This window comes from Amborella trichopoda, chromosome 2 (assembly GCF_054954075.1).
Source record: "Amborella trichopoda isolate Santa Cruz 75 chromosome 2, AtrichopodaSantaCruz75HAP2 v2.0, whole genome shotgun sequence".
NCBI lineage: Eukaryota > Viridiplantae > Streptophyta > Magnoliopsida > Amborellales > Amborellaceae > Amborella > Amborella trichopoda.
In genome coordinates this window covers 52,235,868-52,339,305 of record NC_142337.1, presented here as the reverse complement: position 1 = coordinate 52,339,305, position 103,438 = coordinate 52,235,868, and the positions used below count along the sequence as shown (strand labels likewise).

The following is a 103,438-nucleotide window of genomic DNA, read 5'->3' as shown; positions in this document are numbered from 1 at the left end:
GTAAACTCCTCAAATGAAGTTGATAGAGAAAGGGATCCATCAAATTATGTTCTGAGTGACAATTGAGCCACAAGGCCTTCTCTATCAGACACCTTGAAGTTTGAAAGAGGGTCTCACAAGTTTAATGAGAAGAGACGGGAGGAGAATTTAATGAAGAATTCTAAAATAGAAGAAAACAAAAGACGCAATAAATGAAAAGTATAGAAAACTCATGAACATCTTTAATAAAACCAAGAAGAGAACATAAATGATACCTTAGGCCGGGTCCCTAGGCCGGGCTCCAGAGTCGATGCCGGTTCGTTGAAGATTATTTCACAGTCCATCCCGGTCCTTCGGTTTTTTAATGGGCAAGTGAATATAGGTGAAAGAAGGTCCGAAAAGTCAGATTATTTGGATGGCCTTCAGTTTAAAGTATGGCTTTGATAGCGTAAGAGTTCGAGTTAAAAGTTCAGTTTTGGGCTGTGTAAGGTTCGGGTATGGTCGATCTAGCAGAGCTTATGCGTGTTATCCCAAAAGGTTTGTCCCTTGGAATCAGGATGAAGTGCCTTATATATATATATAGGCAAAACAGTTCTAGGATCACCACATATCTTTTTTGAGTGCAATCTGAGCCTTTCAAATTCTGTCGCCACTTGCACTACCTTTGGCACCACTAGAGTGGCGCCGAACCGGCATTAATTAGCATTAATTATGGTCAACAAAATTAAATGCTCCAAAATCACGTGACTCTGTCGCCAGTATAGCTTTGTGGGCAATATCAGAGGCCCAACACCATTGGCAGTGGCGTTGGGGCCACCCAGAGTGGCTTTCTAACAAAATTTGCCACATGCCACCTAAGCATCCTTCTGTACAACTGATTGAATAATCAAAAACCGTCGCCACTCTGACTGTCTTTGGTGCCATTCCAAGTGTCGCCTTTGTTAACCGACCATTTGGATATCATCATACGATTGACGACTAATGTGACATCTCATTTGACGAATTCGAGGGTGCCATGCCCTTCCGTACTGGCATTTGGCATGTTAATCCTTTCAAACATGTGTCAGTTCTGTAATGACACGCGACACATGTCTGTACGTCCAGGTTATCTTTAACTTTTGACTGCAGGAGCCTGGCGCTGGTCTCATTGGCGTCAGTGCCACTGGCAATAGCACCAGGTCTTTTTATACCATATCATGTGTTGGCCGTCTAACTGGCTTGTTAGTTAGTTTTGTCGGCACTACGAGTATCGTTTGGTAATCCTAGGTTGTGATTTGCCATGCTTTTCCTTTTAGGGCGATTCTTTAGCACTTTGAGCTCTCTGAACGATTTGGATTATCGGGGCCTACTTTATGGCGGGGTCAGGATGGGTGTGAGTGATTCAAATTTCGAAGTAGCTTGCCTTGGGTATTTTTGGCTTCCCTCGATCAAGATTGGGGTGACTACAACTGCATTTTTAAGTCAAACTTACGTGTGGATACAACTCATAAGATTAAAAAGGGACACTATTTTTAGAGAGGGATGTTGGGAAAGGGACTTTTTAAGGAGACTTTAGAGCCTCCCAAAATTGGTGCAACCTTAAACGACGCGCACCTCCAAAATTTATCATAAAATGTAATTTTGGTGAAAAAATTCTTAATATTATCTCAAAATATATTTTTATATTTAATTATAAAATTTTAAACTCCAAAAATAGTTAAAATCAAGTAAATCTATAAACATATAAAAATCTTGAAAACGTACGGTTTAGATAATGCATTGCAAGATGCAGTATTTTTGGGACTCAAAATCTTTTCTTTTTTTTTTCATAGTCATACATCTCGATGTCGAGATGATTAATTAAAGGTTTTTTCAACATTGAAACAACCTCTTTCGATGGATTTTTTAGGTGCATCTGTAATTCTACATTTTTAGGTTGCAACCCTATATAAACTTTTTCCTTTAAATTTTCAGACCTATTGAATTTAATATTTCATTATTATGGAAGTCATTCCACTTCATGTTGCCATTAATGACAATATTAGATTGCAGGAACGAAGTTTTCGTAATTCCATCGCTAATTTTTTGTCTTTGTTCATGGTTTATTCGGATTATGTTCATCCTTGAAGATCGGTGATCATCTTTTACCGATGTTTAGAGCCCACCTCAAAAATTTTACTAAAAGAGGTTGTTTTGATGCCCAAATATCCTCAAATTGATCATCATGACATCAAGATTCATGGACATGAAAAAAAATAAAAGGATTTCAAGTTTTGGAAATAGTGCATCTTGTAACACATGTTTGGACCGTCAATTTTCAAGTTTTTATAGATTTACTCTATCTACACTATTTCTAAAGCTTTAAAATTTATAACTAAAGATAAAAATATATTTTAAAGCTATCACAAAGATTTTCAGTATTAAAACTACTTTTCTTGACACTATTTGAAGGTATGCTTTACTTTGATTGTTTAGAGTCTCGGGTCTATACAAACCACACCCTTTTAAAAACTAGAAATAATAATTCTAGTAAGAAAATATTTGTACTATTAGTTTCTATTGGGTTTAGATGGTGCACCTACTGGCATCCATCTTAAGATGCTTTACACTTTCTAGATAGCATATGTAGAAGGGTGCAGTTGGCATACGGATGCCTCCGTAGGTGTAGAGGTACGATGCCCTTCAAATTTTATCATGGCATATAATTTTGATGTAAAATGTTATTAGGATTATCTGAAAATCTATTTTTATATCTGATTATGAAATTTTAAACTTCAAATATGGTTAAAATCAAGTAGATCTATAACATATGAAAATCTTGAAAATGGACAGTGTCGATAATATATTATAAAATGCACTATTTATGAGCCTTCAAATCTTTCAATTTTTCATAGTCCCATATGTTGATGTCGAGATGATTAATCAAAAGGTTTTTCAACATTAAAACTACCTTTTTTGATCGATTTTTTAGGGGCATCCGTAGTTCTTCATTATCAAGTAGCATCCTTGAATAAACTTTTTCATATGTAGAAATGCCGTCCAACCTGCATAAAACAATTTCCATGACTGAAACCATGACAACTTGAGAGAGCTGCACGTATAATTTCCCTGGTGGACTGCAGAAAGATTCCCCATGGAGTCATTTTATGTTGTGCGTAGGCTCAATTGGGTCCCACACTTTTCCAACCATACTTCGGTGACCTTTAGACGTCACCGAGTGTGTAAGCATGACATAGTCTAGCAAAGATCAACTCCTGAGGAAGAATAATCGGAAAAAAAAAGTGTTTTCAAACGATCGGGTTTTTTATGTGTCCCCCGACTCATATTATTCTCTGGTTGCTTCTAATACCCATTTTTCATATAAATTTCAGATTTCAATTTTCAGAGATCCATGATCTAGAATATAATGATCATTGTTGGATATGGTGATTATTCAAAATCACCCATATAAAAAAATCTCATATTATGTGAGATTGAGATTGAGATTAATATTAATAAGTTTCCTAAAGGAAATAAATTTTCAAAAGGATTAGGACTTTGGATATATCTCTTGGTTCTTGATATATATGCAACATATAGGAAGTTTCATATTTGGTATGGGCTCCTAACGTTATATATATGATATGAAAGTGCAGAGAATTTGTGTGCCCTATTTGGATCACCATATGGGAAATGTGGTTTCCTTTAAAGAGAGAGAGGTAAGGGCCTCCTGTGTATGAGAGGCAAAAGCTCCCCTTAGAGAGGAGAGCTTCCTACGGAGAAAGCCTACCCTTAGAGGGAAAAGAGCTTTCTACGGAGAGAAACACCACGATTAAAAGGTTAGTTTCTTGTAGAGAAGCGGTTCCCATGAAGATTTTGGGTGGTTTTTCCTTTTAGCGAGAGATGCTGGTTTCTTATAGAGAAACTGTTTCTATGAAGATTTTGGGTGATTTTACCTTTTAGCGAGGGAAAGTTTCGGCTGTTCTCTAGGTTCTCCTCCTGGACAGTGGTTTAGTTGTGAAATAGAGATGGTATCTTCTTGAACAGTGGTTTAGCTGTGGAATAGAGATGAGAGATCGATAGGTGGTGTCGATTAGGAGACTGAGTCTTAAAAGGTTTATTCGACCAAGTTTAATCGAGTGTTAGATAGGTAACTCTCTCACTCAAAGTTTGTAATGTAACTTTCATTGGTATAGTGAATTTCAGTTTCTCATGCCCGTGGATGTAGCCCACTTGAGGTTAACTACGTAAATCTGTGTTCTTATGGGGTGTGTGTGTGTGTTTCAGGCTTTATTTCTGTATCTAAGAGGGTTCTTATTGGATATTGTTGGATTGTTGGAGGGTTCTCCAACAATGTGGAGATTGTTGGATATGGTGATTATCCAAAATCACCCACATAAGGAAATCCCATATTATGTGGGATTGAGGTTGATATTGATAAGTTTTCTAAAGATTAGGACTCTGGATATATCTCTTGGTTCTTGAGATATATGTAACTCATAAAAAGTTTATTATTTATTGTGCACTCTTAACCTTATATATATGATATGAAAGTATAGAGAATTTGTGTGTCCTATTTGGGTCACTATATGGGAAAGGTGGTTTTCTCTAGAGATAAAGAGGCAAGGGCCTCCTGTGCATAAGAGGCAAAACCTCTCCTTAGAGAGAAGAGAGCTTCATATGGAGAGAAACATCATGGATGTGCCTCCTGTAGATTGAAAGGCTTATGTCTTATAGAGAAGCGGTTCCCGAGAAGATTTTGAGTAGTTTCCCCTTTTAGTGAGAGAGAGTCTCGACTGTTAACTAAAAATTGTCAACTATTCTCAAGGTTCTCCTCCTAGACAGAGATTTAGTTGTAGAATGGAGATGGTCTCTTCCTAAACAGTGGTTTAGCTATAGAATAGAGATGAGATATTGATGGGTGGGGGCCTACTAGAAAATTAGGTCTAAAAAGGTTTACTCGACTGAGTTTTGTCGAGTGTTAGAGAGGTCACTCTCTATCTCAAAATCTATAACGTAATTTTCATTGGTATAGTAGATTTCATTTTGTCATGCTTATGGATGTGGCTCTCTTGGAGTGAACCATGTAAATCTTTGTGTTCCTGTGGGGTGTGTGTGTTTCATGTTTTATTTATCATATTTTGGCTTGGGTACTCTCCTATTTTGTTTCTAGCTAGATAAATACACGATCTTGGTAGGATCCAACTTTTGGGATTTTTGTTTCAGTATCTAAGAGGGTTCTTAAATCCTAACAAGTAGTATCAGAGCTTATGGTTCAGTACAAGGCTAGTGTTTGTGCATTTGGTTAAAGAAAAGCACATGAAAACATATACAAACGTTTCATTTGAGGTGAAGAAATATAATGGCAAGCACTATTTTCCAGCAAGAATTGTTAAAGAATATATTTGTAAAAAGATGGAGAACTCATAAAGATATCCATTGGATGTTGGTATAGTGAGCAAGTCATTTTTTATATCAATGTGGAGATTGTTGGATATGGTGATTATCAAAAATCACCCACATAAAAAAATCCCATATTATGTACGATTGATGTTGATATTAATAAGTTTCATAAAGGAAATATAATTTTAAAATGATTAGGACTCTGGATATATCTTTTGGTTCTTGAGATATATGTAACACATGGGAAGTTTCCTATTTGGTTTGGGCTCACAACCTTATATATATATCATATGAAAGTGCAAAAAATTTATGTGCCCTATTTGGGTCACCATATGGGAAATGTGGCTTTCTCTAGAGAGAGAGAGGAAAGGTCTCTTGTGCATGAGAAGCAAAGCCTCCCCTTAGAGAGAATAAAGCCTCATATGGAGAGAAACACCACGGATGTGCCTCTTGTAGATTGAGATGTTGGTTTCTTGTAGAGAAACGGTTCCCATGAAGATTTTGGGTGATATTCTCTTTTAGTGAGAGAAAGTCTCAGATGTTCTCAAGGTTCTCCTCCTAAACAGTTGTTTAGCTGTTGAATGGAGATGGTGTCTTCTTGGACTGTAGTTTAGCTGTGGAATAGAGATAAGAGATCGCCGGTGGTTCTGATTGGGAGACTGGGTCTACAAGGATTTACTCGATTGTGTTTTGTCAAATGTTAGAGAGTTAACTTTCCGTCTAAAAATTTGTAATATAAATTTCATTGGTACAGTGGATTTCAGTTTTCCATACCCGTGGATGTAGCCTTTTTGGGGTGAACCACGTAAATCTTTGTGTTCTTGTTGTATGTGTGTTTAATGTTTTATTTCTCGTATTATAGCTCGTGCTCTTCCTATTTTGTTTCTAGCTAGATAAGTATACGATCTTGATAGGATCCAACTTTTAGGATTCTTGTTTCCACATCTAAGATGGTTATTAAATCCTAACAGATCATGAATAAACAAAGTAAAATAAAAATTTAAAAGAGCTTTTTTAGAATTTTTTCCCTATTCCATACATGTTTTTCATTGTCTTGAATTTTTTCATAATCATGTAATGGAGGAAAATTTGAGGCATAATTTGAACTTTGAGGGTCAAAAGCCAAGCATTCTGGAATGTGATTTTTTCTTTCAGCATCATCATTCTGATCATCCCATCCTGTAGGGATAATTTCTGGAATTTCTGACACAGTGGCTTTAGGTTTCTGACTACCATAAGTTACATAATAATCTCATTTTCATTAACTCTCACCAAGTAATCCAACAGTTGGATCACCTTCAATGTATCTCTGATGAAGCTTTTGTTGAGATGAAATTTTCTTTTTATTTTTCTTTTTTGTTATTTCATCAAAATCATCTTGAAGACAAGTGGAAGAATTGCAAGTATCAATCCAATTATGACCATCAGAAGTTTTTTGTTCGTAAATTGGTTTCCCTGTTTTGTCAAAGGCCACGACTGGAACTTTTTCAAGCAGACCTTGAAATTGGGTAGGGAATATTTTTCTGGTTTGATTTTCAATAGCTCTAGGTGTCTGAAAACTTATTTGAACTGTTCCATCAGGCATTCTTGTCATCCAGGAATCTGATTGCAACACTGGCTAACTTTGATTTTGAAAATTTTCATAGTTTGTAACCCATGTGGATGGAATCAATTCAAGCAACCTTTCTCGAGATATTTATCTAAGAATGTAATGACAGACAGGTTGGGAATTATTGTCAGTATTTTCACATTCAGGGGGTAAAGAGATAATTATATCAACAGCATGATTCTGTAATCTATACACCATTTGATAACAATATAGATGCGCATAAGCAATATGAATACATGAATACATAACATAAGAAACATAAGAACATGCTAATAGATTAAAGGAACAAAAGATAAAGATAACAAACATGCACACCGAAGGTTTGTAATATAGGGTATAAACTGAACATATAAATAAGCACAAGAAGGAAGATTAAAAGATCACAAGCAAAAGCAAGAAAGAAGCACACCAGAAAGAAACTAGGCTGAGAGGCTCTAGTAGCGCTCTGCCTTTTACAACTGACTTACGGGGCTATATATAGACCCCGGACTTGAAATGCGGATTTCAAACAAAATTAAAATAAGACAGCTGGCCTGGACAGGTGGCCTTATGTACAGTAAAAAGTTGATGTACAGTGGACAGGTGGTTGTCATGAACAGTGCTACCAACAAAATAGTGTTGAACAGTGCTGCAGACAGAATAGTGTTGAACAGTGCTGCCGGACAGGTGGCTGTTATGAACAGTGCTGCCGGACAGGTGGCTGTTATGAATAGTGCTGCCAACAGAATAGTGTTGAACAGTGCTTCAGTCTGTGTCATAATTGAGGGGATATCTATCAGAATCATAACTCGGTGAAGAGTGATTGGACGGGCTGTGTGAGGGTCCAATGTATGTATCATCACTTGAACTATCTATTTGTATTTCTGTAGGAGGAGGATGATCTGCAAGCCAAAGGTGCAGTTGGTGTAATAGGGCAGCTCCTTTGGGACTTTCATCATTCCAAACTGTGTTTCTTGTATAGACATCCAAAAGAATCCATTCTGGCTGGATTCTGTTAATATAGCACATGAGAATTTTCAATTCTTTCCATAAATCTGTCTGAAATAGCAAAAAATTTAAGAGATTGGAATCATACCATCCGATTGTTTGGATGAGCGGATGTTGAGTGAAATAGGTATGTTCTGGATAAATCTGAGGATTAAGGTCTTGATGGAAAGCTATAATGATAAAAGATCGGTGAGGATAACCAAAGGATTCAATCCATTGATTATAATGGTATTGTTTTAAAAGGAATTTATAGAAGTTGAATGCTCTGGGATTGGGGTGAATGTAATTGTTCCATTGTACGAAATGACAATGTCTGAGATAGGAAAGTAATTTCCTTACATGGAAATTAAAGCATATATGGTGGTTTCGGGTAAGATACCAGATAAAACAAATAGCTTCTTTTGGCATATTATAATAATGTCTGGTATGGAATAAGGATAAAAATGGATATGATGGATGACATCGAATTCTTTGAAAACATTCTCCATGATTTCTTATTACTATTTCATGCATTTTTTGTTGCATATTCTCATTTCTGGAGTCCAATGTTTTTCTGAGAATGATGTCATAGATTTCATCAGGAACATCATGGGAATCATCATCAATTTTGATAATGGCTCCAAAAAAAAAAACAACTGGAACAAGAGGTTCTTCAGAAAATTTTCTTCTTGAAAATATGTCTGCCAAAATATTGTTTTTCCCAGAAATATGCTTATACTCAAAATTCCATTGAGAAAACCAGTTTGACCATCTGAGTAGTTGAGGATTCGAAAGAATTTTGTTCTTGTATTTCAGCATATTTGGAAATGCTAACAAATCCATTTCAACAAGGAAAGTATGTCCTATTAGATGAAATTGGAATTTTTCAATTCCTCTTTTAACTGCAAGGATTTCTTTTAGTGTCGAATGGTAATGAAGTTCAGAATCTTTAAACTTTCCACTTTTATAGCGACAGATCATTCTGTCTTTTTCTTTTTCGTCAAGTAAGATACACGCTCAAAATTCATCAGAAGCATTTGTTTGTAAATTTCTTTTTCCGGTAGAGGGGATTTTTAAAGAAGGTAGATTTTGAGATAATCTCTTGAACTCTAGAACACACTCAGTCTGTTTTCTTGTCCAAGGCGGTGCTTTTTTCTTCAGCAAAAGGTAAAGAGGATTAGTGAATACAGAGAGCTTGGGAATGAAAGGGGACATATAATTTACAATTACTAAAAATTGCTGGATTTATTTTACAGAGGATAAAGTATCTGGGAACTCTAACAAGTGTTTAGCTATATGAGGCTGGAGTTTGTACAATCCATTGTGAAAATGCATACCAAAGAAATCTACTTCTATAGTAGCAAAGACACATTTTTTATCAGAAAGCATAATGTCATATTTATAACAAAGGATGTGGAATTTATCTAATAAGAAAACATGACTATCTAGATCAAGAGAAAATAGGAGTATGTCATCTATATATATCAATGCCTGTGTTGAGATTGGTTCAAAAATGGTGGTTAAAACTTTTTGAAAATATGTGGGTGCATTTTTTAAACCAAAAGGCATAACCGTCCATTGAAAATGGTAATTTGGTAAACAAAAAGCTGTTTTAGGACGATCCTCAGGGTGAATTCCAATTTGCCAAAATCCTGATTTCAAATCAAATTTGGAAAATATGTGAGCATGAGATATTTGAGAAAATAGTCCAATTTGATTAGGCAAAGGGAATTTATCATCTGCAATGAAGGTATTCAACGGTTGGTAATTGATAACTAACCTGAGCTTTCCTCGGATTTGTTCAGCTTTATTATTTACGTAAAAGGCTTCACAAGCCCAAGGAGAACTGGTAGGCTCCATTAACTGCTCCTTTTATCAAATCTTGTATCTCTAGCTTAGTTTGTTCCAACAAATCAGGATTTAAACCTCTGTGATAGGCTTTTGTGGGATTTATATCTTCATTTTTCTTAAAAGGCAATTTAACATAAAAATTCTGATTTCTCCATAATGAATTTGTACTTTTTTTGAAAAACACAGAATGGGATTTGGCACAACAATCTGATATAATTTTTTGTTTAACTGTATCTAAGGTGTACGGAGGATCTATACAGGCTATCAAGGGCAAGGTTAGATTCCTATAATGTAATCCTTTGGAAGTCCATTGCAGTTTTGCTTGATGTAAAACATCAAATCCAAGTAAAAGGTCTTTGTTTGGCAAATAGGATCCTAGGAGTTTATGTTGGATAACTACCTTAGGAAACAGTTTAATCAAAATGGGTTTGCTAATTTGAGTTACGGAAAATTTCTCTTTATTAGCAGTTCGAAAAGTTTGGTTGCATGTTTCCCAAAATTGCTTTAGTAATAAATCAGGTTTCAAAATACTAGCTGATGCTCCTGTATCAAAGAAGACGGGTATGGTCAAAGGCTTGGAATAGTGTGTTCTTGGAGTATTTGAACAAGGGCTATTGGGGTAGGCTGAAAGGGTAAACTGTTTATGTCTGAAATTTCATCCTATGGAGACAATATCTCTGGAACAGTGGTGTTGTTTATCTCATTGAGCTCAAAATCATTAGAATAAGAAATGGATATCAATGTATCTGGGCTCATTTCCTCATCAAGAGAAAACACAGATTCTAAATCATCATCAATTTCTTCTTCTAAAACCTATGACAAAAGATGTATTATCTTTTTTTCCTTTTTCTAGTTTGGGAAATCTTTTGCAAAATGTCATTTCTTTCCATAAACATAGCATCTATTCTTTCTTGTGTCTTCAGAATCTTGATCGTCGAAGATATTTGAATCGTTTGAATCTCTTCTTTTTTCTCTTTTGGTCAAACTTCTTTTTTCCTTTCGAGGCAGGTGGACATGAACACTATTTTTCAGTATCACATTTAATCTTGAGATATGGTTTATCACAAGATTTTCTCAGTAAATGCTTATTTTTTTCCATTTGTTTCTCAAATTCTACTTGGTTACAGAGTCTTTCAAGAGCATGGAGAACAAATTGGTATAATTCACCAAAACTGGTGTTTTGAACGGTAAGTCCTTGATTTTCCATTGTTTTTGTTGCTTCTTTTCCAAGGGTAGGAGGAATGGATTCAAGATAAAATTGTTTCAAATTTTATATCATCAATCCCTCCTATTTTATGGTATCTTTTGTTCATCTCTGAAAAATATTTTTCAAGATCTTGTCTCTTGAATGAACATTTAAGCTGAAAAGTTTCTTCTCGGGCAGCAATTTGTTCATGTTTAATGGGGCCAGAGAATTCAGAGACCAAATAATTAAGAAATTCAACAATGGACTTACTATTTCTTAACTGTGTTTGCCGATATTCTCCAAGACTTATGTACCAATCAAAAAGGCATCCTCTTAGCCTTACAATGACTTTAGAAATGGTACTGGCTAAGGTATTTGTAGGATTAAGCATTTCTGAATGCATCCATCCTTGAATTTCTCTGAATCTGTCATTCCATCGTGAAGATGGAATGTCATCAAAAGTAAATCCTTTAGATGAATCTCCATAGGTTGGGGTAGATTGAGGTTCTTGGTATTCAGGAGGTATAAATTCTTCTTCCATTACAGGGTCAGGTTCTTGAGGTGGTTCAGGGGGGTTCATCATTAACAAAGAATCTGAATTCAGGGAAGAAGAAGAGGATTTATCATCAAAGGTTTCAGAGGTATTAGTCATAACTTCTGAGGATTGTGTTTCAGTTTGAAGATTTACTTCAGGCTGTTTGGTCAAGTTTTTGAGAAATGAACTCAGGTTGTTCAAGGGCTCAGAGGAAGTTAATATCTGAGTTGGGACTGAAGAAGCAGCAACATCTAACTCAATATCAGATGACTGAAACATTTGGGTTTCGTTTTTAGGTATTTGTGGATTAGGATGAGGGTGAACTGTTGCAGGTGATGAAGTAACAAAAGGTTTAGGTATTGGGGTTTGTGATGAACTAGGTACTGAAATATTTGGTTTTTTCCACAATTGGGGAAAGAACATTTCTTCAGGAAAACGTCTTTCATCTTCGAAAGAACTTAAAGCTCGAAAACCAAAATTTCTTGGAGGAATTAATTTTGTAGGTGGGTAAAAAGTTCTAGTAGGTGGGAAAGGATCAGGACTTCTTAAAGTAAGATAGCTTTGAGTGTAAGGATTTTCAAGTAAGGATTTGAAATTGGGAATGATATTGTGGCTGAGGGTATTGAGATTTCATCCAAAGATCTTTTTCAAGGCTCTGTAATTGTTTTTCTAAAATTGATTTTTCTTTTCCTTTCTAATTCAGTAAATAGGATTGCTCGTGAATAACCTTTACTGTATATAAGATCAGCGTCAACTCTTCATACAACAATTGAATCTTTTCTTTTAATTGAACAATTATGCCAGTTAAACCTTGTAACTGTGAAGACATATCATTCTGTTTTTCTTCAATTAGAAGTAATGCTAAATTCTGTGATTTAGCATTTTCATCTTGCCAGTTTAAGCTTGCTTCAGCCGGAGAAATAGACTTTTGTGCTCCGGTGAAATCTCTTGTACTGAGATTTTTTATCTTCCATACATGTTTTTCATTGTCTTGAATTTTTTCATAATCATGTAATGGAGGAAAATTTGAGGCATAATTTGAACTTTGAGGGTCAAAAGCCAAGCATTCTGGATTGTGATTTTTTCTTTCAGAATCATCAATCTGATTATCCCATCCTGTAGGGATAATTTCTGGAATTTCTGACACATTGGCTTTAGGTTTCTGACTACCATAAGTCACATAATAATCCCATTTTCCTGAACTCTCACCCAGTAATCCAACAGTTGGATCACCTTCAATGTATCTCTGATGAAGCTTTTGTTGAGAGGAAATTTTCTTTTTATTTTTCTTTTTTGTTATTTCATCAAAATCATCTTGAAGACAAGTGGAACAACTGCAAGTGTCAATCCAATTATGACCATCGGAAGTTTTCTGTTCGTAAATTGGTTTCCGTGTTTTGTCAAAGGCCACGACTGGAACTTTTTCAAGCAGACCTTGAAATTGGGTAGGGAATATTTCTCTGGTTTGATTTTCAATAGCTCTAGGTGTCTGCAAACATATTTGAACTGTTCCATCAGGCATTCTTGTCGTGCTGGAATCTGATTGCATCACTGGCTGACTTTGATTTTGAAAATTTTCATAGTTTGTCACTCATGTGGATGGAATCAATTCAAGCCACCTTTGTCGAGATATTTGTCTAGGAATGTAATGACAGACAAGCTGGGAATTATTGTCAACTTTAATGAACAGGGCAGCATTTTCACATTCATGGGGCAAAGGGGTAACTATATCAAAAGCATGATTCAGTAATCTATAAGCCATTTTTTAATGGAGTGTAGCTACAGTGGCTGTTTCAATTTTTTTGGTTCCAGTAATTTGTAATTGGACTTCGAAAGCGGAACTCAAATGAGGATCTTTGATTGGGATATTAAAGTTTGGGAAAAAGGTAACAAAAATGGTGCCAGAGTTTAAGGTTGTTTGGACAGTTCCGATACATGCATGCTGGTATTCTAAAAATATGGAATCTAACAATGTAATTCGGGATACTGCTTCCATACCTTTTCTACCGTGGAAGGTTAAGGCTAATTTAATGGCTCCAAAATGAATATGAGTATACACATCTTTAAGCCATTGGGGGAAAAGGTTTCTGGGTAAAGTAATGGTGATGCACTGTTCATCTTGAGTAGCAGGAACTTGATGTTGATCAAAAGAAGAAGCTTAAACATATTCTTTGATGGCTTCAGGATTCTTTTTTCAACAAAGTTTTTTGATTCGTTTGGTCCAATTTAAGCTAGATTTATCATAAACATGATAAGGATTAATTAATTGAGAACTAGTTTCAGAAAAAAATTTCGGAGTATAGGTTATTTCAAAAAGGTGTTCTTGTTTAGAAAACATGGGACCTAAATCTGGACTGAAAGAAGAAGCACTATCTAAAGAGATATCTGAGACACTTTCATCTGTCATTTTGAAATAATCTACATAGATGACTGTGAAATTTTTTGAAATAAAGGTTAAGGCCAACTTTCCTTATAACAAGGTATGAACTCCTTACACGGCCTTCTTGCCTCCAACAGAGCTCCTGTTATGATAACTTTTTAGAAAGTATTGACAGTGGAATAACATTAACACTTAAAATTAACCTTTAATTCATACTATGTTTTCTGATGTGAGAGATCCTAGATCAACTAGGCAGACGCAGAGCATACTAATCTCAGTATGAACTATAGATTAACTCAGTCATCAGAGTAAATTTAAGCATTAATCTCAGTAACATGGCTCTGGTTTGGAATAAGGATAAAAATGGATGTGATGGATGGCACCGAATTCCTTGGAAACATTCTCCACGATTTCTGATTACTATTTCAGTATTTTTTGTTGCATATTCTCATTTCAGGATTCTATTGTTTTTCTGATAATGATGTCATATATTTCATCAGGAACATCTTGTGAATCATCATCACTTTTGATAATGGCTCCCAAAAAAGGAACAACTGGAAGAAGAGCTTCTTCAGAAAAATTTTTTCTTGAAAACATGTATGCCAAAATATTGGTTTTACCAGAAATATGCTTATACTCAAAATTCCATTGAGAAAACCAGTTTGACCATCTAAGTAGTTGAGTATTCGAAAGAATTTTGTTCTTGAATTTTAGCATATTTGGAAATGCAGACAAATCCATTTCAACAAAGAAAGTATGTCCTATTAGACGAAATTGGAAGTTTTCAATTCCTCTTTTAACTGCAAGGATTTCTTTGAATGTCGAATGGTAATGAAGTTCGAAATCTTTAAACTTTCCACTTTAATAGCGACAGATCATTCTGTCTTTTTCTTTTTCGTCAAGTAAGATACACGCTCAAAATTCATCAGAAGCATTTGTTTGTAAATTTCTTTTTCCAGTAGAGGGGATTTTTAAAGAAGGTAGATTTTGAGATAATCTCTTGAGCTCTAGAACACACTCAGTCTGTTTTCTTGTCCAAGGCGGTGCTTTTTTCTTCAGCAAAAGGTAAAGAGGACTAGTGAATACAGAGAGCTTGGGAATGAAAGGAGACATATAATTTACAATTACTAAAAATTGCTGGATTTATTTTACAGAGGATAAAGTATCTGGGAACTCTAACAAGTGTTTAGCGATATGAGGCTGGAGTTTGTACAATCCATTGTGAAAATGCATACCAAAGAAATCTACTTCTGTAATAGCAAAGACACATTTTTTATCAGAAAGCATAATGTCATATTTATAACAAAGGGTATGGAATTTATCTAATAAGAAAACATGACTATCTAGATCATGAGAAAATAAGAGTATGTCATCTATATATATCAATGCCTATGTTGAGAGTGGTTCAAAAATGGTGGTTAAAACTTTTTGAAAATATGTGGGTGCATTTTTTAAACCAAAAGACATAACCGTCCATTGAAAATGGTAATTTGGCAAACAAAAAGTTGTTTTAGGACGATCCTCTGGGTGAATTCCAATTTGCCAAAATCCTGATTTCAAATCAAATTTGGAAAATATGTGAACATGAGATATTTGAGAAAATAGTGCAATTTGATTAGGCAAAGGGAATTTATCATCTGCAAGGAAAGTATTCAACGGTTGGTAATTGATAACTAACCTGAGCTTTCGTTGGATTTGTTCTTTTATCTTATTTACATAAAAGGCTTCACAAGCTCAAGGAAAACTGGTAGGCTCAATTAACTGCTTCTTTATCAAATCTTGAATCTATAGCTTAGCTTGTTTCAACAAATCAGGATTTAAACCTCTGTGAGAGGCTTTTGTGGGATTTATATCTTCATTTTTCTTAAAAGGCAGTTTAACATAAAAACTCTAATTTCTCCATAATGGATTTGTACTTTTTTTGAGAAACTCAGAATAGAAATTGGCACAACAATCTAATATAATTTTTTGTTTAACTGTATCTAAGGTGTAGGGAGGATTTATACAGGCTATCAAGGGCAAGGTTAGGTTCCTATAATGTAATCCTTTGGAAGTCTATTACAGTTTTACTTGATGTAAAACATCAAATCCAAGTAAAAGGTCTTTGTTTGGCAAATAGGATCCTAGGAGTTTATGTTGGATAACTACCTTAGGAAACAATTTAATCAAAATGGTATTGCTAATTTGGGTTATGGAAAATTTCTCTCCATTAGCAGCTCAAAAAGTTTGGTTGCATGTTTCCCAAAATTGCTTTGGTAGTAAGTCAAATTTCAAATTACTAGTTGATGCTCCTGTATCAAAGAAGGCGGGTATGGTCAGAGGCTTGGAATAGCGTTCTTGGAGTATCTGAATAAGGGCTATTGGGATAGGCTGAACGGGTAAACTGTTTATGTTTGAAATTTCATCATGTGGAGACAATATCTCTGGAACACTGGTGTTGCTTATCTCATTGAGCTCAAAATCATCAGAATAAGAAATGGATATCAATGTATCTAGGCTCTATTCCTCTTCAAGAGAAAACACAGATTCTAAATCATCATCAATTTCTTCTTCTAAAACCTGTGACAAAAGATGATAGAGATCTATAGTTGTGGATGTTCATCTTAAAGATAAACGTTTGTGAATCATCAGGCTAGTGAGTCCGCTAAATCACAAAACATTTTTTCCTTTTAAAGTTTAGAAGAAAACAGTGATGACAAAATTGGTTTTGCAATGGTACACATTCCTATTTGGTTCTCCCTTAAAGCTCCTTTTATATTTTTTCATTTTTTAATTTTTGTTCTTGGGATCATTGATTCCGATCGATCAAACGTGATCTGATTATCCGATCCAGTAATCTAACCAGATCTATGGATAACGAATCTGCCCCTCCGAGTCAGGTTTAACCTACCAGGGAAACCTATGTGACGATCCAAATTTTTCTGAAGATGAAAAAATAAAAATAAAAAAATTTAATAATAATAATAATAGTAATAGTAATAGTAATAGTAATAGTAATAGTAGTAATAATAATAATAATAATAATAATAATAATAATAATAATAATAATAATAATATAAAATATAACAAAATACATATATAAAGAAAATGATATTGATTGATAGTTTATTGTGTCAAGAATACACTGTAGGGACCATTCTGTTTATCTTTCCTGATATGTTTGGAAATAGATCTTGTTATTTTTGAAAGAGGTAGTTCTCAAAACCACTTAAAATTGTGGTGGTCCATGTTGTTAGTTTATATTTGGAAAGAGATCTTTATATTTTGAAATATAAACTATGTGTGAGTTTTTACAAGAAAATGGGGAAATTTTGTTAGGATACAGTAAGTATTAATTATTTAACATTGGATGCTAGTTCTATCAGGCCTAGGTTTTATGAAAACAAAGTAAAAGCCTCACCTCGAATCCTTGTCTAAAAGGCACTTTGTGCATCGGAAATAGATGACTCTAAAATCAATTTCTAATACTGACTATAAAATTTGAAGCTCAAAAAATAGAACAGATCTTGCAGATCTATTAACACTTATTTTTAGGGCGAAATGGGTAATTTAAATAAGGGTGAGGTTTGTATAGAGCCTAGGCTCTAAACAATCAAATTAGAGCCTTCCTTAAATAGTGTCAAGAAATGTAGTTTCAATACTAGAAATATTTTTGATAGCCTTAAAATATATTTTTATTTTTATTTATAAATTATTTATAAAATTTAAAGGTACAAAAATAGTGTAGATCGAGAGATATATGAAAATTTGAAAAATCTTGAAAATTGACTGTCCAAAAATGCATTACAAAGTACACTATTTCCAAAACTTGAAATCCATTTTATTTTCAAGTCCATGCATCTTGATGTCAAGATGATCAATTTGAGAACATTTGAGCATCAAAAAAACCTCTTCTAGTGAAAATTTTGAGGTAGGATCTCATTTGATTGTTTAGTGCCTCGGCTCTATATAAACTTTTCCCTTTAAATAATGTGTTACAATATACACTATTTCTAGGGCTACAAATTTTAAGTCCTTTCACAACCGTCGAGATAATTTATTTGAAGATTTTTTTATGCCCGAATGTTGAGTATTGAGGTGATGCCCTACTTATTTTGATAGTACTGTAGCCCTATCAAAATATTTTCCTTTAACATTTTACACATTTTTTATTTAATTTAATGCTTATAGCTAAAATAGAGAGGCTTTTTAGAGAGAGAAAGTGTCGTTATCTAACGGGCAGAAAATAACCACCTACCTCCCAAGATTATAGGGTCATGTTTCTCAAAGATTTCAGGAACTCAGCCGAACGTTGGAGAACGGCCTCCTTCCATGCCTCTTTAAGAAAGGTTTCATGACCTTGGAGAAGTAGACCACATAATCAATTATGAGTTCTCATTGTTCTGAAAAAGGGTCTGATCTCTACGATCCCAAGTCTCACAACGCTGCTAGTAATCCTGGGAGAGGGTTCCATCTCTTTTCTAATAATCCAACAAGAACGACAGAAAACCATCGAGTTGGAGAATGTTCAAGCAGGAGCTTCTCTATGTTTCCATGAATGAAGTCTAACCCTAATACGATGATATTATTGGCACAAGGGTTTTAGTGCAATGAATCATATGATTCATGTGTTTTTTCAAATAGTTTAGGAGTTAGTTTTTTTAGAAGGTGTTGAAGATTCGAGTCACCCAAAAAATAAAATATTTTTTATTTTTGGTGGTCCAATTAGAATTTCAAAAGGGGTAGTGCCAATCTGCACACGTATACTTCTTCATCATACATTTAATGGGTTGAAACCTTTTACAAAGTAATTAAATGGTCCAAATGATCTCAATTAACATTTGATGGGATATTTATTTATCTTCATTTCACTAAATTACCTTCAATATAAAATTTCCCATACTACCCTTGGTCAAGATTTTGAAAGATGATAATCTATAGATGACCCCTAAGATTACCCCAAAAGAAAGGCAAATATGTTACAAATAATGAAAATATTGTTTTAGATTATTAATTAGAAAAAATTGGCGGTATTTTTATCATTTTGCACACGAATGCTTTGCATGTATGAAATAACACAAATACCCATAAGTAATCCTCATTAAGGACCTTGACTAATGTTTTCTTTCTTTATAATCTCGAACAAACTGAGGTATTTTTGTTATTTGGCTGTCTTTTTGTATAGTGGGTCAAATTATTAATAGGGGAAATCCGAGGTTAGAATCCTCAAACTGATCATTCTCTTTTTTCTTAAAAAGAAATTACGATATGAGGTCCCCATCTTCGGGCCACTCAATTGTTTTTTAAAAAGTGGCGGTCCGAGGTCCCATCTTCAAACCGCTCCTTCTCTGTTTCTCTCTCTCGTTTGAAACAGCGAAATCTTCAAAATCTGCTCTTTCAATACCCACTCTCTCTCTCTCTCGTGATTATTTGTACTTATTAATAATGCTGAGTTTAGCTCGAGGAACATGAACTTGCAATGTTCAAAGTTCAGCTGCATCCAGCTATATAGCAATGTTCAAAGTTCAGCTGCATCCCGCTAGATAGCAAAACATAAATAGACAATTTGCATGGAATATATATTTGGAGAGAAGGAGTGGTTCGAGGTTAACATTATCGTACAGCTATTTTTTTTTTTCAAATCATCCTCAGACCGTTATTTTGTTGCAAAAAATAAAGAGCGGAAGATGGGACCTCGGATCATTTTTTTTAAAAAAAAAAAGGGAGCGATAGGTTCAAGAATCTAACCTCGGACCGCTATTTTTTAAAAAAAATAACGAGCAGTCCGAGGATGGGGACCTCGGACCATTTTTTTTTCTAAAAGTAGAGAATGATCGATCCGAGGATTCTAATCTTGGACCGCCCCTACTGAATAAGAAAAAAAAAATTTAAAATACAGTCCGAGGATTGCATCATCGGATCTAGGGTAATTTCATCCAAACAAAAAGACACATTGACCGACATTGGATGTAATATTCACATACAAGGGGAGCATATTGTATTTTCCTACTTATATAAGGGGTGTATGTAATTAACTCAAAAAATAACAATGGGAGATTATGGTAGGATGGTCCGGACCTAAAAAAGTGGAGCCAAACTGTGGCCTGAGGGGCGGGCTAAGGCCAACGCCATCCGGCCCAGCCCTCTTTTCTTTTTTATTTTTTTATTTTGTCCTTTATTTATTTTTGGGGCTTAGGCCGGGCCTGAGCCAACCCTACGGGGAGAAGTGATGAGCTAGGGCCATGGATAGCCCGGCCTGTTGCCACTACCGGAGAGCATGAATTTTTTTGGGCAAGTAGGGTGAGCATGATTTCATACAACAAATAGCAGATGGATTATGGATAGTGGACCTCCATCTCACGCATCATTTGCTTCATCTCTTTAACTAAAACTTCAATATATTTCTCCATCTCCTTCTCTAAAAATCGCAACACCCACTACAACAAGATTTCTGGTACCTCTCTCTCTCTCTCTCTCTCTAACGAACTTATAATTCCTCGGTCTCTCTCTATTTGAGTACTGTTACTTCTCTCCCTCAAATGCTCTAATATTTCTGTCCGACGTGAATTATGGGAAGGGTGCCGTTTGTATAGAGCTTAGGCTCTAAACAATCAAATTAAAGCCAACCTTCAAATAGTGGCAAGAATTAGTTTTAATATTGGAAATCTTTGTGATAGTCTTAAGATATATTTTTATATTTATTTATAAAGTTTAAAGCTTAAAAAATAGTGTAGATTAACAGATCTATAAAAACTTGAAAATTTTAAAAATTGACGGTTCAAAATTATGTTAGAAAATACGCTATTTCCAAAATTTGAAATTCATTTTTTTCTCATGTTCATGTATTTTGATGTCGAGATGGACAATTTGAAGATATTTGAGCATCAAAACAAAATATTCTAATAAAATTTTTGGTGTAGACTAAAATTTGATTGTTTAGAGCCTCGGCTCTTTATGGGGGAGTAGTGGATTTTTCCTTATGGGGGAGCAGTGGATTTTTCTTCTCGTAACCGGAAAAGGTTATTTATGGGCCCCCAAAGAGGCGCCGGCATAACGTAGGAAGTAGCTTCTATGTTCACACCATGAAGGCTCCGTTTGCCCGCGCTTGAACGTTTCATGGCGGAAGAGGACATTCATATGTCCCCAAGGAAGTCCACATAATGTAGGAAGTATGTTTTATTTTTATATTCACACCGTGGAAAGCTCCGTTTGCGACAATCGGAGAAAAACAATATCATGTATGAAAAGGTTTGCCGCAAAGTATGTTACTATCGCGGAGACCAGCTAGACCTTAGTTAGGGCACAAATGATGCTACCACCACGACTCAACCTCATTCTCTCAAAATCGTTTTCAAGTATGAAAAGGAGTCGAGAGAAAAGTATGTTACCAATGCAGAAACTAACCCTGATAGGGCCACGAGTGGGGCGTAAATATTTTCTTTTTGTCTTTTTGGGTAAGTATGCATAAATGTTGGTAGGGTAAGGTAAAACATACACAGGATGTGTACACCTATGAGAGACGAGCATAAATGCTTGTTGTGTCTAGGGTTGGCAACAGGCTAGGCCAACCCTAACCCTCTCAGGCTGGGTCCTATCAAGGCTAGCCCAGGCTAGACCAAATAAAATCAAATAATAAAAAGATAAAACACAAAAAAAGAGGGGCTAGTCGTGCCGAACTAGGCTGGCCATTGCCCATTCCCAAGCCCGCCTCACCCCTACACTCAAACCACAGTGGCCCAACCCTATTTTGGGTATGCCATCGTGGCTCATTTTGTGGTCCGGCTCTAGATTTTTAGGGTCGGCCTAACCAGGTTGGGTGCCCCTGACCATTGCTTCCCTTAACTAGATCTAGATTCCAAACGGTTGGGTGCCACGACAGTGTCTTATTTGACATTCCCCTAACTAGGTCCAGAGTCTAAACGGTTAGGTGCCAGGACAGTGTCTTATATGACATACGCATGACGTGTGTGTTATTTTTTTTTTTTTTGAATAATTCTGTAAGAAAGATACGCCCCTATTTTTCAAAGCTTTTTCAAGGTATTAGTGAAACGGTGTTAATGGTGGGAATAAAAATCTGATGAATAAGGCGCAGAGTGCTACCCCACAACCCAATCCCCTTCTCCAACGTCCATGTAACTTTTCATCTCGATTTCCTTTTTGGGGAAAGTTATAGGACCAAAAAAAAAAAGGTTATTTCTCGGACGAATGACATCATGCGAGAGACCCACCGATGTATGGATGGATGACTTGAAATGTGTTGAAAAGTCACAAGGAATTTCCATTAAGATTGGATCGGAAAGAAACAACCTTGAGAAAATGAATCGATGATTTGAAAGAAAAGGGCAACGTGGCATTGCCATTCACCATTTACCAAGCACCATGTTATGGGATTTGCAGGCGCTGCAAAAATTTTGAATATTGCTTACTTAATTCACATTGTGACAAACGTTAGAAAAATAATGAGATGATTTTTGGAACACTAGATATTGTCACATGGAGACTCCTTGAAATGGGTAGTCCATTGAAGTGCACCAATTGATTTGGAGAATTTTGTTTTTTGCACTAGGGTGGGAGTTTTGAGGCTGGGCGGATACAAATCCCCTATTTTAATGTTTGGGAGCATTAGTCAATTTGTGGACCGCTTATGGAAAGCTTTTCCGGGTCTTGCTGCCTTTGGAGGAGTAGTGAGAGATTGGAATGGATCTATAGTCTTTTTTTATACAGGTTCATTGGGAGACAAAATTGCAAATGGTGTAGAATTGTTGGCTCTTTTCTATAATTTAAAATTCTGTGGTAAGAAATTTAAGATCTTATTGGGAACTTCGGTCCATCTTGTTACAAATTTGGGATATGTCTAGACCTTTTTTTTTTCTTTCGTACATGTCTACCGTGAGGCCAATGTTTCAGCAGACTTCCTTACCAAATAAGGAATTTCTTTAATTGAGATTGTCATCTCAGATTATGTAATTTCTTTTAATCGTTGATTAATAAAGTTCTAAATTTCTAGAAAAATAAAAATAAAAATAAATTTCTATTAAAAAAATAATAATTTAAAGGATTAAAACTCCTGAAAATATTATTTTGTCATTAAAAGAGTCAAATGATATCAATTAATATTTAAAGGGTTATCTTTTCTTTGATATTTTACTTTGGTATTTTTTAACAAGAAATTTTAATAATACCCAAATTACTCTTGTTTAGGATTTGGAAGGAGGAATAATATGGGTTATTTCAATAATTTGAACCCCAAAAGACCCTAAAAAAATGACAAAGATATCCTTGTTTGTTTGGGATTACAAATAAGGGATACACTCTTTAGGATTCGTAGTGAAGAACAACTAAGGACATTTTATCATTTTGCACCTAAATACCTTGCATATATAACATAAAGGAAAAAGTTTATATAAGGGTGAGGCACCAAACAATTAAATTAGGATGCAACTCAAAAAATTCACTAGAAAACGTTGTTTTGATTCCCAAATATCATCAAATTGATCATCTTGTCTTCAAGATACATGGACATGAGAAAAAAATGGATTTCATGTTATGGAAATAATGCATCTTGTAATACATTTTTTTACCATCAATTTTCAAGATTTTCAAGTTTTCATGGATTTGCTCTATCTACACTATTCTTGAAGATTTAAATTTTATAATTTGAGATGAAAATACATTTTAAGACTATCGCAAACATTTCTAGTTTTGAGACCACATCTCTCGATACTATTTGAATGTGCACTTTACTTTGATTGTTTAAATCCTCGGCTCTATACAAACCACACCCTAACACAAAATCTCTAGTTATTCATAATTAATAAATGTTTTCCTTGTTTGTAATCCTAAAGAAATTACAATTTATAAATTTATTAAATTTCATTTTGAGGAGGTATATAAGTCAAAATTCTTATTATTATTATTTCAAAAAAATTAACCCCACAAATTTGAATTAAGATCCTAAAATAATATTTTCCCCTACGAAAAGATAGATTATAAAATATTTTCTATATCCTATAAAATAGAAATTTGTTAATTAATTATTCAGTTCTCGTAAACTTATGGCCAGTAATACGTATCATATTGAAAGCTTAGATGGCAAGTATGGTGTATTAGAAAACCATAGATATTGACTCTCACGATGAACATTATGGATTAGATGACGACGAACCATTGCCTAGGTAAGTTAATCACCACCGTCCATATTCAGATTGGACGATAGATGCCCCCTCAGACAACTTACTTCATAGGAAACTTGAACGCTACGGAGCTTCCCAGTGTAAAAGTTCCATTATTTGTTGGAGGCACACCATATTACGGTCTCTAGGGTTGGCGATGGGCTGGGCCACGGCAGGGTCAACCTTGGCCCTGGCCCAATCAAGGCTGGCTTAATAAAATTAAAAAAAACAAAACCTAAAATATAAAGAAATAAAGGTTGGGCTGGGCCGACCTTGTTTTGGCCCTGGCACTGGCTGGCCTATCTATGGCTCTCAGGCCACATTTTGTAGCCCAGGCTTTTGGTTTTTTAGGACCTGACCGAGCCGGGCCCTAGGCCAATTTCCATCCCTAGTGTCTCACGAGCGAGACATACAGGAAATTTGGGTGAGGGGTGCAAAGGACTACGAGGGCACACCACATATCATACTACCTATTTTACTCGCAGAGTTCAATCTAGGAGTATTTTTTTTGGGGATATAACTTCCTCAAACCTTTTGCTGTCATAATAAAAATAACTTCCAAATTACATTCCTTGTGGACTAGAAGAAACATAATACCTCTAGACTGAATAGAAATTGTACATTTTTTTGAAGGGTGAGATCTAAGTGAGAAATAAAAATTCAAATTTTTTATTTTGAATATAATCGTATAGTGATTTTTAGATGAGTTCCAAAATCTAGGATCAAAAACATATTCCCAAATTTGTTCTTAGGGAATAAATGTACACTCTTGCTCCGGTAGGAGCTTTGAATAGGTGCTGCAGAAGATGATGTGCTACAACATACAGTACTTGCATGTCATGCGAGACCAAGAAAAAAAGTTAAAAGATTCAATGCCCCCATATTAACCCCTCCGGGGAAACCTGCTAAAGATGAAAACGTTGGGCACCATGAACTTCCATAGGGGGAAAATGAACCTTTTTATCTGGTTTTGGGTTGGGTACATGGGTTTGTTGTCATAGGCTAGCTACCTAAGAAGGGTGGCCCACTTCGAAAGGCAGCCATATGGGTGGGGGGGGGGTTGCACTTTGACTAGGGTGTGAGAGACAATGACATGTCATGTGGTGGTGTCATCTACAGTTGAATTCTCGACGCAGTAAATGAAAAAAAGCATGTCTGACAAAAGAATGGTACAAGGATTTATGATTTCGAGATCATCATCATACTTGGTCAGGAAATTACTCTGGCTTTATTTCCCTTTCTAATAATGTCTAGGTTGGGAGAATCTAGCAAAATTATCATCCCAATATCTCTTATGTTTAGGATTTTTTGAATCATCGATTAGGATTGCTCATGTCACAATAAGTCTTTTTTTCTACAAAACTTTTGTGGCTGAAATTTGAGTGTCCCACCTCCTAATTGGGTCACACCTAGCAAAAAAATAAAATATACTTTTTTATAAAATAAATAATCAAAATTTATCAAAAAGTTTCAGGGGTATTTTGATAACTTTTTGGAATGGAAAATATTTTTTATTATTTTTATCATTTTTAATCATAATTACAGCATGATTCATAAAATAAAGATTAAAAATAAAATATTTTAAGCTGTCAGATCAAGATCCGATACTCACAACCTTGCTTATGACATGGTGTCTCAATTACTCTTAACCGCCTACTAAGATCTGACGATTGCAACCCGAAAGGCCACATATACTATATATTACATAGGTGAGTTGAGTCACATGGAAAACATTTCCATATTTTTTTGTACTTTTAATGTTGATTTATTTATTTTAATCTACTAGAGCATTTTTTAACTGGGCCATTATTTTATGCTAGAATTTGGGCTTCAAAAGGTTGCTAGTAGTGTCCATTTGTAAAACGCTGGTTGCTTGTAAATTAACTGATTATGACCGACTTCGACTTGGAGGAAAAACATGCTGCAATACTATGGATTGGTTCATATGAAATTAATCTCTGGAAAAACATTTCACATGAAAATATAGGCTACATGTATTTTGTTAATACGTTTTAGAGAAAATTAGGTAAATATCCGTTTTAATTTATGTTATTATCAAAATACTAAATATTTTCGGTTATTACTCGCGTGTCTGTTTTTTTCACTTCAAAATGATTTTTTTTTACACAAGACGAAAGTACTTGTTTTTAATTTTTGAAAATTTGAAATGGGCATGATTTCGGTTTTTAAATTTTTTCTTAATTTTGCAGCTTTTTTAGGATTTTTCGGACAATATTTGACTAGTATTAGTTATTGTAATAAATAAAAAAACGATTTTTGAACAGCAAAAAAAATAATTTGGAGCTCTATTTTAGGAATTTAGGGTTTTTTGGAGCTCGATTTTAGGAATTTAAGGTTTTTGGGGCTCAATTTTAGGAATTTAGGGTTTTTTGGAGCTCGATTTTAAGAATTTAGGGTTTTTTGGAGCTTGATTTTAGGAATTTAGGGTTTTTTTATTTTTAATGTTATATAATATATATATTTATAAAAATATGTTTTTTGTGATGAATATGAGAATATATATACACAATATTTTCGTGAGATTATTGATTGCATAAAATAAATAAACAAATTTTAGAACAAAAACAAAAATTTGGAGGTCAATTTTGGGGATTTTAAGGATTTTCGGGATTTTCGGGTTTATTGAATGAAAAATAAAATTGATATTTTTTTTGTGAGGATTGTTTTTAATGTTATATAATATATACATTTATAAAAATATGTTTTATGTGATGAATATGAGAATATATATAAACAATATTTGTGTGAAATTATTGATTGCATAAAATAAATGAACGAAATTTAGAACAAAAACAAAAAATTAGAGGTCGATTTTGGGGATTATAGGGATTTTAGGGTTTATTGAATGAAAAATAAAATTTGGATTTTAGGATTTTTAAGGATTTTTGGGATTTTTCGCCCCGTAAATCCTGATAGTGAAACACAATAATATCATGATCCCCCTCGCCGCTCTCATACTTCTAGCATTGTTAGTTGGACTTTGTAACTTCATTAATTGAATTAATCTCAAATTCTAAATTGTCTTGCATATCTTCATAGTATTCAAATATTAATTTATATAAAAAGTTGTTTCAAGTTTTTTTTGTAAGATAAATATATGTAATGTAATAGTATACACTTAATCTAAGCTTTTCTATTTTTTTTCAAATTATTTTTAATTTTTTTCGACGTTTTTTATCTTTTTTAAAAAAAAAAAAAAACTACTTGACCGATTAAAACGGTTAACGGCCCCGGTTAGTCCAATTCCTGTTCAAACCGCTCCCAGCTTCAAAATCGGTTAACTGTTTCGGTTCGATTTTGTGAACATTAGTCTATAGATATACTTGATTTTAGCCATTTTTGAAAATTAAAAGTTTACCATTCGATATGAAAATCGATGGGTATTTTAGCTTCATATTGTCACATGAGCAATCCCACATAACGGAGATGATCCTAGACATTGGATACTAGATTATCCTAACTATTAGAGGGAGACAAGGCCTAATGAAATTATTTTCCGACGAGGACGATGGTAACTTGAGGTCATAAATCCTTGTACCATTCTTGTGTCAGATATTACGATTTTTCTTCTTGTGGCGCCGCTAACGCAATAGTCTTAGTAACTCTGTGGCACGTTTTGGTTTGCCACACCATTGTCACGGTATAAATGGCTGCCTTGTTAAGAGCGCCAGCAGTCTTAGGGTGGGTCCCCTCAGACAACAACACGTGTCCCCAACCCAAAAATATATGAAGGATTCATTTTCACCCGATGGAACTTAACACCTTTCATCTCTCTTAAGTTGCATTATTTTTTTGGGAAAAAATTCAAAAAAACCCTCAAGACTACAATTTTTATCCAACTTCTAACTCGTTTTTTTTCCAAATACAGTTTTTATGCAAACAACCTCCAATCAAATAAAAAATAAAATAATACCTAAATTACCCTCCCTTATTTTTTTTTTACCCAGGTCTCTCTCCTCTATCCCACCAAAATAGGGGCTCCGACTGCGGTCCGATAGGAGGGCTCCGACACTGTGTAAATTGTTGCACGGCAGTAGGGCTTCAACACTGTGTAAAGTGAGCTCCCGATACTGTGTAAAGTGCGTTCTGGTAGTAGGGCTCCAGCATTGTGTAAAGTACGGTCCAGCAGTTGCATAAAGCGCTTCGGCAGTTGCAAAAGGTGGTCCTGCAGTAGATGTTACTGAATTTCAGGGTTTTGACACTATGTAAAAGGCGGTCCGGTAGTTATTTTAGGGCAGTCTAGCACTTGTGCGCTCCGGCAATGTGATAATACGACTCGGGCAATGTGCTACTGGGGTCAAAAAGTCAACGTCAAATTTGGCCAAAAACGTTTTTTGTGTACGGCAAGGGAATTTTAGTCTAAAAAAGATGAACTTTTTTCATTAGGTTATTTGCATAGAAAGTTTGTTTTGGGGAAAAAAGTGAAAGAAAAAATTAAGTTGGGGATAAGTTGCATAGAAAGTATGGTTTTAGGAGTTTTTTTTTTTTTTTGTAATTTTCCCCTTTTCTTTCACCATCGTATCCCAAAAAATGGATTCATCAACTAATCACAACATGATTATTTTCATAAATGAGTAGTTACTCCTAACTTATGGTTTTTAGATGAGGTAGTAAAAGGCAAGCTTTCTATGCTTCTTCTATTGCATAAAATTTTTATATATTTTTCAATCTAACCATCAATTGTGAATGGAAGGCTGAGATGACCCAAATCACAATTTTATGCATCTATAATATTTTATTTTTAATTTTTTTTACAAATATTTTATCTCTGGATTTTGGGTATCCACTCATCTCTTAAATGAACACCTGTAAAAATATAAAAAAAATCCCAATAAAATAAAGAAAAATATCTCCGTATCTTTTATTTTTAGGCTTCATATCATAATAGATCCAAAGGTTTTAAAAGATATCTTGAGGTATAAAAATTGTTATTTCTTCTAACAATTTTTATGTGTATGGCAAGGGTATTTTGGTCTTAAAAAGATGAACTTTTTCCATTTGGTTATTTGCATAGAATGTTTGTTTTGGGGAAAAAGTGAAAGAAAAAACTAAGTTGAGGGTAAGTTGCATAGAAGTATGTTTTTGGAGTTCTTTTTGTAATTTTTCCTTTTTTTTTTTTCTCCATGGTATCCCAAAAATGGAGTCATCGACTAATCTCATCACGATTATTTTCATAATGAGTAGTTACTCCTAAATTATGGTTTTTAGAGGAGGGAGTAAAAGGCAAGCTTTCTATGCTTCTTCTATTGCATAAAAGTTTTATATATTTTTCTGTCTAACCATCAATTGTGAATGGAAGGCTGAGATGACCCAAATCACAATTTCATGCATCTATGATATTTTATTTTTAATTTTTCTACAAACATTTTATCACTGGATTTTGGGTATCCACTCATCTCTTAAATGCACACCTGTAAATATAAAAAAAATCCCAATAAAATAAAGGAAAATATCTCCATACCCTTTATTTTTAGGCTTCATAGCATTGAAAAACCCTTTGATTGATCATCTCGACATCGAGATGTATGACCATGAAAAAGAAAAAGATTTTAACTATCAGAAATAGTGCATTTTACAACATATTATCCACAATGTCCATTTTCAAGATTGTTATATGTTTATAGATCTACTTGATTTTAACTATTTTTTAAATTTAAAATTTTATAATTAGATATAAAAATAGATTTTGAGATAATCCTAAGAACATTTTACATCAAAATTATATACCATGACAAAATTTGAAAGTGCACCTTACCTCTACAGCTACCGATGCATCTGTATACAAACTGCACCCTTTAGAAATAGTTTGTCTTTCTCACATTTGTTTAGGTTAAAAAATAAGTTTATCAAGAAATAAAAATATCTTTTAAAACATTGGGTTTATCAAGAAATAAAATATAAAAATAGGAGATATAGAGATATTTTTCCCTTGAATAAAGTTATTAAAATGCCCCTCAAATTTTCAAAGGTATTTTGGTCATTATATTTTATCAAATTTTTTTAAATATTTTTTAGGTGCACCGCATTGAGATGATAGCATATACCAAATTTCATATTCATATAATTTGTAAAAAAATAAAAATAAAATACTTTGAAGCGTCAAATTTTAGATCAAATGGTCAGTGGCTTTTGTGATCTAAAGTGGACGGTTGGATGGAAGGGGAAGTATATACCTTTATGCTTCCCCTACAACATGAAACTTATATGCTGCCCTTTATCCAACTATCATTCTGAATGGAGGGTTAAGATTGCCCCAATCACAATATCATGTCTCTACACTTTTTTATTTTTTATTTTTTATATAAAAACATTTTGATACCAAACTTTTGGCATCCAATCCTCTATTAAACTCACACTTGTAAAAAAATATAAAACAAATATTTCTAAAAAAAAAATAAAATGATCAAAATACCCCTAAAAAATTCAAGGGGTATTTTGGTCATTTATTTTATTGAAAAATATTTTTAATAATTGTTTATAGGTGCGTCCCAATGAGAAGATGACACGTACAAAATTTCATATTCATACAATTTGTAATAAAAAAATTAAAAATAAAATACTCTATGGTATCGCATCTAGGATCAAATAGTGAGGAGCTCAGCTGGATGGTAAAGGAAACATAGATCTTCTATGCTATAGATAAAGTATAGAGACCTTTCCCACATAGTATTGGCATAGGATAAATAGAGTATATAGTAGTGTAGTATATAGAAACCTAAGGGCCTGGGCGTGTCGGGCTAGCATCAAGGCCAAAACTGGGTCGGCACATCCTGACCCTTATTTTAATTTTTTTTGTTTTGTTTTTTTTTAAACAAAATTATTTAGCCCCAGCTTAGCCTTGATTGGGCCAACACTAGCCACTGAGGAACAGAACCAGGATAGGGCCATGTTGACCCAGCCCAAGCCCGGCCGATCGCCAACCCTATAGACAATAATATTGCGTACCTCCAAGAAATAATGGAACTTTTACACCTGGGAAGCTCCGTAGTGTACAAATTTCCTATGGGGTAAAGTAAGTTGTACGAGGGCGTACGTGTCGTCCATTCTGAACAATGGACGGTGACGATTAACTTACAATGGAAATTGATTCGTGGTCATCTAGTACGTGTTCATCATGGGAGTCAATGTCGATGGTTTTCTAATTTGCCGTACTTGCGCTCTAAGCTTTCATTATGATAGCGTAATTGGCCATAAGTTTACGAGAACTGAATAATTAATAACAAATTTCTTTTTTATTGGATATAAAAAATCTAAAAAAATTTACAAAAAGAGAAAAAAAATGGTTTCATGCGGACATGATTAGCGCGCAAAAAGTGGAAACCATCCATTTTAAAGATGGATGCTAATAGGTGTTTTATATAAAGCAATAAGAACTAACGGTCCAAACTAGCGTTTTAAAAAACGCCGAGTCGCCCTGTTCGACTCGGAATTCGTAAAAAGGGATCGGATCGGTTGAAAAATGGAAAATCGTCCGGTTCTAGAGAGAACCGGACGATTCCGTACAGTGACTTCATTGTACGGAATCGGCGAGTCCGAACAGTGAATCGACTAGTCCATACGGTTTTTTTTTTTTTTTTTTTTTTTTTTTTTTTTTTTTTTTTTTTTTTTTTTTTTTTTTTGTAATCCATGATAGATTTTTTTGTAATACTTGATCGATTTTTTTGTAATCCATGATCGAATTGTTTTTGTTTTTTTGTAATCCATGATCGAATTGTTTTTGTTTTTTTGTAATCCATGATCGAATTTTTTGGTTTTTTGTAACCCATAATAGAATTTTTTGTAATCCATGATCGAAATGTTTGTTTTCTTTTCTTGTAATCCATGATCGCTTTTTTTGTTTTTTTTGTTTTTTTTATAACCCATGATAGAATTTTTTGTAATCCATGATCGAATGTTTTGTAATACATGATCGAAATGTTTGTTTTTTTTTTGTAATCCATGATCGAAATGTTTGTTTTTTTTTTTGTAATCCATGATTGAATTTTTTGTTTTTTGCTTTTTTTGTAACCCATGATAGAGTTTTTTGTAATCCATGATAGAGTTTTTTGTAATCCATGATTGAATTTTTTGTAATCCATGATCGAACTGTTTTTTTCTTTTTTTGTAATCCACGATTGAATTTTTTGTTTTTTTTTGTAATCCATGATCGAATTTTATGTAATCCATGATTGAATTTTTTGAAAATTTGTGATTTTTTTTTTTTAATCCATGATCGAATTTTTTTTTGTAATCCATGATAGAATTTTTTGAAAATTTGTGATTTTTTTTTTAATCCATGATCGATTTTTTTGAAAATTTGTTATTTATTTTTTTTAATCCATATTATTCAAAGAGAAAATGAGAGAGATGATGATTCTGAGGCCACCCTATCCCAGCCATATTATTCACATATCGAGTCCCAACAGCAACAGTGTAGGGATGAGCACGAAATACTGTAAATTAAATGCTGAATGGCGGTTCATGCAGGGAAAGAACATATCAATATTCGCATATTCATTCAAAAACATGAAAATTATTAATGGAGTACCCTCATTTTTTATTGAATTCCTAAAAAACAATATTTATAATGAATTTTAATAATTTTTTCGAATTTTTTTTAAGCTTTATTCTGACCGATTCACCGGATTCCCGATCCGGATCGCCGATTCACCGATCCGGATCGGTTTTTTGGAAGCCCGATCAGGGTCACCGATCCATTTTTTAAACCATTGGTCCAAACGTTTTTTTACTAGAATTATTATTTTTGAATTTTAAAATTTATTTATTTTTTCATATCCATGAACTCTACGTTAGCATTAAAAATTTTTAAAAATTAAATAAAAAACTCCACCTCAATAATAGAGTTATTAATAGGTCCGCATTTCATTTCGCATAGAAACTGGGTCCAAAAGAAAGAAAGAAAGAAAACATTTAGGCGCCACTCGTGTCCTTATCAGGTCAGGTTCCGTTTCCACGAAGGTTTGCTCCCAACCCTTTTGACTTCCAACTGACGAAAACGGAGCCTCCATGGTGTGAAAACAGAACCTACTTCCTACAGTATTCGGGCGCCTCCTTGGGGACCTATAAATAACCTCTTCTCCCATGCATCTGCTTACGCAGAGAGAGAGAGAGAGAGAGAGGTATTAAAACATTTTAGAGAGAAGTAACAGTACTTAAATAGAGAGAGAGGTATTAGAAATCTTATTTTAGTGGGTGTTACGATTTTTAGAAAAGGAGATGGAGAAATATATTGAAGTTTTAGTTAAAGAGATGAAGCAAATGATGCGTGAGATGAAGGTCCACATCCACAATCCATCTGCTTATGATATTGCATGGGTGGCCATGATTCCAAGTGATAAATGTGGAGGGGAGCCCATGTTTCCAAAGTGTTTAGAATGGATTATTGAGAATCAAAAAGATGGGGGATTTTGGGGAGGGGAAGATGACTGCAACTCTCCCTCTCCCACCGCTGAGTGCCTACCTGCTACATTTGCATGCATTGTTGCCCTCAAGACTTGGGACGTAGGTCACGAGTGCATGGGGAGAGGTACGCAAACAACTTTTTCCCCTTACTAATAAGATTTTTTTTTTTTTTTGTCGGTAGCTCAGTGGGGAAGATGTTCTCCATCCATAACAAGAATTGAACTCATGCGGTGGCGTCCTACTACCCTAATCACGTAACCTTTTGTTTCTGTATGGATATTTTTATCAATTGCGTTGTGATTTGTTTTACCTTCCATCCTAGCACATGCCTTTTGTTGCATGGAATCATTCTCCCCTGTAATGGTAATGGGCCGGGCCATCCGTGACCCTAACCCAACCCTTCTCCCCATATACCCGGCGGCCTAAGACAAAAATAAATGAATACAAAATAAAAGAAAAAAATAAGAAAGGAAATAGGTCCAGGCTAGCTGGCATTGGCCTTAACCCGCCCCTCGGATCACAGTTTGTGGCCTCGACCCTACTTTTCTAGGGCCAAGCCGTATCAGGCTCGATTGGGCTGCCCGGCCCGCCCTACTCCCCCATTAATGTTTTGGCTCGTGCACAGTTGAACTGCTCCCGTTTTCTAACTACTCTATTTCTAAACACACAATAATGTGATCCATGTTGAGTGACATTCGAGTGTTACTCCATTTGGTTTGCATGAAAGAGGTTAGATGGGTGTCTTGGACGCGGTATACAAAATGAAATCCACGACCTTCCCTCACCAACGAACATTATATATCATTATATATAGAGTAGTATCCGATACACTATTTGGATCTAAATCCAGATCCAACATAATATTTGGATCCTGATCTGTCTTGAACCCGGATCCAACGTAGATCCAATGTATAATATCCTGATCTAGATATGGATCTGGTAGGATCCAGCCCCGATCCGACCCGTTCTTACCCTAGTCAATGCTGCGAGTGTAGTATCAAGAAAGAAAGGAAATGGAAACACGTCGGGGTCGTATAGGTAGTATCCCCACACCTTAGTCACTACCTAGTGATTTCTATTTCCTAACACTACCACATTAACATTTTAAAAAAAACTTACTCCTCGATTATTTGAAAAAATGGGTAAGGGTCTATCTTCCCCCACTGAATTATCCAAAAAAAAAATATGAAAAAGAAAACACGAATCATATGATTGTTTGCACTAAAACCCTTGTACCAATAATATTGTCGTACTAGGGTTGGACTTCATTCATGGAAACATAGAGAAGCTCTTGCTTGAACATTCTCCACAATTTGCAACTCAATGGTTTACTATCATTCTTCTTGGTACGATTGAACTGGCTCAGAGCAAAGGACTGGAAATCTTTCCCAAAGGTTTCCCAGCGCTTGTAAAATCTCTTTTTAGAGAAAGAGAGAGAATTTTTGAAAGGTAAATATTCTCTTTCTAGATTGCTTATTTGATTTTCTTGATTGAAGTTCGACTGGTATGCTTTCGATTTGTTTCAACATATTTTGATCCTTTTGTAGGGAAAATTTGACACAAAATTACGAAGTTGCTCTGTTATATCATTTGGAAGCAATGCCAGCAACGTACCAGATCGATTTTGGAGAGGTCTTACAATTCAAGGGCCCTGATGGGTCCCTATTTGGATCTCCTTCTTCAACAGCATGCGCATTCATAGCTACAAAGGATTCCGATTTCCTCAACTATCTCAAATCCATGTTTCAGAAAGTTGAAAATGGAGGTAGAAGAAAAACACAAAAACACTATGGGAGCTACAGCTGTATCTTTTTCTCTTTTTCCTGTTCTTTGTTTTTTATGTTGAATGTAGCTTTGTAAAGATAACGAACGATGCTGATACAGCTCCTGCAACATATCCTGTGGACGAGGGGTTCATTAAGCTATGGATGGTCGACTTATTGGAGAATTTAGGGTTGGAAGAGTACTTTTCAGAAGAGATACAAAAAGTGTTAAACGATACATATATGTAAGTAGTTCACAACACAACATAGAACAAGGTCTTGATACTCGGACTGCTTGGCTTCAATGAAGATTGCACAAGCCAGGTGGTCCGAGATCTGGAACTTCGGACGGTTTGGATTGTAAAATTCACAGTCCAGGTAGCAGTTTGAGGTTTGGAACTTTAGACAGCTTGGCTTGTGTGAACCTTGTGCAAGCCAAGCGTTCCAAGGTTTCGGACCTCACATCAAAGTATTCCAAGGATTCAGCCCTCAGACCACGTAGCTTCTATAATGTTTGTGCAAGCCAAGCGGTCCGAGGATTTTGGTCCCTGCACTTCCGATAAGTTTTTAGTTTTAAATAAAAATTGTTCAATATTTAGAACATTGGACTATAAGACTGAACGGCAAAACTGAAAAATATAAAAAAGACGAAAAAAAGTAGTGGGTTGATGTTTAGAACGTTGAACCAGTCAACCTCCTTGAAAATTTCATTAAATTTAGGACCTCTGCGTAATTATCACATCTAAATTTTCCAAAAAATTAATATAGAATAGAATAAGAAATTCGTCAAGGCGCTCATAGATTTTCGTAGGCTTTTCTTACTAATTCATCATTTTTTTTTTTTTTTTCTTCTATATGGTACGAAATTTTGATATTTTGTTGAAAAGAGCAGGGTTTGGATGGAAGATGATGAAGAAAACAATGCGAATCTCCTGGTGGTAGAAGAAATGTACAAGGATTCACTTGCATTTAGACTTCTACGGACCCATGGATACCGTGTGTCCCCAAGTGAGCCATTTTTTTGGGTTGCCCTCACTATTTTTTTTAATTATTTAAGTATGGATTTTAAATAAGTTAGAAAAATACGGGTTGCACTTTTTATATTAAAAAATTACAATCAAAATCGATCAACGTTACTTTTTTTTTTTTTACAAAATTACCCCTCAGTCAATGCTTTTTTTAAAAACAAAAAAAAAAAACTTAAAGTTGCGGTCCGATGATATCATTCTTGGACAGCTTTTTTTTTTTTCAAAACTTAATTTTCGGTCTGAGGTTGAAATTCTGGGGCCAAAACTTAAATTTTGAAAAACAAAAACGGTTTGGGGATGGTATTCCTAGACAACTTTTTTTTTTTCAAAATTTAAGTTTTGTTATGAGAATTTCAACCTCGAACTGCAACTTAAGTTTTGAAAAAAAACAAAAAAAGTTATGAGAATTTCATACTTGGACCACAACTTAAGTTTTTTTTAAAAAATGTCCGACAATGACATCCTCAGACAGAGGGATAATTCCATAAAAAAAAGAAACACGTTGACCGACCTTGGATGTAATGATGGCATATAAAAAGACCACACCATATTAGGATACCATTTTTACGTAATTAAATACTTTTTTCTTGGCTCATTCGTCATGGTCCCAATTGAGTACGACAAAAGTAAAGCTTCCACTTTTGAGTTCTGGATTTATTAGATTTGTCCCATCTGAAGATAGCAAGGCCCATCATCACATTATAACTCAATTTAGTGTATGAAGTGTAGAAACGAAAAGCAATCTACGAAAGCAAAAAAGAAGAAACAAACACAAAAGAAAGAGACAACCATCCACAACACAAAGATATACATGGTTCGGCAACGTGCCTACGTCCATGGGAGATTAGAGCTTCTTTACTGGCAATACTCTCTCTTCCTCACGCCTCTCTATTTTTATCTAATTACAAAGAGATCTACATTTTCCCCTTAACCCTTAACGACCTTCCGGAGTCGTCTTTTTTACTCCACCTTGGCAGATCTATTTCCTCATAATACAAGACATCAATCCTCAACACGAAGTCTCTCTCTCCTCTTTTATTTTCTTAACTTTTTAATCTCTCTCTCCCCCCTCTTTTATTTTCTAGACCGAAGCCTGCATATGTAGAAAGGCGGGCTTTTTAATAAATTTATTTAGGAGATGGATTTTAAGACTTAATTTTTAAAAACAAGTAGCCTCTAACATTGAATATAAACAAATAAATAAATTTTAAAAACAAAAAATAATAATTCTAGTAAAAAGAGACATACGATCGCTAATTTCCATTATTTTTAGATGGAACACCAACTTGCATCCATCTTTAAGATAGATGCTTTATACTTTATGGACCGTATATGTAGAAATGCGTTCCAGCCCGCATGAAACAATGTTCCTTATTTTCTTAACTTTTTCATTTTGCGTTGAACTTTCATTACCCAGTGGTTTTATATATTATTTCCTCATATTAGTTATCTACATGAAAATGTATTGTTTGTTCTTTATTAATTTTTGATTGGTACTATGTGAACTGTAAATAATTTGCAAATATATAGACTATTTTATTATTTAACATCCAAGTTAACTAACTCAAATACTTCAGTGAGAGTTAGTAGCGCGTGGGATGGATTCTAAAGTCTCGAATGAATACGTAAACCAATTAGAAGATATCTTCTTCCGATGTATTTTCGACATCTGCCATAACAGCATTCATATCTCTCAATTTTTTAGTAGACAAATGGTGGTATAATCCATAAAACCAGCGTTTTAAAAAACGCCGAGTCGAACCGGACTCGCCCGGTTCGACTCGGAATTCGCGAAAAGGGACCGGATCGGTTGAAAAATCGGAAATCGTCCGGTTCTAGAGAGAACCGGACGATTCCGTACAGTGACTTGCCGATTCACTGTACGGAATGGGCGAGTCGGAACAATGAATCAGCGAGTCCGTACGCCTTTTTTTTTTTTTTTTTGTAATCCATGATAGATTTTTTTGTAATACTTGATCAATTTTTTTGTAATCCATGATCGAATTGTTTTTGTTTTTTTGTAATCCATGATCGAATTTTTTGGTTTTTTGTAACCCATAATAGAATTTTTTGTAATCCATGATCGAAATGTTTGTTTTCTTTTCTTGTAATACATGATCGCTTTTTTTGTTTTTTTTTTTTTTTTTGTAACCCATGATAGAATTTTTGTAATCCCTGATCGAATGTTTTGTAATACATGATCGAAATGTTTGTTTTTTTTTTTGTAATCCATGATCGAAATGTTTGTTTTTTTTTTGTAATCCATGATTGAATTTTTTGTTTTTTGCTTTTTTTGTAACCCATGATAGAGTTTTTTGTAATCCATGATTGAATTTTGTGTAATCCATGATCGAACTGTTTTTTTCTTTTTTTGTAATCCACGATAGAATTTTTTGTTTTTTTTTTTTTGTTTTTTTTTTGTAATCCATGATCGAATTTTATGTAATCCATGATCGAATTTTATGTAATCCATGATTGCATTTTTTGAAAATTTGTGATTTTTTTTTTTTAATCCATGATCGAATTTTTTTTTGTAATCCATGATAGAATTTTTTGAAAATTTGTGATTTTTTTTTTAATCCATGATCGATTTTTTTGAAAATTTGTTATTTTTTTTTTAATCCATATTATTCAAAGAGAAAATGAGAGAGATGATGATTCTGAGGCCACCCTATCCCAGCCATATTATTCACATATCGAGCCCAACAACAACAGTGTAGGGATGAGCACGAAATACTGTAAATTAAATGCTGAATGGCGGTTCATGCAGGGAAAGAACATATCAATATTCGCATATTCATTCAAAAACATGAAAATTCTTAATGGAGTACCCTCATTTTTTATTGAATTCCTAAAAAACAATATTTGTAATGAATTTTAATAATTTTTTCGAATTTTTTTTAAGCTTTATTCTGACCGATTCACCCGATTCCCGATCCGGATCGCCGATTCGCCAATCCGGATCGGTTTTTTGGAAGCCCGATCCGGGTCACCGATCCGTTTTTTAAACCATTGCATAAAACTCATGGGTTAATTGATGGAGATTGTAACAATTTGCAGGTAAGTTTTGTTGGCACTTATCCAGCCCTCAAATCAGATCACATGTGGAAGAGAATTACGAAGAATATTTGAGCCCAATGCTCAGTATTTATAAGGCATCCCATTTTATGTTCTTGGGAGAAAACGAACTTGAAAATGCAATGTCCTTCTCCAAATCACTGTTAGAGAAGGCTTTGTCCAACAATAACACCTATGATCGTTTCCTTTTTCTCAAGGATCTTCGAGATGAGGTTTGTAGGATCCCCATATGTTTGAAAGTATTTATTTAAATTTCAAATAAAATAAAATAAATAAATAATGGAATTGCATTAATGTATAATTATAGAATTCAGTTCATACAAGATAGTATTTGATTTTTATTGGGGGAGAGACGCGTTTGAATGTTCAACTAAAGAAAGCTCCTGGATTTTCTTTTTCAAAGATATCATATAATCATGGGTAATGATCAAAAGTATTCCCTTTTCTCAAATTTTTTAAAAATACCCAAATTTTTTTAAATCTACATCCATACCCATACGCTTCATGGACTCGTAGGGCCGTGAAGAATCATCATGCATCTAATAGGCCGTGATGTTCCAAGCATGTTCCATGCTAGTGACAGACCAATCCCTTGACATATACAGTTGTAAAAGCACCATCACAGTCCTAACATGATTATGATAGTCCTTGCACCCTTATTGACAGACCATCATGATATGAATAGGACAGCGATGGAACTTTCATTCTTTAACCCCCTAAAAGACCATTTAACACCATAATCCCTTAAAGGACCTGGTCCCCTTAAGACCATGATGGTCCGTCAATAAGGTTCTTGGACCATCACATTCCTATTAGCATAGTGATGATCCTTTTACAACTTTGGGGATCAAAAGACCGGCCTATCACTAGAGTTCAAGGTCCTTGAATCATCACAAACCTATTAGGTCTATGATGTCTCTATCAGGTATGTGAAGGACATTTTGAGTAAAAAAACAAAAAAACTAAACCATGACAAAGTGCGCAAGGATATAAATTTAATGAATTTGGTTTTTTTTTTTTGGGGGAAAATGGGGATATGTTTTGTGATTACCCTAAAATGATTCTTATAATCATTACAATAGCATGGTTTGCAACACCCACTCTCATCAGGTCTTCTATCTTACCTATTGATGGGATGACGATAATTGTTACCATAAAACCCTAAATCCAAAACCCTAAACTTTAAGCCCTAAACATTGATCATTTTAATATTGTACTAATTGATTTTCTCTACTTTAATCACTATAATATGTGGGACTGCTTGGCATTTTAATCAATATGTATTGGTTTACTAATGCCTATGGTTGTGTTTTGTAGATTGAGTTTGAACTCAGTGCTCCATGGCTTGCGCGACTCGACCATTTGGTACATTTTTGGCACATTCAACAATTTGAAAATAATGAAATGCCGTGGATGGGGAAGGCTTGCTCTTTCGGGTAGGAAACTCTATCTTTTTTTTTCCGGTTATTAGGCAATAATTGTAGACTATATTGATTTGTCTATGCCATCCATTTCCAAAGGAAAAGGATAATTTATATTCATTTCCTCTATATTTTAAAACTTACCACAGAACAATGCCTTCATGAAGTTCCCCTTAGGGTTAACTCAAGAACCAAGTAAACTCAGGTTCTGTGTATATGCATTCTAATCACTCTTAACATTTTTCCTATCTAGCTCCCTAAGGACACTAACATATCTCTCTCTCTCCAAATCAAATCCTTTAATATTTTACAGAAATACCAACCTCTTATTTTTGTAGCCCTCTCTACTCTTAGGGGTCTCTTTTGACTCGCCAAAAACCGATTCAAATCTCGTCGCCTGCACACATTATCTATGGAAGCCATAAGTTAAAATATCAAACCTATTCTAATATTTTATACCTCGCATCATTTATGGGTAATACTTGTAACACTTTTATTAGTGATTCTCTTCCTTGCAAAAAAAATATAAATTTAATTGCTCTAATTACTGCAATTTGTAGATTGGCTGCTCGAACCCATAACATGTTGGCAGAACTCGCCAAAAGAAACTACACCTTACGCCAGTCGAACTTTAAGGATGAACTGGGAAAGCTTGAAAGGTATTGTATAATAAAACTCTATTTTTGAGTCCAATTCTAAGATTTTTCATGTTTTGGTACCTTTAAATTTCTCAAGGTCTTTGAATTTAGGATCCATGGCATGACCAATTTCAATCTGAACCTGGAAAGTTTTGACAAAATTTAATAAAATTAGAAGTCTTTTCTTAAGTGGGTACTTTACATCCTTTTGGGTTGATGCTAAATTACTTGCTGAAATAGGTGGGCAAAAAAGAGTGGAATCCGTGACCTAGGGTTTGGGCGAGAAAAGACTGTTTATTGCTACTTTGCAAGTGCCACTACATGCTATCATCCACACTTGTCCTTAGCACGACTGGCAAGTGCCCAGACTGCGATCCTTGTTACAGTTATTGATGACTTTTTCGATTTTCATGGATCCATGGATGAGCTTCAGAGTTTTACAGCTGCAATCAAAAGGTGTAAGTTGGACCCCTTATTAGCTACTAATTCTCGGATGTTTCCCAGCGGCCAATACGATTTCTGAATTCATCTCAAAAGAAATGAAATAATTAAAAAAGTTCAAAAATAGAAAAGCATAATTTAGGGGTCATAACCCATAACCAACCCATCATTTAGGGGTTAAACAATCTCAATTACCCTTGGGAGATTTATTTTCTTAATTTGGGTTTCCCTCCAGGTACCTCCTCATATAAAAAAAAAATCCAAATCACCCCCATTCAAGGTTAGGAACCATGAATAAGAGAGAGCGTTTTAGTATTTCGACCCACCCAAGAAGCCCCAATCAAATGACATAACCCTGCTTGTTTAGGGTGGATCAAATTATTTAATTACATTCTTGTTCGCATCACAGCCCTGAATACGAGCAATTTGGGAACTTTTTAATGTATGTTTTGATGAAGTAAGTGAGTGAAATGAAAATAAAATATAAACTCTACAATATTAATCGGGATCTTCAAACCCCTTAATGAGTTGATTTTACAAGGTGTTTTGACTCAGGAAATTATGGCCAAATGTTAAAATCCTCATCCAAAAATAAACAACCATTATGTGCAATTTGAATCCTTGCACTACCACACCATACTTTAACTACATTATTTGCATGGGAATGGAAGAGACATGGTCTAATACTATGGTTGGCACTTTATTGAGTCTCAGATGGGATGGAAGAAATCTAATTCGGGATGGGAAGGTTCTCTTTTCTGCAGTACATGACCATGTTAATACAATTGCAAAGGAAGCCTTTCACCAACAAGGGCGAGACATTACTATCGATCTTCGACAAATGGTAAGCTTCTTTTAATCCATCATGGTGATGAAATAAAATTTATTCTATTTCTTATGGATTTCAATAGTAGAGAATCTCATGAATGTAATGGCAGTGGAATGGAGCAGTGAATGCATGGCTTAAAGAGGCTGAGTGGAGCAGAAACAATTACCTCCCATCCATAGAGGAATACATAGAAGTTGGGATGACGTCAATTGCAGCTGATCTAGTCAGTGATCATGCTATATATTTGTCTCCTCTAGAGCTCTCAAATGAAATACCGCACCATGCTCGTTATGAAAAGGTCTCGGAACTCACCATGCTTTGTGCACGCCTCTTAAACGACTTGCAAAGCTATGAGGTAACCCAAATTTCAAATTTTTGAAATCTATAATCTAGATTCAATTTAGTTACTAAAGGATTACATCTTATTTTGTGTATGTCAAGGTCTGATGTGTCCATTCAATACACAGTAATAATCAGTTATAGCTGTCTTTTCAGAAAGAAAGTAAGGAGGGGAAATCCAACCTCGTTGTATTGATCATGAAGGCAAACCCAAATGCAACGACCCAAGATGCAATAGCATGCATTGAGAAGATATTGGATCAAAAGAAAAAAGAATTGGTGGAGAAAATTCTGATAGATTACAATGATAGCTTGCCTCGTCAATGTAAAATGATTCATTTAGGAACTCTCAAAGCATTCCAAATGTTCTTCAATGGCACCAATGCCTTTGATTCTCCTACACAACTTCTCCATGAAATCAATAAAGCCTTTTATGAAGATCTTACAATGAAAGCAAGTAAACTTACCCCCCTTAAGGATGAGCAAAGCCGCCTCGATGTTCATGTGAATGCATCTATGCCCAAAGAAAATAGATTGGCTTCTAAAAGTCAGGCTTGTCTACGCAAGTGCAACAAGCCTAGCCGAGGATCATGGGCCACACCCCTTCGTGGCTTTGGTTTCAGACCAAGGGTTAATCTTTCAGTTCTTAAATCTCCATGGTTCAATAACCATATAACTCGAATGAGGGTGTAAGAGGAAATATGACACAAATCTTGGGTCTCATCTTTGAAGAATATGCAGAGAATTTCATAATTCACATGGTGGACGGGTGATTACGCAGCACTTTTCAGTTTACCTTTTTGTTTTTCTTTTTTCTTTTTGTTGGGAAGAAATATTAATTGAGAAGAGATGGTATTATTAACATATGCAATGATTCCCAAAGAAGTATGTGTGGCGTTGCTAATTTATTACCTTTTTAGATAATGAAGATCTGAGATAGTTGTGAAAGTTGTATTCTTATGGGTTCCTTGTGCACTAAAGTAGCATTGGTTCTTTTCCATAATGGGAATGTTATGGCATTCAATGCCCCATCTTTGTTGATTTTAGTATTCTTACGTTCTTCTCTCATTCATCCTTACATCTCAAAAAGAGATAGTGTTAATAAATCATCCAACAATCTCAAAAAAAGATTTATTAAATAAAAATAATAATTCAAGTAAAAAAATATTTGGACCATTAGTTTTTTTGAAATGGATTTTAAGACTGAATTTTTAAAGACATGTAATCTCTAACATGGAGATCATGAATATTTAAAAATAAAAATAATAAATCTAGTAAAGAAATATTTGGACCATTAATTTTTATTGTTTTTATATGTAGAAATGCAGTCCAGTCCAGTCGCATGAAACAATTTTCCTTTTCTTTATTTTTCAGCCAGCTAATTCAGGCGGTTCCAAATTTTGGCTCGTCCTGTGAAAATTTTGAAAAAGCCTGTTTTCAGTTGGCGGGAGCGCCGATTGTAAATTTTGAGCAAGCTTCTACATTGCAATTGGCGGGAGCGCCGATTGTGTTTTTTATTCATAATTTCAAGTTTAAAAAATGATGACTTTCCATCTTTATCTTATAAAAAACACAAAACCCCCTCATTTCAATCCACAATGTCCACAGCTGACCAATCACATTCCACCAAAACCAATCGGACGGTCCGGAAAACCCCCAGCCTCCTCACTCGGATCGTCCCCAATCCAACGGTCCCCAATATCCTCATCGCCTATAAAAACAAACAAAGGGATAAGCAATTAAAGGAGAAGCGGTTTCGAAGCAGACGTTTTACAGTCGGAGGGAGAAGCAAATAAAGGGATCTCTCTAGAGAGAGAGTGGGAGGCGGTTTTCCTTTAGAGAGAGAAAGGGAGAATGTCAGGAAGAGGGAAGGGTGGCAAGGGTTTGGGAAAGGGAGGAGCTAAGAGGCACAGGAAGGTGCTTCGAGATAACATTCAGGGGATCACAAAGCCAGCCATTAGGCGTTTAGCGAGAAGGGGAGGGGTTAAGCGTATCAGCGGCCTCATCTATGAGGAGACGAGGGGTGTTCTGAAAATTTTCTTGGAGAATGTCATCAGAGACGCTGTGACATACACTGAGCACGCCAGGAGGAAGACTGTGACAGCCATGGATGTGGTTTATGCTCTCAAGAGGCAGGGGAGGACCCTCTATGGGTTTGGCGGTTAGGGTTAGGGTTTCCGCTTGGGTTTGAAAATGAGAGGGCCAGTGCCTCTCTCTCTGTCATGCTATCTTTCTCTCTCAATTTCTCTCTCTCTCTCTTTCCCTATATTTCTTTCTCTCTCTACATGTATCTCTCTCTCTCTCTCTATCAATCTCTGTAGAGTGAAGGTGAATGGTGTTTTCTTGTAGAGATTTACTCAGGAACATGAATTAGGACATGGCTTCTCTTTTCCATTATATTTTGAATGCAGTCTGTGCCGCTGTTCTTGTAGAAATTGGCTTCTGAAATTAAAATTGGAAATTCCTTTTAATCTCTTTTTCTTTCTCTCAGTCTTTATGTTATTTACTAAGTTCCTCTCTCTTGACTCTATATGAATGGCATCGCCTTGTTTTGACTTCTGAGTAAATGTTTATAATGTACATGGGGTATTTTAGTGCAACACATTCTTGCTTACTGAGTTCCTCTCTCTTGAATGTACATGAATGGTATTGATTTGTTCTGAGTAGCTTATGATGCACAAGGTGTATTTTAGTGCAATACAGTCATGTTTAATGCTGGATAGCAGTGACTTATAGCTTTGAGCATTGATATATTCTGATCCTTGGTTTTAGAAGCTTTATGGTGCTAAATGTTGCCTAGATATTATTTGAAAGTATTTTTATTATCTTTTGATGTTCATAGATTCTTATACTTGGTTTAAGAGCATTTGTGGTGCGTTGTCTAGAAATTATTTGGAAACATTTGTATTTGGGAATCTGATCAATCCTCAAATATCCGATATGTTGCAATTTTATTTTGTTGACATGAAAATTCTCTAAATCTTCTATCCTCTGTATTCATCCAAGTTCCCAGTGATTCAATGAAGATTCTGTTAGGATTTAGTATTTCAAGCTCATTTACCTATTATGGCCCTCTGTTAAGCATTTGCTAAAGGGAAAAGTTAATGTAAGGTTGCAACCTTAAAATGCAGAATTGCATATGCACCTCAAAAATCTATTGGAAATGTTATTTTAATGTTGAAAAAACCCTCTAATTGATCATCTTGACATCAAGATGCATGAATATGAAAAAAAAATGGTTTGAGTCTTGAAAATAGTGCATCTTGCAACACATTATCTAGACTGTCCATTTTCAATATTTTCATATATTTATTGATCTACTTGATTTTAACTATTTTTGGAATTTAAAATTTTCTAATTAGGTATGAAAATAGATTTTAAGATAATACTAAGTATTTTTTACTGCAAAGTTACATGTTATAAAATTTTAAGGTGTGCCTTACTTGGATTGTTTAAGGTTGCAACTGTATAGAAACCACACCCTTTGTTAAATAAGTGGAAATGGCACCATATTGCAAATAAAATCCTTGTGAGACAATTTTTGTCCTTTTTATAGGTAGCATTATATCTAAAATACTGTATATTTGAAATACCATGTTTTGTTGTGCTTTATCATGCAAAACTGTGGTGCTTATAGTATATTAGGATATTTCCTTGTGATTTATTTTGCAAAATCCTGGTTCATTAGACATTTCCTTGATGGTGATCTGCATTAGATGTTTTGTTGGTTATCAAATGCCCTCTACTGAAGATAGGTCAAAAATTAAACAGAGGGTAGTTCTATTGTTTGGCAGTAATTTTGCTTATGTGAGAAACAGGTCATGATTCATGAATCCATTTGGTTTTTTACTAGGAGCATATGTTTTTAAGATTCATTCTATGGTGCATTTCTTAAAGGAATTGTGCCTCTAATTCTCTTGTAGCACTCAATACTTTTTTCTTTAGACCAGAATGAGGTTGTGACAGCATTCCTCCATTGACTGTACAAATAGACAAGCAATGTGAGTCCCTTCTTTTCAATAAAAAGGAATCCCTATTTGCATGGTTTGAAGAATTCAGTGGAGTTGGATGATCCCTCATGTCCTGATTATTTTCTCAAGTTGGAGAGAAAAATGTAGAAAAACTTTTGCATTATTTTCATCTTTGAAATTTATGCAGTCTTTCAAGGGCAGGCAGATAAGGGTCTGATCATGCAAACAATTTTAGTAAGTGTTTCTTAAAACAGCTTGGCTCTGTGTCTGAAGTTGCTAGGGCTTCTTTGCTCCCGGACAAGAAGTTATTATAGGAACCATGGCTGGGAACAAATCCCATGCTAATAGGTGTTTGTCTAAAGTGCACCTTTTGAGGTGTTTGTCTAAAGTGCACCTTTTGAGTAGTTGCTCAAGTTGTATCAATATATGTTATTCTGAATTAGGAATCAATAGTAACATTATCTTGGGCAATGTTTTAAAGTGATGATTTCAGTTAGGACCTGATGGGGTCTCAAGTCTGTCTATCGGAATCTTAAAAGCTCAACATTAAATTATGGGAATAGATGAGATTTGACAGGTTCCTTCTTATGGTTTTGGTTCTAGACTTGGCAGCTTGTTGAGTCTGAGTAACTCGGGCGAGTTTGAGTCGGACTCATTGAGTTTTGGAACACAGATAGGTGCTACTATTGTATACTTTCTCCCTATTCCTCTCTACATCTAGCTCACGACCATATGTGCATGAACCTTATACACCTATATAGTATCCATCCTCTTTTGAAATCGTAAGACTTTAGAGCCAAATTTTGGAAGACTTAGAGTACAAACTATTGAAGATGGCTACTGTAGTAAAAAAAGGTCCTATTGGGAATTAGGATTCTCTATTTTTTTTTTTTGGGTAAGTAGGATTCTCTTTTTTTCCTCCTAGTAGATAAACTTTTTAACACGTACATGTACAATTCATTCTTCTCCCATTTCCACATGGTACAAACTCTTGTTACATGATTGGTGCAATGCACTTTACCTCTTGACTTATATTTTTTATACTATACTATATTAATAAAAAAAAGAAAAAAAGAGATAAAATTTTTGCGGGTATTCAAAAGTGGATCTAAGGACCTTTGGCCCATATCGCTTGTATCTTTCTAAAGGTAGTTATCGTGGAAGGATGGAACTAAAGAGAGAGCTGCCAAAAAAATTAAAAGAATGGGGAAAATGCTAGAACATGGTAAAATAGGGAAAATTAAAAGAAATGATAAAGAACATAAAAGTATATAAAATATGTAGAAAAAGTTTTTAAAATACAGAAAATTAGAAAACTGGTTAAATATCAATTTTTTTCATAATAGAAAATAGAAAAATTAAAAATTCATAAAAAATATAAAGTTTATAAAAACCTAATTATAAATTAACTGTTAACTGATAAATACAAAAATTGAATCAATATATATATTAACAAATTTATAATTGATTACAAATAAAATATACCTTGAGTCGGGGTTTAGACTCGGCAGCCTTGCCCAGTTCAAGTAACGCGTTTCACTGATTCATGTAGAATGAAGATGAATGGTGTTTGTTTAGAGAATTACTTTTGAGAGCAATAGGAAATGGTCTCTCTCTCTCTCTCTCTTTCTTTATGTAATGAAATTATGAAACTGTGAATCTGTCACATTGTGCTGTTAGTCTGGAAATCCTCCTTTGAAGAAATAAGCGGATGGGTTGTCGCTACCCCCTCTTCTCTCTCTCCCTCTCTCTCTATATTTTAGAATGGATGTGAATGGCATTGCTGTGATTTGGGTTTTGGGTTTGAATGACATGGAATTTCGGTCATCTAAAATTTTGCTTTCGATGCACAAATGCTATAGAGAACATATGAGATTTTAGAGCCCCTTTAATGGTTGTGTATGGTTAATTTTGGTTTTGGTGCCCTGATATAAAAGAGAACATTTGAGATTTGAGAGTTACTTGACGGCTTCAGGCATGCTTTGCATAACAGTGTATTTATGACCAACGTGTGTGCATGTTATCATTTATATATTTACTTCATTCATGGTTATGCTTGTAATTATAGTGGCAAGTATACACTTGTGTTTTAGTGCATTATAACGTGCATCAATGTCATTTTTCTGGTGCATTAGCATTGAGTGATAACTTTTAGGTTATAACATTTACACATTTCTAGGCTTGGTTTATAATGTCTTCATGCAACTTGTTAGGATCTAGGATTGAGAAATATGTGATACACTTTTTATTTGGGTTGTCCATTTTGAGCTACTTTTTAGTCACAATCATCAAACATTCCCATATCCATTTTCTGTTATGATCATATGAAAATCTGCTTAAATAATGTCATCTGCCATTTACTTACCGAAGTTCCCATCCATCCAATGACCTTATGTTGCGCTTTAATGATGAAAGATCATTTATCTAATGTGGGTCTTGTTCTATGGAATTGTAAAGTATTCTTAATTATGGATTTCACATTATGTTGTTTCTGAATTTCCTCCTAAAATGTGCGTTCGCAGTAGGATTATGTGTAAAACAATATTGTTAAATCTAACAAGGAAGCAGAACTTTGAACATAATATTTTGGTCCTTGCACAAAGATCCATGTCATGAATCTATTTAGTTTTCAATACGGTGGAGCTCCCTACATCTTGTCTGTTTCTGAGATTGATTCTAGGGGTCTTTTTGGATTAATTCGTCCTCATTTCAGTTATCTTTAGAGATTGTAACAAAGGCCATTCCTCTACTGATAGCACAAATAAAAAGGTGACGTGGGTCTCCTCGGTTTGAAGGAGAAAGCTGAGATGAATACCTTTCTCAGCTCATATACTTTCTTTAGATTTGGAGGGAAGCTATGGAAACTTTTGATTGTTCCATTTGAGAAAGGAGAGATAATAACTTGCACTGCACAACTCAACAAGCCCTTTCGACGTGCGAGGCGTGGGGTGACCTAAAACCTTTCCCAAGCAATTCCTCACATCTCCAAAACAGTCACTGAAATATCTGTTTAGGAAACTTTTAAGACTTCCATTTTTTTTTACTGCAGGATGGTTAAGGAAAATGATCATTTAGCTTAGTCTTAAATTGTTTGCTTTTTTTTGTCTTTTCTTTTTTTTGCTGATGGGTTGGGAAACCAGGGACGACTGTTCTACCTGAAGCTAAGTAGGTATATGTCCTACATGAATTTTTTGCAGGGCCCACAACCAATTTGAATAGCACATGTTTGTTTCAAAAGTTACCTTTGCTTTGTGTGTTGCTAGGCCTTGTTGCTCATGGACAAGAGTACCAAATTGGTGCATGGAGAATTGGTACCCCGTCGGCCAGGAGCAATAACATGTCCATCCCATGGATATGCATGCCACTTACATTGTACTTGAAGTGGGCCTCATGGTAATTGCTGGAATTCTAATCAACATAGCATATGATGACAAATTTGGAATCAACAATGACACTACCTCAAATGCCAGTATTGGAAAATTTCTCCCCCCCTCTCCCATTACTTCAAAAACACTTGCAAATCCACAAGGTTATAGTCCAAAACTTTCCATCTATCACTTTTGGAATCTTAAAAATTACATCGACCAATATTGGTAGATACTAGTTTATGCCATTGATGATGGCAACTATAGCAAAAGGAACCTATTGGGAAATGTAATTCCCCGATTTCCACATAGTATAAACTCTTGATGTGTATATCTAGCATAATGTACCCTAACTCTTGTATATATCTAGTATAATGCACTCTTTCGAACAAAAAGAGCAAATTTTTCTGGGGAACCGAAGTATGTTGAGGAGCTTTGGCCCCTAACTCTTGTATCTTTCTGAAGGTAGTGATTCTCCAAAGAGGAAAGATTTAAAGAAAGCAAGAGAGCTTTTTGGCTTGAAGATAGGCACTGCATGACCAGCCCCCTTGAATGTTGCAAAAGTCAAGCCATCGTATTCTTGTACCCATCCGCTCACCTGATCCATAACAAATCTAATGAAGTGAATTACATGTTGCTGAGTTTTAGTTACATACTATGTTCCTTTTGCTGGCTACTTAAATTATGCTATGTTCTATCTTTTTGTGTTTCAATTAAACACAGCTATGTTCCTGTCTTACATGTTTCAATCATACTATGCTGTGCTCTATGTTTTATTCTACCATATTCTATGGTTTAAGTATCAACCAAATTCTTCCATTTTTTATTTTTTGAGAAATATCCTTCCATGTTTTCTGTTTTATGTTTCAATTAAATTCTAGAATTTCTATATTTTTTAAAAATTGAGGGTAATGTTCCAGCAGCTGGCATTATACCTACCATTGGACAGTAGGGCAGGGGATTCACAAAACCTTAGAGGTAATGTGCAAGGATATTGACCAGTGGCTCCACATGCCATATCTATATTTTGAGGGTAACATTCCAGCGGCTGGCATCATGCCTACCATTGGATAGGAGGGCAGGGGATCCACAAAACCTCGAGGTAACATGGAAGAATATTGATCAGTGTCTCCACATGTTGATCGCCAGGGATTCACTTAATCCACCCTGATCCAACGGTGTGTAAGGGCTATCACACCATGCTATGTTGGCGAGTCTCGTCCCCTGATTAGTGTCCATATCTTCTAATTGTTTGTACAAATTATAATGGGAAAGAGAGTAATATTACTCGTGTCATTCTCTTGGTATGAAACTATAATCAAAGGGAAGAAAGGACTCTTTTTTTCACGAAAAAAATTTTCTGAGAGTTCATGATGTATAACTGCAGCCCAAAATGCACATCTTGATTTTAATGGAGGATATCTGTGGAAAGAATGTAAAACACTAGTCACTACTAATTTCGGAAAGGTATTTGTTAATTGTTATTAACTTGCACATGGTCAAATATGTATTTCAGGGCCATGTAAAAGATTCAAAATAATCTCATTTGATAAATGAACGACTAATTTTTTGTTTACTTATCTAGAGATGGATCTAAGCTTGATATTATATCTATGGTGATTTGGTGTTAGAGTTGGACATTTTGATGAGAAAAGTAGCCCTGCAGTTTTGTGTTTCATACACACCATGACACTTGACCTTCAAAAAGACAACTAATTGCAATATTTCCTCCTGTGAAGTTGAGTGTGCAGCATCACTTTAGGATTGTCATGCAATATAGCTGAGGAATTCATGTACCGAGTTTCATGTGGCATCTGTAAAAACATTTTGTTTGCTTTGTCTTGGATATTTCTGGTAAGGGTGTTTCGGTACTTTGCTTGACTTTTTTCTGTGAAAGAATGTTCTTTGAGTTTTTTGTTGTGCACGCTTATTCATATTCATTAATTTGTGTTTTAGTTTATTAGGTGTTAATGTCATTTCCTTGAAGGTTCTTTTAGGTTAGTATATCTTCTAATCTTGAATTTGTATTGGAAAGACAGTAGGTCATGTAATTTACTATATTTGTTTAGTTTACGAGGCCTGAAAATTTTCTTGTCATTTCCTAGAATGTTCTTTTGGGTTTAATGTATTGGGGTTATATACAATGAGACCATTTATCTACATGGAGGTCACAATTACTTGCAATCATCTGATGCGAAATTTAATAGCTTGGGTGTACCACAAAGTTCAAGAAATTTTCGGTTGAACTTTGAGTTTGGTCAATGGAATAAATGCAGCCCCCCACTTTACATCCAAAGGTCAAGATTAATTGTGACCACCTTGTACCAAAGGTATTTAATAGCTTGGGTGTATCACAAAGTTCAAGAAATTTTCGGTTGAACTTGGAGTTTGGTCAATGGAATAAATGCATCCACCCAACTTTACATCCAATGGTCAAGATTAATTGTGACCACTTTGTACCAAAGGTAAATGGTCTTGTTATATACTTTTCCTAATGGATTTTATTGAAGTTTGATTTTAGCTATGTGATAGTAGTAAATGTAGCTTAGGATCACTTTTTAGAACTGCAAGAGAAGAATACTTTGTTGCTTTAGGATAGTTTGTATGAAAAGATAGTACAAATCCATTTGCAGATGAGAAAATCATAGGGCCAAGAAAGCAGGAACTGAGGGAGCCAGGACTTCAAGGAAATAAGGAATTACAGAATGGATGAGCAATGATTTCTCTCAAAACAGGTATCGAGGTAGGGAAGTAAAATAAAATTTATGGTTGGGAATTTACTCTCAAGAATAGCTTGGAATAAATTACAAAAAGAAAAATGAGGAAAATTAAATTAAAAAATTTGTTAAAGACTAAAACAAAGAAAATGTAATTTTTGTCATATTCAAAAGAATTCAAGTTTCTATTCCTTGAGTTGATCATTTACTGTATCAATGGATGGATGGATGGATGCGAATTCAAGTTTCTATGCCTTGAATTGATCATTCACTGTATCAATGGATGGATGGATGGATGGATGAAGAAAAACAGAGTGAACCCATTGCAACCGCAATGGTGGTTCCGTTCTCCATCGACCTCCATTCATTGATTGTGCAATGACGATCAAATGAGAAGGAGAGTTTTCCATAGTCCATAGATAGTAGTAGACTTACCCTGTTTAGAGGGTACCTGCTTGTCATGATACCAGGGTCTCCAAGGGCTTAAGGTAGGAATCCCCAGAGCATTCAAACTGTATCTAGTTGATAGTACTGGTACCCTTCCATCCGTGTCTCCACTACACAAGAAGGAACTCATAATAACCCTATTTCCTTGAAAAAATCCAAAACATTCATCCTATTTTATTAGTAAAGAAAAATATACTGCACCTGTAAACCCAAATTCTGAGGCCAGCTGCAATCAACTTCTTTTATATGGGAAGAACTGAAGGCTTGGAATCTGCCCCCCCCCTTGAATATTTCTTCGCTGCACCGCACCGATTGCTTAAGTCTCATTCACAAAGTCACTCTAAAGCAAGAACAAATTCTTTTTTGAGGTAAAACCAATTAAGGATTTTACCAGAAGTTGCTGAAAAGAGCCTTTTTTAAAAAAAAATTTCCCCCCTTCATAGTCCACATTGTAATTTTTTTTTCTGTGTTTTTTTTTTTTCGTCTTATGGGTTGTTTCGTTTTTTGGTCGTTTAGTTATAATAAAAGCATCAGTTGTGGCGATTTCATCAGTGTTGGACCACCACGCACATAGAGATAATTATCCAAATGGTAATTTCTGATGCGCCAACAGCATGTAACTTAGTATCTTTCTGAAGGAAAAAGTTTCTGTAGGGCTGTGACCTTATTCTATTCAAGTAAGGTGCACCGTAAAATTCCGATAGAAGAGAACGTTTTGAAGTTTCAAAACCTTTGAAGCCATCTAGACGATATATTTTAGGGAAAATAATTTTATATCTCATATTCTTAGGTTTTATTTTTTGATTAACCTAAACAAATATGATAAAGGCATGTTATTTTTTAACTCAATTATTTGTCTCTCTTCACTTATATACTCCAAACTTCTTTGTCTCTCCTCCTAATAATCTCTCACCTCCATGAAGTACTTTTCCTCTAAAAGTTTGGGAAGATGGTTTTTAGAAAAGGTATATTTTTTTAGATTAATTTGACCTAAAAAAACAAGTTTAAATTAGCTTATAGTACTAGAAGAAATAAAATCTATAATTTTTATGTTTCAATATATCTTTTAAAACTTTGGGTGTATTGTGAAATGAAACCTAAATATAAAAAGTATGGAGAAATTTTTTTTATATTTTAATTGGTTATTCATCCGCACGATATATGGATAAAAAAAATTTAAAAATCAAGTCTTAAAAATAGTATATTTTGTAATAAGTTATCTAAATATATATTTTCAAACGCTTATAGATACTTTCGATTTGTACTTTTGTTTTAATTTTAAATTACATAATTAAGGTTAAGCATGAATTTTCAAACCCTCTAAAGTTTGAGTTACATCTTCCGACACAATTTAGATTTGCGCGCCCTCTAAAGTTTGAGTTCCATCGTCCGACAAAATTTTGATGTGCGCCTTACTTGTATAGTTTGTAAGACTGGCACGTTGTACAAACTTCACCCCTCTCGAAATGGATCATTTTCTCTCTAGAAGAGATTTTATGCTACCGATAGAGCATAATGTCGGTTTACTCAATTGGGGAAAACTCAATCCAGGAGTATTTTTAGGACTATGAAATTTGGGGAGGTAACCTTTTACACCCACATACTATAGTCCATAATTTTTTTTTTTCTAAATTGCATATTTTATGGGCTGGAAAAAAATAATACCACATTAGATTGATAGAAACTGTCCAATTTTTGAAGGGTGAGATCTGTTAAGAAATTCAAAATTCAATTTTTTTTTTCTTTGGAATATTAGGCAATTTCCAAAATTTTAGTTCAAAAAAACCATTCCAGGTCCGTCTTCATCCTGAGGTAGTAAATATACGATATGCTCACACAGAGTACAGTATACACTCTAAAAGAAGATTATTTAAGCTATACACAACTTTTCTAGGGTAACATTTCCCAAAAAAGAAATTCCAAACCACAAAGAAAAGTATTTTATTACTTATTTTCTTTTGGATGCGGTTTGTATAAGGTTGTAGACCTTAAACAATGAAATTAAGACGCACCTCCAAATTTGATTATAACATGTAATTTTGGTGTAACAAATTTTTAGGATAGCCTGAAAATTTATTTTCATCTCTAATTATAAAATTCTAAACTCTAAAAATGATTCAAATCAAGTAGATTTACAAATATATTAAAATCTTGAAACTGGACAATCCAAATAACTTGTTGCAAAGAGCACTACTTTTGAAACTTGATTTTTTTTATTTTTAATTTTTCATATTCATGAATCTCGACGTCGAAATAATCAATTCAAAAGTTTTTCAATATTAGAACAATCTTTTCTGATGAATTTTTATAATGCACCTCAATTCTATAAAGTTTTTCCTTTCTTTTTTTAACTAAGGTTGCAAAAGCGTTACTTGCAGATGGTCCAGTTCCTGAGGTGGTTGCCATCGGTGACGTGAAGGGCTCTTTGAACATCTGCACGGTTGTAGGAAGCCGTCGCATAGTCGTCAAGGCATGGGTCGTACCCTCCCAATACCCTAGGAAGCATCTGTTTTATCGGTTGGAAAAACATAATATTACTCAAACATTGAACTTACTGCATTGGCAATAATTAAGGGAAAATTTACCATACCAGGGGTATTTAAAAAAAAAAAAAGTCTCTAGAAACGTGTAGGAGCCTTTATTCCCCATTGATCTACCCCCAAATCAAAGCAGTTTTAAGATATTTGTTGTCCAAAAATACCGATATCTTATAGAGTGACTTATTTTTGTAAGATATTGGTGTTGCAAAAAGAGAAATTGAGATGCTTAGAGTGAGTATTGGTGTTTTAAAACACTACAATCTTGTGGAAATTTAACAATGGTAAGATAAATATTCAAATATACCAATATCTTACAAGGTAACTTAGAGAATACTGGCATTCAAGATTACCGATATCTCACGAAGTGCTTAGAGTAGGATATTGGCTAATTGAAAAACTTAAAATTTACGTGACCAAACAACATCTACGTCTTAAGTACCATGACCCTCTGATCATCAGATGGAGGGTGAGGGAGACCCACCAGAGCATGATATGTTCACCTCTCTCTCCAACATCTATCCACCTAATTGGATGGTCAGATTTTTATGAAATAGAGTTTCTATGGCTATATAGATCAAAGTTTACTTTCCAAAAGATATCCTCTCGAGAGATGCTGTCTTTGCAATTCCTAAGTAGTACTAAAATACCTAGATCTTTTAGGGTGATTAAAATGTAGAATACTATTAAAAGATGAGTGATTTCATGCAATGATTGTATAGTAATATAATGAAACAATCTTAAAAAATTATGTTAAAACCATTTGTTTGATCCAAATTTTAAAATACACTCTTTTCATTCTAATGAACAATCACCAAAAAAGAAAAATTTGAAAACACAACTTAAAAAGTATTTTTTAGTCCAATTAACATAAGTCGTCCATTTTGATGAGATACTTAGATTTGAACCTTAGAAGCATCTTTGTTCTTTACAAGTCTTTTAGATAACTTTATTATCATTAGATTAACAATGTTAAAAAAGAAAAAATTGATTTTGAATTCATAAAGGCTTAGATCTTAAAATTCACCAAATGGACGGTCTAGATTCATTGTTGGAGGGGACTCATTTTGACCATATATAACGTGCAATTTTTTTTTGAGATTGATTATTGAGATGAAGAGAGTGTGTATGCAAAATTTTGAGTCATACAAATACCACAAATATAGTTTTCTAAAAGTGTGGTTTCATTATATTATAATGGCATGGTGACATGATATCATTTTCTCATGCCGGGAGAACATGGTACAAAAGTTTCAACCATCTCATGTAAAATCCGACGGGAGGAGGGCCATGGTTTCTGTACCTTCTTTTGCCATAGGTTTATTGGACTTCGATATAAAAAAATAGAGAAAAAAAGAAAGAAAAAAGAAAACGACAAATGTCATGGAAAAAAAGAAAAAAAAAAAAGAGAGAAATATCATAGGAAAGGGAGAGGGAAATATTCGTTCAATTTTATGTGAACGTTACGCAGAAGGGCAGTACTTATGTTTTTTTTCCAAAGTAGTTTCTTGTTCGATATTAGGAGTAGCGGTCAGTGGGATGTTATTTGTTTTTCCTGCAAACCATAAGCCTCTCAGGTTGGTGGGGAGGGCATATCTTTATGTTTCAAATATCGAACAACTCTAAATATGGTTTAAGTTAGGCATAACAAGTCGTGGTAAGTGCATAAGTTATCGATCTGAGGTTTAGAATTGCGATTGTTTCCCAGTCCATTTTTTTAAGCTTGGACCGCTTGTTTTATGTTAAATTTAAGGATAACAAGCAGTCCAAATTTGAAATATCATACAGCCAGAGCTGTTCGATATTTGAAACATCAGATTGTTTATTCTTCTAAAAGAATAAAAAAATAAAACATTAATTTCCAAGTTTGATATTATAAGTTTCAAACAATATTGGGGAAAAGAAAATAGAAAAATAAATGGCCGGGAGGTGTTTTTCATAAAAAAACACCGGTCCAATGTCGTAGATCTCGTACCGGCATCCTTGCATATAATATTCCTACAGAATATGCTACATACGGTACGGACGTAATTTTTCCCAAGGGAAAGAGAGGACTAGGAGTGTGGCCTCAAAGATGAGATTTCTCTTTCAAGCGGCCTAAAAAAAAAGTTTATATAAAGCATCAACGTTGTAAAACATCTCAAAAAAAAATCATCAAAAATATTGTTGAAAAACCTTCCAATGATAATCCCAAACGCTATGACAATATATAAAAAAAATAAAATCGAGTGCTAAAAATAGTGCATTTTATAACACGTTATTTAGATCTTTATTTTTTAAAATTCTTAATTGTTTACAGATTTGCTCACCATTTTTGGAGATTAATTTCAGATAGATTTTCAAGCCATAATAACGGGCTTTTCTTGCACAAAAAAAGTTTAGAGGTCCACCTTACTTTGATTATTAAAAATGGACTCCTTAAACAAGCAGCACCCTTTGATGGTGGAAGTGGAAATTAAAGTAGAGAAGTTACCTTGGTTGAAGAGGAGTTGGAAAACTTGTTTCTTTCCTGAGAGTGAGAAGCGTTTGGAATACAACGTGGAGTGTAGAGGCTGTAAATGTCAATTTCCCCATATTGCTTCAACACTTCGTCCACGCCATCTTTGCAACGCTCGTTGCTCCATGTGTCGTTGCTATGGAAATTACAGTTGTCTTTTATTATTTGATGGGTCTCATCTGAAACCACTGCGTGGCTCCATGCGTAGTCCACTAACCCTTCCCAATCGTGCCCATCACACGTCTCTGGATTACCCACCCGACCAGGTACAAATGTGAACAAAAGTTTAGTCTCTCTTTCTCTCTCTAACCTCCATGCATTTCCTGACTCTCTCTCTCTAGCCTCCCCCCTCTCTCTCTCTCTGTTTTAATCCCTCTCTCTCTCTCTCTAACCTCTCTCTCTCTCTGTATGCGTGGGACATGTTAAGGCGTACCACGAAGCCCTTTAGGTCGATGTACATGGAAGGGTCCTTGTTCTTGTCATGTATGAGCTCTGCTAACTCTGGAACATATTTACCTGCATTGTTTATTGTTAATGAACTGAAGAGAGAGAGAGAGAGAGAGAGAGAGAGAGAGAGAGAGAGAGAGAGAGAGAGAGAGAGAGAGATAGAGAGAGAGAGAGAGAGAGAGAGAGAGAGAACCTGCATAGCTCTCCCCTGCAATATAGAAACTACGGTTCCTGTATAAGGGGAACTTGTTGAACCACTTGTGGAGAAATGTGTAAGACTCAAGAGCTGTTACACCAAAAAAATTCCAAGGAATAAGATCAGTGAGAGAGAGAGAGAGAGAGAGAGCATACCTGTAAAATCATCACCAAGAAGCTTGTAGTCTGAGGTGGTATTTGAATAAGAAAATCCCACACCGACTGGTGACTCCAGAAATACAATATTGGCTACTGCAATCGAGTGTAGTGAAAGAATTTTACTGGGGCGAGGGAGTTAGATAATGGGGACCAGGAAAGTGGAGAAAACTAGTGTTTGATTACCCAAGCGAGCCAGCTTGGACTCACCTAGGATCTTAAAAAAAATTAAAAAAAAAATGAAAGAAATTATTTAGTAATATGTTTTCTGTCATGTTTTTTCTATTGTGTTGGTAAAGATGAAAAAGTATTTTGGGTATGAGTATTTATTTTTTTATATATATTTTTTATTAGGAAAAAGTTTATATAGAGCCGAGGCTCTAAACAATCAAATTAGAGCCCATCTCAAAAATGTCACTAGAAGAAGTCGTTTTGATGCCCAAATATCCTCAAATGAATATCTCAACATCAAGATGGATGGACATGAGAAATTTTTTTTTTTCAAGTTTTGGAACTAGTGCATTTGTTGATGCATTTTTGGAACATTAATTTTTAAGTTTTTCAATTTTTTATAGATATGCTTGACCTACACTATGTTTTAAACATTAAATTTTATAATTAGATATGAAAATATATTTTAAGGATGTCACAAAGATTCTTGATGTTGAAACCACATTTCTATGTTAACTAGAGCCTTTTGTATTATGGACAAGCTTTCTACGTTTTCCTTACAACATAAAACTTATATACTTCATCTTATCCAACCATCCAGAATGTAGGGTTAAGGTTGCCCCAATCACAATGTCACCTCTCTACACTATTTTATTTTTAAATTTTTTTCTATAAACTATTTTGACACTACATTCTGGACGTCCAATCCTATTATACTCGCACTACTAAAAAATATAAAAACAATATTTTCAATAAAATAAAATAATCAAAATATCCCTAAAAGCTTTCAGGGGTATTTTGGTCATTATATTTTATCAAAAAATTATTTTTAATATTTTTAATAGGTACGCCCCAATGAGAAGATGACACCTACCAAATTTTATATTCATACAATTTGTATAAAAAACTGAAAATAAAATACTTTGAGACATCGGATCTAAGATCAAATGGTGAGTGGCTCTCTTGATCAAAATTGGATAGCTGGATGGTAGAGGAAGCATAGATCTTCTATGTTGTAGGTGAAATATAGAAACCTTTCCCTTTTATTATATCTAAAGTTACCTACCACAAATTGACTTTTTTTTTTCTGGAATCTATGTTTTATTAATTTTTTATCGGCATTTAGATGTGTTTTGTTTAATTTTACTTTAAAAATACTTTATTATATTTTTTGAATTTTTTTTTTTTTTTAACATTATTTTGCCTTGACAAGAACTTGGCCTACTCGGGCCGAGTACTCAGCTTGAGCCTGGGTGGCAGCACCAGGCTCGAGTCTCTCTTTACAACACTGGAGGTGACCACCTACCCCCATTCCAAGCGAAAGGGTTGAGCTTAAAAGGCCTTTGGAATCCACCAAAAAAGGACCAATCTCTTGTGTTGCCCCGTAACCCACTGAAGAACACCCCGGACCTGCAAAACATGACTCACATGTACCATCATAACCCAGCTCAGGGAAAGATACAAAACAGAAAGGAAAAGGGGCTGGGGTCATGGTGCCTAGCACCCACCTTAGGCCATAGTCACCATGAGGTGGTTTTCATATCCACCACTAAAGCTACCCTACTCATTTTTAATGGGTAAGGGTCTGTCTTCTCTATTGAATTGCCTAAAAAAATCAAATAGAAAAACAGAAAAGCATTGAATGAAAAGAATGAAAGAAAAGCAAATCGTGTCCTGATGAACTTAGGTGCATTTATTATTATTTTTCTATTACAATAATGTGAATACAAAGCTGGTTATATTTTCCTTGAAAATGTAGATAATAGGTTCATTTACTTTCATTCAAGAAAGTCATAATCATTGTCGGCCATTGAAATCAAGTGGCTGAAGGTGTCTCATGGCACAAAGTTCACAATAAACTTTCTTGAAACTATATAACACCATTTAAACAATCAGATTTCACATCATCAATCACGATCAACCATTAGATTTGAAATGAAGTGGCTAAAGGTGTGTCATTGACTTGGAAGAAAGTCTACAACAAACTTTCTTGAACTATGTGACGGATTTTAAACCATCACGCTACAAAAGAAACAGACAATCCCTCAACTAAGGTTGAAATTTTATATGAACATTTTCATAAATAAATATTCAAGCTCCTTTCAAAAGTGGCTGCGAAGACGAGTGCGTCCGTGCCTATACTTTTTGGTGTCCCATGGTCTTTTAAACTTTAATGAATTTTGTATTTACATGTTTCCACTTGTTGTTTAGGGCATGTTGGTAATGTGAAAAGGCAAGTTTGAAAATGACACACACACAATAGCCTTCTCCTCATGAATACATGCAAAGCACCTTTTTTTCTTGAAAAACCAAGATCAAAAGCAAAACCCAAATGACTACCAACTAAAATCTAGAAGTTAAATACAAGGTGATAAGTCTCATATAAATTGGAGAATATCTCAATGCTTTGAACTAACATCTTATGACCAAATTCTCTTAATAGTTTGTATAGATACTACCTCCATTGAGCCACAATACTAGAGGCTTCTGTTCTGGATGAGAAGCCTCAAAGAACCAGTAAAAGAGAGCCCTCCCATTCGCTTCATTCACAGTCACATAACCTGCATAGTGCTCAAACCCCACCATGGGCTGGCCTGGCAAATTAGTGACCAAATCCTCACTAGACCAAGAAAACTCCTTCTTAAGAGGCAACCAAAACTCTCCCCTTGTTCCCAATGCAGACTCCATAAAGTAATTCGAAGAGTTGGGAATGGAACGAGGAAAAGGTTATATTTTTACATTGAGAGAAACATATATACAACATACATACTCAAAATACTGCAGCCAAATTGGGCTATACATTAATGCATAATATTGCTATGAACAGATTCCTATATAGCGACTACAAATATGGTAAGAAAAGTCCATAATGTAAAAAACAATTATTAAAAAAAGAAAAGTGTTATTGACGTACCTGGCCATGGTTTTTGACTGGGCAAGCAGCTATGTGCCATCTGACATGGACCTTTAGGCAGGAATTGGGCATTTTTGTGCAATGGGTGAGTGGAGCCTCCATTTTTTGGGTGTTGGGTTGATGTGTTCAGCTTTCAGCCTAGGTTTGGCCTATGAATTACTAGTGGGTGTTGAAACCTGACTGGGATTCCAATTTTTCATTGGATGAGGGAAAAAGCATGAAAAACCTGTGCAGCTTCTCTCTGTCTTTCTCTTCTCTCTCTTATGGGTCATACATTTTCTTGGCTGTCGGTAAAGTCCCATGACAGTGCGAGTGTATCTCACTCTTGACAGGGCTGGCAGTGGGTTGGGTGGCCGGGCCCTAAAAAATTAGGGCTTGGGCCACAAACTGTGGCCTTAGGGCCAATGCTGGCCCAGTGAAGCCCTTTTTTTTCTTGTTCTTTCTTTTACTTTAGCTTCATTTGATTTTGGCTGGCCCGACCCTAACAGGGCCAGGGCCAGGCTTGGCCCAAAAACTATGGCCTTAGGGCCAGTGCTGGCCCGGTTCTATCCGGTCGGGACCTTTTTTTCTTGTTTCTTCTTTTACTTTAGCTTCATTTGATTTTAGCTGGCCCAACCCTAATAGGGCCGGGACTGGGCTTGGGTTGGACCTAGGGAGGCCCGGCCCCGATTGCCACCCTTATCTCTTGGTGGGGCTTCTTCTAACATTCTCCTCTTTGCCCCAGGGGAAGGTTGGGGGATTCCCATGTTAACCCTAACTTTGAAGGTTCTCACACTTACCTAAAATAGAAAGCCTACTCATTCAAATCCGTTTCTTCCTTTTTGCCAAAATATTCTTTTTAAGAGTTCCATATTGTTATGAGCATGGGAAATGTGCCACATTTCGATTTGACACGCTTTTGATCATAGCATGTGTGGGTCCACGTGTCCATTGATGATAAGATTGGTTGGTCCAAATCCACATAGGCAACGTATTGAGATGGGATTTGTTAGTTCAAAAAGTTTAAACTTTTGAGACTTTAGTAGCGGATAAGTCTTATCGCTTTGGTAAGATATCGTTTATCCCTTGATGCAATATGGTTGAGGCATTAATCATTGCCTCCGGGGGTGCAATTTCAGTCAGTCAAGGTAAAAAATGGTGTTGTCTCACTATCTTCTTCATTCTTCTTTTAGTGGACCTTATAAGTAGTGCCTTAGTCCAATTTGGATGGGTTTTGTTGGGTCCGAGTTTTTGTGGCTTTCAGGAACCTGTGCTGGATAAGTCTGAATCGATTAGGATATCTTTTGACAGATTTCGACATGTAGTTTGATTGAAATTAGAAGTTTTCCTAAGAGTTATAAACTACTTGCTATGGTGCTACATTGGTATGATACCTAGGGTTTAGAGCTATAGGTTTATGGATACAGAACAAAAAATAAGCAAACCTTGATCTTCAAGGTAGATCCTAAGCAGGAAAGGGGCTGGGGTCGTGGTGGTAGCATCCCCATGCTCAGTTACCACATCGTAGTATCCATTCTTACTATTGACTTGAAAGAAAGACCTATGTGATCTTTTGCAGGAGAAATACAACTTTTTTTTTTAATAACAATAACCCCTTATAATTTTGGCAATAAAATCACTCACAGATAGTCTTATTACAAATAATAGAAATTCCAAAAATAAATAACACATCAATAAAATAAATCTCAACTACTTGATGTCATTCATACAACATAATAATATGCTTGAGAATATAAAATAAAAAAAACAAATAAATAAAAGAAAAGATGTCAGAGATTACCTCAACCGGGCTTTTTACACCCCACACCGAGTCACCACATCCAATGACGCGGGATATGTGGTCTAGCTTCAATCTTGAACCGAGATAGCTGATTTCGGCCAAACTAGGTAACCACCCCTTAAAATCTTTACTAACCAAAATTAACTTAGGCCCTCTCTAATTTTTCCAACCCTTAAAATTAACTTAGGTCTAGAGAGGAGATAGACTACTACCTAAGGTTTTGGAGAGAGGAAATTAGAGAGAGAAATATGGAGGAGAGAGAGTGGGGCATGTCCCTTTAAGAGAGAGAGGTGAGAGAGAGAGAGGTGTACAAATTGGGAGGAGAGCACCCCTATTTATAGTGGACATTTAGGTTTAGGATTTCTTAGGATTTTCCCATAGTTTGTTTCTTTCATGAGATTGAATCTAGACCGTTGATCAAGGTGACTTGTGGGGTGAAAGATCTGAGCCATCCATTCCATAGATGAGCCATCAACATTATGGAAAGTGCTTGAACCATTATCTTCCTTTACTTTAAACCATTTTCTCATCAATATATTTAAATAAAATAAATATCATGCATTCCATAAACTTGTATGATCCATGTCACATATTTTATAAGGATATGTCAAATATTATCAAGTAAATAAATACTACCAAATATAAATAAGATAAGGTCAATATTTATTATCTATTCAAATTAACCATATCCCTTTAAAGCAAACTTGCTATAAAACAAATAAAGTCATGATCAATATTTTCCTTCCAAGGTTTGACCACATGCCACAAATCAAACTTACCCTAACTTGAAGACTTGAACACAAAGCAATTAAAGAGAATCCAAAGTGCCACCCCTTTGTGGCACATGTGTGCCCCCCCCCTACCCACATGCCACATGGTGGGCCCATGAAATTTTATAAAAAAGTTTTAAAATTAAATAAAAAGAATTAATATATATTTGATTTTTTACAATTTTGTAAAATCAATAACTGTATTTTTATAAGTCCAAAATTCATAATTAAAATATTGAGAGATTCATAAAAATTCAAATAATAAAACTAAAATCATTTCAATAATAAAATGAATACAATTAAATTAATATGATGGGAATATGATCCATATGGTTTTAGAAATTCAATCTGTAATAATGGGGTACTCCACCTTCAACTGTAGACTACTGACCACACTAGCTTTATCAAACGGACCCAGTGTTTCCCATGACCCACAGTCCAAGCAGGGGCTCATTAGCGGGTCACCAAAGTTAGGTCGATGAATCAAGAAGTTGCAATCCCGGTCTGTGGATTACAGGTCCTCCCTTAGAGACAAGTCAAGGTCACCACGACCTGATGCAACCACAGCTCTATGGCGCATAGGGGTATCTTTCGCACATGTTTACACTTCACCCAAAGGTGGATATCAGGCTTTTCCAAACAATCTATCAATATGCATGCCGTGTGATGGAATATGGATGAGGTTTTGGCCCCCGTCTCAAGAGGCATACCATCACACACAATAGTCACACAGTCCTTCGGCTCTCTCATCTAGGCATAAGCTCCGACCTCATCAAGGGCTAACCCAAAACCCCCATCGGTAAATTCTTTATGCACAGGTACCTTGGGTTTTCCAACTGACTGGCTTAGATCGATAAGCACTGCCCGCTATAAGCAAACATTATTCCTTTAGTATGGTCCTCGAGGGTCCACACTCTCACCGAGTTTATGTTTTACAATGATAAAAGTATTTCAATACAAACTCATAAGGCCTTTAAAAGCCACATAACACCCTCAATTATAACACCCTCAATTATAACACCTTCACAAAAAAAAAAAAAAAAAAAGGGAAAGACAGAGAGAAAGAGATCTTAAGCTCCATCCATCCATCCATATTTGTTCTTCTTTGCAGCCAAATAGAAAGGATGATATTTCTTTGGCATTCTGGTAAGAAGAAATTTAGCAAAGCAAAGAAGGCTTCTAGAAAAACCTAATTTATGAGAAATCCCATATTTGGCTCTACTAAGTTGAAAATCAGGTTTTGGAAATTTGTTGTTAAACCAGTTTAATAATAATAATAATAATAATAATAATAATAATAATAATAATAATAATAATAACAATATTATAGTAAATTAGTTCATATCATCATAAAGATATATTATAGTAATATTATAATAAATGTTATTATAATATGTTATAATAAATTATAATAACAAATTATAAGAACAAATTATAATAGACATTACAATAAATTATTATAACATAATATTGTAATAAAAACATAATAGTATTATATGTCACTATTATGGTGCAATATAATAACATATTATTATATAATAATAATCATCATCATCATAGCCTTTTTCTAATTATTTGGGATCGGCTACATGAATCCTGGTCCACCAATCTGTTCTGTTAAATGTCATACCCTCAGTGAGGCCATAAGTTCTTATATCTTTTCGAACTACTTCCAACCACGTCCTTTTAGGCCTACTTTTATCCTTTTTATAGATAGCATTATATCTAAAATACTGTATATTTGAATACCATGTTTTGTTGTGCTTTATCATGCAAAACTATGGTGCTTATAGTATATTAGGATATTTCCTTGTGATTTATTTTGCAAAATCCTAGTTCATTAGACATGTCCTTGATGGTGATCTGCATTAGACGTTTTGTTGGTTATCAAATGCCCACTACTGAAGATAGGTCAAAAATTAAACAGAGGGTAGTTCTATTGTTTGGCAGTAATTTTGCTTATGTGAGAAACAGGTCATGATTCATGAATCCATTTGGTTTTTTACTAGGAGCATATGTTTTTAAGATTCATTCTAGGGTGCATTTCTTCAAGGAATTGTGCCTCTAATTCTCTTGTAGCACTCAATACTTTTTCCTTTAGACCAGAATGAGGTTTTGACAGAGCATTCCTCCATTGACTGTACAAACTGACAAGTACTGTGAGTTCCTTCTTTTCAATAAAAAGGAATCCTTATTTTTATGGTTTGAAGAATTCAGTGGAGTTGGATGATCCCTCATGCCCTGATTATTTTCTCAAGTTGGAGAGAAAAATGTAGAAAAACTTTTGCATTATTTTCATCTTTAAAATTTATGCAGTCTTTCAAGGGCAGGCAGATAAGGGTTTGATCATGCAAACAATTTTAGTAAGTGTTTCTTAAAACAACTTGGCTCAGCGTCTGAAGTTGCTAGGCCTTCTTTGCTCCTGGACAAGATGTTATTATAGGAACCATGGCTGGGAACAAATCCCATGGTAATATGTGGTTGTGTCTAAAGTGCACCTTTTGAGTAGTTGCTCAAGTTGTATCAATATATCTTATTCTGAATTAGGAATCGATAGTAACATTATCTTGGGCAATGTTTTAAAGTAAGGATTTCAGTTAGGACCTGATGGTGTCTCAAGTTTTAGTCAGGCAGCTCAACTTGGCTGTCTATTGGAATCTTAAAAGCGCAACATTAAATTATGGGAATAGATGAGATTTGACAGGTTCCTTCCTATGGTTTTGGTTCTAGACTCGGCAGCCTGTTGAGTTCGAGTAACTCGGGCAAGTTTGAGTCGGACTCATTGAGTTTTGGATCACAGATCTTAGGTGCTACTATTGGATACATTCTCCCTATTCCTCTCTACATCTAGCTTGGTTTATAATGTCTTCATGCAACTAGTTAGGATCTAGAAATATGTGATACACTTTTTATTTGGGTTGTCATTTTTGAGCTACTTTTTAGTCACAATCATCAAACATTCCCATATCCATTTTCTGTTATGATCATATGAAAATCTGCTTAAATAATGTCATCTGCCATTTACTTACCGAAGTTCCTATCCATCCAATGACCTTATGTTGCGCTTTAATGATGAAAGATCATTTATCTAATGTGGGTCTTGTTCTATGGAATTGTAAAGTATTCTTAATTATGGATTTCACATTATGTTGTGTCTGAATTTCCTCCTAAAATGTGCGTTTGCAGTAAGATTATGTGTAAAACAATAATGTTAAATCTAACAAGGAAGCAGAACTGTGAACATAATATTTTGGCCCTTGCACAAAGATCCATGTCATGAATCTATTTAGTTTTCAATTCGGTGGAGCACCGTACATCTTGTCTGTTTCTGAGATTGATTCTAGGGGCCTTTTTTGATTAATTCGTCCTCATTTCAGTTATCATTAGAGATTGTAACAAAGGCCATTCCTCTACTGATAGCACAAATAAAAAGGTGACGTGAGTCTCCTCATAGTTTGAAGGAGAAAGCTGAGATGTACTTTCTTCAGATTTGGAGAGAAGCTATGGAAACTTTTGCATTGTTCCATTTGAGAAAGGAGAGATAATAACTTGCACTGCACAACTCAACAAGCCCTTTCGATGTGCAAGGCGTGGGGTGACCTAAAACCTTTCCCAAGCAATTCCTCACATCTCCAAAACAGTTACTGAACTATCTGTTTAGGAAACTCTTAAGACTTCCATTTTTTTTTACTGCGGGATAGTTAAGGAAAATGATCATTTAGCTTAGTCTTAAATTGCTTGCTTTTTCTTGTTTTTTTCTTTTTTTTTGCTGATGGGTTGGGAAACCAGGGACAACTGTTCTACCTGAAACTAAGTAGGTATATGTCCTAGATGAATTGTTTGCAAGGCCGACAGCCACTTTGAGTAGCACATGTTTGTTTCAACAGTTAACTTTGCTTTGTGTGTTGCTAGGCCTTCTTGCTCATAGACAAGAGGACCAAATTGGTGCATGGAGAATTGGTACCTCGTTGGCCGGGAACAATAACATGTCCATCCCATGGTTATGCATGCAACTTATATTGTGATTGAAGTGGCCCTCATGATAATTTCCGGAAATGTAATCAACATCGAATATGATGACAAATTTGGAATCAATAATGACACCACCTCAAATGCTAGTATTGGAAAATTTCTCCCCCCCTCTCCCATTACTTCAAAAACACTTGCAAATCCACAAGGTTATAGTCCAAAACTTTCCATCTATCACTTTTGGAATCTTAAAAGTTACATCGATCAATATTGGTAGATACTAGTTTATGCCATTGATGATGGCAACTATGGCAAAAGGATATTAGGAAATGTAATTCTCCCATTTCCACATAGTATAAACTCTTGATGTGTATATCTAGCATAATGTACCCTAACTCTTGTATATGTCTAGTATAATGCACTCTTTCGAACGAAAAGAGCAAAATTTTCTGGGGAACCGAAGTATGTTGAGGAGCTTTGGCCCCTAACTCTTGTATCTTTCTGAAGGTAGTGATTCTCCAAAGAGGAAAGATTTAAAGAAAGCAAGAGAGCTGTTTGGCTTGAAGACAGGCACTGCATGACCAGCCCCCTTGAATGTTGCAAAAGTCAAGCCATCGTATTCTTGTACCCATCCACTCACCTGATCCATAACAAATCTAATGAAGTGAATTACATGTTGCTGAGTTTCTGTTACATCATGCTATGTTACATGTTTCAAACATACTATGCTGTGCTCTATTTATTCTACTATATTCTATGGTTTAAGTATCAACAAAATTCTTCCATTTCTTTTTTGTGAGAAATATTCTTCCATGTTTTCTGTTTTATGTTTCAATTAAATTCTACAATTTCTATATTTTAAAAAATTTGAGGGTAATGTTCCAGCAGCCGGCATTTTGCCTACCATTGGACAGGAGGGCAGGGGATCCACAAAACCTTGAGGTAATATGCTTGGATATTGATCAGTGACTCCACATGCCATATCTATATTTTGAGGGTAACGTTCCAGTGGCTGGCATCATGCCTACCATTGGATAGGAGGGTAGGGGATCAACAAAACCTCGAGGTAACATGGAAGAATATTAATCAGTGGCTCCACATGTTGATCGCCAGGGATTCACTTAACCCACCCTGATCCAATGGTGTGTAAGGGCTATCACACCATGCTATGTTGGTGAGTCTCGTACCCTGATTAATGTACATATTTTACTCTTCTAATTGTTTGTACACATTACAAATGGGAAAGTGAGTAATAGTACTCGTGTAATTCTCTTGGTGTGAAACTATAATCAAAGGGAAGAAAGGACATTTTTTGTCTACAAAATTTTTTTTCTGAGAGTTCATGATGTACAACTGTAGCCCAATATGCACATCTTCATTTTAATGGAGGATATCTGTGGAAAGAATGTAAAACCCTAGTCACTATTAATTTTGGAAAGGTATTTGTTAATTATTATTAACTGGCACATGGTCAAATATGTATCTCAGGGCCATGTAAAAGATTCAAAATAATCTCATTTGATAAATGAAAAGTACTTATGACCAATTTTTATTTACTTATCTAGTGATGGATCTAAGCTTGTTATTATATCTATGGTGATTTGGTGTTAGAGCCAGACATTACGATGATAAAAGTAGCCCTGCAGTTTTGTGTTTCATATGCACACCATGACACTTGACCTTCAAAAAGACAACTAATTGCAATATTTCCTCCTGTGAAGTTGAGTGAGCAGCATCACTTTAGGATTGTCATGCAATATGGCTGAGGAATTCATGTACCGAGTTTCATGTGGCATCTCTAAAAACATTTTGTTTGCTTTGTCTTGGATATTTCTGGTAAGGATGTTTTGGTACTTTGCATGACTTCTTTCTGTGGAAGAATGTTCTTTGAGTTTTTTGTTGTGCACGCTTATTCATATTCATTAATTTGTGTTTTAGTTTATTAGGTGTTAATGTCATTTCCCTGAAGGTTCTTAGGTTAGTATATCTTCTAATCTTGAATTTGTATTGGAAAGACAGTAGGTCATGTAATTTACTATATTTGTTTAGTTTATGAGGTCTGGAAATTTTATTGTCATTTCCTAGAATGTTCTTTTGGGTTTAATGTATTGGGGTTGTAAACAATGGGACCATTTAACTTTAGTACATGGAGGTTACAATTACTTGCAATCATCCGAGATAAAATTTAATAGCTTGGGTGCATCACAAAGTTAAAAAAAATTTTGGTTGAATTATGAGTTTGGTCAATGGAATAAATGCAGCCACCCAATTTCACTTCCAAAGGTCAAGATTAATTATGACCACCTTGTACCAAAAGGTAAATAGTCTTGTTATATACTTTTCCTAATGGATTTTATGAAAGTGTGATTTTAGCTATGCGATTGTAGTAAATGTAGCTCAGGATCACTTTTTAGAATTGCAAGAGAAGAATACATTGTTGCTTCAGGATTGTTTGTATGAAAAGATATTACAAATTCATTTGCAGATGAGTAAATCATAGGGCCAAGAAAGCAGGAACTGAGGGAGCCAGGACTTCAAGGAAATAAGGAATTGCATAATGGATGTGCAATGATTTCTCTCAAAACAGGTATCGAGGTAGGGAAGTAAAATCAAATTTATGGTTGGGAATTTACTCTCAAGAATAGCTTGGAATAAATTACAAAAAGAAAAATGAGGAAAATTAAAATAAAAAATTTGTTAAAGACTAAAACAAAGAAAATGTAATTTTTGCCATATGCAAACGAATTCAAGTTTCTATTCCTTGAATTGATCATTCACTGTATCAATGGATGGATGGATGGATGCGAATTCAAGTTTCTATGCCTTGAATTGATCATTCACTGTGTCAATGGATGGATGGATGGATGGATGGATGAAGAAAAACAGAGTGAACCCATTGCAACCACAATGGTCGGTCCGTTCTCCATCGACCTCCATTCATTGATTGTGCAATGACGATCAAATGAGAAAGAGATTTTTCCATAGTCCATAGCTAGTAGTAGACTTTCCCTGTTTAGAGTGTACCTGCTTGCCATGATACCAGGGTCTCCAAGGACTTAAGGTAGGAATCCCCAGAGCATTCAAACTGTATCTAGTTGATAGTACTGGTACCCTTCCATCTGTGTCTCCACTACACAAGGATCTCATAATAACCCTATTTCCTTGAAAAAATCCAAAACATTCATCCTATTTTATTAGTAAAGAAAAATATACTACACCTGTATACCCAAATTCTGAGGCCAGCTGCAATCAACTTCTTATATATGGAAAGAACTGAAGGCTTGGAATCTGCCCACCCATTGAATATTTCTTCGCTGCACCGCACCGATTTCTTAAGTCTCATTCACAAAGTCACGCTAAAGCAAGAACAAAATTCTTTTTGAGGTAAAACCAATTAAGGATTTTATCCTAAGTTGCTTAAAAGAGCCCTTTTTTAAAAAAAAATTCCCCCCTTTATACTCCACATTGTGGTTTTTTGTTTTATTTTCTTCTTTGTTTTTTTTTTTTTTGTTTTTTTTGGGTCTCATGGGTAATTTGGTTTTTTGGTGGTTTAATTATAGTAAAAGCATCAGTTGTGGTGATTTCACGCTGATAGAGATAATTATCCACATGGTAATTTCTGATGCGTCAGTTATGGTGATTTCATCAGTGTTGGACCACCAAGCAGATAGGGATAATTATCCAAATCAATGTTGGCAAAATCGAATCGGAACTATTAACCGATCAGACTAACCGGAACGGTTAACCAGATTAACCGGTCAAGTATATTTAAAAAAAAAAAAAAAGAGTTGAAATCCCTAAAAAAAATTTAAAAAAATAAAAAAACTTTGATTAAGTATACACCATCATATTACATACATTTATCTTATAAAAAAATTTGAAACAGTTTTTTATTCAATTTAAAATTTGAATATTATGAAAATATGCAAGATAATTTATAATTTCACATAAATTCAATGGATGAAGTTACAAAGTCCAACTAACAATAGATGATGCAATAATATATGCTTTTATATTGTTTTAGTGTTGATGTTAAAAAATGTTGTTTTAATGTTGAAAAACCCTTTAATTCGGTTTAAAATTGGGTTTGATAGCTTATTTTTGTGTAGCATGATGTTTCCAATTTTTCGAAAGATTGTGAGTCAAGGTAGTAAGAGAGAGCACCTCATTTACTTAAAGTTATCAAATGCAAGGTGTGGGTTAACGTGTTAAGGGCTGCTTCATATGGCCAAATGACATATTTAAAAAAATATGGCCAAGTCGATTTTCAAATGGGCAAATAAATAATGGCCAAACCTCATTTACTCACTAATCTTTTGAGTTTAACATGAAAAAAAAAAAATTATATAAGATGACAACTTTAAAATGCAAAATTAAGATGCATATTTTTAAAAAACAAGTTAAGTTTTTATCCATTTCAGCATGTGGAAACATGTGGGATGAGTATAACATATTTTAGTTTCTACCTCTTTTCTTCATAGAGGCCAATAAGCAGATTTAAGGACTATGAAGTTGCAACAAATGATAGATAGCTTGTAACAAATAAAAAAACAAATTAGAAGAAAATGTCACAACTAAACAAAAAGTTGAGAACACAGACATCAGTAACATACACCAAAAATAACCTTAAAAAGAAATAATTTTTTTCTCATATTCATCACAAAAAAATATTTCTATAATGTTATATATATATATATATATATATATATATATATATATATATATATATATATATATATATATATATATATATATATATATATATATATATATATAACATTAAAAACAATCCAACAAGCTCACCAAAAATATATAACATTAAAAAGAAACAAATATTTTTTTCTCATATTCATCACAAAATAACATATTTTTTTGTAAACAAAAATATAATATTAAAAACAATCCAACAAGCTCACCAAAAAATATATAAAATTAAAAAAAACGAGTATATTCTTTTTTTCTCGTATTCATCACAAATTACATATTTTCATAAAAACAAAATGTAATTTTATTAAAAACACAAAAAACATTTAGGCTAAAATCGAGCCAAAGAACATAAAAACTTTAGAGTTGAAATCAAACCCAAATCTTTCATTTTTTGAACAAATTGACATGGTGATATGATACATACTTCAACGAAGATTCAAATGCCTCAAATTTCATGAAAATTTATTCATTATTGAGATCTTTATTCAAAAAATCGCGGATTTTTTACTTCACGAAAATTTTAGGAAAAAACGCAGCAAAAAAATCGATATAAAAACATTTAATCAATATTAAATCAAATTAACTAGTTTATTTGATAGATAAGGCCTTTATGATCAAACTTCAGTGATCAATTCGATAAAAATTAATCAAATGATCGAATCAATTTGTTTGGATAAAAACAGTTCTTCAAGCAGCAGTACTTCGGGCCCAAAAAACCCTCAAATCTCAATCATTTTGGAAAAATTGGAATATGTAAACATTGAATCCTTCAACAATCAATCAAAGACCTCCATTTTATGAAAATATATGAGGTATTAAAGGTGCATTTGATAAAATGGCGGAAATTTCTAATTTTCAAAAATCCCCATTTCAATCCGCTAAGAACTCTTTGCTTTTTTACTTTTGATTCAATAATCGATTATCTATATAAACTTTACGGTGTAAAACATCAATATTTGACTGAAAAAACAAAAAAAAATTACAAAATGGAAGAAAAAAAAAGCTGCAAAATCTTGTTATATGAAAAATAATGGGCTTGTGTCAAATAATGACTGATAAGTTAAAACGGCATTATAACATACGAAAACAATGGTAAACCGAATCGGTTAGAAAAACAGGTCGATTTTGAATAAAAGCCGTTGGTTTCATATTGAACCGGCCGGTTTCAGTCCCGATTTTTTTTGGAGAGTGTCATCTTACCTAGTGTACCTTAAAACCGGCTCTAACCAGAATCACTACCCTACCGGTAGCGATCTAACATGACGGTTCCGATTCTAATCGGCCAATTTTGCGACCACTTATCCAAATACTAATTTCTGATGCGTCAACAACATGTAGCTTAGTATCTTTTTGAAGGAAAAAGTTTATGTAAGGCTATGGCCTTATACTATTTAAGTAAGGTGAACCTCAAAATTCCGATAGAAGAAAGCGTTTTGAAGTTTCAAAACCTTTTAATTGGTCATTCATCTTCGAGATATATGGAAGGAAAAAAAAAAAGTCTTAAAAATAATACATCTTGTAATAAGTTATCTAGACTATATATTTTAGGAAAAATATATCCATATCCTCTATTGTTAGGTTTCATTTATTGATAAACCCAAAGTTTCAAAAGATATCTTCTAGCCCCCTAGTCACTCTAAACCTATTTCTTAACTTAAACAAATATGAGAAATATATGTTATTTTTAAAATCAATCATTTCTCTCTCTTCATTTATATACCCCAAACTTCTGTGTCTCTCACTCTCTCTCTCTCCTCCCAATAGCCTCTCGACTCTATTAGAAGTTTGGGAGGATCGTTTTTAGAAAAGGTATGCATTTTTAGATTTATTTGGCCTAGAAAAAACAGGTTTAAATTAGCTCATGGGGTTAGAAGAAATAAAATCTATAATTTTTACGCCTCAAGATATCTTTTAAAACTTTGAGTCTATTGTGAAATGAAACCTAAAAATATGAGGTATAGAGATATTTTTCCTATATTTTAATTGGCTATTCATCCTCGAGATATATAGATAAAAAAAAAAAAAAAATTCAAATCTTAAAAATAGTACATCTTATAATAAGTTATCTAAACATATATTTCCAAGTGCTTATAGATATGTTCAATTTGTATCATTTTTTAAAATTTTAAATTTCATAATTAAGATTAAACATAGATTTTCAAGCCATGTAAAATATTTAAGATACATCTTCGGACAAAATTTAAATGTGCGCCTTGTATAGTTTGTAAGACGGGCACATTGTACAAACTTCAGCCCTCTTCCAATAGATCACTTTCTCTCTAGAAGAGATTTTATGCTACCGATAGAGCATAATGTCCATTTAATCAATTGGGTAAAACTCAAAATTCAGGAGTATTTTTAGGACTATGAAATTTGGGGATGTAACTTTTTCACCCATATGCTATAGTCGATAATTTTTATTTTTTTTTCCTAAATTGCATATTTTATGGGCTTGAAAAAAATATTACCACACAAGATTGATATAAACTGTCCAATTTTTGAAGGGTGAGATATGTTAAGAAATTCAAAATTCAAATTTTTTTTCTTTGGAATATTAGGCAATTTCCAAAATTTTAGTTCAAAAAAATCATCCCAGGTAGTAAATATACGATATGCTCACACAGAGTATTATTTAAGCTACACAAAACTTTTCTAGGGTAATATTTCCCAAAAAAGAAATTCCAAACCATAAGGAAAAGTATTTCATTACATATTTTCTTTTGGATGCGGTTTGTATAAGGTTGCAGTCCTTAAACAATCAAATTAATACACACCTCCAAATTTGATTATAACATGTAATTTTGGTGTAAAATTTTTTAAGATAGCCTAAAATTTTATTTTCATTTCTAATTATAAAATTCTAAACATAAAAAATAGTTCAAATCAAGTAGATATACAAACATATTAAAATCTTGAAAATGGACAGTCCAGATAACTTGTTGCAAGATGTACTACTTTTGAGACTCAATTTTTTATTTTTTTATTTTCATGTTTATACATCTCGATTTCGAAATAATCAATTAAAGAGTTTTTCAACATTAAAACAAATGTTTCCGATGGATTTTTATAATGCACCTCAATTCTATAAAATATTTCCTTTCTTTTTTTTTAATCAAACAAGGTTGCAAAAGCGTTACTTGCAGATGGTCCAGTTCCTGAGGTGGTTGCCATCGGTGACGTGAAGGGCCCTTTGAACATCTGCACGGTTGTAGAAAGCCGTAGCATAGTCGTCAAGGCATGGGTCGTACCCTCCCAATACCCTCGGCAGCATCTGTTTTACCGGCAGGAAAAACATAATATTACTCAAACATTGAACTTATTGTATTGGCAATAATGAAGGGAAAATTTACCATATTTCTCTACTTATGTATATTTTTGGAAAAATATAAAGAGATTATTTATTTTTAATACAAGAAGGTTACAACTACTCTTGTCCGTTAGATTTTAAATTAGATGATTGTAAGAGTGTTAGTGACTAGACTCAAAGTTTCAAAAAAAAAACTTAAACTTTGTGATACATTTCAAACCATCTAATTTGACATCTAATAACTACAAATAATTGCAGCCTCCTTATATAAAGACAAATGAATGGATGGTTGAGATAGCCCCAATCCCAATGTCATGCCTCTAAACTATTTTTTTTCTTCTTTTTTTAGTAAAGTATTTTTCGACTCCAAATTTAGTGCTCTACTCCTCTTAAGGTTGCACCTGCAAAAAATATAAAAAATATTCATGATAAAATAAAATAATAAAAAATACCTATGAAAGTTTCATGGATATTTTAGTTTTTTTATTTTTTTTAAAATAAATTTTTAGTATTGTTTTAGGTGCACCCCATTGAGAAGATGACACTACCAAATTTCATCTTCGTATGATTTGTAAAATAGATAATAAAAAATAAAGTACTTTGAGACGTCAGACCTAGATCAAACGGTTAGTGGCTCACTTGTGATATTGTAGTCGAAACCATCTGAACCTTCCATTCAGATCGGACAGCTAGGATATGGAGATATAGAAAATAATATATATATGATCCAATGAAACGGTTGCATCATAGTATAATGCAACGACACTTCTGGAAAACCATGTTTGTGGTATTTGTATGACCCCAAATTTTGCACACACACTCTCTTCATCTCAATAATCAATCCCCAAACAAAAAAATTTAAATTTGAACCCTAGATATGGTCAAAATGAGTCATCTCCACAAACGAATCTAGACCATTCATTTTATGAATTTCAAGATCTTAGCTTTTATAAACTCAAAATCATTTTTTTCTCTTTTAACATTGTTCATCTAATGATAATAACGCCATCCAAAAAAATTGGAAATAAAATAATATTTCTAAGGCCTAGATCTTAGCATCTCACCAAAATGAACGGCCTTTGTTAATTGGCGTAAAAAAATATTTTCTAGGTTATGTTTTCAATTTTTTCTTTTTTTGTGATTTTTCATTAGAATGAAAAGAGTGTATATTTCAAAATTTGGATCAAACAAATGGCCATAAGATGGTTTTTTAACCTTGTTGCATCATATTACTATACAACAGTTGCATGATACCATTGCTCATATACAACGGCCTAGATTGAATCTGGGCCGATCTGACGATCATAGATGTCCGGTAGTATTTGAATTTTATTTATTTTTATATAAATCCAAATCAGTTGAAATTTGGAATACATAACAAATAGGTGAATCTTTGAAAAATATAAAAAAAATATTTTATATGAAATAAATTGACCAAAATACCCCCAAAAAGTTTTGAGGGTACTTTGGTCAATTGTTTTCTCAAATTATTATTTTTTTTTATATTTTTATTAGGTGTGTCTTGATGAGAACGACTAAAATTTCAAGTGATTTGGATTTGTAGAAAAAAATTAAAATTCAAACACTACCAGACATCTGTGCTCGTCAGTTCAATTTATGTCGTTTGGCTTATACTATTCCATGAGCTAGTGGGCTCACCCAAGCTTTTTCCTATATATATATATATATATAATTAAAATTTAAACACGAAATGAAGTGTCTGATTGGCCCAGATTCAATCTTGACTATTGGGCTCATATGTTCATATGAGCTAGTGGGATAATCTTAACATAAATTAAAATTCAAACACGAAATGAGCGTCTGATCGGCTCAGATTCAATCTTGACCATTAAGCTCATATGTTTATATGAGTTAATGGGCTAATCTCGATATTTTCCATATATATATATATATATATATATATATATATATATATATATATATATATATATATATATATATATATATATATATATATATATATATACCCAAGAGATTCAATTGTCAATATTTCACCCCTGCCTTTGTCTTATTTCTAGAAAACTTATCAACGTCCACATCAAGAACATATCATAAAGGGTCACTCATAGATATTTTTTGTCCAAAAGTACCGATATCTTATAGAGTGACTTATTTGGTAAGATATTTGTTGTCCAAAAATACCGATATCTTATAGAGTGACTTATTTTGTAAGATATTGGTGTTGAAAAATCGAAATTGATATGTTTAGAGTGAGTATTGGTGTTTGAAAGCACAACAATCTTGTGGAAATTTAACAATGCTAAGACAAATATTCAAATATACGAATATCTCACAAGGTAACTTGGAGAATACCGGCATTCAAGAATGCCGATGCTAAGGTAATTTATTTAGGAAATAATTGGCATATCGAGTACTGATATCTCACGTAGTGCTTAGAGTAGGATATTGGTTAATTGAAAAACTTAAAATCTATGTGACCAAAGAACATCTATGTCTTAAGTACATCACCCTCGATCAACAGAGGGAGGGTTAGGGAGACCCACCAGAACATGATATGTCCACCTCTCTCCACCGTCTATCAACCCAATTGGATGGTCAGATTTTTATGAAATAGAGTTTCAATGGCCATGTAGATCAAAGCTTACTTTCCAAAGGATATCCTCTTGAGCAATGGTTTAAAAAACGGATCGGTGACCCGGATCGGGCTTCCAAAAAACCGATCCGGATCTACGAATCGGCGATTCGGATCGGGAATCGGGTGAATCGGTCAAAATAAAGCTTAAAAAAAATTCGAAAAAATTATTAAAATTCATTATAAATATTGTTTTTTAGGAATTCAATAAAAAATGAGGGTACTCCATTAAGAATTTTCATGTTTTTGAATGAATATGCGAATATTGATATGTTCTTTCCCTGCATGAACCGCCATTCAGCATTTAATTTACAGTATTTCGTGCTCATCCTTACACTGTTGCTGTTGGGACTCGATATGTGAATAATATGGCTGGGATAGGGTGGCCTCAGAATCATCATCTCTCTCATTTTCTCTTTGAATAATATGGATTAAAAAAAAAAAAAAACAAATTTTCAAAAAAATCGATCATGGATTAAAAAAAAAATCACAAATTTTCAAAAAATTCTATCATGGATTACAAAAAAAAATTCGATCATGGATTAAAAAAAAAAAATCACAAATTTTCAAAAAATTCAATCATGGATTACATAAAATTCGATCATGGATTACATAAAGTTCGATCATGGATTACAAAAAAAAACAAAAAATTCAATCGTGGATTACAAAAAAAGAAAAAAACAGTTCGATCATGGATTACAAAAAATTCAATCATGGATTACAAAAAACTCTATCATGGGTTACAAAAAAAGCAAAAAACAAAAAATTCAATCATGGATTACAAAAAAAAAAACAAACATTTCGATCATGTATTACAAAACATTCGATCATGGATTACAAAAAATTCTATCATGGGTTACAAAAACAAAAAAAGCGATCATGGATTACAAGAAAAGAAAACAAACATGTGGATCATGGATTACAAAAAATTCTATTATGGGTTATAAAAAACCAAAAAATTCGATCATGGATTACAAAAAAACAAAAACAATTTGATCATGGATTACAAAAAAATCGATCAAGTATTACAAAAAAATCTATCATGGAATACAAAAAAATAAAAATAAAAAAAAAATAAAAAAAATAAAAAAAAAAAAAATGAAAAAAAAAATAAATCCGTACGGACTCGCCGATTCACTATTCGGACTCGCCGATTCCGTACAGTGAATCGGAGAGTCACTGTGCGGAATCGTCCGGTTCTCTCTAGAACCGGACGATTTCTGATTTTTCAACCGATCCGGTCCCTTTTCGCGAATTCCGAGTCGAACAGGGCGAGTCCAGTTCGACTCGGCGTTTTTTAAAACGCTGCTCTCGAGAGATGCTGTCTTTACAATTCTTAAGTAATACTAAAATACCTTGATCGTATAGGGTGATTAAAATGTAGAATACTATTAAAAGATATCTTGAGGTCATATGGGGAGTGATTTCATACAACGGTTGTATAGTGATATAATGAAACAATCTTCGAAAACCATATTAAAGCCATTTGTTTGATCCAAATTTTGAAATACACACTTTTTTCATTCTAATGAAAAGAAATATTAGAAAACACAATCTAGAAAGTGTTTGTTAGCTCAATTAACATAAGCCGTCTATTTTGATGAGGTACTTAGATCTTAGCTTTAGAAAGATCTTTTTTCTTTCCAAGTTTTTGAGATAACTTTATTGTCATTAGATTAACAATGTTAAAAGTAAAATGTAAAAAATAATTTTTAATTCATAAAGGCTTAGATCTTGAAATTTACTAACTGGAAGGTCTCGATTCATTGTTAGAGGGGACTCATTTTGATCATATATAAGGTGTAATTTTTGTTTTTTTATTCTTTTTATTTTTGAGATTAATTGATGAGATGAAGGGAGTGTGTGTGCAAAATTTTGAGTCATATAAATACCGTAAATATGGTTTTCTAGAAGTATGGTTTCATTATATTATAATGGTACGATGACATAATATCGTTTTTCCATGTATGATAACATGGGTGCAAAAGTTATAACGCACGTCAATCATCACATGTAATATCAGACGGCAGGAGTTCCATTGTTTCTATGCCTTCTTTTGCCTAATGGATTTATTCGGCTTCGATATAAAAAAAAAAGACAAATGTCATAGGAAAAAAGAAAAAAAAAACATATATCATAGGAAAGGGAGAGGGAAATAATACGTCCATACCACTTTATTTTATACTTTCTGCATCTTCATTCAATTTTTCCAAAGTTGTTCCTTGGTTCGATATTAGCAGTAGCGGACAGGTTTTTTTTTTTTTTTTTTCCTCCGAACTATAAGTTATCGATCTGAGGTTTAGAATTGCTATTGTTTCCCATTCCATTTTTTTAAGCTTGGACAGCTTGTTCTATGTTAAATTTAAGGCTAACAAGCAGTCCAAATTTGAAATATTAGACAGCATATATCCTGTTCGAGGTTTTTACATCAGATTGTCTATCCCCTAACAAAATAAAAAAAAAATCAATTTGCAAGTTTGATATTGTGAGTTTCGAACGATGGGGCAAACTGGGAAAAAAAGTAGAAAAATAAAAGGCCGGGAGGTGTTTTTCATAAAAGGCACCGGTCCGATGTCGTAGATCTCGTACCAGCATCCTTGCGTATAATATTCCCATAGAAGTGTATGTTACCATATTTTGTGTAATTATATACGGTACGGATGTAATTTTTCCAAAGGGAAAGAGAGGACGAGGAGTGTGGCCTCAAAGATGAGATTTCTCTTTTGAACGGCCTAAGAAAAAACGTTCATAAAAAGCATCAATTTTGTAAAACATCTCAAAAAAATAAAAAAATCATCAAAAATATTGGCGAAAAACCTTCCAATTGATGATCCCCAGCGTTTTTTATATATATATATTTCGAGTGCTAAAAATAGTGCACCTTATAACATGTTATCTAGATCTTTATTTTTTAAAATTCTTAATTATTTACAGATTTGCTCACCATTTTTGAAGATGAATTTCACATTAGAGGTAGAGATAGATTTTCAAGCTGGTGTTTCTTGCACAAAAAAGGGTTCAGGATTAGAGGTGCAGCTTACTTTGATTATTTAAAATAGACTCCTTAAACAAGGTGCACCCTTTGAGGGTGGAAGTGAAAAGTAAAGTAGAGAAGAAATACGTTACCTTAGTTGAAGAGGACATGGAAAACATGCATCGGTCCTGAGAGTGAGAAGCGTTTGGAATACAACGTGAAGTGTAGAGGCTGTAAATGTCAATTTCCCCATATTGCTTCAACACTTCGTCCACGCCACCGTTGCAACGCTCGTTGCTCCATGTGTCGTTGCTATGGAAATCACAGTTGTCTTTTATTATTTGATGGGTCTCATCTGAAACCACTGCGTGGCTCCATGCGTAGTCCACTAACCCTTCCCAATCGTGCCCATCAGACGTCTCTGGATTACCCACCTGACCAGGTACAAATGTGAACAAAAGTTTTCTCTCTCTTTCCCTCTCTAACCTCCATGCATTTCCTGACTCTTTCTCTCTGTAACCTCCCTCTCTCTCTCTCTCTAACCTCCACGCATTTCCTGACTCTTTCTCTCGCTAACCTCTCTCTCTCTCTCTCTCTGTATGCGTGGGCCATGTTAAGGCGTACCATGAAGCCCTTTAGGTCGATGCACATGGAAGGGTCCTTGTTCTTGTCATGTATGAGCTCTGCTAACTCTGGAACATATTTCCCTGCATTGTTTATTGTTAATGAACTGAATAGATAGAGAGAGAGAGAGAGAGAGAGAGAGAGAGAGAGAGAGAGAGAGAGAGAGAGAGAGAACCTGCATAGCTTTCCCCTGCAATATAGAAACTACGGTTCCTGTATAAGGGGAACTTGTTGAACCACTTGTGGAGAAATGTGTAAGAATCAAGAGCTGTTCCACCCAAAAAATTCCAAGGAATAAGACCAGTGAGAAGAGAGAGAGAGAGAGAGAGAGAGAGAGAGAATACCTGTAAAATCATCACCGAGAAGCTTGTAGTCTGAGGTGATATTTGAATAAGAAAATCCCACACCGACCGGTGACTCCAGAAATAAAATATTGGCTACTGCAATCGAGTGTAGTGAAAGAATTTTAATGGGGGCAGAGAGTTGGATAATGGGGACCAGGAAAGTGCAGAAAACTAGTGTTTGATTACTCGACCGAGCCAGCTCGGACACACCCAGGATCTTCAAAAAATTAAAAAAAAAATAAGAAATCATTTAGTAATATGTTTTCTATCATGCTTTTTCTATCGTGTTGGTAAAGATGACAAAGTATTTTGGGTATGAATATTTATTTATTTATTTATGTTTTCTTTTTTATTAGGGAAAAGTTTATATAGAGCCAAGGCTCTAAACAGTCAAATTAGAGCCCCTCTCAAAAATGTCACTAAAAGAGGTTGTTTGAGGTTGTTTTGATGCCCAAATATCCTAAAATCCATATCTTAACATCAAGATGCATGGACAAGAAAAAATAAGTGCATTTGTTAATGCATGTTTGGAACGTCAATTTTTTAAATTTTCAATTTTTCATAGATCTACTTGATCTACACTATTTTTTAAACATTAAATTTTATAATTAGATATGAAAATATATTTTTAGGCATTAAATTTTATAATTAGATATGAAAATATATTTTAAGGCTATTACAAAGATTTTCGATGTTGAAACCACATTTCTCGATATTATCTAAAGGTGGGCTTTTATTGCCTCAGCTCTATGCAAACTACACCCATCACAAATTGATTTTTTTTTTTTTCTGGAATCTATTTTTTATCAGCATTTAGATGTTTTGTATAATTTTACTTTAAAACTATTTTCTTATATTTTTTTAAAAAAATTTACTTTTTAACATTATTTTGCCTTGGCAAGAACTTGGCCAACTCGGGCCGAGTACTTGGCTTGAGCCTGAGCCGAAGCACCCGGCTCGAGTCCCTCTTTACAACACTGGAGGAGACCACCTACCCCCATTCCAAGCGAAAGGGTTGAGCTTAAGGCCATTGGAATCCACAAAGAAAGGACCAATCTCTTGTGTTGCCCCGTAACCCACTGAAGAACACCCCGGACCTACAAAACATAAATCACATGTACCATCATAACCCAGCTCAGGGAATGATACAAAACAAAAAGGGAAAGTGGCTGGGGTCGTGGTGCTAGCACCCAATACCCTAGTCACCATGGAGTGGTTTTCATACCCACCACAAACACTACCCTACTGACTTTTAATGGGGAGGGGCTTGTCTTCTCCATTGAATTACTAAAAATAAATAAAGAAAAAGAAAAAAAAAGCATTGAATAAAAAGAATTAAAGAAAAACAAACTGTGTCGAACCCAATAAACTTAGGTGCATTTACTATTTTTTTTTACTGCAATAATGTGAATACAAAGCAGGTTATATTTTCCTTGGAAATGTTGATAATTGGTTCATTTACTTTCATTCAAGAAAGTCATAATCATTGTCAACCATTGAAATCGAGCGGCTGAAGGTGTCTCATTGACTTGGCACAAAGTCCAGAATAACTTTCTTGAAACTATATCACACATTTTAAACCACCAAATTTCACATCATCAATCATGATCAACCATTAGATTTGAAATCAAGTGGTTGAAGGTGTGTCATTGACTTGGTAAAAAATCTACAACAAACTTTCTTGAACTATATGACAGATTTTAAACCATCAAATTTCACATTTGATGACTTATTATGATTATGACATCCTCGTATAAAAATTAAGTGGTCTTATACTATATAATCCCATAAATTTTTACAAAACATATGCATGGTTGTCACCTTATAAAGTTTTAACTACGAAATTATGAGCATTCAAACTTTGGCCAAGTGAGAGCGGTTCTTTTAGACAATAATGAATATAAGTAATTATGCGCACCAAATAGGAAGTGCATGTACCAAAATTAACAAGTCTACATGATGATGTATTCGTTCTGTGTAGTTCTATTAGGGAGACCTTAGGACCCTTTGCATTTCATAGTGCGAAGACCATGTTCACATGCTAAAATATAGGAAAAGGGGGTTGTATTATATTACTATACAATCGTTGCATAAAATCGTTTTTTTTTATCTTTTATATATGGAGGTCACAATCATTATTGTCTTTTAAATTTCAAAATGGGTGGTTGTAAAAATGTCATTTACTTTTTCGAACTTTGTGATTCACCCCATGCCATCCAATTTTACCTCTAATGATTGATAATAATTATGACCTCACGCTACAAAAGAAACAGACAATCCCTCAAATAAGGTTGAAAATTTATATGAACTTTTTCATAAATAGATATTCATGCGCCTTTCCAAGTGGTTGTGAAGACGAGTGCGTCCGTGCCTATACTTTTTGGTGTCCCATGGCCTCTAAACTTTAATGAATTTTGTATTTACATGTTTCCACTCGTTGTTTAGGGCATGTTGGTAATGTGAAAAGGCAAGCTTGAAAATGACACACACATAAAGGGTCAGTATATGTCTTCTCCTCATGAAGACATGCAAGGCACCTTTTGTGTTGAAAAAACAAAATTAAAAGCAAAACCCAAATAACTGCCAACTAAAATCTAGAAGTTATATACTAGGTGATAAGTCTCATATAAATTGGAGAATATCTCAATGCTTTGAACTAATATCTGATGACCCAATTGTCTTAATAGTTTGTATAGATACTACCTCCATTGAGCCACAATACTAGAGGCTTCTGTTCTGGATGAGAAGCCTCAAAGAACCAGTAAAAGAGAGCCCTCCCATTCTCTTCATTCACAGTCACATAACCTGCATAGTGCTCAAACCCCACCATGGGCTGGCCTGGCAAGTTAGTGACCAAATCCTCACTAGACCAAGAAAACTCCCTCTTGAGAGGCAACCAAAACTCTCCCCTTGTTCCCAAGGCAGGCCCCATAAAGTAGAATACAACCACACAAAAGAAGAGAGAATTCAATAAACAACCCATTTCCCTCCAAACCAAATGCATAGATTAAACTCTCTACACCTCAATGGCTTGCAAATGCCTAAGACCCACTTTTATACACCCCAAAAGGAGCTTAGATACCATGAGTAAAGTCCATAATCTAAAAAAAAATTATTAAAATGGAAAAGTGCTATTGACCTACCTGGCCATGGTTTTTGACTAGGCAAGCAGCTATGTCCCATCTGACATGGACCTTTAGGCAGGATTTGGGCATTTTTGTGCAATGGGTGAGTGGAGTCTCCATTTTTTGGGTGTTGGGTTGATGTGTTCAACCCTCAGCCAAGGTTTGGCCTATGAATTACTAGTGGGTGTTGAAACCTGACTGGGATTCCAACTTTTCATTGGATGAGGGAAAAAGCATGAAAAACCTGTGCAGCTTCTCTCTTTCTCTTTCTCTTTTTCTTCTCTCTCTTCTGTGTCGGTAAAGTCCCATGACAGTACGAGTGTATCTCACTCTTGACAGGGCTGGCAGTGGGCTGGGTGGCCGGGCCCTAAAAAATTAGGGCTTGGGCCACAAACTGTGGCCTTAGGGCCAATGCTGGCCCAGTCAGGCCCTTTTTTTTCTTGTTCTTTCTTTTACTTTAGCTTCATTTGATTTTGGCTGGCCCGACCCTAACAAGGCCAGGGCCAGGCTTGGCCCACAAACTATGGCCTTAGGGCCGGTGCTGGCTCAGTTCTGTCTAGTCAGGACCTTTTTTTCTTGTTTCTTCTTTTACTTTAGCTTCATTTGTTTTTGGCTGGCCCAACCCTAATAGGGCCGGGACTGGGCTTGGGCTGGCCCTAGGGAGGCCCGGCCCCGATTGCCACCCTTATCTCTTGGTGGGGCTTCTTCTAACATTCTCCTCTTTGCACTAGGGGAAGGTTGGGGGGTTCCCATGTTAACCCTAACTTTGAAGGTTCTCACACTTACCTAAAATAGAAAGCCTACTCATTCAAATCCGTTTCTTCCTTTTTCCCAAAATATTCTTTTAGAGAGTTCCATATTGTTATGAGCATGGGAAATGTGCCACATTTCGATTTGACACGCTTTTGATCATAGCATGTGTGGGTCCACGTGTCCATTGATGATAAGATTGGTTGGTCCAAATCCACATAGGCAACGTATTGAGATGGGATTTGTTAGTTCAAAAAGTTTAAAAATTTGAGACTTTAGTAGCGGATAATTCTTGTCGCTTTGGTAAGATATCGTTTATCCCTTGATGCAATATGGTTGAGGCATTAATCATTGCCTCCGGGGTGGCAATTTCAGTCAGTCAAAGGTCAAAAATAGTGTTGTCTCACTATCTTCTTCATTCTTCTTTTAGTGGACTTTATAAGTAGTGCCTTGGTCCAATTTGGATGGGTTTTGTTGGGTCCGAGTTTTTGTTGCTTTCAAGGAACCTGTGTTGGATAAGTCTGAATCAATTAAGATATCTTTTGACAGATTTCGACATTTAGTTTGATTGAAATTAGTAGTTTTTCCTAAGAGTTACAAACTACCTGCTACGGTGCTACACTAGTATGATACCTAGGGTTTAGAGTTATAGGTTTATGGATACAGAACGAAAAATAGGCAAACCTTGATCTTCAAGGGAGATCGTAAGCAGGAAAGGGGCTGGCGTCGTGGTGGTAGCATCCTCACGCCCAGTTACCACATTGTGGTATCCATTCTTATCATTGTCTAACACCATCAATTGTAACACCTTCAAAACAAAAAAAAAAAAGAGAGAGTGAGAGAAAGAGATCCTAAACTCCATCCATCCATATTTGTTTGTCTTTGTAGCCAAACAGAAAGGATGATATTTCTTTGGCATTCTGGTAAGAAGAAATTTTGCAGCCAAACAGAAAGGATGGTAAATCTTTGGCATTCTGGTAAGAAGAAATTTAGCAAAGCAAAGAAGGCTTCCTATAAAAAAACAACAAAAGATTTCATGTGAAGAGGGCAAAGTCTTCAATATTCCCTCTGCCCCCTACTATTGCCTCTACAACTTTCCTTCAAAAGTATATCCCGTTTTCACAGCCACATGTTCTTTGTGTCCTTTTTCCTCTTCCTCTTCCTGCAACTTGCATTCAACAGCACTCCCCTTTTGTAGTTGTATCTTCTTTATATCCCGTTTATAAAGATATGCAACAATGTTGTTTGGTTAGCTTCTAGAAAAACTCGATTTATGAGAAATCCCTTATTTCGCTCTACTAAGTTGAAAATCAGGTTTTGGAAATTTGTTGTTAAACCAATTTAGTGTTCATTTCATATATTAATGATTCCATAGTAGTTTAGTCGTTTACTTCATATGTTAATGATTCCATAGTGTTGTGTGTCTAATAAAAATAATTTTTTGAAAATAAGACATCCACAATATGATAATAATAATAATAATAATAATAATAATAATAATAATAATAATAATAATAATAATAATAATAATAATAATAATAATAATAATAATAATAATAATAATAATACTAATAATAATAATAATAATAATAATAATAATACTAATAATACTAATAATAATAATAATAATAATAATAATAATAATAATAATAATAATAATAATAATAATAATAATAATAATAATAATAATAATAATAATAATAATAATAATAATAATAATAATAACGATAGCGATAACGATAGCGATAGCGATAACGATAACGATAACGATAACGATAACGATAACGATAACAATAACAATAATAATAATAATAACAACATAAACACACATAAAATAATTACACCATAATATCAATATTATAGTAAATTAATTCATATCATAATAAAGATATATTATAGTAATATTATAATAAATGTTATTATAATATGTTATAATAAATTATTATAGTAATAAATTTTAAAATTATAATAATAAATTATAAGAACAAATTATAATAAGAAATTATAATAGATATTACAATAAATTATTATAACATAATATTGTAATAAAAATATAATAGTATTATATGTCACTATTATGGTACAATATAATAATATATTATCATATAATAATAATCATCATCATCATAACCCTTCTTCAATTATTTAGGATCGGCTATACGAATCCTGCCAGTCTGCTCTGTTAAATGTCATATCTTCAATGAGGCTATAAGTCCCCATATCTTTTCAAACTACTTCCATCCACATTTTTTGGGGCCTACCTCTTGTCATTTTCAATCATTCAACTTGAACTAACTCACACCTCCTAAACAAGTGCTATACTAGGTCGGCACCATAACATGGCCAACCCATTGAAGTCTACTTTCTCACATCATATCACCGACTAGTGCCACACCTAAATTTTTCTGAATAGATTCATTTCGAATTCTATCATTTCTTATCTTACCACTCATCCATCTCAACATCCTCATCTCCGTTGTACTTATACTGTATTTTGTCTGCCCAACATTTCGCTCTATAGAGCAAAGCTAGTCTCACAACTATCTTATAGAACTTGCCCTTCAACTTTGTTTGTATACTACAATCACATAAAATTCCAGCTACACAACTCCACTTCGCCCACCCAACTCTTCAGTGTGCGACATCTTCCTCAATCTCTCCATTTTCCTGGATTATTCGACCCAAGATATTGAAAATGGTGTCTTTTTTGTCGTAAATCTTAACTATTTCATCTTCTCTACTCCTATTATTACTGAACTTGTATTCCATATACTCTATTTTACTCTGGCTAATTTTAAAACTTTTGGATTCTATAGCATCCTTCCAAATTTCTAATTTTGTGTTGATGTTGTTTTGGGTCTCATCGATCAAAACTAGTTCATTTACGAACAACATGCACCATGGTACCTCATCCTATAGGTGCCTGATTAAGGCGTCCATAACTGAAACAAAGAGGTACGGGCACAATGCTGACCCTTGATGTAGACCTATTAATATTATTATCATATGCTAATAATAATATCAAATATGTTGATGATAATAATAATGATATTAAAAAATAATAGCATTACTATAAAAAGTAAGAAGTAAAAAGGGAAAGAGGTGCACACCCCAATGCAAAAGCTAGCTTTTCCAAATGCTTAGATTTGCTAATTCCAATGTTTTTTTTAGAATGATCAAATCATGGATATAAGAGGTTTTGAGGATGTTGATATCTTGGACATACGCTTCAAAAAATACAGCCAAACAACCTTAGGTCATCAAAAACTGGATATGCAAAAGAAAAATTGTATAAGAAAAATGATAAGAAAAATTGTTTGGTTTTAAATGAGGGATTTAAAATAGCTGATCTGAAATTCAAACCAACCCTCATTGGGCCACGTCACATGAGCCAGAGAATTGACATAGGAGCTTGCAGAGGAAGCCGGGGCCATAGTGCTCGATCTATTGGACCTCATTTTCTCACACCTTCCCCGGACCTGAATCCAATCTTTGCTACAATATTTTATCTTAGGAAGATCACAAAGGCTCCTTCCAAAGTAACAACATTAAGAGCTCCTCATTTCCATCCTTAAGCCTGATATTTTTAGAAAAGGAGAATAATACTTTCTTTTCACTGTAGTTCTTACATAAGACAGATCTAGTCTGACCATGGACTTCCAATCAATACCCATACACTCTCCACACAAGTTAACTAACCTATGGAAAACCCCCAAATTTCAAGCGTAAAAAAGGATACCCATAGTCTAATCCAACAAGGTTCCATGTGAATGATAGACAGATTGAAACTAGGTTTCCAGAGTTCAAGCTAACTCTCCAATGGTTTTACAAAGCCTATGCTTCAAAGCTTCTCCTCAAACTCGATTTTTAAAACTACTTTGTTATCCCCAAAGTTTTAACTGGTGGGCCATAAGTAAAGTTCCAAGCTCTCCTAGCCCAATCAATTAGAAAATGTCATTGGAATGAGAAAAAAATATCCAACCACCATGGCTGAAAATGCTTAATCATCTCTTTTAAGGCCCCTATATTCTACAAAAACTGCAGGAAAGACGTGACCACCATCTTCCTCCTTATCTTCCTTGGACTCCATCTTACCCTTTATTGCAAGTAGGGTTTTGGTGTCTTATTCAAATTATCCTTTAAACTTTGATATTGTTTTCAAATGAGCAAGGAAAATTGCACATCTACATTATGGATTCCATGAGTTCGTGACAAATATAGCAGGCATTTTGGACGAACTTGGAATTCCTAATATCCAAAGTTCCAACAAAATAAGCACACATTTCAAGTTATTCGTATCGAAAAGAAACAGAGTTAGGTGTTATCTATAGAGAATGATGTATGCATGTGTTTCTTGAAGAGAAGTAAGATGTAGACGGTAAGATTGGATAGAGCCAGGGTTGGTGCCGTGCATAAAAGCAGAACAAGGCAAAAAGCTAGAGAGGCAAAATGAGAGGAAAGGAGGGATGAACCAAAGAAGAAGAAGGACGAGGTGAAGAGAGAGGTGTGCACCAAACAAGAACAATGCGAGAGGGAGAGAGAGAAAGAGATGTCTTTACATTGTATATCTACATTGCCACCTTTTAATTACAAAAGTTCTATAGAATAAATGTCTTTCTAAGAGGCTAGTTATGTGGCCTATAAGCCTCTTTTCTTTTGGGAACTCTTTTTTTTTTTTTTTTTTTTGTTGACAAGAGGACAATAAATCTTATTGCTTAAAGCGGCTTAACAGCAGATTCCAATGGATAAAAAGAAAAGGAAATCTCTTGAAGATAGACTCCCCTAGTAGCCACTTTATCTGCTCTATCATTAGCTTCCCGATAAACATGATGAAATACTATCTCACGATTCCGACAAATATCCCATATTTCATTCCATAAATCTCTTAGATTCCATGGTGGCTTTCCGGTCCAATTTCCCCAATTAATAACATTTAAGGAATCCCCTTCCACCTCCTAATTAAAACCAACATGTTTATCTCTTAGGTTTACGCCTTGTAACAACGCCATCGTCTCTGCCTTATTTGCTGAAGAGAAAGTACAACCACTTTGTGCCCATGAGTTAGTCATTACCCCCTCCAATTCTTGTTGGTCTTGAATTCCCAAATAAACTTCCATCAAAATTCAATTTTACATTACCCTGAATTGGAGGATTCCAACAACTATATGGTATTGAATTTAGGACATTCTGCATAACTAGAATGTGTAAATTTTGAATCACATCTACTTTTGATATGCTATATCCTTCCTTTGTATTTGAATACCATAACCATAAATTATGAATTATTATCTCCTTAACACTAGGCATATCATAACCTATCACATCAAAAGTGTGTCGGTTTCTTACCATTCAAATTTCTCAAATTAACGACCCCTTAAATATATTCCATATGATTGTTCCTTTTTTCGGGAGATTTGGTAAACTCAAATGTGAAAGTATCTTCTTATGTGACGCCAGCAAAGGCATCACCACACCCACATGGCTAAAAGCTCACTCCCACTAAGACGTAGCAACTGGACAATGCAAGAACAAGTGATCACCAGCCTTTTCATCCCCTTTGTACAAAATATAGATATTTACAATCATCTTACATCTAATTCTTAAGTTATAAATTGTTAACACCTTATTCTGAGATAAGATCCAAACAAACATCTGCGCTTTATGTGTAATTTTCAATTTCCAAATTTTATTAAGCTCGGGAATGGACCATTGCACTCTATCGTTAAATATAAGTCGGTATGTTGATTTTACTGAGAAAACTCCATCGCTTGAGAGTTCCCATATCACTTCGTCCCTCACCTCCTCAGACACATACACCTCCTGTAATTTTTTTATTGGATCCATGAATTGTAAGATAAGCACATCTGGGAATCTGTTATATGCAAATTGTAAGTTCCAACTTCCTCCACTTCCACTTCGAATGTATACTTCATTAACTTTAATACGTTGAGACCCACTTCTATCATAAATGTATTTATACATATTCTTCAAGAAACCATCTCCCAGCCATCTTGACGACCAAAAACCAAGCTAAGCTTCATTACCCACAACCCATCCAATATTTCACAGCACTATTTCTCTATTTGCATATTAATATTTCACAGCACTATTTCTCTAGTTGCATATTTCTTTCCATGTTTGGGATTGAAATCTACCACCTCTTCCTTTTCCAATAAAGCCATTATTGTCCACCCCATATTTAGATACAATAACCTCCTTCCATAATTGATTCTCCTTTCCTAAGGTTTTCCACCACCATTTAGCTAGTAAAGCTTGATTAACACATTTTACTTTTCTTATACCCAAACCCCCTTTTGGGTACAAACTTTACCCCAACTCACTAAATAGTATTTCCTTCCTTCATCCAAAGTACTCCACAAAAACTTCCTCATTAGCTTTTTTATCTCTTTGATCACTGGTGAAGGCATATGCAACAAAGAGATTAGGAATACATGCATATTAGCTAATGAGGATTTAATCAACATCACCCTACCTCAGTATATGCGAAATTCTATGTGGTTAATATGAGGTAATACCATATACTTAGATTTAATTTTGAGCTTTAATAAGATGTAACAATAGAGGGAAAATCTTGTATCACTAGATGGAAAACTCAATGGTGTGTTTGGATTCTTTTATTGATATTAATTTTTATTCTATTATTATTTTTTATATTATTATTGTTGTCATTTTTATTTTTAATAGAACTGGCAATAGTAGCAGAGCCAAGTTTATTGTGACAACTCCATATACAACTTGTCGAATCCTTTTTCTTTTCATTGTTATTCTCTTTCTTCTCTGACCGCATATGGAAAAGATATCTATACAATTTTCTGTTAATTTTTTAAAAAATGGGGGGCTATTTTTGTGTCCTTTTACATCTCCTATAGTGATTTCCTCATAATGCCCTTGACAAGTTATCAAATACCAATTTACTTTCTATTGCTGAAGACTTGTATAGAGGAAAAATTTTCCATTATTACATGATGAGCTTCTTTTATTCTAACGTCCTTGTTTTTATTTTTTTTACAATCAAAGCAAAAACCTGTGACTCTTTGTTGGGGGTGATTTTTGGATACCTGAATCTCAGATAAAGTATACTATATCAACTGATGGTATTAATAATTGCAAATCGAGTAATCCTTAAGAACATCCGAGGTTCGTGGACCGAAAGATCTTATGGATGGTTAATTGCAATGGTTTAAAAAACGGATAGGTGACCCGGATCGGGCTTCCAAAAAACCGATCCGGATCGGCGAATAGGCGATTCGGATCGGGAATCGGTCAGAATAAAGCTTAAAAAAAATTCGAAAAAATTATTAAAATTCATTATAAATATTGTTTTTTAGGAATTCAATAAAAAATGAGGGTACTCCATTAAGAATTTTCATGTTTTTGAATGAATATGCGAATATTGATATGTTCTTTCCCTGCATGAACCGCCATTCAGCATTTAATTTACAGTATTTCGTGCTCATCCCTACACTGTTGCTGTTGGGACTCGATATGTGAATACTATGGCTGGGATAGGGTGGCCTCAAAATCATCATCTCTCTCATTTTCTCTTTGAATAATATGGATTAAAAAAAAAAATAACAAATTTTCAAAAAAATCGATCATGGATTAAAAAAAAAAATCACAAATTTTCAAAAAATTCTATCATGGATTACAAAAAAAAATTCGATCATGGATTAAAAAAAAAAAATCACAAATTTTCAAAAAATTCAATCATGGATTACATAAAATTCGATCATGGATTACATAAAATTCGATCATGGATTACATAAAATTCGATCATGGATTATATAAAATTCGATCATGGATTACAAAAAAAAACCAACAAAAAAAAACAAAAAATTCAATCGTGGATTACAAAAAAAGAAAAAAACAGTTCGATCATGGATTACAAAAAATTCAATCATGGATTACAAAAAACTCTATCATGGGTTACAAAAAAAGCAAAAAACAAAAAATTCAATCATGGATTACAAAAAAAAAAACAAACATTTCGATCATGGGTTACAAAAAAAAAACAAACATTTCGATCATGTATTACAAAACATTCGATCATGGATTACAAAAAATTCTATCATGGGTTACAAAAAACAAAAAAAAAACAAAAAAATCGATCATGGATTACAAGAAAAGAAAACAAACATTTCGATCATGGATTACAAAAATTTCTATTATGGGTTACAAAAAACCAAAAAATTCGATCATGGATTACAAAAAAACAAAAACAATTCGATCATGGATTACAAAAAAATCGATCAAGTATTACAAAAAAATCTATCATGGATTACAAAAAAAAAAAAAAAAATCCGTACGGACTCGCCGATTCACTGTTCGGACTCGTCGATTCCGTACAGTGAATTGGCGATTCACTGTACAGAATCGTCCGGTTCTCTCTAGAACCGGACGATTTCATATTTTTTAGGCGATCCGGTCCCCTTTTTACGATTTCCGAGTCGAACAGGGCGAGTCCGGTTCGACTCGGCGTTTTTTAAAACACTGGTTAATTGCAATGGTTTAAAAAAAATGGATCGGTGACCCGGATCGAGCATCTCAAAAACCGATCCAGATAGGCGAATCGGCTATCCGGATCGGGAATCGGCTGAATCGGTCGAATTAAAACTTCAAAAAAATCTGAAAAAATTATTAAAATTCATTATAAATATTTTTTTTTAGGAATCCAATAAGAAATGAAGGTACTACATTATTAACTTTCATTTTTTTTATCAATTTGTGAATATTGAGATGCTCTTTCCCTGTATAAACTTATGTTAACCATTAAATTTGCATCACATAAAAGAAAAATCATAGAATTATCATAGATAAAATATATAATTATACTTGGACTATTATAAAGAGTAGACTAATCAATGAAAGAATGGCCATTAAAATCTCGTTTTGGCAAAAAACCCTAATCTGCTAAAAAAATCCAAATTATTACAGCCTAACTAACTATAATCCAAAATTATTAAAATCTAACTAATTATAATATTATATACTGAAATTATAATTATTAGTTTACATTTTATAATTATTTTATTATACAAATAATAACAAATAAAAATAGTTTATAATATTATCTAATTTAAAATGTATTATTGACAATTGTAAAAAAAATAGTACATTACATGATTTATAATGTAAAAATTAATAAATAAAATAAAATATTTGGTTATCAATGTAAAAATTAATAAAATGCGTAAAAATTTTGTAAATAACACTTCAATTTTTCAAAAATTTATTTTTTTAGGTTTCTATAATAAATTTAGTGAAAGAGATTGTTAGTAGAAATATGGAGATTTCAAATAGAATAAGCTTTTTATGTTTTATTTTTTTATGCCTTTCATATTATTTAAAAAAATAATTATACCACTCTATACAACAAAAATTAACTGCTATACAAAAAATTAAATTTTTTATTTTTCATTTTTTTATGCTTTTTATATTATTTACAAAAATATTTATACAATATATACAACAAAAACTATACAACACAAAAAAAAAACGCCAACGGGGGGACTCGACCTTGAGAGGTCACATGAAAAAGCAAAGGTCTTAACCACCACGGCACCTCACCATACATGGTTATGACTTGATGATTAATATAATATATTTAAATTCCCTTTTCATTTAATGATGTTTGAGAATTATCCCACATCAAAAGATGGGTATTCCACTTTGGTATATAAATACCTATGTAATATAAATTAAAATGTTTTTGTAGAAATATTGGGGTAACCTCACACGTGTCGCACGCGTGCGCGTGCACGTGCACGTGCGTGTCGCACGCGTGCAAGTGCAGGGAGGGAACCGGGTAGAACCAGTTTGGAACCGGCGGTTTTTATCTAAAACCGGGCGGTTTCCGGTTTTGTATTGGAACCGGAACGAAATGTACAGGTTCCCGAGTCGAACAGGGCGAGTCCGATTCGACTCGACTCGTGGATTTTTAAAACACTGGTTAATAGATATGTTATCTGTGGAAATACCTCAAACATCATATCAGAAGGATTAATATAAGTGGAGTTTACCCTACAGGGCCTCATATGTCTTGAAACTTCTGTTGTTGGTCATCATATATCTTGGCAGTCAGACATACTCAGGGATTCACAAATCTCATTTTGAGGCCAGACTATGGGATCAATAATCTCATGACCATTATACATCTCTCCGCTCTATTTAGGAGAAGTTTGGATATAAGTTGGGAAGTTTTGAAGAATTCCATTAGTTAAAGGGATCGTAGCAATCGAGTATATTTCGAGCTCGTCACAAATCTCGTTTCGATACCACATAATGGGATCAATGATCCCAAGGCCAATATATGCCTCTCCATCCTATTTAGGGCTAGTTTGAAAGGTCTTGTCACAAATCTCATTTTCAGAGACTTCGACAGTTAAAAGGTTTTTAATAACCGAACCTATGAAAACCTCATCATATCATATCCAATTGAGGTGAAACTTTGCAAATAATAGTTGTTGGTTATTATGTGTCTTCACTCCAAAATTCACTAGATTGGAACATCGTTTGAGATGATCTCACAATTCACTATCCGTTAAGCATGCTCAACCAATGAAGTCATCTTTTATATATGAAAGTTGACTTTTAGTCTATGGGGGATCATATTTAGAGTCGAATAACTCCCCTCCTAAGGTTTTAGTCTTATGGAAATAGGTTTAGTGTCATTGTACTACTTCAGAAGTAAGCACTCATGTGCATCGTCAACTGAACAGCCAGGACGACACACTTAAGTTGGTAAAATCGTCACATATCTCAATGTAGAAGGACTTTTTCAATGAGACCAAAGCCATTGGAATCTTTTCTCGAAGATTTATAATCCTTACGAAAACCAGATCTTAAAAACTCTCCATGTGAAAGATGTATGAGCCCCATCAGATATCATTTCTTGCTTTAAGTTTTAACAGACGAAATGCTCGTATCTCCTAAACTAAAAACTAGTAGGAGTTTTCTTATCAAATTTGGTGGAAATGTTCATTATGGAAAGCCTTACAACATATTAAATTTCATGGTTAAATATTTTAAGGGCGCCAAGTTATTAATCTCGGCATTTACTAATTTATTGACACCAAAACTATTCCAAATTTGACAAGGAATAGCACTCTCTCAAATTTCATTCAAATTGAGTGACAAGTCCTCTATCTGTCTGTAAATTTTTATGGAAAAAGAATTTCCCAATAGGGATTTATAGCTATTGGACTGAAGCATGTTCAGTTGGACAAATAGTTTTGACAGTTTGATAGTTGAAGACCAAATCTTACTTATCTCCCGAGTTCTCTCATGGTTCAAACTTGTTCAAACGAGTTTGTTTGGATCAAATTCAAAATCGAAGTTCAAAAAATTCAAATACATTCAAAATAACAGCTTGGGAGTAGATTTCAAAATTGAAAGACAAATTTTTATCTCCTACCACCATCATAAGGCAGAAGCTGTTGAGATCTGCTTATTTTAGATAAGCACAGAAGAGACACAAGTTTATCAGTCTGGAACAACTCTCATTATCTATAAATAAACTCTCTCACGCACTTACACAATGAGGGATCTGATAACATGGAATTCTAACACCCTACGTGTAAGAAAGATAGAGAGAGAAACGTCCCACTTAGGATATTTGATGCAGGTTTCTGCAAACTGAGAAGTTGACCCATCAGCTTCTTATCTATCTCAGATCGTGTAAAATCCAAAGAGATAAACATCAGCCTATGTTCACTTAAAGGCTAAAAGACTGGAAGGAGTAGAAGAGTAAAGAAAATGCCATGTAAAATAGGTATATGGGCATGATGTGCCCAGCATTCATATGCTCTCTTTTTTTTTTTTCCTTCTATATATGATACGCCCAGCATTCATATGCCCTTGAGGACATCATCAATTTTCTCTATTTTTTAGATAAAATATAATGGGCTCCTCATGCTATACTTGAAAATCTGATTTTAGTTTATTTTGTTTTTATTTATTCTTCTTTTTCTTAGGTTAAGTTTATCCCTTTATTTCTATATTTTTTCCACAAATATCTAAAGAGAGAAAATCTCTTCTAGAGACCCTATTATTATTTCTTATTTGCACACTTTTTGAAAATTATCCGCTAAGAGGGACAAAGGAATTGTTGACTGGGGTGGATCCACAATGAGGGTTCTTACATAATGCCAGTTGTACTAAATCTCTTGAGCTTTTTTTTGGAAGCTCAAACTATCACATAGTAACATCAAAACTACATATTTGATTTATTTTACTTCTTTATAGTTTTTTCCTAGAATTGAAAATAAAAAGGCTCAATGGACATCACTATAATATATGGCAAGATTAAGTTTAATTTTATAGCATGAAAACTTAGATCATATTATTTCAAAAGAAGTTCCTACTAAACCTAATTAAGACAATAATAGGGGAAAAATTTTCACATGATAGTTGGGAAAAAGAAATAAGATTTATATAAACATAATGTTAAGAAATACGGATGATGAATTATTTTTGAGTTTTGATAAATTTAAAATCCCAAAGATTATGATGATCCTCATTGATTAATTTGAGAGTATTGGCTCAAGAATATTTCTTCCAAGGTGTAGGAAAATGATTATGTAGTTAAATATATTAGAAAATTTATTTTGTTGGGTAAGCAAGTCATTAGTGCTAGTTATGAATTACAAAATCCTTGGGAGTATTTACCTTCAATGTTTGTAACCAGACTAATTTTTTGGTTTTTTTTTTGCTTAGTATTCTTTCTTTTATTTGAAAAACTAAGTTTGTACACATGAGTATGTGTTGTTGAGCTATTATGTATCGTTGAGAGTTTAATGATCATTGGCACCTTATAGTACTTTGTTTGTATGCACACATAGCATTGAACTTGTTTAAATATGTAGAACCTTGGATTGAATTATTGTATTGGTGATCACTTTTCATTAAGATAGTGAGGGCTAAATTGTCAAAATACCATATTAGAATTAAATTTTTTATTTTAATGATATTAGTACCCATTAAGAAAGTGGTAGCAATTGCTAACATACTATGGAATATTAAATTAGGTGTTTGACATCTTAATGGTAGCCACATATCTAGCATAGTGGGCCATTATCGAAGAGCTTTATATTGAGGTGATTTAAAACTTATTGAACATGTCAATTGAAAATGACTACTGACAAACTAGTTAATTTATTATTATTGTTGTAATTTTATTTTTTTACCTTTGAGTAACTGTGAGTTTTGGATTAAAAGACCAATGGATGATAACATGTTTAAGAAACAAGCAAAAGTAGTAGACCCTTCTTGGCCAAAATTCAAATGAAAAGAATCCAGTGTGGTGGGAGGGGAAGTATATGTGAAATCTCATGCAGGTAACATGAGTCAATGTCATATACAAGGTTATTCAGACCAATAAATCTAAGTTTTGGTAGATGACCACATCGGCAAGGTATATGTGAAATCCCATGCAAGTAGCATGGGGAATTTCATATACAAGGACGTTTAGATTGAGAAATCCAAGTTTGATGCATGATCACTTTGGTGGGGTATATGTAAAATCTCTTGCAAGAAACATTAGGCAATGCCATATATGAAGCTATTCGAGCCATGAAGTACAATTATGATATATGACTATGTTGCCAATGTATATGGACAACAGAACCTACCCTTGTTTCCATTTACCTTCTGCAGTTAGGACCTCAGCTGGGCTTCGATCCTTCTTTCAACTGTAATTTAACCAATTCTCTTTTAAACTCCATCCCTCGAATTTCTTTTTGTCCCTCTTTTACGAAAATTGAAGATTTAATTACGATTAGAAATAGAGTTTTGTATCTTCAACCATAAATCATTTACTCATACTCATCCAAAGGGAAGGATGAATCCAGCTAAAACTAAATTTCATGCAAGCATCATGAAGCAATGCTATACATGAAGCCTTCCAAGCTAGTAAATCCAAGTACGGGGTTGACAATTTTAGTGGGGTATATAAGAAATCCCATGTATGGAGCATGAGGTAATGCCAGATATAAGGCCATTCAGGCCACGAAATCCAATTGATCTATATCAGATATGGAAATCCCATGTGGATAGAATGAGGCGATACCATATAGAATCTCAAAGAACCTTCAAGGCAAGTGCGAGATGTTGGAATATGTGGCCTATCAAGCCCTTTTCTTTCATGAATTTTTAATAATAGTACAAAGACCATATTGTAATGTATATGAAATCCCATGTTGTTTACATGAGACAATGCCATATCCTTATTTATTTTTTAGCTTTAATAAGATGTTTTACAAGACGGAAAAGCCAGTATCACTGAAGGGAAAACTAGTGGTGTGTTTGGAGTCCTTTGAAAACATTTTTTATATGTTATAGATATAAAATTTATTTAATTTTTAAATATATTTTATCAAATTTTAGAAACACTTGGATAATATCCTATTATGTAAGTCATTAGTGAATTAATGATAATTTTAGCTCATAACATATGATTAACTGTTTGGTGACAACTTGTTAATCCTAATTAGCTGCCCTTAAGGGAACTAAGACAAGAGTTACACTTGGATATCAACTTATGTAGACTGTTACTGTGAGAGTTACAATGTTACATGATTTCTATAAAAGGAGGTTAATCCCACAAAACAGAAAGAAAGAATGATAAAAAAGATATACAAGGTGATTGACATTCACCAAAGAAGAACAATGAGGCCCCTTTAGAAATTCGACTTAGATCCTTTCTTTCTTTTATAAAAGTCATATTGTAATATATATGAAATCCTATATCGTTTATATAAGGTAATGCCATCTACTTAGATTCATTTTTTAGCTTTAATAGGATATGATACTAGAGGGAAACCCAGTACCACTGGAGGAAAAACCCAGTGGTGTGTTTGGATTATTTATGAAAATTTTTTTTCTATGTCATAGATACAAAGTTTATTTAATTTGTAAATATTTTTCAACAAAATTTTAGGAATATTTGGATAAATATCTTATTATGTGAGTCATTAGTAAACTAATGACAAGTTTAACTCATAACATAATATTAACAGTTTGTTGACAACTTCCTAATCTTAATTAGTTGCCCTTAAGGCAACTAAAGCAGGAGTTACACTTGGATCTCAACTCCTATAGACCATTATTGTGAGAGTTACAAAGTTGTATGATCTCTATAAAAGAAGGTCAATCCCTCAAGAAAGAAAGACAAAAAAAATGACGAGAAAGATAGACAAGGTGAATGATATTCACTAAAGATGAACAATGGGGGCCCTTTTCTTTAGAAATCTAATTAGAACTTTTTTTTCTTTTATAAAAGCCATATTGTATATGTGAAAACCCATGTGGTTTACAGGGGGTAATCCCATTTACTTAGATTCATTTTTTAGCTTTACTAAGAAATAATATTGGAGGGAAAACCTAGTTTCACTGGAGTGAATAACCCAACGGTGTGTTTGAATTCTTTGTCAAAATTATTTTACATATGCTATAGATACAAAGTTAATTTCTAAATATATTTTATTAAATTTTAAGAATGCTTGGATAACATCCTATTATATAAAACATTTGTGAATTAATGACAATTTTAGCTTATAACATAAGATTAAGAGTTTGGTCACATGCTAATTCTAATTAGCTTCCCTTAAGAGAATTAAGGCGGGAGTTACACTTGGATCTTAACTTCTATGGATCATTATTTTGAGATTTATAATGTTATATGATCTCTATAAAAAGAGGTTACCCTAAAAAAAAAGCGAGAGAATGATGAAAACAATATGCAAGGTGAATGGATTCATCAAATAGGTACAATGGGGCCCCTTTTTAGAAATTCTAACTAAATCCTCTCTTTCCTTATGGGATGGGACATCCTACAACTCTAAGTCCGATAAAATATCATCAAACTTGATGTGGAGAACTAATACACCCCAAATATCTGATTTTAGATTGGATAGCTAAAGATGCTCCGAACCTTTGCATATGAGAGTTGGAGGTCTCATTGTATACAATCTCACATTTTAATATCTTATCAAATTGTGTACATGTAAGTATTCAAGCTTTTTTTTTTCTATAGACAAGTCAAATTGTTTTTCTCGATTGAG

The 103,438-nt window shown here is 34.1% G+C and overlaps 3 protein-coding genes and 1 pseudogene across 7 annotated transcripts; 2 read left to right on the top strand and 2 right to left on the bottom strand.

The window, feature by feature from the left end:
- Positions 1 to 33,132: 33,132 nt before the first annotated feature.
- Positions 33,133 to 43,978, top strand: TPS04 (terpene synthase 04). The gene is made up of 12 exons (XM_020665509.2): positions 33,133 to 33,565; positions 34,698 to 34,890; positions 34,989 to 35,206; positions 35,326 to 35,449; positions 36,097 to 36,212; positions 39,293 to 39,522; positions 40,628 to 40,746; positions 41,292 to 41,390; positions 41,610 to 41,825; positions 42,525 to 42,654; positions 42,749 to 42,994; positions 43,135 to 43,978. Exons 1-12 carry the CDS (start codon positions 33,256 to 33,258, stop codon positions 43,669 to 43,671), a joined length of 2,538 nt encoding a protein of 845 aa, XP_020521168.1. The 5' UTR covers positions 33,133 to 33,255; the 3' UTR covers positions 43,672 to 43,978.
- Positions 43,979 to 44,457: 479 nt separating this feature from the next.
- SCPL31 (serine carboxypeptidase-like 31) lies at positions 44,458 to 86,512 on the bottom strand. 4 transcript variants are annotated; one of them, XM_088858526.1, is made up of 10 exons: positions 86,188 to 86,512; positions 84,480 to 84,581; positions 83,485 to 83,580; positions 83,316 to 83,408; positions 83,141 to 83,223; positions 82,669 to 82,950; positions 76,759 to 76,892; positions 72,133 to 72,228; positions 53,467 to 53,588; positions 44,458 to 44,689 (listed from the first exon to the last, which is right to left on the bottom strand). In XM_088858526.1, exons 1-10 carry the CDS (start codon positions 86,486 to 86,488, stop codon positions 44,595 to 44,597), a joined length of 1,404 nt encoding a protein of 467 aa, XP_088714652.1. In that variant the 5' UTR covers positions 86,489 to 86,512; the 3' UTR covers positions 44,458 to 44,594. The 4 variants fall into 4 exon arrangements, with proteins under 4 accessions (XP_088714652.1, XP_088714651.1, XP_088714650.1 ...); XM_088858525.1 differs by lacking the exon at positions 44,458 to 44,689 and adding an exon at positions 50,422 to 50,912; XM_088858524.1 differs by lacking the exons at positions 44,458 to 44,689; positions 53,467 to 53,588 and adding exons at positions 69,067 to 69,554; positions 71,939 to 72,044.
- On the top strand, positions 44,726 to 45,279 carry LOC18431534 (histone H4). The gene has a single exon (XM_011624015.3). The coding sequence runs from the start codon at positions 44,833 to 44,835 to the stop codon at positions 45,142 to 45,144; it is 312 nt and encodes a 103-aa protein (XP_011622317.1). The 5' UTR covers positions 44,726 to 44,832; the 3' UTR covers positions 45,145 to 45,279.
- On the bottom strand, positions 58,575 to 62,260 carry LOC148783333 (serine carboxypeptidase-like 32; annotated as a pseudogene). The gene is made up of 5 exons (XR_016049577.1): positions 61,941 to 62,260; positions 60,788 to 60,891; positions 59,153 to 59,245; positions 58,946 to 59,028; positions 58,575 to 58,757 (listed from the first exon to the last, which is right to left on the bottom strand). The product of XR_016049577.1 is annotated as a serine carboxypeptidase-like 32 (transcript).
- Positions 86,513 to 103,438: the final 16,926 nt, after the last annotated feature.

Bases quoted from the DNA above. Each gene is read 5' to 3' on its own strand.
- LOC18431534 (XM_011624015.3), top strand. From the start codon at position 44,833: ATGTCAGGAAGAGGGAAGGGTGGCAAGGGTTTGGGAAAGGGAGGAGCT.
- TPS04 (XM_020665509.2), top strand. From the start codon at position 33,256: ATGGAGAAATATATTGAAGTTTTAGTTAAAGAGATGAAGCAAATGATG. The intron at 36,213-39,292 runs GTGAGCCATTTT...AACAATTTGCAG, and splicing joins TGGATACCGTGTGTCCCCAA to GTAAGTTTTGTTGGCACTTA. The intron at 40,747-41,291 runs GTAGGAAACTCT...TGCAATTTGTAG, and splicing joins GGGAAGGCTTGCTCTTTCGG to ATTGGCTGCTCGAACCCATA.
- SCPL31 (XM_088858524.1), bottom strand. From the start codon at position 86,488: ATGCATTTGGTTTGGAGGGAAATGGGTTGTTTATTGAATTCTCTCTTC. The intron at 83,224-83,315 runs GTTCTCTCTCTC...TAAACAATGCAG, and splicing joins TGCAGGGGAAAGCTATGCAG to GGAAATATGTTCCAGAGTTA. The intron at 76,893-82,668 runs GTAACGTATTTC...CCGGTAAAACAG, and splicing joins CCATGTCCTCTTCAACTAAG to ATGCTGCCGAGGGTATTGGG.